The sequence below is a fragment of the Falco biarmicus genome, chromosome 12 (assembly GCF_023638135.1).
Source record: "Falco biarmicus isolate bFalBia1 chromosome 12, bFalBia1.pri, whole genome shotgun sequence".
Lineage (NCBI taxonomy): Eukaryota > Metazoa > Chordata > Aves > Falconiformes > Falconidae > Falco > Falco biarmicus.
Genome location: NC_079299.1, coordinates 8154366 through 8277241, shown reverse-complemented (window position 1 = coordinate 8277241; position 122876 = coordinate 8154366). Strand labels below are relative to the sequence as shown.

Genomic DNA, 122876 nt, shown 5'->3' with positions numbered 1-122876 from the left:
CACCACAAGCCTGAGACCTTGATATATGCCACTCTTGTATCCACACAGAGAACAGAAAAAAAAGCACAGCTATAAGCACAACTATGGTGTTGTCCATTTAAACTGATCTCTCTTCATGGTATGCCTCAGTATGTGTCACATTTGTTAGGGAAAGGGAGGCCCTAAGACTCCCTTAATCTGAGCGTGAGGGACTAGGGTCACAAATTCTGGAGAAAACAAAGTACATACAGGCCCCACTGGTTCAAGATACTCCAGAATCCTCAATTCAACTTGAAGAGGCTTCATCTGTTTTGGCTAAGGTTGCCAGTTTTAGCTGATTTACTACTTGTTCTCTTTTGTGTTCAAGTGGGCTGAAGAGTTGAATCCTGCTTTCCTAACTCCCACACCTATGGAAAAGTTGACTGAAACAGGCTTTCCAGTTTTCAAGTTCATCTTGGGTAACTTTGTTCCCTGCTCTCTCCCCTCCCCTAACATGCCTGTGTTCCACAGGAAGGGGGAGTGGTAGTGTCAGGTTCCTCAATTCTTGGGGCTGTTGGAAAGGCACCTGAACTTCATTTCTCTCAAAATTTGGACATGAAATTTTTCAAGTTCTGGCATTTCTGTTGTCCCCATGTATAACACAGTGACCTAGGATGCCCAAAGCTTTTCAAGACTGAGGTTGTATAGACCCTGACACAGATCATCAGAGAGGTGCTGTTCCCTCAGGTTCTCCTCAACTGTGTTTGGTGGTGTGCTCCCCCTGCCCCTCCATCCTGCCCTTGGTTTCCCTGACAATGCTCAAGTGATAACTATCTGTGGTGGTTGTGATGGCTGTATCCAACTCAAACTGAATTTGTAGGAGACAGATACTGAAAATGTGCCCACCTAACAGTGCTGGTCAAGGTCTGACTTAAGTTAGTTTCATTCCCACTTAGCTCACGTAGTCAGTATGCAATGACAACCATGAGTCTGTTATCTTACTCCATAAACAGTGGACAGCCCAAGGCCCATTGAGCTCTCCTGCATGGCAGCAGGCTGCACGACAGGGTCTCCCCTGGAGCCGGGACACCTCTCAAGGTTATTCCTCGAGGCTGAGAGACTCCTTGCTTCAACAGATTCTCGGTAAGTGATTAATAGCATGCTAAACTTTTGAAATCTTAGCTAAGTAGTATAAAGGATCAATTGTGCAGGATGTGTGTCCTTTAAATATAAACCATTGACCAAGTCTGAGACTAAGTCTGGACCTAGCCGCACTTGAACTCCCCTCTGAGAAGGAGTTTAGAACACAAGGGCGTCCTTTCTGAACCTCAGGACTCAACAGGAGGACCTCCCTGACAGTTCTGTCTGACCCTGTCCTCTGTGCAGTAAATAATCAAGTATACCTTGCCCTTGAACCTTGTTAAACCACTGTTGCATTTACTACCAAACTTGGTTAAATTGCTTTTCTACTTCTCTCATATGAGAAGGTGACTGAGGGGTCCTGAGCCCTGCTGTATTAATGCTTCACTGATCTTCAATGGATCAGTGATCCAAGAACCCCTGCTTGAGATGTCAGAGGCCCAGCTGGACTGTGTCCTTGCCCCTGCAAAACTCAGACAACCTAGCTCACCACAAATAGCAATCTCTGCCATTCCAAAACTGAGCGCAGGTCAAAAAATTCAAAGATTCACTTCTAAGAACCAAAACTGTCAACTTTCTTATAAATGGTCTAATCCATCCAGGCAAATTCTTAGTGCATTTGTATTTAACACAATAAACCCTTGTTGACTACATACAACAAAAATCATTGAGCAAGATCAGGTAAAGGACTTAACATGATTTTGTGCCCTGAATATCAAGATTATTTTTGGACAGTAGTATTATGATTAACAGTATATTAAGCACAGTAATGAAGAACGAATACTCCAAAGAATATGGAAAACAACTATTGAAGAAATGTGACTGTTTTGATGTTGTCTGCTAAACGCAGCAAAACAATTTGATCCACTGTATACCTAGAGATTCTGTATGTAATTTTGAAATTATTGAACACCTTAATGTAAGAATTCAGTTCAGATTCTATAAAACAAAATTTCAACCTCAGTTATCTTCTTTCTTTTTTTCCAAGCTCACTTTTTCAGCCTTCCAGGCCAAGCAAAGATGCTTTGCTGCTTTAAGGCACAAGAGATTGTTTAACGGTGTTAGGAATACGACTGGAATAATAGTCGTAATTTCTCAAAGTGGCAAGGATCCCAGCTGAATTCATGTGTTTCACTTCCTTGTTATACTGAAATGAATTTCCATGGATATCAGTTATCTTGCCTGCAAAGAAAATAAAAATTAACATTCCAGCAAGCAAAAGTTGGAGAGAGAGGATCTATTTTATTAGTACAAATGATAATAACTAAACAAAACAGTCAGTCTTTGGTGTACACATGCCTGTCTCCAGATGTGAAGTATCTTTGCTCCCAGTTCAAATGTGACAGTTTTTCATTGACTGAAACCAAGTAATGGTTTCATTTTCTTTCAACAATACCTTAACTTGTGTTTCAGGAAAAAGAAAACAACATCTCTCTCGCATGGATTAATTAAAATACTTCCTGAGTATTTTTTTACATTGATGGTGGATAAGAAGGAAACAAGAATCCTCAGTTAAAGTAAAACCCAGGGTAAATCTATTTAACAAACTAACATAATATAGAAGTACCCCAGCTGGTTTTAAACTAGTTTTCTAGAATTACTTAGCAAGAGCAACGCAGATCTTTATCAAAGCTAATTTAACCACGAGATACCTACATATCAAGGAGCCTAAATACAGCACTGCTGCCCCAGATTGGTGGGTTTTTGTGCCTGAGCTAACCTGTTTAAAGCTATCCCAGTTATCAACACCAGAGACTGCAGAGGACTTAAATAATGTCATTATTTATGAACTGTTGTCCTCACTTGACAGAATTTAGGAGATCAAACCCCACAACTTTAGCATACAGTGGTAAAAGATCTATCAAAGCAAAAAGCAGAAGTAGTATAACAATAAAACATATTCAGATACTTGTTAGCGAGACTTTTTGTAACTTCTCTAATCTCTTACCCCCTAGAAAGGTGAAGTGGCTTATGTTGGCTGAACACCACTGAATTAAATGAATGACTCAATTTTGGAGTTTGTACATTGAAGGAACAACCTCATGATTTGGCCTACTTTTGTTATTTTAAAGAATCCGGTGTCCACACTATTATATCCAGTTAGTAGGACAGTGTGATTTTACTGTAAAATAGAAGCCAATGAAAAAAAACCACATTTATTTTTAAAATATTAAAATTAATATACCCATAATTTTGGATTTTGGCTTTTGCCATAGTATGGTTTGGGTTGGAAGGGGCGTTAAAGATCATTTAGTTCCAACCCCCTTGCCTTGGGCAGGGACACCTTCCACTAGACCAGGCTGCTCAAAGCCCTGTCCAGCCTGGCCTTGAACACCCCTGGGGATGGGGCATCCACAGCTTCTCTGGGCAACCTGTGCCAGTGTCTCAGCACCCTCACAGTGAAGGATTTCTTCCCAATACCTAATCTAAATCTGCCCTCTTTTACTTTAAAACCATTCCCCCTTGTCCTGTCACTATAGACCCTACTAAAAAGTCTGTCAGACCCATCATTCTTACAAGTGCCCTTTAACTCCTGGAAGGCCGCTGTAAGGTATCCCCAGAGCCTTCTCCAGGCTGAACAACCCCAACTCTCTCAGCCTGTCTTCATAGGAGAGGTGCTCCAGCCCTCTGAGCATCTTCCTGCCCCTCCTCTGGACTCACTCCAGCAGGTCCATGTCCTTCTTACGCTGGGGGCCACAGAGCTGAACACAGCACTCCAGGTGGAGTCTCTTGAGAGTGGAGTAGCGAGGGAGGATCACCTCCCTTGACCTGCTGTTTTTTTAATTATCTAACAATTATTGACCATATTAGTCCAGGACAAAACAGATCATTCATGCTTTCCAGAGCATAATTTGCTGTCCCTTTGGAGTTACTGTTGATTTCACAGGGCTCAAAGCTCCTAGTGAATCATGACTATTTAAAAATATTTTCCATGTTTGGAAACTCTTTTTTTCTATGAAAAGTATAAATAGCTTTTAATTGATATAATTTAATTTATCTTGGAATTCTGAATACTATTAACTTACCTCCCACGGCATGTAGAATAGCTTCAGGTGCACATGTATCCCATTTCTTACACCCAGGACTGGCAAATATATAAGCAGATGCCTTGCCTTCTACAAGTTGAATGATCTGTTATGAATAGAGAGTGGCAATCATTGCAAAGGATCTAGGCATTTAGAAATGGGTAAAAATAACACCAGGAAACAGGGATTAGATCAGTGTGTGTACTTTTAGTTTCAGAAACAAGAATTCCCATCTTGTGCGAGTACTAAAAAAAATAAAGTGGAAACTATCTCCGTGTTGTCTTGTTGCCATTTTTGCCTTGCACACATTGGAGAAAAGAGATTGGACACTCTGCTTATGACAGCCATGACAAAACTAAGCTTTACAAACTGTAGCAAATGAGTATTCCCTATATGCAGAAAACTTTTGCAAAGGAAATATCACTGTGTACTCCTATTTTTATCCTTTTGTATGTGCTGCTAGGTAGTTGGAATAAGAACTGTATTAACATGAACAGAAGGAAATGTCTATAATTGTCATTAAATTGAATTCCCATTCAGTCATTCTGGTGTTATAACTTTTAATTTTCTCCCCTAGAAACAGAATACTGGGGAAGATGGACCTCAGCCATGACCACCACAGCCACTGTTACAAATGTTTCTGTACCTCTGTCTACCTTACAGCAGACTGAATGCTAGGAATGAAGAAAAAATGAGCTGGGGAAGGAAGAGGAAGTCTGCTGTACATTCATGCAAGTAAGCAAATGATTTCTTTAAAAGGTCTTTTTCTTATTCCAAAGATACCACCTTCCAGTAAAACCAAAAGATTTGGAGTTTCATACCTTGTTTCCTGCTCCTCCAACTCTGATGACACTGTCTGGATTCAAGGCACTGATGCACTCGTTGACCAGGGTACTGCTGTGAGAACGGGTGGTAACGATGATGTGTTTCCCAGCAGGTGCTTCTGTGAGCTGAAATCCAAAGGCACCTATGCCCAGGACTCCCCAGATTGTCCTGCCCAGCACAGCGTCAGCTCCTGCCTACAAAAAAGGTACACAAGTCCAAGTGATGGGTAATCATTGCGATCAGCACTGAAAGCAGAAATGGAAAGAAGTACCTAGAGACATCTTTGCGTATCAGGGAGTATAATATTAATACTGGGTTATGCATTTAAACAGTGGCACGTAAAAATAACTACTCTAGAGCCCACAGTGAGAAACCCGCTCTTTCCCTCTAAGGCAATGACATTATTTACTCATTTATCTGTGACATTGTGGTGGTACGTTACATCCTGCCTCCATTGACTGACAAATTAATATTTGTATATCTCCATACTTCAGGCACAATCCATAACTGAACATATCTTGTAATTTTAAATGTTTCATCATACATATACCACATATAGATGCAGCTGATGATATGCATTACATCAGCTCGAGAGCTTTTTCTTTCAATTTTAGTAAGTTTAAGTCATCAGCCTGTATCATGAGCTTTTTCCCCCTCACAGATTAATACTGAAATTATCTCCAAATGTGTGAATGCCTGTAGGTTGGCCATCCTGGACTTATACCTGAAACCTGGCCTGATACACTCTAACCCAGCTGTCAGTGACAAGTACTCTTGGTTTATTTAGGGCTGGAGATTTATGGCACACATTCACGTATTGCATGGATTTACTAAAGAATATCTAGCAAAGACTGCCAAAGCACTGATCTGTACTTGTTTTACAGTATGTACTTTATATGTAGTGTAGTAGTAAGTGCAGTATATATGTAATATATACTGTATTACACAAGCCTCAGGATTCAGTATGGCTGTTAATAGGTCCCTGAGATTCAGTTTCTCAAAACTGTATATATCTAATAAAAAGACCGAACACCTTATATTACAACATTAGTTCCACTACACACTGCTTGTCATTTGAAAGGTACTAACTGGAAATGGCTTAGAAGTGACAGTTAGAAATCACCTAACTTTTAAACAAATCAATACATTTAATACCTCATAGTTGTAGTATGGCTGGTTAATAACTCCTGCTATTGCTTTGCCTCCATAAGCAATTCCAATAAGAACTGTTACGTGGTCAAGGAGACCTGTACAGAAATAATATGAATGTAGATATGCTTGAAAAAAAGAAAGAATATATATATTAAAAAAAACAACCCTTCAATTAAAGTCCAGAAGTTGATACACAGGGTGGTATCATAAAAATGCAAATACTAATCAGGATTTTCAGATGTAATAGGTTGGGTAGTATTTTTTTTAGCCTTAAGGTCTGCAAAAATAATGCCCCTGATATAATTTAGTTCTATTAAGAGAATTCTAATTAACACATAATGAGAAAACTTTAAAGATACAACTAAATAGCAGTATATGATGACGTTCTATAATTGTGGTGTGAATTCTTCAACGGTATTCAAAACTAGCAATGTGTTGACACTTGTACATCTTTTTCACTAAAAGATGCAGCAGGAGATTAGTTTCAGCATATTGATTTTGGAGGTTTTTCTTTTTAATAAATTTTAGAGTCTATGTCTATGGGGACAAATTAGGCCTTCCTGAAAAAAGTTTCTTCCCATAACTGAAAAATTATGATTTGCGGAAAGATGTTTTATTTGGAAGGGCTACAAATACAGCTGTGGTATTTGGGTTGTTTCAAGAGGAAGATGTAAATGTAATTGAGCATATTCATGTGCAAATGGGAGATTTAGTCCCTGAGTTCAAAGTATGCAAAATTTGTGAGTCTGACTGAAAACACAACCTGCCAGCAATCAAAAGCAGCCCTTTGCTCCCTGAAATGATGAATACTGGTGGACACTCAGTAGCGTGTCAGAAATATTCAGTACTGGTTAGAACTGAATAGAATGATTAAAAAATTCCATAGAACTCAAAGCCAGAAACAATATCAGCCTCAAGAAACAATAGTCTATGTAACTTCTGTCATAAAACTATCTGCATGTATGTGCTACTTTATTACATTGCTGTATTTTTTTTTTAATTAGCAGAATTAAAAGAGAAGCCAACCTTCAGTGTACTCCTTGGTTCCATCCAAGGGATCAACCCATATTACAAGCTTTAAAAATAAAAAAGTAAGGAAAATTAACAAATGCAAATAATGTAAATTACCATGCAAAGAATAAATTTTATTTTAGTGCTTTTATTTCCTTATAGCAGCAAGGAAATAGAGATTTGAATTTTCAACATTATGATACGGCTGAAGCCACAGTAGTATTTTACACAAAAAAAGCTTAAAAACTGACTGGAACTTCTCAGCAAATATCTTAATAGGAAGCTTAAACTGAACATGGAAATGACATTACTCTCTTATGTCCAAAGTAGATTCCTTCCAAATTAATTTGAATCACAAGTTGTAAAAATCAAATTTCCATTTCTCGTTATTGCACACAAAGCTATGCAGCATTTCCAGCTCTGGAGCTGTGATTCCTGTGACTACATTTCAGTTTTCAAACTAAACAGAAAAACTGGCAACCCTGAAATCATGTTTTTTCTTAATACATCCTTAGCTAAAATCAGTAAGTAATGTAGTTAAGAGTGTAAAATAGGAAAACATATGTATAGCATTACCTCCTCCTCTTTAATTCCCATGTATTGAGCAGGACAAGTTTTCTTCAGTATTTCTTCACAGTGACCATCTTCAATTAAGTCCTCGGTTACCTCATCAGTGGGTAGTTCCTAACAAAAGGATTCTCAGAATTATTTGGAAAAAGGTGTTGGAGTCACTTGAATTTGCCTTAGAACTGGATTTGCTTGCAGCTTACCTGATGAAGCTAATGCAGTGGAAAGATGAAATGGGATGAAAATACTATTAAAAAAAAATCAACAAAAAAAACCCCAAACGATTTCCTAAAACCTGCCAAAGCAAATTCTACTGCAAGTTATAGCAAGTTAAATTGTTAGTATGAAACAAACCAGGTACTTACTTCTTCTCCTATAATTGTCACCTTGGGAAACTTCCGTGCCAGGGAAGCACAAATGCTCATTTGTACCAGTCTGTCAGCTTTGGTCTGCAAGTCATTGGCTCCAGTCTGTGAAAGGATGGATAGGAATTTCTGTATTTCCAAACAACAACAAACCTCACAGTGCAATGGCCCATATATCACTCTGAGTATCTACCTTGTAATAGAAAAGAAGTCTAATTTGATAAATCATCAACCTAGTAAGTGATCTTGAGAGAGGCAGGCTAAAAACTGAAAGTAGAGACTCCCTGTACGCTCCAGAACTAAGATAGACTGGTATGATATTAGAACAATATTTATATGCTGTGTTCTTCTCATGCACTGGTGCAGTTGTACGGAATATGTATTTGTGCAAATACCACACAGAATAAATTAATACAAGTATGAACCCAAATAAATACAAGAGGAGAGATAACAAAAAATTAGTTAGTTAATAGGAAAAAATATTTTAAGGCTCACTGGGGAGACACGGCAAATTAGGACAGAGGGCCAATATAGGGAAGGTGTTAGTAAAAGGCGATTCAAAGGTCCAATTAATCTAACTTGTTTAAAAAAAAAAGAAACAACTGGAAGCAATTATGATGTATAATCTTCTAAGTAGTGAGCAGTTCCTTAGTTTAGCAAAGAAAGACCAAGGAGGGCCAGAAACTAATCAATGAAATTTAACTAGACAGTAACACCCATACACTTTTTTCCAGCAAAAATACTAGACAGGAAACAGTGGATTTGGTGTCTCAAGATGACATGAAACAATGACTGAAAGTCTTCCCAAAAGATGCAGTGCAGCCAAATGGATGTGGCCAGATGGGTTACAGTAATTTCTTCTTAAACATTAATAACCTGTTATATAGTGGAATTGGATAAGTTATTAATACTTCCCTGCCTTAATCTTCACGTACCTATGAATGGAGGAGCCCTTTAGGTCCAGGGACAGAATACCAGTAAGAAATACTTGTTAGCAGTGGAATTAAGAAAGTCAGTTCACCCAAGGATTTGCATCTTAGTTGAATCAAACAAAAATTTTATCTGCTTATATCTTATTTGGTGACAACACGAAGTGTGTTCTATCCAACTACAGAAGTTAGCTATAGATAGGAATGGAATATTCCATTTAAAATCATGTTATGGGTTAATTTTTGCATGCTCAAAACCAAGTCGGTCCCATATCTGATTGCCTACTTCCATGAAACTTGGTACTTTTCTTTGGAATTTCCTTCTTGTCCCCTAATAAATTGGGTTGAATTTGGCACTAAGCTTAGACTTAGAAAGATCAGGTTATTGCAGAGAATGTCCTTTGTTCAGCACAGCACATAAACCAGTATAAAATAGTTTCTCAAAACAGTTACCAACAATGCAAGAATGGCTGGATAAAATGTCTACCTACCAAAAAAGGGAGAGAAAAAAAGAAGTAAAAATGCTAAAGGAGAAGCAATATAAATGGAGAGCTTAGAGCTGACAAGGGGAAATAAAACTGGCTATCAGGAGAGGAGCTAGCTAAAAATTCAACTGTATTTGAACTATTCCTCATCGAGATAAATAAATGGATGGGAGGTCAATGTGTTGAGGGAGAAGGTGGAACACTGGCATCCTAGCTCTTCTAAAGCTTTCAGTAAGGCCGATTGAAATTGGTCTTGATGTTTGCTCGCTGAGAATGGTAAGAAACAGCACTTTCTGTTCTTGTGCACCTCTTCCCACCAGACTATAAAGCACAGACACATAACAGGTTCTTTCTCTTGCATTTTTCCTCTTTCTTCATCAGCCACCTTTGACAATAAGCTTGCAGGAATTCTGAAATCACTAGTCCCTAAAACAGGAACCTCTTCTGTTGGTCATTGTTGTTGATCTAATTTTGTGTGTTTGTAGTATTCATTTAAATAGAAAGTAGGTATAACCAGTCCTGTTTAGAACCAGTATCACCTGTTGCTTCTGATCATTTTTGTTATGCTATATTTATAAGTATTAATTGGTTATAGAGCTTAAACTGTGTTCATTTGCTGTTTTATTATATTAAAATATGATTGAGCAATGCATTTCTGATTTACTGGGAAATAATATTAATACATGTAATTTTATTTAAAGGGAAAGTGAATTAAACTGATAGAAGCCAGCATTTAGTTGTAGTTAAAATTACCTTAAACTTGCTGGACTCTTAAAAAATAAGCTTAAGGAAACTTGATTATGCATTTAAAATTAACAGGTTAATCATAGTACAGATAGTGCTTCCTTTGTACCTCTGGATGCAAGTATTTTAAGGCTTTCTTGTAGTGAAGCTGCATTAGTTTTTCCAAGAACCTAAAAGGAGATTATGTGGGAGAGTATAATTGTACATACAAGTGTCTGAAAATCCTGCTATGCATCTAAATAATTTTGAAAACACAGATCATTAGTCTCCAGTTTGGGGTGGTTTTTTTTTAATTCTCTCCCCATACCTCTGATTTTGATTGCTTAGGAAAAAAAGAGTGTAAGAAAAACTTGCAAAAGTTTTCATAGTGGTGAAGATAACTGATGAAAAAGGAAAATAATCTTTTTGTATCTACTGTCTGAACTGACAGTAGAAGTCATAAAGGATTAGGCTTTTCTTTAAAACTGGCTGAAAGTGCTTGCTTAAATGTAAAGAATGTAAATACCAACAATTACTTCAACGTAAAGACAAAAAAAATATAGATACTTAATGCAGTCCATAATATTGTGACATACCTGTAAAGCTGGAATTAATTTCAAAAGTTAATTCCACCTATTCTAGTACTATAGTCAAAACAAAGGTCCTGGCTTATCAGTGCATCTTACTAACTCAGAGCAAATTAAGAACTTTAGGCAGATAACTGATTTCATTTTTGTTTCCTATTTAGAATTAAAGTTGAAGCTCCAAATTTATATTGAAAACTGATTTACAATCAAATCTAAGGTTCTTTATAGCTTAAGAAACTCAGCACTGATTTATCCTAATCCAAAATTAATCAAAGGCACAGTACTTTAAGCTGTACTACAGATGTTAAAACATAGGTATGGAAATAAATGAGAAAGATGCTGCATTATGATTTCTGACATGCTATCCAAAACTTGTGTTTTGTGAGGGGAATCAGGACAAAATTATGGTGTGTTTCTTGAAAGTGTCTGAACATTCTTTAAAAATATTGGTCAAAAAACACTTCTCCAGTGCTTTTTTAGTTCTTTAATAAGGAATATTTCTGGTATCAGAGAGGTAAGGACTGTATTTCCTTCCAGTGCTATTTTAATCCTTTAGTAAGGAATATTTCTTGTATCAAGAGAGGTGAGGACTGTATTTCTTTCCCCAGCTGCTGATCTCTGAAAATACCACTTTGACCTGTATCTAATTCAGTATTAATAAGAGAAATTAAATTAGAACAAAGTAAAAGTAATACCTTCTCCACTATCCCCAGATCTCCTGCAGCCATTACATTTCTAACAATTGTTGCCGCTTTTTCTGCAATGGAATATGCAGAGGCAACCACACGCATGAGTAAAGCTGGAGAAGCCATACTGAAAGCTGAAAAGAAACAAAAAGCAAACTTGTACATTTCAAGACAAGGAACAAAATATTTTATATAATGTTGCAAAACAGATACAGTTTAAGCGGATAGGAAGGGGAAAGTGGGTTACTGCCAGTGAGTAGTAATGAAGTGAGCTTTGACTTTTTTAAAAATACAATTAAGAAACACAGGGATATATAGCCATTTTAGAGAAGATTTTTCAAATATCCATGCTCTGTGTAACAGTGAACTTAGTTCTCACTAAAATAAAATCTGGCATTAAACAAGAACAGCAGCAGAAACTCTTTATCAGAAATTTTAAGAAAGGATATATCTACACACAGTACTCATTTTTTGTACATTTTGAACAAAGGTAATTTTTTCAGGATCAAACCTACAGAGTTGGTTGGTGCCCAGACTAAAGTACAAGGCTCAAGAAAGGATGACAACAGCAATTTTACTCACTACTTTAATTTGTTTAAATATAAAATAGGCTTTTGTAGATGGCCTAATTGTGGACACAAAATAGGCTAATGATACTCAAGATACTGCAAACACTGCACTTGTATGCAGAAGCCTGTTTATTTACATTTTACCATCCTTTCTGCATTTCTTTTACTACTCTTGATTTAAGAAAATGTATTACATCTTCCTTCCTCTCCTCAACACAGCATGTCCTGACATTCTTCCTATTGTATTGTTTTCTACATCTGTTCCCCAACACACATCAGAGCAAATCACGATGCCTTCAGCTCCCAAACAGGAGAATAACTCTCACACTTGCAAAAAACATCATCCATTCCTCTCAGCTTTTCTCTGTCAGGAAAAAGTAGTACTGATAACCACATTGTATTCTTTAAAAGGCAGAGCTAATCGCTTTTAATGTTTTCCTGTCAGTTTTTTCTGTGTAGATTACGTGGTTTTTTGGGTTGGGCTCACATGTATGATATAATGATATACCCCAAGTAGACACTTGAGCACAGAGCTAGAAAAAAATACAGAGGAATTGATTAATCACCACATAGAAGATGATATATTAGGCTTCCCTCACATTATTTGCAGCAAGTATTGCTTAAGTGGCAATAGGTTGTTACGCAATACCTTTCCTTTCTTGCTTGAGGTATCTACTTGGTATAGTATAATATAATGAGGTGATAAGGCTAGCTACTGTAGATGATCTCAATGCGACCTCAAGTTCACATCTGTTTACAGCAAACAGCAATGTTTGAGGTATCAAAATCACAGGTTTAGCTGGTTTAAGAACTTTTTCAGCATTTAGAAACACTGTTATGGGTATCTGTATAGTCTGTATATCTCTGAAGCTAAAAGAGTAGAGTGATTGTATAAGTATATTCAAAAAGCACAGCTGCTACTGTTAATTATTATTTACAGCTCATGCATGGGAGCAAAGGGCTCTGGAGTCCTGTAAAATAGCCAAGGTCTATAGCCAAAGCGCACATGCGGGCTGTCTTGTACTGGTAACAGTGATTACAGAGGAAATCCTCAGTGTGCTACCTGTGGCAAAACCCAGCTCTCAAACAACTGAAAGTCATACAGAAAATATGTCATAACACATGGAATTTAGATACTTTTTTATGTACCATCATATGAAACAAGTTAACAGGAAGGAAAATTGAATGTAGCTCATTCCATACTGGAATGCGAGTACTTCTGAGAGACAGTTAAAAAAAAAAAAGCATACTAGATGGGAAGTTTGGGTTAAAGAATTGAGCTCAGAAGATAATTAAGATTTTTATGCTCAGCTTCTCATTCTTAATTTGTCCTTTTACTGCATATTTGATCCTGCTTTGTAAAATGAGGTTAAATTGTTTTAAAGGCTTTATTTTTTTAATGATTGCATAAAGTTTCAAAAGACTCAGGAAACAACACAGAAGTACTATTTATCTTATGTTCCTGAAGCTTGACCCAAGTAGTTTCTGGGGCACGTTTTTTAGGGGTGTTCTTAAGGCAAACAACTATACCTTCTTTCTGTAGTGACCCTATACCTGAAATCTCTAATCAAACCTTAAAAGTAAAATATTCTTATGAAAAACATGTTTTATTAAGAGAAACTAAAATGGGAGGTTCAACACCCCTTCTCCCCAATACAGAGTAACAAACTAAGGAAGCGCTGGGCATGTTACTACTGCAAAAGGTGCCTTAAATTTTTACAGGGCTGCATCTCCTGCATGCCACATTTTCTAGTGTGTTGGACCTTTTTGGTTAGATAACTGTGTGTGCTAGTTGATCACAAGTGTTTAATCTCTGTAACGTTTTGTTCTCTAATTATTTATAAGTTTATGGCACATTCTTTCTGATGAGGGCAATGTCTAATGTATACACTGCCATTATACATTCAGGAATATATTGCTTGCTTTCGACAAACAAGGTTGACTCTTAGAAAACTGTACAGTTTACAAAGATTTCACAGCAACTGTCCTTCAATTTAAATTTGTGTATTATTTTCAAAACTTACCTTGACCTCCAAAGACCAGCCATCATTTCTCCTAGCCTAGTAACCAAATTGTTGAATGGTCTCAACCTGGCAAATCAAGCCTGCTTTGATACCTACTAAAATAAGTGAGTTCTCCAGTTCTTGTTACACGTTAATTTTGAAATATTTAAGTATCACAGGATGGCTACAATTAATTTATCAAAACAAGTATGAACGATTTTGTTAATGTTATGATTTCAGTGTCTTTTCTGCAAACATCCATTTTCCAAATTTATAATTTCACCTGTCGGAAGGAGAAAATGGCCAATTGCACAGCGCACGCCTTTAAATGCCAGTGCTGAACTGGGACTTCATCCTCTGGCCTCCTCAAAGCCCCAGTGACTACAGCTCCCTGTTTCTTTACAATAAACTTTGGCTCAGGTTTAGCGAAAGATAAACTATTTATTCTGTGTGATGGAAGGCGGCAGCATTTACCCAGCAGAAGCAGGCTAGGACTCGGAGCAGGAACGCCAGGGTCCCGCTGAGGTTCGCCTGCAGGCTTCCAGGGGGAAAAAGACGGTACAATCTCATTTCAGTAAAGTGCTGGGAGGCCTTCGGAGTTTGTCGGGTTTTTTTAAATTAAAAAAAAAAAAAAAAAAAAAAAGGAGGGGGGGGTTGGTGGAAAAAAAGCCTATTCCTTCCTGATTGATTCTCTTGTAATTGGGGTTCCCAGTGGCGAACTGTAGTGCGGTCCGGAGGGCCAGCGTGGGCAGCGTTACCGGGCGCTGACCAGGGCTCCGAACGGGGAAGGGCCCGGCGGGTGACCGGGCAGCGCCGAACGGGGAAGGGCCCGGCGGGTGACCGGGCAGCGCCGAACGGGGAAGGGCCCGGCGGGTGACCGGGCCGACTCACCCGCTCCAACCACGCTGGTCCCTCGCTCCCGGCCGCGGCCGCTGCGCTTCTCCGCCGGCCCGGCTGCTCCAGGAAGATCCCGCCCCGATCGCGCTGGGCGGCCGCCGCCTTTACAACTGGGCTCGAACCGCCCCCACGGTCCTGCCGGCCGGTAGCGCCGCACAGCCGCCCTCTGGCTCGGCCCCGCGGCGGGGAGAGGAGCGCGCTGTGCGGGGGGCGGCCCCTCCCGCTCGCCGTAGCGCAGGCGGAAGTGTTCCCCGCGCGCGTCGCACGGTGCCCGAGAGGATGTTTCGGGCCTGGCGGGCGCCGCCGCTGGCCTGGGCCGGGGCCCGGGCGCGGGTCGGGCTGCGCGCCCGGCCCGGGGCCGCCTGGGGCTGGGCGCGCCCCGTCGCCTCGGAGGCCGAGAGCCGGCAGCCCCTGGAGGAGAACCGGCAGGACTCGCGGTACCGGGACACCGTCCTGCTGCCGCACAGCCGCTTCCCCGCGCAGCTGCCGGGGCGGCTGCAGCCCGAGGCCGAGCTGGAGACGCAGCAGGTAGCGGCCGGGGCCTGCTCGCCGCGGGGTGCGTGGCCCCGGACGGGCGGGGTCTGCCCTGGCCGGTGCGGTGGGGCCTGGCCCGGGAGGGAGCGCGGGGTGGCGGGCCAGGGCCCCGGTTGCGGCCTCAGCCGCCCCGGTGGGGCTGGGCTCCCGCGGGCACCTGGCCAGGCCCTCTGGAGCTGGCCGCTGGAGAAAGCTGGAGCTCGGGGTCTCCGGCTACTTACCGATGGTCTGGGCACTCGCAGGTTTGTTATGGTTTCGTTTGGAGAAGCAGGAACGACCCTTGTGACAGTGGAGAGCCAGAATAATGATGTTACAGCTTAGTATTATACCTGTCTCGGGCATTTTAATGTCTTTAAACTACTAACATCTCCTCTTACAGACTTAGAAAAGTTAATGCTCCGTGTGTGTTAATTTCTTTGTTTGCTTTTATTACGTATTCTATCATCTAGCCAAAAGGCAGGCTTTTTGGAAGCGTAAAGACCTGTGATGATTTAGGTGTTTGCTTGTTGTCTCTACAGAAATGCGGTTTTTCGGAGCTGTATTTGTGGCAAAGGCAAAGGAAAACAAAGCAGGAATTTTGTCTGCATGATGGACCACCTTATGCCAATGGAGACCCTCACGTTGGCCATGCATTAAATAAAGTAAATGTTTGCTTGTTCATACTCTTTACTAGTAGTTTTGAAGTAGTAAACGCTTCCTATAATGTCCTGTGTGTTCTCTATTCCCACTTAAACCAAGAACACTTTAAAGCATTCGGTATTTTGGTAGATGGCGCTTTTAAAAAGCAAATACTGTGGCTGTGTAGATACCATGCTTTGACATAAACACCATATAGTAGTATGTGGTACCTGTATGCTGAGTGTTAATTTATGAGGCAGAATGTTTCTGCAAAAAGAGAGTGTCTGTTTAGAGAAAGCCCAGCCTGTGATTCGTTCCCAAGCAATATTAAATGCTCAGATTATTTGTGTTTTGAATGTATCACACATACACATATAGGTGAATGTATATTTCTATGTGTGTATATGTAATGTTACTGCAATGCATGTTTGAGCTGTGCCTTGCTATTCTTTTTTCCTTTGAGTATTTTGTAAATTTATTCTATTCCATTTATTTTTATTTTATCTGGGTATTCTCAATGGAATCGCAATGGCTAAATGCTGATGACTTTTAAAATACAAATTTCAGCTTTAAAATATTACTCTTAAATATATTTGGACATGTTTAGATAGTCCTGAGAATGACAGCATTACATATTCTACAAGGTGGGAAAGACTAAAATGCATGACCACATTTTAGACCACAGCTTCTTGCAGTACTAGTGCCAAAGCCTGGACTGCAGTAATAGGCACTAGGCCAGCGCTGTAGATCCAGGTCAACGTTTTAAAAATGAGAGTGAGTAGGATTTGTTCACTTTAAGTCTTGCAAGTTTATAAACTATAGATTTCGGTTATACTGAACGTGAATGCCTTTGATCAGAGGTCCTCTGAGGTTCTGTCAAAGTACAAAATGATGCACAAGAAAAATCACAAGTGCATAATCTTAAATATAAACAAATCATGCAGCATTTTATATTTGCTTGGATCATAATTAATAATGAAGCTATTCCACATGGGGGAGCTGAAGTGATAACAGACTCTTGTGTCTTTTCAGATTTTGAAAGACATCACTAATCGTTTCTACATGATGAGAGGTTATAAAGTACATTACGTGCCAGGATGGGATTGTCATGGATTGCCAATTGAGTTGAAGGCATTGTCAGAAGTCAAAGGAGCTGAAAATCTTTCACCAATGGAAATTCGACGGAAAGGTAAACTACTGTTCGCGATAGCTTTATAGAAAAAGTAGGCCTAAGTATGTGTACATCCTACTCCTCTTTTGTAGATCGAGTGCAATGAATCTTATGAAAGGAGATAATGCAACATGGGCTTGATTTTTTTTTACTGCAATGGACATACATAGCACTGACAATGGGTTTAAAAAACAAAGGCAGGGCAGAGGATTTGGATTTCTGCTTTGCTTAACTGTGTAGTGGCATGAAACTGATGCTTATCAGATTGACATCCTCTGGTTTTTAAAGACTGAATTTGGTTAGGAGCTAAAAAGATGCATGTAAAAATAAAGCGTCAGGACAGCTTGGCTTAGTGTTATAAGTAGGAATGTGTTTGTGCACTGTGTTTTTAGCAATACCGCAAAACTATAGGGATGATCCTTTCAGAGGAAGTTAGTCTGCATTATATGGATACTGTTTTGAATAAATAGTTTCAAATATTTTATGTATTGGAAGACATCAACGTTAAGCTGCAAAGCTATTTGTAGCGAGCAATTTAAACTGCTTTAGCTTGAAATTGCAACAATGAAATGGGCTAACTTATTTTCAGACGCATGTTGTTTTGACAGGGTTGGATCAGCATCAGCAGTAGTAGTTAATTTTCACTTTTTTATTTTATGTTATTTGAGAAATTGTTCTTCGTATGTTCAATACTTACTTTTTCCCCTCTTCCTTAAAAAGAAAGTTTCTATTCTAGAGATATCTGTGCTTTATGCCCCTGTATTAGTCAAAAAGTGCCACTGCTGGATCTTTTTACTCTTGCAGTCACTTTATGTAACTGCTTCTCTGAAATGCATATTTTTTTTTGAGCCATAATAATCTATTTAATACACATCGATAATTAGTGGATAGTTCAAATAAGTTCAGCTCAGGTTTTTGTAAAAAAATGTCAGTAGCATATTTCAAATGGTATTATATTGATCTTAGTGACCTAAACCATGAGCTTAATGGAACTATTCCCTTCAGCCAGAGAATTTGCAGAAAGAGCAATTGAGAAGCAGAAATCCGCTTTCATTCGTTGGGGCATAATGGCAGATTGGGCTAACTGCTACCGTACGTTTGATCCAAAGTATGAAGCAAACCAACTGAGAGTCTTCTATAAAATGTATGATAAGGTATGTTGAACCTTCCTTGAAGTTTGTGTTGATTTGTCATGAGTTTTGATTCTCCTAACTTTCTTTTTTCCCTCCCTGTCCTCTTCAGGGTTTCATTTATCAGGACTATAAACCTGTGTTCTGGTCCCCTTCAGCAAAGTAAGAATCAAGTTACTGTTTTGTCTTCAAAATTTTAGCGAGAATATCAACAGCTTTGCATGTTCGAGTGTGCTAACTTCTGTTTGGTATCTACCCAGGACAGCGCTGGCTGAAGCAGAGCTTGAATACAACGAGCAGCATGTCAGTCGTTCTGTCTATATGAAATTTCCCCTCTTAAAGTCACCGCCTAAGCTGACTTCTGTGATAGGTATGGCTTCTGTTTAGATTTTAAGACTGATAATTTCTATTTTTGTTACAATTGTAAGTAATGTACTTCTAATTTACATCTATAGATGGATCATCCCCTGCTAGTGCACTAGTCTGGACCACGCAACCTTGGACTGTGCCAGCCAATCAAGCAGTTTGTTACATGCCAGATTCAGCGTATGTGTCTTTAACTTTGTTCAGTGATCTGCATCAGTCCTTATCAATATTTATCAGCGAAGTTAAAATGTTCTGGACTATCATTACATTTTATTTAAGGCATCTTTTTTGTGTTTGGGGTTTTTTTTCTTCTTAAGTGACACAATCGTAAGCTTTGTTCTGTATCTCTATTAATATATTAATTATTGGTTTCAGGTTTATTTTTTTTAAGTTCTTTCTGATTTATGTTATCTTGAAATTCTTTTGAGGTTTATGAGTGATTTGGACATGTAGATCTTTAAACGTATTTTGGTCTCTTCTAGAGAGCATTTAAACAATTTATAGCTTTATAGTGCTCGTAATTACTTAGTATCACAAATAGATATTTTCATCGCAGATATTCAATTGTGAAATGTACAACTACTGGTGAACACTTCATTCTAGCTGCAGATAGAGTTGAATCTACGGCTGCCATTTTGGACATGCAGTTTGAGGTTATGTCAACGTGTAAAGGTAGGTTTTGATGTTGTTAGTCTTAAATTACTTAGAAATCTGCTTGTACGTGTCTGAAAACTGCTTCAGATTTGATGTCTTACTATGTTTGGTTTTGTTTTGAGAACACATTTCACTAAAGTAATACAAAGAGGAGTAGTGTTCTATCAGGTTTACTGTTGGTGTATTGTAGCTCAAATTTTTGTAGCACAGATTTCCAAGTACCTTTTAAAATCTGGATTCACAGTTGGAAAACTTAAGCATGGAGTGGAAGTCTGTTCAGTATCAAGATTTAATTACACTGAATGCATTTTGTCTTTCTCATCCATGGCTGATGAGAACAAAGGGCTAATTACAAGTATGCTTGCTGACTGCCTGATGGCCAAATTCTACAAAAACCATTGACGTTTCCTGGTGTAGCAGAATCGGTAGCACTATCGGCTGTTGTTGTCATGTTATGTTACTTTTCACGGTTTTCATTGTTAAGGGGTATCTCAAGCCTTCACCATAACCAGGAAGACTATTGAGGTATCGTAGGTGACTGTTGTCTGTACAGACAAACTGAAGCAGTTAAGTTTGTATCCTGACAAACTGCATAGTGATATTTCTTAATAGACAGACTTCTGAACCAGTGTCATGAATTGGTATTTGATGTGTCGTTTGTGAACTTCATTCATTTGCCTTTATCAGTGATTCAGTGCTGGAAATATGCATATCTAAAGGAGGTGAGAAGTCTGTTTCTATTATTTTGTCTTTTTAGGTTGTTTTCATGTCTTTCAATGCCTTCTTTTTCAGAGGGAAAAAAAAATTCTGTTTCTCTGCTTAATAATCCTGGCTTTACCTAATGACAAAATTACCTGGAGGTGTTCTTCTCACAGGTTCCACCTTCTTGAATCACATGATTTTCAGATAACATACAACAGTAGGACCTTCTTGAAAAAGAGGAAGTTCTAATATTAAATTTCTTTTACTTTCTTCCCATATATTCAGTAATTAGTTGTATTTGTTACCTTTCTGTATTTGTGTACCTAACTGGCTGACAGCAGTTCCTAAACATCTTCCTTCTAGGAAGAAAGCATTCAGTGAAGACGATGTCTTTACTACTAAGATTTCTTCAGTAGTGTGGTTTTTTTTTTAACCCTAAATCATCACCAGCTTCATTTGTGCTGTACTCTCTTTATTTTTATGTAATTTAAAGGATTTAAATCAATTGTTCATGATAATATCAGTACTTAGTGGCAGAACTAGAAACAGATCCCACATTCAAGGGTTTTAGCCCTCTAAATCATTATTGTGATCTGTTTCCAGAACACCGAGGCAGTGGTCCCCAAGGAATGGGTGTATGTGAAGTGTCTGTATATGGAATACCATTGTCTAAACTAGAAGAAAAGCTTTTACTTCAAATGAAGAAAAACTGTGCAAGATGATAATGCAGAGAATTTGAAAGCATTTGGACAGGGACCCACAAACAAAATATAGTAGTAGTACATCTGAATAGTATCCTGTGCGTGCACTTGCTGAGCAATTGTTCCATTTCTGCTCTCTGATAAAAAAAGCAGAATGCATGAATTGTGGTTTTCTTTTGGCTTTTTTTTTCCACCCCCAGGTGCAGATCTGGTAGATGGTTCTTGTGCTCATCCCACAATTCCTGGCAGAGTCTCCCCTCTGTTACCTGCGAATCACGTGACAATGGCAAAAGGAACAGGATTAGTTCACACAGCCCCGGCTCATGGTATGGAAGACTACAGCGTAGCCTCCCACCATCAGCTACCAACGGTACTTTTTTAAGCTGTTGCCCTTGATTTCCTGCAACTGTTTGATCATGTGCTCTTAAAGCGATTGTTGTAATTAGTGCATAAAACTTGAAAAGATTGTGAAGCGTTCACGTGAGTATTACTAATGGTCTGCAGGAATGCAGGACTAACCTTGGAAAAGTCTGCATCAAAATGAAAGGAAATATTTCATCCATCTGCTAATGAAAGTTTACAGGGAAGTGGTAGAACAGAATCAGATTTCTCTTCTCTCTCTGTTTTTGTTTAATTTTAAAGGCTAGTACAGACAACAGTTCTCAGACTCAAAATTTGTTTTTAAAGCTGCATCTTGCAGACCAGTAAATCACCAGTTATGTAGGTCATTATTACTAGTCTTCTTCAGTAAAGTTTGTTTTAAATACAGTTCAGTTATGCAGACCAGTTTGGGTTTGATGGAGGCGAAGATGCATCTTTTATCTTTTACCTTTTTAAAGAGGTTAAGCTTGATGTTCTAAAACCTGATTATACTCTATTTCTGGTTGGGGTTTTTTGGGGGTAGAATTTTTTTGGAGGGGGTTTGTTTGTTTGATTTGGTTTTCACTGTTAATTTGAGAAGCCATTTAAATACTAACCAGTGACTTGATGTAAGGCAGTTGTGGTATATCTGCAAATGTAACGGTGCTCCCTTCTTCTGATACGTAAAATTCACTTGCTTGGTAGATTACTGAATTGCAATTCACTAAATCTGAAGTGTACTTAGATATAACATACTTTGGTATTCAACAAAAAAGTAGTTACTCAGCGGAGTACTTAACTCATTTTTGAACACAAAAAAGGTGATCAATTGCCACGTGGTGTTTTATTGACATGATTAACGTATTTATTTTTAGGATTGCCTTGTAGATGAAGGTGGGTTTTTTACGGAAGCTGCAGGTCCTGAACTTCAAAACAAGAATGTCCTTGAAGAAGGGAATGAAGCTGGTGAGTATTTGATGCTGAGCTATTTGTTACTTTATCGGTTACATTCCTGCAGTTATATTTTGAGGGTCTGTATAAACTGAACCCATTTTGAATATGGATGAGGCACAACCACTTCTTATTATGTGTTGATCGTTTATAGGAATGAATTGAGGTCAACAGTAGCAGTATGTTCAAATTCGATTTTAATCCTGCCTTATGTTTTCTCTTAGTCATTCAGATGCTTCAGGCAGCTGGGAGTTTGTTAAAAGAAGAGAAATATGTGCACAGTTACCCATATGACTGGAGGACTAAAAAACCAATGATTATTCGTGCCAGCAAACAGTGGTTTGTAAACACAGCAAGTGTCAAGGCTACAGCACAGGTATATAATTTTGCTTTGTTAAGAGACATTTAAAGACAGCTGATGCCATTTAGAATCAGCAAAGCAACTGTGCTATAGCTCACTCCAGAATATGTTATTCTCTAGGGTTTAGAAACAGTAGTTGAGAAGCGTTAATCATTTGTGGAAGTGGTGGATGTTATTTTTTTTAAATAATGATATAATGCAGAACAAATGCACTGACTGATAGATTTGTTCAGTGTATTTACAGGAGATGTATAAGTTTCTTAGAGGTTTTCCCAAAAAAAAATTTAAAAAATAAGTTTCAGGTAATTATATCAGAAGACACAATTTTATTACAATGAAAATTGCCTTTGTTATGGTAGCCTTGCATTGTCAGACATTTTTGTTTGCTCCTCTGTTAATTTTGCCACAGTCCTGTTTTAAATAACTGTAAAACATATTTTTTTTAATATACAGTGCTCTTTGAAATAATGTACATTCACACAGAAAACTCAGACCAGCACCTTAGGCTGTCTTGGGTAACAGTGATTTCATTCTAATTAGGGCATGAGGTGTTTATTCCGTATTCATCTGTATCTAGAATGAAGGAAAATATGGTGTTACTCATCAGGGTTGGCAGTGAGTGGTACCCCAGACTCCGTAATACAGGCAGGATGTATCAAGGTGGGGTTTCAAAGCAGACAAGAGCACAAGGCACATTGAGCTATTAATCTTCAGCTAGAGACACTAGTGCCATTTCTAACTTGCCTCGGGGTGTGTCTGCTAGAGAATCGGAGCTGGCAAAAAGGTGTTGGTTGCTCTGTGGGGAAAGGTACAGTGTATACAGCGTTCAAAGTGTGTTATTGAAGAGCAAGATGCAGTGAAGTAAACAGAGTAAATGTGACAGTTGCCCAAGAACTGTACTGTAGATTCAGTACTGGGAGTGCAAGTGTAGACGCATACCTTTTTTTACTTGGTAGCACAGACAGTGTGTGTCTGAATGCTGAAGCATGTTCAACAATTCACTATCTACTTTACAGGAAGTGCTGAAAAAAGTGAAAGTTATTCCTACGTCTGCAGTGAACAGAATGCTCGAAATGCTGGACAGAAGGACATTTTGGTGTATATCACGGCAAAGATGTTGGGGTGTCCCGATTCCTGTTTTTTATCAGAAGAACACAGGAGAATGCTTGATAAACAGGTATTTGTCTAGCTTTTTTGTACTGAAAAACGAAAGAATGAGCACTGTTTGTTGTACCACAATATTATAAGACTTCTAACTCTTTAAGTACAAATAGGTACTTTTACTTGTAGCTGTTTATCCACAGAACTAATTCAGCTATAAATTAGAACAAGCGAAAACTCATTGCTGAAGGTGGCTTGTACATAAGCAATAGGAGTCAATTTACTTAGATATTTAAGTTACCTGAAAAGTCCCCTTGATAGTAATTGCTGCTTTCACCCCTCATCTTCAAGTTAAGTGAGCTGGCAGTTATCACTGGCCTTTCTATTTAAGCAAGAAGTAAGATGCAGGTTGTAGTTAGAATAGAATGCAACTGTAATTGTAGCACTGTCAATTGAACAATACAGATATTTTGTTAAAATAGATTTTGGCAATTGAGTAGGGACAATGAGATATCTGAAGTGGAATAACCAAATCGGTTGCAGAATAAATAACTGCACCTCGTTTCAGAATAAAATTAGAGCCTCAATAAATGCGAGTGACTGGCCTTTAGCTATATGATTTGGTACGTCTAAAGCTTCAGATGCTGGCCTTATTCTGCCATCTTTTTGGTTAATAGTATCCAGATATTGCAAACAATGCATTTCAGGAATTCCAGACAATGCAATGCTGAGAAAATCCAAGCTATGCTTTAAAACAAGAAAACTCAACCAAATACGATGCTATTCTGTCATTTTAAGGAGTAATAGGGGAACAGATGTTTTGACTTGTGAATATCCTCTAAGGAATGATTTTATAGAAATAGTATTGTGCAGTTCCACATTAATTGTTTATTTCCATAATTGTTTTCTGTCTTGAGAGATGCTAGTGTAATTCCATTTTACACACCTTTAACCTTACAGTCGTTTGTGCAGATTCATTATGGATGATAAGATTGCATAGCTGGAGATGAACTGTAGTGTTGCAGAACTGTTTTTACTCTGGGGTTGAATAAACACACCTCAGAGAGTCCAGCACGTTTTCCAGCCGCTGGGCTGAGCGCAGAAGCATAGTAGGAGGTGAGGCTTAGGGTGTGGGGAGCAGGGAATGGACTTTAAGCAGTTAGCCCTTAGCTTCACCTAGTACGACTGGGTGTGTAGGTGCACAGATACGTACTTTGACTCTCTTGCAGCAGGCAATACCTGTGAGAAAAAAGCACAATAACTGTAGTCGTTTATAGTACCTGAATAATGCTGACACACATCAGGAAATAAATGGATGGAGGCTCTGTGGGGTGCAAATATCATTTTGCGGCAAAAATTGTTACTGTATTAAAAAGTAAGTGTGTGTTCACATAAAAAATAGACAGTTTCTGGGGAATACTTGTTCTAGGCTTATCTAAAGAGTAGGCTTGACTGTATTACTTGTGCTTGCTTAAGATTGGTAAATATGTGGTTTAGCAGCAAAATAAGAGTGTAGTGAAAAACAGTTCAGCAGTTGGTAGTTAAATGTGAAAGGCACCATGAAGCAATAGCTCCTTCAGAACATCGAGGAGCTGACCCAGTTGGTACAGAAAGCGTTGGAAAGGAGGGCTGCATGCAAATTCCTTTAGGTTGTAGTGAAATTACCTTGAAAGCCAGTGAGCTGTATTAAAAAGCATGTCTTTTGTAAGCGCTTGAGTTGTGTGAGATTATTGCTGGGGTTGTACCTTATGTGGCAATCAGGGCATTTTAGTGTGATAAACTGCAACAGTTTAACAACTCGAACTTTGTGTGTAGGTGTTGCCCTAGCAGTCACGGGGGCAGGTGAAGGAACAAAGAGGCAGTATGGCATGTCTGGTTAGGAATGATCTGGGGGGAAAAGAGAGACACTTGGCGTGGGTGAAAAAAGAGACCTGTCCAATATGCTTGAAAAGTAGATTTATTTCATTTGACTGACAGCTTTTGATGCTTATTTGTAGTCGGTGCTCTTTACTTCTAACATTGTACAGTAGAGGTGCAATTTTCAAAGAAAAATGTAAAACGCTCATTTATAAGTATTTAAAGTTAGCTTAGCAGGCTTCAGTAACCAGAGTAGGAAAAGTGCACAGAATATTGGCCTATAGAAATGACAGGCAAATTTAGAAAGCAGTCTGTCAATTCATAGGTCATTTTCCTGGACACCAGTTCTTACTGAAATAAACAGCTAAGCCGAAGTGTTTTGTTATTGTTTGCATTATCATTTTGTGATATCTGAAATTTGTGATAGCTGAAAATCATATCGCAGTGGGTTGCTGACTTACTTCTAATGCTGAAGAAGTTACATATTCAGATTGTGTGAATAATTAACAGCATTAAAACAACAGTAAAGAACTTACATTTCAAAACAAAAGCTGTTTTCTTATCTTGAATGCTGGATAAATGTGCTTCCCGTAGCAGCCGTCTGGAGTTTTTGAGTGGCTATCAAAAGTAACAGCATCTCCACTGGAAGTCAGTGTAGTCCACATGGAGTTGCTGTTACATATGAGAGCACCAATGGTTGGTCTTTAGTGATCCTGTTTGTCTCACCTGTAAACATATTTTTAAGAAGAAAAATAAATCCCTAAAATAAACTGCTGTGTTTCCCTCTGAGTTTCCCCTGAATTTGTCATGTGAAAGGTTGCAGAAGGCTTCTCTTTCAAGATGCAACTGCTCGTCTCTTAACGGAGTATTTTTCCCACACCATCAATCCTGTCTTTCTAACGTGAAAGCGAAGAGCTAGATTGTAATCTTGTGTGCAACAAGTTTGGTGCAAGATCTCCGTCAGTCTTCCTGTTCGCTGTTGTGGCCCCCATAGCCCTAAAAGACATTTGATTGTATGACACTGTTGGCCATAGTTATAAATGTAATATGCTACTGATGATTAAATTCTTTATGCAGAGTATATCACATTATATTGCAATCAGGAATTAAAAAAATATAAAATAAGAAAACCCTATATGAGAGAGAGAGGAGAGAATGTTTTTTCATTATTGCCATTTTCATTAAGAAAACAGAGGTAAGACTCTGTGCGATTTTTCTGCACAGCTGGAGAAAACCAGACTTTAAATAGAAAACATGCACAAATAAACACTGATACTGTTTGTCAGCTTTCAAAATTTAAGAGATTTAAAGAGAATATTTAAATTCCCTAAGTCATGGAAGAGAGAAAGAGCTCCAGAAGTAAAATGAGAGATTTGTATTTCCAGTAGTAGCTCAGACCAAGTAATAAATGTGAGATACATAGTTTAATTTGGCTTAAATAACTCATGCAATAACTTCTTTACAAATTCGCGGTTCAGATATTGGTGATAACGAGTACTTTTGCTAAGGTTATTGTAATGCCTGAGAACTTTTGTCCTCTTCTCTGTGACTTTGATTAACAAGTAACTTCAATTTCTGACAAAGAAAACCCCAAACTTTTTGAACTAAATCTACCCTGTGCTCTAATATGTTTTTTAAAATATTAAGACATTTCAGTGACTTACAAGCAATAGGAGCTTACCGTAACAGAAATACTTACTGCTGCACTATCGACAGTCACATAAAAAAAGAAGGTGACTTGCCCACTTCCCTGTTGTTCGAAAAGAGGTCGAGAGAACATCAGGCACTGTATTCTTCTCCTCCGGACTAGATCTTAGTGCTGCCTAATTTCTGTTAACACATTAAATAAGTGTTCAGCATAATCAATATCAGACTTCAGAGTGATTGGCTGGTGTCGTGGTAGCGTGAATTGCCGTAGGGGTGTCAGTGTTAAAACGTAACAAGTGACACGTAATGCAAGTTCTTCTAGATAGTGTATGAATACAGGGCAAAGTTTTACAATGGTGTTTATTGCTAAGTCGGTGAATTATCATGCTCACGTTGAAGCTTGCAGATTATAAAGTGATGAGTAGCTATTTGAGAAAGGTGGTTTTCACTTGGACCTTACATAAAGGTACTTGGCAAAAATCTTCCTCATTACAATACAGATGCAGGCTTTTCTCTCTCTTGTGGTAATAGTTAATCATAAGGATCCTAGGAAAAGGTCAGAGGAACGGGGCGAGGGGAAGTTTTGTTTGTTTGTCTTGGGGTTTTCAAACTACAGGACGAAAAAGTATTTGTTGAAATGGTATCCTGGAAATCTTTGGTCTTAACTGTCTCCTCTTATAAAACACTTGCCTGTTAATGTTAGTCTGTAGGGAAACTGAATAAAATAATAATAATAACCCCTTAGATGGCTAAAAATTTTTTCCCCACTTGATTTCAAACTGTGATAGAATTTTGAGTATATTGTTCGATACAATGTTGACTTCACAGTCACCGACTCCTTATTTCTTCTGAGTGATTGATAACACAAATCTGACCTTTTCAGCTGTCTGAAAACCTTTACCTGTAGCATAATCGTATCTATTAGTTCATGTGTCATGAAAATGTGTCTTCAAAATCATGTAAGCCTTTGCGTTGCATAACGCTGGCTAAAAGGTTAGTCCGTAGTAGGTTTTGTAGTAACGGTGTATCTGCAATGGTAGACAACTCTTGTGTGGCGTTGGCAATACTTACTGTAAATGAAGGCAGTCGTTTTCTGATGGTTTCCCAAGGGAGACTGATAGCAAGTTTTTATTTCCTCCTTCTCCCTCTCCCCATCTCCAGTGGAAAGGAGAACAGTTCATCTTCGCTGCAGGTAATACAGTTTGCACTAACAAGATGTTTCAGGTTCCATCCCCGTTGTTAATTTCTCCAAATATTTGTGTGATAGGTCTGGCCCTTCAGGCTGTATCTCGTTTACTTCAAGCATAGAGTATCTGACAAACTGAGATTTCTGCTGCAATCAAACTGAATCCAGACAGTTGCTGGAAAACGTTGTTAAGAGTATACTCCTACATGTGTCCAAGGTAGCTGTTAGTTCTGGTCTGTAGCTGGATTTGTCACCTCTTAAAAATCCCTACTGATGTTGATATCATCAAATACCTGTTGAATGCTTGAAAAATATATGGGTTGAAAATGAATTCATCACTAGAGTTTATGTCCCTCTACTGAAATGTATTTGCAATATGGAAAAGTTATGTGGATGACAACTTTAGTTCCCGTTTATGTTTTCTGCTTGCTTTGCAGGGCATGCTGGTAGCTTTTTCTCTACTAGTTACGGGTGTGATTCTTGATTAGAAAAATTTTCTGGCTCTAATTTGATGGCAGAGCCCCGAGCACTGAATAACTTCTTCCATGAATCACTCAACATGCAGTAACATCTGATGTAGTAATAAGCACATCTGAGGGTAAATACTCCTCTATTTAATTTAGCTACCCTGTCTTCTGCTGGTGACTTCCATGGGTAAGACTTGGCCAGTAACAGGAAGACATTGAACTGTGGAAAGAGCCCTTGAAATACGCACTTGAAGACAACTAGTTATCCATAATTGTCTTTAAAAATACACTGATAGTGTATTTGAGAAGAATCAAGGATGGAGCCTTCCGTTGGCAAGGAGTGAAAAATGATGTTTTGCATTGCTTTTTCTAAAATGTTCCCAGGTGCTACGGTCTGGGTCATCATTGAAGGTCTGGGTGTAAAGCCAGCCTCTTCAGTGGAAGGTCCTGAACATGCAAGAGAGACAAATTCCGTGGAATAGTTGAGTCTGACTGGCACAAACACACTTCTTCTTGGCCTGTTGGATTATTTTTTTTTTCCTGGCAGCTTTCTGAATTTGAAGGTTTAGCCTGAGGGAGGCAAGGCGTAAGGGTTATTCAGCAGTTATCTATCAGGACTGGAGTTGTTGTTTGCTTTTGTCTTGGAGAAGTAACATTTCACAGCTGGAAATACAGGCAAATAGGCCTCTGTACAAATATTTCTGAAAGGAAAAGATACCATTCAGAACCAGGGCTCCTAAATGTTGTTTTACCAAGATAAATGTTTGCAGATATATTAAAAAGCCATAAATTGTGTCCTATCATAATTAAACTAGAAGGTGAACGATACCCGTTCTCATCTGAAAGGGTCAGAATGGCGGGGGTATGCTGGCTGGCTGTCGCTTTGTGAGTGTTATTGGTTAGTGGGTTTTCTCTCCAGAAAACATTCTGGCGTGTTCTACAGGAATTTACTTTGAAAAGTAAATTGATTAATTTGTGATTGATTGAGTAATCCAAAACTGTTGGTCTATCATTGCAATGTTATTCCTACAATTACAAGCAAAACTGCATGTATTTTTGCTGTTGCACCTCATGTCATGCAATTAAATAATAATTTGTTCTTCATCTTCTTGGAGTACGTGGAGTTTTATGCTTCAACTCTGTGTGTAAGAGTCCGCTAAATGTTGTAGTGATGTAGCTCAACTTACTAGCAGCGCAGAAAAAATACTGTGCTGAAGTCCAGATGCAAAACTCAGTGATGATACTAAAGAAGTTAGATCATCTGCCTTTTGTGGTTTCAAGAAAAATATGTTAGATCGCTGGTTTACTTTTTCCCCTTTTGCAATACCGTATCAAGAAGTTAGTTAATTAGTTAAGTCTTCATTTCTCAAGTTAAAAACAAATCTCTGGTGGCTTGGGTAACGTAGTGGTTTTAGTTTGAAGTTGGCAGTTCACGATGATCTGCTGTACTCCCTGAATACAGCAGATGCCTTAAAAATCACCTCTTTAGTCAGTGCTCTGTGAGTCAGACTTGTGGGGTTTGTTTCGGTTTTTAAGCTATCTTAATTTATGTCTAGGCTTGGCATTAAATGAGAGAAAAAAATCAATTCCCCATAGCCTTACCTACTGGGGACCATGATTGAATTTGTCACAAATAGTGCACAGAACTGCATGCCTTGTGCTTGCATTATCTCTTCACATCAGAAAAAGCGCTTAGTTTTTGGGGGGTTTATTTTTCTTATTTCTGTAGTATCTGTTTATTTCAGTACCTTTGTCCTGGCTGGCACTATACCATATGAACTCGTATATTGCCTTCAGACTGCATGTGGAATGATCATTCCTCTACTGGGCACATAAGTTTCAGTTTCCCACATTATTGGAATTAATATATTTATATATGTGTTTCTTGCCATTTAAAAAATAAATTGCTAAAAAGGGGAATCCAGGCAACCAGAAGTCTAATGTATATGCCTGTTACTCAAAATTCTGCAGTTTACTAACTGCATTTCCACGTGAGTTCTCAAAGTCTCTACCCAGTGGAGAAAAGAAGCCTGTTGTCAAAGAGAGCAAATATTTAGGGAGGGCAATAGTTGTTTAGTTTCTTTAAATTCAAGGTCAAGAAATAGCAAGTGCAGTAGATTTTAGGTTTTAAGCTGCGGGCATCTTTTCTGAGTGCCCAGTTCCTGAGTTTTTGCAGAAAAAAGCTGCGTTGGATACATGCGGGTTTCTATATGTCCAGTTTTTGCACAACCTTACCCATCTTGGAAGACCAAAGTAGGAAGTCTTAATACAGGCAGAAAGCTCTGTGGAGTCATGTCTGGATTAGAAGCTGGAAAATCACAGGTTTAAATAGCTTTATCTCTTTATCAGTATATCTCACCGCTTTGGATCAGGGATACTTGTAGAAAGGTATGATTAACTCATCAATTCATAAATGTCTTTTTTCCTTCTAACCCAGTGACACTATCACAGATGTCATCAAAATAGTGGAGCAGCAAGGAACAGATGCATGGTGGACCCTCCCTATCGAACAACTACTATCAAAAGAAGCTGTAGCAAAGGTAATTTTGTGACGCTAATTGAATTGAAGGTAATTTCAAATACAGAAGGCGCTCAAGACAGTTCAGCCATGGGGAATAATATAAAACTTTCATCTGCTCCCATGATCCTTCTGAATCTTGTACCTTCGTGAGAAGGTGTCCTGTGAAAAGACTATTCAGCAAGTGAAATCTGAGCGTGGCAGAATACACACAATCAGATTTTCTCACAGGCAGAGAACTCCATCCTCCTCCTTTTAGTTCAGGAGGAAAGTGGCATCCTAATAAACCAAATTATGAGGCCAAATATATATCAACTGTTTAAATATCATTAAAATAGATTAGAAATTTTATTTAGTTTTTCCTAACTTTTTATTGTTCCTTTAACAATTGTGTTCTTAAGCTAGCACACAAACTGTAGTGTTACTCTGCCATCTCCATTTTTTTGGTAATTTTTCCTTGTTCTGTTTTGGGTTTTCATCAGTAATTATCTGAAAACTGTTGTGAAAAATTGATACAAAATAATCTGGATCACTCACAAAATTGGTAGCAGAGCCCGTACAAAACTGGTCCAAAAACCAAATCTTCATTTCTAGTTTTGACAAGCATTACAGAGTATTCTGTTTGCGTTATTTAATAATTGTTCTCCTGTAGGCTGGTGGTCATGATGTTTTGGATTACGTCAAGGGACAGGATGTCCTAGACATCTGGTTTGACAGTGGAACTTCCTGGGCTCATGTTTTGGAAGGTACAGAATTAATATGTTGATCTTTCTTTTAAAATACTTGGAAAACAAAATATAATTGTTTTGCACGATGGTGTTAGTATCAGCAAAACTGAACTAGGTTATGCCAACAGCAAACCTGTTACGGCTTCTGGTGTAGCTGCTCTTGCTTGTAAAGATAAGGACTAAATGTTGGCAAATGCATTTTCAGCATAGTTGAGGTTGAGATTTTTCTAATATTCCGTTCTGACTGATTCGGCCATGTGGTATACCATATATCTTCTAATCAGAGCATGTTTGTTTTAAGTTTCGCGACACAAATGGCCAAGGTACTTTGCTGCTAGCTAGTAACTCTTAAATTATTTTCAGTTAACAAATTTCACTTTTTGCTTGTGCGTGCTATTTGAAGCAGAACAAAACTGAGATCATTTGTTGAATCTAAGTGAGTTTTATAATTATAACAGCATAGGTGTACTTTTTTCACTTCTCATTACTTTCAGTAACTAAAGCAGTATATTGTGGCTTAAAATATTTATGCTTGCTATATGCTATATAAAGATCCTACTGCCAGTAGTTTCTAGTCAGCAGATCTATAAAAATATGTGAAATATACACTGTTTGCCTGGAGGGTAGTCTGAAGTTGGGAGTCCTTTCTAAAGGAGGAGTCTGGTCCTTTACATCAAGTCTGTTGGACTTTAATCCCTCAGTACACAATTGCATGATAACAATCTTGTTGAATTATAAAACACGTTACTACCAGAGGTTTTATTTCTTAGCAACGTGTTCAGGCAACAGTACCATCAGCAAACATGTATTTTTAAATATATTTTACATATATTAAGGTTCAAACTTTTCAAAATGTTCCTGGTTTGGTTTTGAAAGGTAAAACAAAGTAGTGGTATTTTATGCACAGTTACATATTTGCGTGCTTTAAGGGCTTAACACTTCAGTATGCGAAAACTACCTCTAATCCTGTGTAGAGAAAGGCATCCTGTTTTATAAGGAACAGCAGAATCTATACTCTTGATTCACTGTTCATTTATGTAAGGCTCCCGTATGGATTCTGTAATGTCTAATAAACGTTGGGTCTTTCACAGTACAGACTTCTTCTTTCATGGAACCATTAAAAGTTCCTCTTTACCTAGTCAGCTATTTTCATGAAACTTGCTGGAACTTGGTGTGTGTAAGGCGCCTGCTTTTGCTGTCTGACGTGACTGGAGTGGCCTCACAGGTTCAAAAGCCGGGGGAAGGACTAACAGTGTGACCTCGCAAGCCCCTTTATCTTCAGAAGTGGCACGGAAGTCGCATTACCTTTTTTCCTATGTAATTGAGGCTCCCAGCCACTGCCAGAAGTGGAAGTACAGTCTCAGTGATTCATATGAAATTACTTTTTTAATTTATCTTTTATTGAAAAAATGCACTTTGCAAGAGAAGCTGTTGAATTAGTAGGTTTATATTTCCCAATATGCTCCAGCTTTTCAAACTTTTTGCAGAACTTCTTCCTGCTTCTTTAAAAATAATTGGCAAGGCTTACAAACAAACTGATGGGATTCTTTTCCCAAGTACTTTTGGGGGGAAAACGGATGAAATACACAAATCCAAAATTGCTTAAAGGATGTCATACCAGGAAGAACTTCCCATGGCTCAAACTCATGAAAGCACAGAGGCATATGGAAGCTGGCATGCTCCTGTAAACTGCTGCCTGGTGGGTTTGTGGCAGGAGATCAGCGATAACAGCAGCGGTTCTTGCTTGCCTTCTGATGACAGTGTCGTGCACGGCGGTGGCTATTTCACAGCGTGTGAGTTAAGTCCAGGGCAACTGGAGAGTAGAATAGATGGCTAAAACTGAGAATAATGGTCAATTGTTTCTCTCTACCGTGAACTCGAGCTATGGAAAATTATAAATTAATGATCTGTCTGTTAGTAACCAGCAGGAATAAAAGGTGTTGCAGATTTCCCTGCCAGTTCCACTCTCGCAAAAATAAGTTGTTCTCTCCAGTGTCTCTGCACCTTGGGGAGCTTAGGCCTGAGCTCTCACTGGACTTTAGCGAGCTGTGCCCAAGCTTGCTAAATAAGATGCAGCAGCTACAAAATTCACCCCTTTAGCTGATGGCTGCACAGATTGCTTCCAAAAAATATGGCAGGTTGGGAAGGACACAAGGAGGAGGAAGGAGAGAGGGAAATTCTGCCATATGAGTGTTTCGAACAGGTTAAAGGAATTGCCCAGTGACAGCAAGCTCAGTGACCTAAACCCTAGATTGTGTGGATACAGTTGTATTTGTAACGCTTTCCCTGGTGCATTTCCTACCAGAGGCGGGGGATAGTTCTAATGGAAATTACTTAAAAGTTGTTCTTTTTCCATTAAGTTATGGTTGGCTTCCTTTTTCCAGCCTAGGTCTGTCCAAGGTACCACTTCTAGCTAAATGGCAAATTAACCAAACCGTTCTGCATCATCAGGGTGGCAGGTAGGAGAGTGCAACTTACACACTAAGATCTAAAATTTAGCAACCGCAGTCACAAACCCAAAAGTGTACAGTTATAACTAGATTACGTGTAAAATAAAATAAATACCTACCCCACTCGCACCATTGAGAGCAGATCCGCAAGTGCAACGTGCTCTGAAAAACTCACTGTTACTGAAGTTTTCTGGGAATTCTGTTTGCTTGTTTAGTGCTCTGTTTGCCTAACGCTGTTTTCACTGAACAGTTTATTGTTGTGCTCTCTAATCCTGTTTCTTGCTACACGTCTCGGATATTTTTGGAAAGAAGGGTTTCCATATTCTTTTGTGCAATGTTAAAATTTAAGTCTGAATGCTTCATGCATGAATAACGTATGATAATAATACACAGTATTGCTGTGAGGTAGAAGAGTGTTAATACGCTGCCTCCAAAAAGAGGCTGTGGCAATAGCAAAACCTGGTTCAAAAGCACTTGCTAATTTTGAATACACCACGCTGTGGTGCCTCGGACTTTTCTTTCTTGCTTGCTTTGAAGTGCAGTTTGTGTTCAGCCTTTTGAATTTCAGTAGCTGTCTTTGGAGTATCCACTTTAGAGAATTCTGTCTTAAAATTCTCCTACAGGTCTTGATGCTTTCCTTATGGGCAGAGTGCCAGCTGCACTACCACCTTGAGATTATTAGTTTTCAAAATATTTCGTGTAAAAATGCACACGGGACTCTACTGTGGCGTGTTAAGCCATTGGGAAAAGTCACACAGCTTTTTTTACCCATGGTTTTGTATCACAATGATGGTAGTTCTCAACATCATAACATTTTTCCCTATCTTATTGAGTAATATTTAACTGAATGAATGTGATTATTTTACAACTTACCTATCTTTAAGTAGTTAAAATTTTTGTGCTGACTGAGTGACTTGAATTTATCTTAGCTGATTCGTTCCTGGCATTAAAATACAATACGTTTAATCTAAAAGGCAAAGTCTGTGAGATCAAAGATATGGAATCTTGAAATCTAAACCAGAAGGATCATAAATTGTAATTCTCTTTAATGACCTATGTACTGTACCTCGGTGTAAAATAAACAACTGGAAAGTCTCTTCTGGGTTGTCGGACATACTCTTCCAGTTACAAAGAAACTTGCATACTGTTCTAATTAATTTATATATAACCATTGCAACTTTCATGAAACTGTGGTAGGGGAGCTACTTCAAAGGCAGGCTTTGTGTAGGCAAAACCCATGTTTGTATTTTGCAGAGATAAAATGTTCATCAGGCCTCCATTAAGTTTGTAAGCTACATTAGCCAGCCTGCCAGATGTAGTTCCCGTCAGAAAAGACCAATACAGTTTGCTGTTTGTCATCAGTTGTTTGTTTAAATTCTTCTCTCCTGTAAGTTGTAATTACTGCCATTTCCATGAAAAGTTCACTTCTCTAAAAACCAGTGGCTAGTAAACTAGTTGTAAATAACAAATGTGTTGTTACAGATTTTCCACTATTATTTTATTCCTCACCACAAATACTCCTTTTTTTTTTTTGTAATCTTGTTCTTATAAATATTTTTGCAGTCTGTCAACGCAAAGGCTGATCCCTACTTACTCTATTCTTAACCCCCAAACTCTTTGTAGATTTTCTTGAAGAAATAAAGAAATGTGTTTAAAAACCATAACACCCACCCACACGTTTTTCCCGAGCTAGCTGGCACCGTATGGCCTTGACCTTTGTAATGTTGAACTTCCTTTTATTGCAGGATGGATCTAAATATCGAAACTTCCATGAAGTTAAACAAATAAATCCAGTGTGTCAGCAGTAGAAAGAAGCATTGTCTCAGGGGTCCTAGGAAGAGGATAAAAGGAGCTAGTAGATAAGAACTGAGTAGAGAAACTACTTTTGTCTGAATATCTGGAAAATTACGCCACCAGCTCCAAGTCAAAACTGCATTCCTGCCAAAGATGTGTGTAACGTGGCACATGTGTAGACTTTGACTTGCGTGTTCTGCTGTGCTCCATGTTACTCTCTTCCGACTCTGATGGCAACCTGTCGGGGTGTTTTAGGATGAGGAAGGACTTCCTGAGTCAACAAGTCTTGTACCTTTTTTGTACAGTGGCTGAATGCCACCAGCAAAGGGATTAAAACTTTGCTGCCCTCTTTCAATCCTGTGGGAAAGCTGGGTTTGCTCTTCTGTTTGCAATATGCAATCAGTTAATACCCAGACTATGTGCCTTGTAGCCCACTATCTTTTTTTCTGATGCCAGCAGTACTGATTAGCTCCAGTTGTTCTTCTCTAGCATTCCTCTTTTTTGTGTAGTTATAGGGAGTAATATTTCCACTCAGGCTTCGCCTGGATAAGCTAAACAAGCCAGGCTTTTCCACACCCCTGTCTCCCACAACAGGCTTTCTGATTCCCGTGTTGTCCTAACCCTTATTTTCTGAAATTTTTAATTTTCCTGGAACACCAGTGATCAGAAATACAAGTTCTGTTGCAGGTGAGCTGCGGTCACTGCCAAAGCTTCCTGGTCTCCTCTGAAAATACCTGATGCCTTACACGGGCTAGTCAGGCACGTTACATCTGTGACTTGGATCCTGAGTAATTCCCAACTGGTGAAGTTTCAGGTTGCAGCATAGATTTTTATTAATTCCAAATCATGTGATCTTTTCTTGGGTCCTTCGGTTTCTTTAGGAGTACTTGGGAAGTATTTTGATAACTTCTTATGAAGTGCTCTGAGCATGTTAGCTTCTATTTTCATAATTTATTATTTTGTTTGGGTGAAAGCAAGCGTATACATTTTGGGGTTCAGTGAGTCTTGGATTTAAAAAAAAAATCTGATACTAATGAATCGCTTGTGTCATTTCCGAGTAACTCTACACAATTTCTAAAAGCAACTTACCTACTGGGTTTAGAAAGAGCAGAGTAAGTTTCACTAATCGCTTTCAAAGATTTTCTGTTAAGTGTATTAATTGTTTGAAGATATAGGTTGATACTTAAAACAAAATCTTCTGGTTTTAAAGGTGCAGAGCAAAGAGCAGATACATACCTTGAAGGAAAAGACCAGCTGGGAGGTTGGTTTCAATCCTCTCTATTAACTAGCGTGGCAGCAAGGAAAAAAGCACCATATAAGTAAGTGTGTGAATTGCAAACACATTGCCAGTTTATTTATTAAGTATCAGGCTTTTGATAGTGTGGGCAGCAGTGTGTAAATAAGAGAAATCAAGCAGTTACTAAGTATCTGATTTCAGTATAAAGTTTTTCTCGGATTAGATGGTAATGGATTTATTGCTTCATTTTTTTCCATCATCATTTTAATAGATGTTTTCTTTCTCAGTCACTGAGGTATATCCTATTGTATTATCAGATACAGCTCTGTTCTGTTGCCATCCCTCCCACTCCCGTGATCAAAGGGATTATTATGGGAGGTGCGGTATGAAAATCTCTTAAGATCGTTGACTTGTGAATTGAACGTGAGGTTGTAAGGAATTCAGAATCACTGGGTGCACATCTTGTACCGGAGCTGGGGACGTACCGTGTGTCCCCTGGAAGATGGAAGGGAAGGGAAGGGTAACGTGGCCTGGTTGCAAGGAGGCTGCGTAATCTGGGCAATGTATTGGCTTAAAGAGCAAACGCTACTTCGGTCTTCAATTCATTTGAAATACGTGTGCCCTGGATATCTGCAAACAATCTGTTGCTCGCATAGCAAAATTAAATAAGGAAAATGAAGTTGTATGTACTACTTGGGGCAGTAGTACAGCATACTCATGGTTGGTTCAACTCAACGGATGAAGTCTTAGGCTTATCAAGATAGAGGATTTGTGTATGTTTTGACTTAGGAATACCCTCATTAGAAACCTATTCTTAACATAGATTTTTATTTATTTTTTTTCACTGGGATTTTGTTTTACACTGAAATTTGTTCTTCAGGACTCTGGTAGTTCATGGATTTACTCTTGGTGAGAAAGGGGAGAAGATGTCTAAATCTATTGGCAACGTGGTTGACCCTGATGTAGTTATCAATGGAGGCGAAGTAAGTTGAACTCATGAGATTCTTATAAATCCTAGTTACAGTTTTTCACTGCCAGATTCTGCAGCTGTCTTGTGCCTTGTTTTTCACTAAACATCTATCCTGTTTACAGCAGAACTCTGTAAGGCTTTTGTAAAGACCTCAGCTACACCGCGATTCCATTTGGCTGGAGTGCCAAACACACCCCACGCCTTTGTTCTGTGCTAAGAGAAAAGAAAACACATTATATAGAGGATGTAGAATGGTTCATTTTTGCTTGGGAACACTGCTGAGGGAGCGATGGGGGGGATTTAAAAAAAATTAACCTTTGCTTTCAAACTGACTGAAACCCACAAGCTGGGCCTAGCAGCAGAGCAGTCAGAGTAGTGGCTGCACCCCAGCAGTCTGTCTGCTCTCAGCCTAAGCTGTTTATTGACTCTGGAAATGTCCTTCATTCCCTGGTCATGGAGGTTGCACTGCAGGTGATGCTCTGAATTTTTTTCCCTCCCCAGTCCTGCTGTCACTCTTTCTGAGGCTGTTAAGCAGATATTGCAACTCTCTAGACGAAAGAATCCATCCTTACAAAGACTCGCTTATCTGATTCAATAAACTCACAATAGTTACTATTCTTCCAAAATGGAGAGAAGCCGTTTTCAGGGTTGAAAACAGGGTGGAAAACAGTCTGAAGGGGGTGAAAAAAATGTATGTAGTCTTAGATGTTAACACTGCTATTTTTATGTTAAGCGTTCGAAGGATTTTATCTCAGTTTACCTGGGTTCTAGCACTGCCTGTACACAGGCTGCTGTGAGTGTATATTGTGGCCCTGGCTTAACAGTAAATCTTGCTAAAATAGGGTGAAGGCCTCCAAATACAGGGGCCTTCTGGGCACACGTAGGGATACGTTTGCAGCACTGACGACACGGAATTGCGCTGCTCGCCATGCTGCAGGACCCCCTGCAGCCCTGCTCATGTGACTTTGTCTCTGCTTAGGATCACACCAAGGATCCCCCATACGGTGCCGATGTTCTTCGCTGGTGGGTGGCAGAATCCAATGTTTTTACGGAGGTTCTGATTGGGCCCGTTGTACTTAATGCTGCAAGAGATGATATCAACAAGGTGAGAGCCCAATATGCTAACACTTGTCATTCTAACGACGGGTCCTCTTTGTGTTTGGTTTTGTGTTGCCTGAGCAGGATTCATTGCAAAGCTCTTCAATCTTTAGACTAAGGAAGGTTTTTCCAAACTCATTTAGGCAGATACTACAGCTTTTTGCATCTGTGGAACAAATAGTAAAGCGTGCTAAGGAAAAGACTAGTTTTGGCCTATGTACTTCGTGATGCTTTTGTAACTGTTCAACCAACCAGTTTGAAAAACAGCCAACCTCAGTTAACTCATTATAGAATATTGCCATTTTGTGTTTCATCTCAAGTGCAGACCATTAACGCTTGATTTTTCTGGTTCTGTCTAGCTTCGGAATACACTACGCTTCATGCTGGGAAACATGGCTGGCTTCAATCCAGAAACCGATTCCATCCCTGCTTCAGAGATGTACATAGTGGATCAATACATGCTGCATTTATTGCAAGATTATGGCAGCAAGGTAGGGGCAGATTGTCTTTAGATGACTGTATGTGTAACATTTTTCATGGGTTATACCTCTAGGGAAAATTCTTTTAAGAGTATGAGTAAAGAGTATGTATTAAGTAGGCAAATGATTACCACGAAGGTTTCTTTGATGCAATGTGCACTCCCTTAAGCACATTGCAAGTTTTGAGAGGAAGGCTTTGTTTTTAACATTCTTAACTTGGTTCTGACATAGACCAGTCTTTCCCGCTCTCCCCCGGCCCAAGGCCTGAAATCAGAAGTCTATAGAAACAGAGTAAGATATTTAAAAATGTAAAAACAAAACCAAAAACTTCTGGAGCTTTGGAAATCTTCTGTAGTCCAAAATTTAGTCATTCCTGTCACTCAGAACCATTCTGCTGGATGAGAAGATACAGACATGAATTTCTGGGATTCCCCCTGTCCTCTCCCCTCAAATTTTGAGTTGAAATTATTTCTTTGTCCGAATTGTTAACCAAATTACCATATTTTTTTTCCACTCCAACAACCTTTAAAGAAAAGATTCTCCCAAGGCTTTGTGTTGCTTCTTACAGTTTAAGTTCAGGTTCATCAGAGGTTGTCATTATGTGCCACGTGATGAAAACCGATATACTGTTCCTCCCCCAGGTTACCGAGGCGTACAAAGAATATGATTATAGCAAAGTTGTTCGACTATTGCAAGCGTTCTGTTCCAGAAACCTGTCTAACTTTTATTTCACCACAGTCAAAGACAGGTAAGTTCATTACTGCTGCCTTTAAAAGGGAAAAGACAAGTTAATCTGTTTGAGATCGAGGTAATAACGTTCCAGGCGAATGCCGAGTGACTGCGGGTGTCTCGGAGGAGATTTCACAGTTGCGTATCCTGTGTTCGTGCACTAAAGCTCACAGGCAAAAGCTTAGCTGCTCTCAGCTGAGTGTTAATGTCATCAGCGTGCTTCTGTGTTCTGTCCACTTGGGGTACTGAATCATTTTGCAAAGTAATCAAGCGTAGACATTTAAAACTGAAGTTTTAAGAGATAGATTCTTGGTTGTGCATTTCTACCCAGAAGCAAGTGAATCTGAACGCGGGAAGGCAGAGGGAAGGGCTTTGAGCACTGAGCTGGGCAGCCGACTGTCTTTTACTGATCTAAAAAACACGTAAAGAATCCGAAGAATGTGACCGATACCTTTGTAACTTTTGAAAGGGCTGTTTCACGGGGGAGGGAGATGATACTGACTGCAGGTTATACTGATCTTTAGTTTTCAGAATGCAAGTAAAGGGCAGGGTGGGGAAAGAAAAAAGCCCTAATGCTGAATTTTATAGATGAACCAGAGCAAAAGGCTAACGGAGCTGCAGGTTCACCCGCCTCCCTGAGAAAAGATTCTCTGCCATACAAGTGAGGCAAATTAACATGCCACGTACAGAATCTCCTTTCCTATGAGGGAGCGTGGCTGCATATGCACATGGTTCTGTACCCACGCCACTGTGCTTGCCCAGGAAGGGCAGCTAAGGAAAACTTCCTTAGAAAGGCAAGCTAGGTCAGACTTCTGCACTTCCAGTGGCAGTCCTGGAACTATGGCTCTTAAGCAAGAACAGCAACATGAACGTGCAAATACTTTCCAGCTTTCACCTCTGTCTTGCAGGCTCTATTGTGAAGAGGAAAAAGATCCTAAGCGGCGCTCGTGCCAAACTGTGCTAGCAGAGACTTTAGATGTCGTGGTCCGATCCTTTGCACCAATTCTTCCTCACTTGGCAGAGGAGGTTTTCCAGCACCTCCCTTATAAGAAAGGTAAAGCACGTATAATTTCTAAGCAATTCTTCTAGTGCACTGTTTAATTACACAGTTAGAAAGAATGCAAATGCAGAGGTACACCATTGGGTTTTATGAATAGAGAGACACTAAATTAAAAATTCTTTTGTTTGCTCAGAGGGTGTGTTTCGTACTGGCTGGATTAATGCAAGCTCAACATGGAAGAAGCCCGGCATTGAGGAAGCAATAGAAGGTGCATGTGCAATGAGAGACTCTTTCCTTGGGTCCATCTCCGGCAAGAATGCTTTGGAATATGAAGTCGTTATTGTAATTGAGCCCGGATTGCTGTTTGAGTTAATGGAGGTAAAAGATGCAACTAAGAATAGTGTTGTCTGTGCAAAAAATACTAATTTCTGTAAACTTTCTTCTGCTTTGTTACTTGCCAGGAAATCGCAGAATAGTTGAGGCTGGAAGGGATGGCTGGTGATGGTGTAGCCCAGGCAGGGTCAGCTTGAGCAGCTGCGCAGTTGGGTTTTGAATACTGGAGGGTGGAGGCTTCACAGCCTGTGGCAGTGCTTGACCCCCCTCAGAGTAAAAAAAGCGGGTTTGTGTTTCCCTGGAATTTCCTCTTTCCATTTCTGTCTGTTGGCTCCTGTCACTGAGCACCAGTTTCCTTTGCTGAACTTCAGGAGATTGCTGCTAGCCCATTTCTCCAGCCCGAGAAACAGTGCAGCCTTCAGCTGCGTCAGGCACTTTTCCAAGCTCCGTGTCATCAGCAGACTTGCTAAGGGTACGCTCTGCCCCGTCATCCAGCTTCCTAACGTGTTAGATGGTACCGGACCCCGTGCTGACCCCTGGACTACGCTAGTAGTGACTGCCAGCTCTGCACTCCTTGAGAACGCCTGTTGTAGTGCCGCCGGCGGTACTTTCCCAAAGTAATGGGCTTTCTTCCTCTGGGGGTCAAAGTAACTTGAAAATTTCTGCAGAGGGACCCTTAGATGCTGTAGTTCCAGTCTGGACTCTTCCTCTTGGCAGGAGTAAGTAAATTAGGCTCGTGGTTCAAATCACCCACGCTGACTAGGAACCGGTGTCTTAGCATCTGTTTTGAAGACCGGAGTATTTTAGAGCTTGCAGCAGCGGACCCCAGTTTTGATGCTGGATGTACACAGAGCTGTATATATGCATATATTTACACACACACAGGCACAGGTGTGCGTAAGCAAACTTGTGTTCCTTGTGACAGCTGTGGCAACCACATACAGTGGTTCTGCTTTTGCTTTAATATTTTCTATGGGAGGGATGTCAAGGAACAAAACCAGGTTGCAAGTTTGAAAATTAACCCTCTTCCCTAGGCACTGCAGGCTGAAGAAACTTCTAGTGTTTCACAGCTGAATGAAATAATGATGGCTTCCCAGACAACCCTGCTGAGCGAGCTGCCTAAAGAAACACCTGCAGATGCAAACATCATCAAAGGGACCTTCCTCATAAACTTGGAAGGTAAGAGAACTACCCCAGGCACGCTACTACGCTAAGCAGGTGGTACTTCTCTGCACTACACCATGCTTTGCTAACTACACCTACACCTACGAGCTGACTACTATACACATGAAGTGAGCACCGCTCTCAGCAATAACGCTTTCTTTAACAGGTGGTGATATCCGTGAAGAATCGTCGTATAAAGTTATAGCCCTACCCGCTGCCAAAGCAAAATGCCCTCGCTGCAGGAGATACACTTCCGCTTCCTCAAGCACTCCCTGCCCACGGTGCCTGAAAGTCATTGCTGGAAAAGGCAGCACGTGAAGATGAAAAGCTTCTGCACAAGCTGTTCCAAAGTCTCGAGTAGTATACAAGAGCGGTGGCTAACCAGAAGGTCTCTGTGCTGCAACCTGTAGAACCAAATGCTTAAGCCCCGGCTGAGTTTTCTGCTGGTTTGGGGGGAACCTTATGTATATATACCTACCTGTGTATATCACTTTTCAGCTTAATAAAAAGGGTCATTCAAAATAACCCGTTTACTTGGGTTTAGCAGCCTGTGTTCTTTCAAAGTTTACTTCCCTTGAAGTGGAACTGCACAGTAAAACAGCTGTTGTTTAATTTCTATACTGCCAGCAGGTGCTTCTCTGGACCCCAGAGAACCAGTCCCTCTCTACCCTGGAGTGCCTGCTCCTCTTGTAAAACAGAACAGAAGAAGAAAAGGTAGTGACCACCATTCCCTAAAAGGAAGGAAGAGACAATGAAACCTCAAATTTTATTTAATCAATTTACACAAATCCACAGCAAATTAGACACAAAATAGCACTATATACAGAGTATTACTTACAATACATTACAGATTTGATTGGTGTAGTGGGTCAGCTCTGACATGATACTCACTTACAGTAAAATCCTTTCCACAGCTCTCCCAGGATGCAGGAGTGTAATGCAACTAAGAAACAGTTTTGGTTTTCCCTGGGTTTCATGATGACTGAATCTCTAGCGTACTCCTTTCTGCAGAAGTCTGAAGTGCTGTCAGGCAAGGAGGTAAAGTCTCCTGTATAATCTTGCCTTGCATTTCTCCCCTACAGCTGTTTTAACCTCAGTTAGGGCAGTCACTACAGAAGTACCTAAAACACAGACCAGGGCTGGCCGCTTACTTTTCTTTACTATGATCTCGTGTAGTATCAAAACTTCAAGAAGCCTTAACAGCTACATTTTAAAGTGCAGTAATTAGGAACTGGCAATGCCAAATAGGTGAAGGAGGCTGGTTGAACAAGCCACCTACATAACAGTTTGGTTTTTAGGGGGAGTCTAACCCTTAGATGACAGCAGCACATACTTCAGAAAGGTAAGAACAAATTCTGTCTCCAGCAAGGCGGAATACTTTGTTTCTTACGTCTAATGCAAGAGGAGCAGGTTACACGATGGACTTAGGAATTTCAGCTGACTCCAAAAAGTGTACACCAATTTCATTTTTCTCTCCTGGCTTCCTTTAGGTAGACAGTAAACAGTACTAACTGATGCAAGATAATCATGTTTAATACCACCGCAATAGTGAGGATACTCACTATATGATTCCCTGTAGGTACTGTAAATAAAAGGGTTTTTAAGGCTAAAGTGTACTGGGTACTATAGATCTTCAGTGAAGTTGGGTCAACTATTTAAAGCAGGTTTTGACTACGAGTTAACATGTGCAGAGATCTATAGCATACTGCATCTTCTACAGCGATAAGATGGGGGAACGATCTTCCAGTAAGACGTTCCTTGACCTACTTAAACTCAGCAGAGGTTAATAATAAAGGAGAGAGATGAAAATCCAGTTTTAGCTGAAGCCCAGCACCTTAAGAGACAATACTGGGGGAGACCTGGCCTGCGAGAGGAGTCCGTATTTGTGTCTGGAGAATTGGATTCTCCTTCCCAGCTGTTTCTAGCGCGGGCTGTTCTCCCTGTGCGTAAGGCCCCAGCACGTTTCACCCTGTCTAGTGCAGCTGTCATCGTCACCTACAATGCAGTTACAAGGCACGAGCCCAACACCAGCTCTAGCTTCTGAAAAAGCAGTATTGGCTTTACATGGTAACTTCGGAGACTCTTTTTTATCATTATTATTATTATTATTCCTCGGGTGTAATTCTACAGCTCGTTTGGAAAAATAAATCATACATGGAACATTGAAACTGCAGCAGTTACTGCCAGCATGAAATACAGAATTTCACAAGATGTGATTTTGTAAACGGACTAAAACTGCTGTCAAATATATCCAATTTAGATAGACTACCGCAAAAAGCACTCAAGTCAGAAATAAATAACAAAGCATTTCAGATACTAACAAGTGTACTAGAAACTAAACATCTCTGTACTAGCGCAGAATTTAAAATATACTCCAATTTAAAATTACCTTCTGAAATTCTGGGATGGGATGCATTGTTCTTTTCGTTGTTAAACAAGAGCCACACAGAAGAAGTTTCTTTCAGTGCAAGTTCAGCCTCAGTCGTGTGAAATCACGCATTACACCGCTACACAGCAGAACCGCGCCAACCGAAAGCGTCACTGTGAGATGGCTTCTACCGCCTCTGTCAGGTTCAAGGCCAGGTTATACTGCCCGTGGTTCTCCGGTAGGTGCTCCATGACTTTGCTGATGAGTTTGGCTGTTACTGCAATTGGCACTTCTGCGTTTTGAAGTTCCCGGTGGTTCTATATAAAAGAATAAACAAATCGGAGCAATGTTACAGCTGATCATCTGCATATAAATCCTCCTGAGCTTGTATAAAACAGATTACTAAGGTTTATCAACTCAAGCTGATGTTTTGACCCCTGAAAGTGTTCTATCCTTCATGAAACAGAACTACCACCAGGAAAAATGAGAACAAAATCTTGTTTCTGTTAGTAAGAAAGGGCCCTTCAGCTGTCATCTCTGTCTTGGGAAACAGAAGCTTCTGAAAATCAACCCGTTTTCCTAAATCGAGCTTAACTTACCATAGCTTTGAGCCAAGTGCACAGTGTTGGAGGAAGCCTGGCAAGGAGTTCCGTACCATCCTTCGTCTGCACATGAAGTAAAGCAAAGGCCAGTCTCTGTCCAGCCAGTATAAGCAGCTGGGATGCAAGCACTTCTTTGTCAGCCACCTGAAGGTAGGCCTGAAAACAGAAAACCAGGGAGAAGTAGAGAGTAGAAAAACAGGGAGAAGCTGTATCAAAAGAAGCTTCTCAATACTAAAAGGACAAATAGTTTGGAGGCTATTTCTTGTGTAACCTGTTACTGTAATAAAGCACATTACTAAAAGCTTCGTAACAGCAGAAGTGTGAACAAAGGCAGAGAATTACTCCGTACACAGCAATGGGCAGGAACAAGAGACAGGTTTTACAACATATGTTAAGTTCAACAACATATTCCTAACTTCCATATAATCTCTTGTTTGCTTCCCCCCTCAAGAAAGGGAAGGATTTTCTTGTCCAAGGACTGGTAAACTTTTCCTAAAATAAGAGATTAACAGGCAAAAAAAAAAGCAGATTCCTGAAACTATCAAATATAGTCAAATTTCTAAGGAAAGCCATACTGGTTTAGACCAGTAGTACAACTCCCTGTCATGTTTCTGCTAGTTGCTATACACAGATTCTTGCTGGGAAATAAAATGAAGATAATTATCAGTCTTGAAAAAGTATTTTTCCAGCCTGGCTTTTTCAGCCTAGGGATTTTTTGAGCCTGATAATACTTGCCTAAACCTTCCAGGCATCTTAAGTAAGTGAAAAAAGTAATTTTAGCAGAGTATCTGACATAATGCTGTTATCGACTTAAAATCATTAAAAGCTGTTATTACCTCTTCCCCAAGATGATCCATCCCATAACTATACAGCTCACAGACATAATGCCTTTTGACCACATCCTCAGAGACTTGAAGATACTGAGCAAGGTCCACAGCCAAAGTTGGCCAATTCTTCCCCTTTTCAAAAGGAAACAGTTCCTCTTCTGAGACTTCTTTGGCCTTTTGTGATGAACACAGTGCCTGAACCACTGCACTCACAACTTTGACCAAGAACTTGGAAGCAAAAATTGCAGGTTACTTCAGTATTATTTGAAATTTTAGAAGTTTAAGAACTTTCAGTACAAAACTTATACCTACGTGTTGTCGTAGGGATAACACATTTGGATCCATATCACCACTAGGTAGCAGCTGAATTGAAGTAAGGTCTTTGAAAAATGCATTTTTGCCCTAAAATTGAGAAACAAAGACAGGCCTCAGAGATACAGGGGAATGCAAGTAATCCATTTTGATCCAATGCTAAGAAGCCTACTTATTTTTTTACATTTAATTTGTACTGCATCTTCTATTTCTCTCGGAGGATAAAAATGAATATTGTAAGTTAAAGCTACAGGACAAAACCAAACTTTTGTTCGTGCAATCATAATATGTCGAGGATTTGCTTTCAAACTTCGGACTGCCTGCCTACTACAGGTAGCTGATATATACTACCAGCGGGAGCTGAAGTTTGGATGTTATTTCCCGGTCCCTGGCTCTCGACCAACATACCAAGCATAATATGTAGAGAGAAATGGAAACTAGCTGATAGAAAAATGCATTTCATCTGTTCCCTACTGGTGTAGTTGACACCCGTAAGGAATCTTATGGTCTCTTGGAGCTCCAGACGAATCAAATTTCAGGTAAAGCCCTGAGTGATGGCACGTGGTAGCCCTTGTTTCAGCCCATCACGCTGCAGCAGTGACATGTGCAATGCCAAGCATCTCTGGCACTCCTGCTCCGTACTGAGGCAGGGGGTAGGGAAACTGGGACCGAAAAAGCGCCTGTGTTAAAAGACAGTGATGAACGTGTAAGTCTAGACAATGACTTGCCTTGTCAGAAATAAGGTAATAAATGGCCTTCAGAACTTTTAACCCTTTTTTCAGCCATCAGCCAAGATTCTCTAAAGACCTGCTAGAAATTGTCTCATAAAGCTCACAGAACAAATGGAAATCTTGAGTGAGTGAAGGCAAAAAGGCAGCAGCTGAGAATAAGAGTTGTATGTAAAAGAAAGGAGGCACAGGACCAGGATCTAATTTCACTCCTGAGATGTAATATGCATTCTTAAATGACAAGAGGTAGTATAATGCTTTCTGCTAACAGATAAGCAAAAAAAAAAGCGCATAAAAACAATGGAATTTGATCTATGGTAAAATGCTGAAACCAGACCCAACTGCTTCATCAGAGCTTGCCCACAGACAAGAACCTATGGCAAAAGCAGAGTAATATTCTGCACTTCTAATATTCCAGTAAATCATTAAGAAGAAATCCGCACAGTATTGCAGGACTAAATCATCTTTTCCACAGCAGGAATTAAATGAAAGTCTGTACCAGTACTCTGTGGGTTTTGTTTTGTTGTTGTTTTTTTCTTTAAATTGTAGTGTGGTAAGGCTAGGAGGAGGAAAGCTCAGTCTGTGGTACCTGCTTTGTATCGGGGTCAAGCTTTCCTGGAGATATATTGTAATGAATATTAAAAACAAGGTCACTGCATTTAAAAAGTGGTTTATATGCACTAAATGACAAGCTGCTTATTCTCTTTGAGATGCTCAGAATTCTGGAATAATCACCAGCAATAACAGATACAAGAGCGACACTAACATATATATTTAAGGTCAGAAATGTTACGTTTTGACTGATCTGGCACTTCTCAAAGTCACCAGAAAAAAACAGTCACCCAGTGTTCTTAGGAAGCAGTATTTTCAGGCCAGCTAATTATTAAGGAGCGGATTTTCATGCATCTGAGGTCACTACAAATCTTTTATTCATAAGGAAAGGCACCAAGTTTGGGTCTCAGCCTGAATTCTGGTGACAACTTCATTAATGCACCACAGTGAACTAATGTCTTTCAGACAATTGTGCATGAACTATTAATAGAGCGAACGCTAGCATGTATTATAGATAGCAAGAGGAAGGATAGCAATATTAAGATGTATGCTTTCAAAAGACATACCTTGCTATCAAACAGCGAAAGAGGCTTCACACTCTTCAGAGAAAACCTCATGATGGCATACAAGATAGTACATAACACAAACTGGTGTTCAGCAAGTGGGTAGTGAATGCGTTTCTGCTCAAGGGCTAGCTCTACGATCGATACTGGTCCTTCTACCGACACCCAAGCATCTTCGGTATCTAAGACAGGAGCCTGCATTTCGTCGCTGCTAACATCAGCCTGCCAGAGCAACGCAGAAAAGTAGTCACATGCAAAGTGTCCTCTGTATCGGCCTTCTATGCAAAAGACACTGCTTTAATCACAACTTCTCTGGAGCGAAATTAAGAAGAAAATTTCACATCGACTAGAAGTTCATTCCTATTTGTCTGAATTGAACAGTGCAGAAATTTGTATAACAATATTCTTTACATGTGAAGTTCCTTACCTGCTACAGGAAAAATAAAAATTTACCTCCAGCAATGTTTGAAGAAGATCTGAACAGCAGCCGAGAAAAGCTGTCATCGCTGTGTCACCCATACCTACGTCCTGTTAACAAAGAGTATGGTTTAAATCGTTTCAGTTGGAATTGAAACAGGCTTTTATTAGCTCTGTATGTTTGAGAAGAGTTGTTGACATAAAACACATTAAGCTCAATTTATTAACCTATTCTATTTAAAGGTAAACAAATATTTGCTGAAGTACAACTAATTAGAAATAATGGGAAAAAATAGGAATAAAGCTAAATGTAGCCATTTATAATACTGTATCTCTAAAGAAGACTGAATTCCTCAAGTAATCACGTCTAGTAAATTTCATTTTCTGAGCACACTGGGTGTCTTCCAAAAAAAAAAAAAAAAGTAACTAATGAAATTACGCATGAAAACTAACAGTAGTTTGTCATGTTATAGTCTGAAATCTTATCTTCTATAATATTTGAAGTTATACTACTGTTCTAATTTGCTTAGTCAGATAAAGATTAATTTACATTTCTTAAAATGTGTAACATTTTCTCTAGGGCTGTATTTTGAATTTTTTTGAAACTTCCAGAAATAAATCACAAACCAGTATTAAAATTAAGGCATTTTTATTTCTTTCCTTCCATTTAGACAAAAGTAGTATTACTTGCCCGTCTGCACAATCTGTCCTTTGGAGCTTTTCCAACCTGTTTAATAAAACATAATAATTCAGCACAATTAAATAATTTTCATCATAAGGTAACCGTTACCCCATGTTTTAACCCTTTATTACTATTTTTCTAATTCAGAGGGGGAAAATAGTTCATTACAGCTACATAGTGTGACACACTGCATAGCTTGCTTTCAGCAAAAGATTTGAGACAGATCATACAACTCAGAAATGCACACTGTTGATGCCCATACTTAATTCATCCCTCTTGAAGTCCAGGATTAGAAATAAGTCCCCGACGTCCTCAATTCAAATCTCAAAGGCAGCTAAAAAATTCCCAGTGATTTCTATAATACACTTGGTATTACATGGCTCTAGCTCTGTGATATTAGAAACACACACTAGGGAACAAGGGAAGAAGAAAAGGAAAGTGAATGCTCCAGCACTTTTCATTGAGATAGAGAAGGTCTAATAACAAAGTTCTAAAGGGGTTTCCATGCTTTGCCTGTCTGAATTCTTCAGAAGACACACCTCAATCATCCCCTGTTTAGGAATGTTACTAGGAGGTCCGATTTCTGTAAATTGCATCACGTGCTGCACACGACAAAGCACATACACGTAAGTGGAAGTTCTCTCTTCCATAGCACAAAAAAATAAAATAATTACAACAGCATGGCAGAGTCTAAACAACAGCTGAAGTGAGATTCCAGGGTCCTGAGTTACAGGATTATTTAAACTCCAATTCAAGTGATCCATCATCCTGTTTCAAAGTCTGAATTCAAGACAACTTTCAGCTGTCCATTATGGGACTGAGTACCGACAGATTTGGAAACTTTATTTTTCTAGAAGCTGGCGAGTGTGCTACTGCTTCTATGACACAAACCCAAAGGACTAACTCCCAGCTTTCAAGCATACATAAGTAATGATTAAAAAAAGATAGCAACATTTGTTATTACATGAGATTTGTTTAAGGTAACAGATGTGTGCAAAAACAGTTAATAAAAGCCTTTATATCTCTTCTCCTGTGAGTATTAATCTAGGCAGAAGTAATGGTGGTGGATTTCCATAAAGGCATGCAGAAAAACTGGAAGAGTTTTTGCAGAAGAAACACCTACTACAACTGAGCCTGTTTGCTGAAAGGAACGAGGAAGATGACAGTCTCCCAATTCATAGAGCTAAACAAAAAGCAAAAGCAGAAGATGAGAGGAGCAAAGGAGAAGGAAAAAAGATGACAAGACAGCAAATCCTTCTGGGTTTTGTGGGGTTTTCTTTGCTGGTTTGTTTGTTGGGGGGGGGGGGGGGGGGTGCCCCCATCATTGACAGTTAAATCACTGTCAATGCTTCTCTCTCTGCATCTGGACTTCTACACTGAAAAACACTTGGCTGCTGCTCTACCTCCAGCAAACCAACAGGCAGATTCCCCTTACACAATGTAAACAGATCTATCACTTACTGACAGTACTCTTCCTTCCTAAGCTGTCTTCCAGTCCTAAACAGAACTGACTTCCCATAAATAGATCCATGCTGTATTTCTAAGCGTGAAAAAACCTGAAGCTCAGCAGGGACAGAAGACTGCTAAACCCCACAGCAAACAAGCTGCCAACTAGAACAGAAGCTGATTTACACAAAGGTAGTGACAGAAACGCTCCACAACATCCGCAAAATGTTCTGCCTTTTGAAAAACAAGCACTCGTACACGCAAAACTTGGACCACATTAGGAAAAGCTGCTGTTTGTGGGAACCAGAAACTTTCATGGCAATAACTTAGCAGGAAAGAGGCACAAAGAAAACACTAACTTATTTATTGTTTTCTGATGTAAAATGACACAAACAGACACATACACAGTTTCAAACTGTTTCACAAATACTTTTTCTTTAGCAGCTACAAGCTAACACTGCACGTCTTCAGTATACATCAGCCTGTGCTGATTAGCTGTGATTTAAAGCTGCCTATAGTTGATCATTCCAGATTTTGATATTTTAAAATATGCATTCCTTCATCAATTCCAAGTTAGCTACATAACAAATGAAATAAGCAGGCTTTTGACGCTTAAATCGGAGATATCCCAGACTTTTTAAAACAATTGTTTAAAAATACTAGTTTCATTTTTCAGTTAATTATAAAAATTCAGCCTCAAAAATACTGCCACAACACTGCACTCACCTTTTCCATTAGATACGTAGCAGAAGAGAGCCTTTTTACTATGAATGTGTTCCACATCATCAGAGCAATACCTAGAACAATCGCAAGCTTGTAAACTCCAAAGGAACAGAAAAGAGATCTTACTAGCAATGGCGTGAAAAGCCAAAGTTTCTTTAAGTCAGGGAGGGCAGTTAAAAAAAAGATGGTGAACGAAACAAGAAGGAACTGTAAGTTATCCTCACTGCTTTATACTTGGTACTTTAGATTTCAGATTTCTCAGGGGGAGACTACCTCGGTGATGAAATAACAGTCAGAAATGCGATGAACCACTGATTAAAATTATTATGTAAACTGGGTTAAACATTGTAGGTAGGACAAACTTTGGTGCTAAGCAAGAAGGTTTAAGACTAGTTGTTTACGCATAGAGTGCACCTTATTTGTACACATAAACAGTCTACAAAAAAGGCAATTGTCATCACATTCACTAAAATAGTATCAAGTATCAAGAAATCCATCAAAAATCAAGAGTATCAAGAAATGCATGAAGAGTAATTGCAAGAAGCACGTGTCACTAAAATACAAGAAAAAAATAGTTTCAGAGCAATTTTATTTTAAATGGTTTTAAACACATTAAAACTTTATCTCACCAACTTATTTTCATGGTTCTGATGGAAACAGCGTTTCAACATGAAAAACAAAAGCTTGAATGTCAGCAGTTGGGGATTGGGGGTTTTTTTGTTTTGGTTAGGGTTTATTTAGAAAAAATGGCTATCACTACCTATGAACTGTATACATTCACACTAGTTGAACACAGTCGTTTATTCTGTTGTTTTACAATTTCAACAAAGATATTTTTTAATAATAGCTTCATACTTACCATGCTGAACGTGAGCGTTAACAATGCATCTTAGATGATCTATGGACCTAATGAGAAAACATGCTTCCTTATGTAAAACAAAAAAGTAAAAGAGCAAGTTAATAGATTATTCAAAACTTGGTATAAATGTAAACTATTGATTCTTAAAGGGCCCAGGCAGATTAGTTTAAAGCTACTATTTTTTGACAGTTACAAAACTTGTAAGTTATTCTGATATTTCAATCTTTTCTGCTATTACGTGACAAACATACGCACGCATGGCAAAGTAACAAACACACTGTGATTTCAGCACCATTTTCATGGCTTTGTTTTAGTATATGTTCTGCTAACATACTCCTCGCTGAAAGGTACCTCCACTGACTACAGTCGCTTTTCAAATACAAAATCCATTTGTGCTAGGAAGATTAATTTTTACTCCATTTCATAATGATAGAGTACGTTTTTCACAATCTCAAAGGAACCTTCTGTTCTATAGCAAGGTGTTATGCTGCAGAAATCTAAGGAATGCTAATTTCAATTTTATCATCATCAGAACTTTGGACAACGTTCTCCAATATTAGAGAAGCTACAGGACAGCAGTGGAAGAAAGAAATTTTTCTTTCTTTCTCCTATGACAATTCCAAGCAGTGGCCAGGGAATCCAAGAATATTCAAGAAATCCTTCTTTCTACTTTAAATGGAATGGATTCTAGTTTAACAAATCTAGTATTCTGTGGTCTGTTTTAACATACCTAGAAAAGAAGAAAGGTTCATCACTATTTTTGCAGTACTTAAACTGTTTTGTACTTGCCCAAGATACAGTCAAAACCCTTCTTCACACTGTTTATTTTAATGCAGTTTCCACATTTACAGTTTTGAGAATCTGGTAGCTTAGGAACGTACAGTCCTGTATGTCACCTTCGTGAGGTGCCATTCAGCCGCAGGCCCTGCATTCATTTTCTCAAATCAGCTCCTGCTTGCCACTTATCACAAACAAACGGTAACTAGTATGCCTTCAAAATCAGTCTTCTTAACGAAAGTTTTTATGAACTATTACAAACTTGTGCAACGGCTTCTGTTAAGCCGGTCTTAACCATTACTCCCCGCAAATTAAATTTTTTTACCTCTGGGTCCTTATTCCACTGCACCACATATTCCCAACAGCAGTGTGCATGGAGTACATCCACTTCAAGACTACATGGAAACTGCTGATACGCTAGTTGCAGCAGCTCTAGAAAAAGAAAATCTAAAGTCACGGGACAGACCTCTTCCCACTCTGGTTTCTGCCACTTCACAATAGTAGCAACTAAAACATCTCTGCAGGCATTTAGAATTTGAAAAATTTGTGTTATTTCCTTACCTAGGATTGTTTCCAAGCCTGCATCTTCTTCTGGTTCCTCAAAAAAGATAGGGGTATGCATTTCTACAGATTCATCAGTACGATCCGTATTGGTTTTGTGCTGGGCCAAATTCAGTACAAGAGGGCTGAAGCCTTGCTTAAAAACCCACTTTGCTACAGTGTCAGCAATACCTCCTAGGCCATTTTAAAACAGAAAGAAAAAAAAAAAGTATGAGGTATAGTCAATGTGTCCCACAAGATTTATGATTCAGAATCAAAGGACAAGAGAAGAGATACAAGTTTTAACTACTACCATTAATTACATAATAACTCTACCAATTAGAAAACTTCCCATTCAAGTGATCAGACATTTACAATGCAGTCTTCACAGTAATACCCTTTTACAACTTTAAAGCGGTATTCTATGTGGTTTGCATTGGTTTTTAAATTAAGAAAAGTAACGAGCAGAACCATTTCCTGCGCAGTGTATATCATTAAGTAGGTAAGGATGGCTCAGAAGTCTACTAGAAACACAATCACCCGTCTTTCCAAGAGAAAAAAAAAAATGTACCTTTCCCAGCCTCAAGCAACTTCTTCACGGAAAGCCTGCCCAAAGGCTCAGTCTGCAGTGACGACACTCTTTTTGTCCTTCTGCTCACTTTGCTATGCAGTAGTGTTTGAAGTATCAGACAATCCTCTAACTGTTTCAGCAAAAGTTTCCAATACTCAGTATCAAGGGAAAGTGCTTCCCAGGACTCCGTGTCCGAACCTACAATTATTTGGGAAAACTAACAGAACATACAAACTGGTTTAGGTCTGTTCAATTAAAGTAGCATAGTTTTGTTTAAAAAAAATGGATAGTGTTAAAATTGAAAGCTATATCCCAAGAGCTACCGCATTTTAAAGAATAATTTAGTTCAAAGTATGTACATCAACTACTATGCAACGACCAATCAATATCCCACATTGCTCACAAGATGCACAGATTCTTAAATAGAAGCCTAAGGAAATAAAGGACCTGAAAAGTCATCTAATAGTCCCATTTTTAAGTTCATATTTAGTTGAGAAGTGTGTTAGAATCCCTTCAAAACGATTTAATTTTAAATCCTTCACTATATACACATTAATCCACCTACATTTCAATTACCTACCATATTAAAAAATACATATCATGCACCCAGAAACACTGGATCATACCACATGGCAGTTCTGTGCATTGTTTTGCTAATTCCCACATTTATCAGCAAATGCCCTGCCAGAAAGCCCAAGAATCTTTCTAGTAGGGTGTAGATCAGATTTTTAGCTTTGTGCACCAAGGCAGTAAACTCTAGAGTTCTCAGAAGCCTGGCTATTAAGATTTCTAGGCTTTAGGACAAAGGAGGGGGGGGGGGGGGCAGCAGAATAAATGGCTTTAGAGGAGGGAATTTTTGAGGGAAATAAAGCTCTTCCTATATTCTTTTAAGAGCAGAAGAGAAGGTGATACAGGAGAGAGCCCATGGGTAAAGCATAGTATGTTGCAACATACCAACAATCCTATTTGGGCAACGCTGACTATTTTAATATACAGAATTGCAATAGTTAATTGCAATAAAATACTAAAACACTTCCCAGTAATCTAGTTACAATTTATAAGGCAGTCTACTTACAAGACTGAACATCACCTAAACTCCATCTAATTTGTTCAGTCAAGTAGAAAAACACACATATGCCTAGTGCTACGTAGGAATGGAATAACCTTTTCCATCTTGAATTGCAATGCTGCTTGCAGTTTCACAGTCTCAATCACAGCTTTGTAAAGAAGATACTTATTACCGAGAGAACCAAACACCCATCACCTTAAGAAAACATAGTAACATAAGTGCTAAGAAAATTCACCAGCGTATTTAAAAAAAAATATTGAAAACTATGTTAAAACAGGTTTAACATCCAAAGTTCAGTGGACTTCTCAAATTCACGTGGGAACTGTGTAGACTTTAAGCTTGTCAACATCATTTGCTATCAAGACAAAAGCTCACTGTACAGTTCCCACGACATATATAAATATGTTTAGTAAACAATTATGATGTATCATTCATTCGCCTCAGCATGATATTCTTCAAATTCAAATACAAATTTTCAGGCTTACCGGATGGTGCATGCTTGTGCCCGTGTTGAGGATGTTGTTTTGTTAAAGACAGCAATTTGCATGGAACTGACACAGTCAATAAAACAGAAGGGGGGCATCCAAAATGACTTACCTTTTTCTCTGTCACACTGTCAACGATCTGTGCAGTGATGGAATGTCCAACGTGAGCGGACAACAAGGCAGCTGCGTTATTTTCAGACTGAACACAAGCCGTTCGCATTTGCTGCCACCAGGGGGAAATGGACTGAGTGTCCCAGGACTCGTCTATAGCCACTGGAGGGAAAGGGAGGGTGGGACACCCAACTTGGGTCACCGGGTGTTCAAACTAGTAAAGCAGCACTTGTATTAATACAGCTTTTATTAGAAGCAATTTCCAATTACTCTACATTATCTTCTTCTAGATATGTAGCATACAATTTCTAGATTATAAATTAAATTTAGAATAAAGAGCATAATGTGAATTACTCTGTCTCCAAGTTTCCTTTTTAGGAAACAGGCAACAGATCTAAATCACGCGGCAGCAAAACCTGCTGCGTGCTTACTAGATCTAATGAATATTACAAAATGACACTTCACAACGCAGAGACAGCTCCTTTTGTGATTTCTAGATGCCACACATATTCAACGCCCTCAGGCCGTCTCTCTTCAGGCTGCCTCATGTTCAGCAAAACTAATTTATTCAGACAGCAGCAGTAGCTTAATCATGCTTCCAGTTTCAAGCCAACAGTGGTGCCCTGTGGTGAACTAGACGTAAGGGAACCTGGCACAGATATATCCACAGCACCTCTGTGTGAGGTGGGAGAATCAGGAATTATTCCTTACATAGCTTACCCCAAATAATGACAAGTTGACTTTATATAGCACCCCTGAAGTAAGAGAGATGTTCAATATACAAATGCTGCTAGAATAATGGTGTCTCAAAAAGTTACAGCAACTCAAACGACTTCTGAGAGGCAGGCAGCACAAGGTGGGGGGGGGGGGGGGGGCCAGAAATATACACCCGAAAAAGGGAGGAAGGACAGTCACCTTCTGGTGCCAAATAAGAGCTTTGTCAGCTTAGTGGAGAGTGAAACTACATGGCATGAAGCAGCCTTTAATTGTAACGCTCTTCAGATTTTGATTGCATTTTTGGTTAGTTGATCAACATGCAGCATGCAGCTGTCACATAACTGGGGGGGGGGGGGGGGGCGGGGGCGGGGGGGAGGAAACCCTAAATGGTAACACAGGCTGGTCAGAGTAGCAGATTTCTAATAATATCAGTTGTGTTTACATGTCCCAAATGCATATTTCACCTTTCATTTTGCTCAGAAGTGACAGCATAGTGTGAAGGCAACTGACAGAATCTGGTTTGTCTAGAATATCTTTTTCCTTGGAAAGCCATAAATTGAGAAGGAGTGACTGCAAAAAAAAAAAAAAATAGAATATGGAATTAAAGCAATTGAATGAAACTGTAATATTGCAACATACCTAATACAAACACTTTCTTTCTCTAAAAAATTTTGTGGCAGAGAGCAGAAATGTTATACCCATGAACTCTTACTATATGAATATAAATATTGCATAAGACACCCTATGAAGACTTTGAAATGAAACAATACAACCTGTATCTTTCATTTAGAAAGATACCTTAGAAACACCCTCTTCTGAAGGCACAGCCAGCTAATACCAGTATGCTACCAATCTCAGCTTAGTAAAAGTTATTAATACTACCCCTGAAAATCCTAATACAAGCAAATAATACTGAAATATGTATTTCCACTGTAGTGGATGGAAGAAGAGTAGCAAAACACAAATTACATGCAGTTGAAAGACCAAGATGATTGTCTGAACACTACTAGCGATTCTGAAAAATTTATTTTTAATTCCTTTTAAACTTCCCTGCTTGCAAAAAGGAATTATAACAAATGTATCAGTGCCTGAAATTAACTACTCTCATAATTTTTGCTTCTTTGTAGAAGAAAACTTCAGCAAAATTTTAACACTTGTAGTCCTAAAGGCATAATCTAGAAATTCCCACTAGAATATCCACATTTGCAACTAGATTTTTTTTTTGGCATCTCTTTAGTGGGAAATACAGACACAAATACCTAAAGAACTAAACATGGGGATATTTGAACACAGCATTAATCCAAAGATCAACATTCAGAATTTTTCCTTTCAATGTTTTGTTTTCAAAATACTACATCAAAGTTTTAAAGTATGTAATAAATATCTTACCAACAGGATCTGAGGGCTAAAACCTGCTGATTCCAATGCACGACACATTTCTTCTATGGAACTCTCCCCACACAAACACTTCCAGAAGAAAAAGCTGCCTGAAGCAAAAATTAGTCAACATTATGAACAACATAAAGCCACAGCCTCTTCCCGTACGCTTACACAGGAGATCATCTATTGATCAGGTCCCACTGAGTGCAACACGAAGGACCAAGTTACATCCAGGATGCCCTAATGGTTTACCCTTAGTGGAGAAGGTTCATTACAAAGGACACAAGTGTTCCTACCAATAAAGGAGTCATATAGAAAATGAATTTACAACAAAACAAAGATTATTGTACTGCTTGGATGTCCTGGTTTCAGCTGGGGTAGATTTAATTTTCTTCCTCATAGCGGGTACATGCTGTGTTTCGGATTTGGGATGGGAATAGTGTTGATAGCACACTGATGTTTTTGCTGCTGCTAAGCAGTGTTTACACCAAGTTCAGTGTTTACAATAAGCAGTGTTTACACTTAGTTCAGATTCTCACACCACTCCACCAGCAAGAAGGCTGGAGGAGCACAAGAAGCTGGGAGGGGACAGAGCAGGACAGCTGACCTGAACTAGCCAGAGGGATATTCCATACCATATGACATCATGCTCAGTATATAAACTGGGGGGAAAGCTGGCCAGGGGCCATTTCTCAGGAACTGGCTGGGCATCAGTTGGTGGGTACTGGCCAGTGGGTAGTAAGCAACTGCATTGTGCATCACTTGTTTTGAATATTCTAATTTTTTATCACTATCATTATTATAATTTTCCCTTCCTTGTCTATCCTATTAAACTGTCTATCTCAACCCACGAATTCTACTTTTTTTTTTCCGATTCTCTCTCCCATCCCACTGGGGGCCGGGGGGAGAGAGCGAAGAGCTGTGTGGTGTTTAGCTACCTGCCACGTTAAACCATGACAGTCCTTTTTGGTGCCCAATATGGGGCACGATGGGTTGACATAACAGATCTGACCAGAGCGTGTTAAAACAAATTTGTTCTAAGCATTCATTATATTAGTTTAATAGTCGCTGGTCACAATGTTATTTATTTGCTCTCAAGAGTTGCATTATCTAACACCTTACTTACCGTACGTGTTCCCTGATGTGCTGTTTATCCCCTCTGGGGGCTGGGTTAAGGTTATTATTCTGTGGTACTTTGTAACACTGGCCTAAAAAATGGTAAAATTGCTGGTGGCACAACTGCTCTGGTGTTTCTACTCAGCGTGACCATCATCTCTGTACTTCAGGAGCCATCTATTGGAAACGACCAATAATTACACCTTTTACTTTCCTCCACCTTTCCCATCTCCTCCAGGCTAATTACAATAGCTCTTCAGAATTTTTAATATCTTCAGGATGCTTGAACCAGCATGTTTCTATTGCTATGTCTCCTGAATGTGTTTCAGGTCTTGCTTTGGGTTAAACAGCTGTTTAAGAATACCACCCAGAGATCTGCATCGAGGCTGGACAGGTGAGAGTGGCGGGGGGGGGGGGGGGGGGGGCGGGGGCGGTGATAGTGTGGGCAAGTGCTTAGGACAGTGGTCACCCAGTGGTCACCTCCAGTGTTTTGGAATTTCACTTCTGAACAAGCACAGAATCCTGAACAACTAGTAAAATAGCTGGGAAGAAGTATGCTGTCACCCTGTCAATTCTGGAGACACACAAATCACTGCCACACGGCGGGAGAGCCCTGCTCAACACAATCCACACCCTCAAGGGAAGAGGTGTCTGGATCTGACACCATGACAGGCTCCACAACTGCTCCAACCCTGGCGACAGGCACCGTGGCTACTCCAACCCCCACTACAGGCACCATGGCTGAACCACAGTACTTCTATCCCCGTTCTTAAAACTAAATATATTGTTATGGTAGAGAAAATGCAAATTCTAAGATTGCTTCAGAACAGCCTTTCATCTTCTTACAGACGAAAGCCAAACTTCTGCCTAACTTTTCAATCCCAATTCCTCTGAAAGTCTGACAATTATAGCTAAAATAAGCAGGAGGCTACAAAGCGACAGCCATACAACACCTATGCACAGAATTCCGTGTTCACACCAAAATTTCCCTGGAAAAGAAACCTTCTGGAAAGACAGTGCCTTTGAGACAAATTTAGCTCAAGCGGCTTCCACTAGTTATTCTCCAAGGTCCCCTCAAGGACAGTCTGGAACAGATTTGCAAACTATAGCAGACTACAGACAGTAACCCCATCATACAACCCAACAGACAGCCCACACGCTCTCCCCATCCATAATATTTCAGATCAACATTGTCCAAAGTCTCAGCTCAACAAATGTGGAATCCTTACTCTATCACCTAATGGTCCTATGCTGCCTCTAGTCAGCTCCCCCATCTCTGAGGGTAAAGTCAGCCCAGAAACAGCAAAATACAGCTGCTCTGTGAAGTATCTAGTTATCACTGTCCAACTTAGTGGCATTCATAAACAAATAAACAGTCGTAACATCACTTTAGGGTAGTTATATCCACAGTTATAGTCAACTTGTATTAATATCCATCTAGGTAGAGAGACCTATAACTAAAGGTGAGAGTCTGGAAGTAGCACTGTCACATACTACTTCAAGGTAAACCAGATTAAGGCTAGAATATTTATACCATCTTAGATTATAATCAGTCTTCAAGTTATATGACAAACAGTTTGGTAGCTCTTACCTAAAGCCACATACTCTCCATCTTCCATATTTTTCACATTAATCATGTCCTTTTCATATTCCAAATATTCTAAGAACATTTTCACAGACAGTGAGTCATCCTTCTCATCAGCAAACTGAACAGTACTTTGTGTGTTTTCTTTCTTGTAGTTCTCCAGTAAAGTTTCAAGCCTACGAAAATCTTTTTCTTCCAGTCGAAGCAGTTTAGCCAAGTCCTTAAAGGCAAAAGCCAAAAAAATCCACAAGTAAACAGATGTTTTGAAAAACACAGTAAAAACTACAGCAAAAGTCAGAAGAGGCAAAATATTTCATTTTGAATATTAAAGATGTCTTTAAAAAGTAAAGATTAAATAATCTCAAAAAAAAAAAAACCCACCGAAACCAAAAGAGGGCAGATTTAGATTAGGTATCGAGAAGAAATCCTTCACTGTGAGGGTGCTGAGACACTGGCACAGGTTGCCCAGAGAAGCTGTGGATGCCCCATCCCCAGGGGTGTTCAAGGCCAGGCTGGACAGGGCTTTGAGCAGCCTGGTCTGGTGGAAGGTGTCCCTGGCATGGCAGGAGGGTTGGAACTAGATCATCTTTAAGGTCCCTCCCAACCCAAGCAAACCGTTCTGTGATGATGATTATGAAAATCAGCTATTCATACAGCTCACAGGAAGACCTTGACTAGCTTCATATTTAAGGACTTCAACCAATGCATTTCCCACATTTAGATCGTGCTGATAACATAACAATCATCCATCGAGCAAACAAGCCTATATAACACCACTCCACATGGCTTTTACAAATGTATAAGCAGTTCTACAAATTATTATCAAAAGCAAACCAAATTATGATGCTATAAAAGTAAGTATCAGAATTTGTTATTTCTACTGGTCCCAAAACACCCCTCCAAAACTAAACAAAGGTAAGAATATGCTTTGGATAAAGGACTGAACTGTCTCAACTCTGTGACTGCTAAAGAGTATTAGGTAGATGAATTACACAGCGGGGGAAAAAAAACACATTACAAAACAATGACTTCACTAAAAGTTCCAAGCCACAAAAACATGTAACTTGCTTACCTCCTTATTTTATCCAAGGCCTTGAAAACATATTTTTATGCCCAAATCATTACTCGATTCTATAAGACAATTGCATTTTGAAGTTACTCACATTATCCGAGGGTGGAGTGTCTTTCTGTATGCTTTGGGAATTTAGTTTGCTAACTAGTTCATAAAGATGTAACAGCTTTAACTTGTTTGCGCAGAACTGCAGTAGTCCTTCATCCACACACTCAAGCTCTGAGAAAAAAATAAAACCTCATTTGAATTTGAATATACAGCCCGGAATAGTGAAACATACTTCACAGCTGCATTAAACTTCTCCTTTATTACAACTGCAGAGACTTACGTCTCTCAATGTAATTTTTTGATGCGCTGCTGCCTGCAATTACTATATTTAATTCACAGCAGTATAAAACAAGAATTATTTTTTCCGAGAAGTATTAGAGAAAGATATCAGGCTCATTTTTTAACTGAAGAAGGTTGACAATGTGGAACTGAACAAAAGACAAATCTATTCTAATTTCCTGGTTTAAGGCCAAACCAGAAATTGCCAAAAACTGAAATACATTAAGTCTCAAACATATTTTCTTTTATCAAGAATACCAGACTACAATATTTTATTCATTCTTACAGTATTTTAAGCATATTCCTCGCATCAGAAGAGAGCTTAATATCTACTGAAATGAATTCAGTTTCACCTCTGCAAGACACTGCCTTTTGTATTTCTACAATCTCAGTCGGAAATTTCATGTATCTATTGACATTCAAATTTCAGTAACAATTAAAACAATCAGAATATAAGAAACTAACATCAACATAACGTTGACAGAATCTCTATGCCAACTTATTTATTTTAAAAGAAAGTATTTTAGAGATCCTGAGAGGCCCTTTCTATACAAAAGATATCTCTGAATATATCGTCTTCAGCTGAAACAGCTTCTAAACATGATTTTCTCCCTACAAACCCTTAAATACTTTTGACACGTTGCTATTAAAAATCCTAAAAACAGAAAAGAAATGCACAGAGCTTGCCACACAGTCACTTGACCTTTTCTTTGCAACTACAGCATTCAGAGCCCAGCATCTCCTTCACGTTATCTTCTACCTACTAAGCACAAGTGGAAGGATGCGCCACTACTGTTCTGAAATTAGAAGGCCAGAACATCAGCCAAGTTTCTCTTTCTTATGACTGTGAGGAGAGAATGTTATGTATGACAATAAGAGATTAAAGATTAAAAATACACGAACAGACCCCAGTAGGTATACAGTTCTGTCAATCTCTCTTCAGCGTAAAAGGCCACGTTTCCATTTTTCTTCAGTTTTTTAGGAGTTCCAATATAAATGGACAATGCTAGTGATTTAGAATGTCAGACCAAAATTAGGTAGAGAACTCACGTGTGAAGCTCTCAACCTCCTCTATCTACTTCAAGAAAATGGTAACAGAAACCCCACCACTGATACAAGTGAAAGAAAGAGATCCTCTCAAGGCTCTGAAACTACAAAAATATGTTGTCACATTCTCACTGAGGCACGACAAGGGACGCAGCCTTTCTAATTAACAAATGGCTTATTGAGGACTTCCACACAACAGTGGTAGGGATTTCTTGACTCCTATGGCTGAAGCCTCATCTAACAAGCTGAATTAAATCCAGTGATAACCAAAACAAAGAAAAAGCAGCTGCGCTGCTGAGAAGTCCCAACACATGCAAAGGAAGTGGGAGGCACCTTCTTCTCCGTTCCTCAGTCCCCAGCTGGGTCTCCCAAATGTGGTCACCTCAAGCACAAAGGCGGCTCTCCCAATTTTAAAAAGATCAAAGTGTCTAATTTCAAAGAAACAATCTTGCAGACTTTCAGCAACAAGATTTTGAATGGGAAATGACATTTCCTGACACTGGCTCCGAAATCTCTACTAACATATGAAATATAGCTTCAGCAAAGCTTCCCAAGAAAAGATACCAGGCATCTGGCCAGAGCTCACATCCTCAGTAATAAGGATTTTGTGCTTCCAGTACATTAAAATTCACAGATCCAAAGTACCATATACTTACTGCCTTCCTTGGAGAGAGAACAAACTAAAACATCTACAGACAGAAGTCTGTGAAAGCTTCTTTCTGAAGGAAACTTTTACTAGATTGAAGTACCAAGCCCAGTTGTTGGGGGTTTGGGTTTGTTTTTTAAAATATAATCACAAGTTACTAAGCACATAGCAAGCATAGCAAAGCATACTTACTAGCAAGCTATTTGCAGTCTGCATTTTAAAGAAATAAATAATGTAGAAGCAACATCCTATAGTATGTAGCAGCAAAACTAAGCAGACCAAGTCTAGTCTTATGGGAAAGAATAGTTCTACAATAGTCTTACAGCACTGCAGACAAGGTGCAAACGCCTCTCCATATTTACAAAATAAATATCCACCTACCCTGTTTTTTTAAATTATCCATTAATGTCTGAGTGATGTTTGTGAGAGATGAAAGCGGCACACGTTCACTTGTCAGTATACTTTCCAGAGCCTGTTAAGCAGACGTTCAACAGAATTAAACATTTACTTAATTTCACTGTAAAAATATATAAGGTAAGCCAACAATAGCGCAACTTTGACAATGATTTTTCATCTATATTTTGTCTTCACATATACTTGTGGCATACTTTGATCCTACAGAAAGGTCTGCTCTCTTGTTATTACTTTGACTTTTAGCACAGAAGATGCCTTGGGGAAGTCACAAGTCAAAATTAATTCCAATTAATAAATGGTAAAGAAAAAAATTAAACCCACAAAACCCACATCAGAACAAAATAGCTCAATTATTTCCTCCAAGTAATTCTAGGAAAAAGTAACGTACTTTGAAAGACTTAAAAAGATTTAGCACTCTTAATCTGATCATGCAATTTTTTCCCTAATATTGAAGTATACTAGCTTCTACGTATTCACCTGTTTCTTTGTAGCAGGGTATTTGATATCAAGTATTAATTCCTTTGCTTCAGCTTCAATCAGATCTGCAAAGAAATACAGTCACAACTTCAATTCATATTTCTCAAACTCGTTCTGAAAAGTCAGTCAACCCACACCACAGTGTAGCTTGAACCCACGTGCATCTATAGAGATGAAGACACTATTAGAGAAGTTGATAAAACAAGCTTGGGGAAAATGAAACAAAATAACAGCTAAGTGCCACCTCTTAAACCAAATCCATCTTTTGTAAGATATGTGTATTACTGACAGAAAGAAGGATACCTATAGAGTCAAATGCTGAACTCCATTACACAGCATAACTGACCGCAACCACACTGTGTTTCATGCAAGCACTCAAAGTATAGTTTAGTTAAGATTTACAGGGCAGACAAGGCTTATACTGGATCCCTGCACAAGATTAAATTTAATCTGGTAGTTTATTAAAAAAAAAACAAGCTAAAGATCGTAATTCATAGCACATACAGCTGTCGGAACGTAGCACAATCAGACCTGGGTTTGCATCCTTACAGGTCAGATAACACAAGAACCACTTGACAACGTACCGTCTTAAGAAATTATACAAGAGAACCTACCTGGATCTGAGGTTTTAGCTTTGAGTAAAGCATTTAACTTCTTCACTAGATGCATATCCTTTGCTCGCTCACTCTTCTTATCACTGAAGGGAAATAATTTTAATTGTATGAGTGAAAAGAACTAAAGTGAAGGATTCTGAAAAAAACCCCTTTAATCATGTATGTTACTTTTAAGTAACATCACATTAATAAAAATCAAGTCAATGCATACGAAACAATAAGACTATTACTAGAGTACTAGTCAGAAGGAACACCAGAATTGCTTTCTCTACATAAAACATTGTTTCCAAAAAACCTAACAAAATTCATTTGGTCATACAGAGCACATAAAGTCCTTACCTCAGTGCTAGATGGAAAGGTACATGGATAGTTTTTACACTTCCAGAGACTGGATCAACGAGGCATATCTGATAAGTCTGGGGCTGCCACCCCTGACTGGTCACATTGTTTAGACCCATTATTTTATAACCAGGATACAACAACCTGAAACAAACGAACAAAAAAACCCTGTGGCCTTTAGAGTGAAGAAAAAATTAACAACCTTCCCCTTTCTACACATTGAATAAAAAGTTGACAAATTTTATAGAGCTGAAATTTTATAGAGCTGAAGTTTAACAACTGCTAAATGCATTTATCAAAAAAGACGGTAGAGTGATGAAACATGACAAAGTCCCCTTGTATAAAACAACAAGCTGCATTCAGTAGAAACACTGTGGGCAATGCAAAAAGCACCTGCCAGCACTTTCCAGTTTTACCACTGGCATATCCACATATCACTTTACGGCAGCAGCACAGGCAACATGCCTACCTGCTAGCTGTTTCTTACCTACAACATTTCCCCACATTGAAGGCTCCAACCCGAGGCCCTTGCTGCGTGCTCCACACTTCCAGAATGCCTCTCCTTGCAGCATAAATCACAAGGAACTGAGCTACTCTGCTTGGACCCTGTGCATTTCCAAAAGGAGAAAAATCCATCTTCTCAGTTTCCCTTTCATGAAGGTCCTCTACAGTCTGTATCCAACCAACTTCTGCATCACGGTACCCTTCATAAAAGAAGGCAGAAGTTCCTTAGTGTACAGAAATTAATACACAATTAGTAAACACCACCACCCACTTAAGTACTATTCCAGCAGCAAACAGTCCTAAGCTTTGTTTCAAACTGTGCTACTCTGCCAGCAGCCAGAATCCTGTCAAGAACTGTGGTCCACGGGCTCTGAGCAGGGCCATCAGATGCAGCCTCCTGCAGACCTGGGAAGGAACAAGTTCTTCTGGAAGAAGCCACAGAAAACCCCAAACTCATCAGGTCTGGACTCTGGACATTACACCACTGCAAAAGCCTCTCAGAGAAGAAAGATCTCTTAAGTGAAGTGTCCAGATGTCCCATGTTTCAAATCAACAAAAAAGGGATTTAAGGAAGGAAATTTGTATAACTTATTAAATAGGATATGTACATTTTCATTCATATCTTACCATCATTAAAATGCAATTTTTAGTAACCCAATAAACATACTCATCTTTTTTCTCTCTCAGTCAGGAAAATACTTTCCCTGATAAAATCTTCCTAAACAAAAAAGGCAGAGATGCTCTACTGACATGACTAAACTACATAATGGTTTAGCAAGTACAAATGAAGACTCCAAACCACAAGTGAAATACTAACGTATAAAACAAGTTTATAACAAGATATATTACACTGAGAAGGTTGAAAAGTATTCACAATTCAATGAGAAAAGGTACAGTCCAAAACATTTAATTCAGTAGAAAGTTTTGCTAAAAAAAAAAAAAAAAAAAAAAAAAAAGGAAAAGAAGCTATTTCACGTCTCAACAGCCTCACTGGGGAAAGGCTGGCAAATTGTAAATATGTGTCTGACTATCAAATAAAGCTTGGGACTCTTAAAAGTAATTCCTAGATAATATGAAGCTCTCAGTAATGAGCAAAAAAAAACATGTCCAAGAACATGAGCAAGCACCTATTAAAGCTAATAAGCTTCAAAATGTGAGAGAAGGGGAATGCACAGGGGAAATGATTACTTTAGCTATTACACTGTTAGCAAGCTGCTGAAGTAGCTGCTGTATTCATAATTAATCTTGGGGGGGGGGGGAAGACAAGAGAAGCTAGAGATTTTCTACCTGTTCTTAAAACTTTGATCTCCCAAAAAGCTGCAAAATTTTAATTCTATAGAGAAAATAAAGTGTCGTAACATTAGGTATAATTACAGTTTGAGAGCTTAACATCTGCATTATTTTATAAAAATCCCTCAGTTTAGAAGAGACTGAGCACTCCCTGCGCAGTCACCGTGATGAAACAAGACTCTAACAAGTTGTGTATCCTCTTACAGATTTCTCAAACTTCTGTTTATTTTCTCAGCAGAACTGAAGAAGATACTAGAGCTTATCAAGAGAAAGAATCTTGGAGAAGACCACTAAAGCTCTTCCAAAAAAATCAGGTCAAAAGCTTTCCATTGGGATACAGTCTGTGGGGAAAAAATTTAAAAGTCTACACCAAAATCTAAACCAAACAGATCAAATGTTTACTATAGACCATATCAGTATTTCAGGGATCACTACAACAATACCCTTAAGGACTTTATGTTACATCTGCCTTTAGTTTGTAATAACACAATGTACCAAAGTCTTAATAATGGAAAATCACTTGGAATTCTAAGTCTGAACATAAGACACCACAGTGTTGGAAGAATATTATTTGTTGTACATAACACACCTTTCCACATGCGAACTGCAAGTCCTCTTGTCACATCCAGTAAAATAACCCTTCCAAAACCATCTGTTACTGCTGCCAAAGTGTTACATGGAGAAAGACATATTCTTTCTCCATGGCGACGGGAATCTGGGAGTCCAAACCTAAAAAAAAAAAAATATTAAAAAATCAAGTAAAAACACTAGATACCCACTTTTCCTCAGAAACAGTAAACAGAGTATCTTATAAGGACTAAGATTTCTTTTTTTAAGTTAACATAAAGGTACAGGTAACATTAAGAGCAAATCATGAAAAAAGTTCTTGTGCTGTCTGAGAGATCTCATAGATCTGTTAAACTACTGAAAACCAAAGTTCAGAAACTAGGATAAGCGACTGTCTTGTCATGCGTTGTCTAGCAGGGATCTCAGAGCAGCGGGTTACTTTATAAGCCCTGCCTTATTGCTGAATAGTCTTGAGAATACTTAAAAAAAAAAAAAAAATCAGGAAAAACAATCAGGAATTAATTTAGTATTTTACCAGCTTTCTTGATAACATTAGGCTACAACCTGTTGCCCCCATTATCCTCTCTCCGCAATCAACAGGCAAACAGGATACCTCCTAATTTTTGTGAGGGGCTTTACGCTATCGTAAGTTGCAAGCACCTTACACAGCTTCTTTGAAGCACTTCAGTGATAAATTTCAGGACTGAGATTTACATACTTATGCTGTCATTAAACTGTGCATGCTGTTCTTTCACAGTCACAATGAACCCAGCACACTGGAAGTGAAGGAGATGGGTAATTATATGTCCAGAATGATAAACTGAAATGAAACAAAGCTTAAAAACCTGCAAACTATCATCACTGCTTGAAGTCAAGAAAAACACGTTCATCAATTATGTGCCTTTCAAAATAATTCTAGTAATTAAAAACACAAGACATCTAAAGCAATTGAGACAGCATGTAAAACTCACCTCACTGCCAATGGGGTTGCAGGTTCAACCTTTGGCTTCTGTTTTTGGGCAGGTTCTTCTTCATGTTTACTCTTCCAACCAAGCCAGCCACTTGCAATAGAAAATCACATTAGGAGAATCATACTAACGGTTCTAAAAATTCTTAAACTATTCATGTAGGTACTACAACAGAAATAATTTAATGCCATTTTTTATTTTATTACCTGGCAGCATTAAATAATGCTGAAGTCAGTTTACTTGCAACTGCTAAGGCAACATGAGACAACAGTGGCTGTGAGCTACCCTGAAAGAAAGGAACAAAGTGTTTAGAAAGTCAAAAACTAGTCAGCTGTGAGCCACCCTGAAATGAAGGAACAAAGTGTTTAGAAAGCCAAGAAATAGTTCTTACACTGAACTCAACTGCAGAATAGTTTGTCAGGCCTCCTATGGACTTTCAGCTCAGAAAGCATAGCTTTAAGACTGCAAAATTTTAATTCATTGCCCCCAGAAAAGCCATTCTGACATCTCTTTACCATTTCAAAATCCTCCTGCAAGTCACTGGTAGCTCAGTATGTTTGTCTGCAACAGAAGTTAAAAAAACCCTGTGTATGATTTATCATGGAGAGTTACCGGGTGTATGGCTTTGGCATCCTTGCAAATATCAACGTAAGCAGTTTTTTCATAAACATATTGGAAAAGCAAGTACAAAATCAAAATTCTGATTCTAGCATTTTCAATCGCTTTCAACCCTGATAAGGACAGCACACACATAGAGTCTGAATGTACAAGACACACAGCTACATTGCCATCCTTCTCCTCCAGTACAACAGAAGACAACGTAAGTGTCCTACAGATATTGTTCAGCTTAAGTCACAGTTTTCTTGTACAAGTATTAGTGTCACTATGTGAAATGCCCAAATATACACAGGCCATGTGTATACAGGATCAAAGACCAAAAGGCCTCCAAAAATCCCTAAGGTGCATGTTTACACAATCTCAACATAATTTTTCAAAAAAACTTCAGTTACTTAATTGGCAATAAATTAACAAATCGTAAAAAATTACTTGACTATCACATTCATTTTAAGATAGAAAATAAAAATCTCTCATTAGCAGGAACCTGTGGTAGACATTACTATCACATCCACTGCAAATCGTTTCAGTTTCAGAAGATCAAGAAGGGGAAATGTCAGCATAAAATGAACATAAGAATACTTCAGAAATACCCACGCAGAAAAGAAAAGGAGTAATTATTCAAAGTTTCAGCAAGTCAGCTTTGTAGTACATACCTCCAGGGCAAAAAAGAAACCAGTGAAAGGATTGGATCCAACAGTAACATACTGAGACATAGCAGGTGGGCTGTTTTTTATAGCTGCATAATATCCACCTATATTGGAGGCAGTCTTCATTTGATCGAAAGGAGACAGTGTCATGATGCCTAACAAAAATATTAAAGTGAATGTCTTATACTTTCAGAACAAAGGCATGCAATTGCTCTAGAAGCCTAAATACATTCCTGCCTTCTTGGCTGACCAGAGCAGCTTTAACCACAGAAATTCCAAAGAACACAGTAGAGAGTAACTGGAAATACATAGGTTAATTGTAAAGCGTAGTTGGTTTGTTTAGAAGAAAAAAAAAAAAATCAGCAGAGTTTAACAGCAAAAACACTTTTACCCAATTCACTTCACCTGCCTTGTTAGCCCCATTCTGCCCTCTTACCTGCTTTTATGAAAAGGGTGGGAGACAAATGAAGCTTACTATCCCTCAGAACTGCCTGTTTGACAAGAACCTGGGCTTCTGCAAATTCCTAAGGAGTAAAAGTCTGAGAGCCTAAAAGTCAGTTTGCCTTTTTTGGAAAGGAGCAATCTCACATTTTAGTTTCTTTATGTGCTAGACTCAGGACAGACCCTTACCAGTCTTACCCTGCCTGCCAAACAGTTCTTTAACCTGACAGAAATGGGAGTAACTGCATCTGATCTAGTCTCTCTCAGCTGTTTCTTACCAAACAAGAGAGGACAGGACAGCTACAGCTGTAACATCCTTTGTCCCCCTCAAGTGGAAAGGGGAGGCCTAACCAGACTAGAAGAGAAAGTAAAATATATTTTTGATGATGGTTAATGAGATCATTCACTACAACAGCCTTCTCCCACTATTTATTTCTATCCAACCAGTACCACTAAGTGCTCTCACTCTGAATTTCACAGCATGAAAATATTCGGTTTAATTTAAGCCAAATATCTGAAATTAAACAGAAATGCTTACCAATACTAGCATGGTCAACAATGATATCCACATCTTGCAAACCCCATTTCTTATAAGCTAATGGTGGAGGCTGAACATTCTCATTGCCAGATGCTGCAGCTGACAAAAGTTGATAAAACACAAAAAAATTCCTACTGAGTCAAAGACAAAGGAACAACATAAAAGGGCAAAAAACTGATGCAATCTGAAGACACAAAATAACATTGTTTTAAATTAACATACATTTAAACACCTGCTGAGCTAAAAATGGCCTTTTGAAATACTTACCTTAATGAAATTAGAACATTTTTTAAAAACTCACTGAATAAAATTGCACATGATACTTACTCCATCACAACTGTATTTTGTACTTGCCGAGAGCTTTGTTTTACTAGTCATTTATGGTTTAATATTCTGTACAATTTTAAAATTTATTTCTGTGGTCTGGGCATATTTAAATGGAAACTCCTCTGCCAAAAACTTGCAAAGCCAGCACACTCACTAGATATGCAGCAACATGAGGTAACAACAGTGGTAAAGATAAAGCAAAGATTGAAACTTCTCAAAAGTATCTATTACAACAAACAAACTATCAAGAATGAAAGAAGATATAGCACTCTGGCTGCAGGTATTACAACTAGGCGTAAGCACTTCTCTGCAAGTGGTGATCTCATTGAATGAGTAGAGTAGAGCATGTTCTGGTTGTGAAAGCAGATGGATATTTCTTGTTACAGTATCTGTTTCCTTTTGTACTTGTTGCATGATTCACAGAATACCAGTTTTAAAGTTCTGATTCACAAGAGTTTTGCCTTCTCTTATATTCCACAGAAATGCTACCTTTTGATTAAGAGAACAGGCACTGTTGGATAGACCCAGGGAACCATTTAGCATGGCAGACCAGGATCTGAGCAGAGCTAAAACCAGATGTCTAGGGAAGAATATTAGAACAAGGACACATACCTGATGCTTTCTCTAAACCTGCTTCTGAAGAGACCTTCCCCACCACAGGTAAGCTCTAAGCACTCAGTAAACCTCCACAGCTTTCTTCTCCACTAATCTATCGGTTTCCCTCTGGCCCCAGCAAGTTTTTAGCATCCATATCAACCTCAGGCAAAGAATTCCACAACTCAGCCTCACGCTACACAAACACACATCTATTTTTTATTTTGAATTTACTATCACCTAGCTTCATTTTGTGTCACTTAATCCCAAACTGGAAGAAAGAGTGACCAATCCATTCCTATGGGCCATCCCCATACGATGGGGCAGCAGCGTTTCTTAGTTCTTTACCACTCACCCCTTCTACGTAAGAGTCAAGCCTCAGTTTAAGGGTGCTGCTGTCCCAACAGTTCCTAATGCTGTCATTCTGGCAGATCCACTGTGCTTCCCACCTATGTGCAGCCTCATGATTGTCTGCTGTGGGGCTTGGAGTCTGACAACTCTGAAGTTCAATGAGAACAACCATCAGGAAACTGGGGAGAACAATTCAGCAGCACCTGTTTAACATCTTATCTGGCAGAACTGTAACAGCACCATACTCGTGCAATTTACCACACAGTACTGTTACGTGGTTCTCCTTTCACCCCAGGAAACTGACCCTGTTTCCAAATTAGAGTATGAACAGGCACTATAGTAAAGGAACAGGATCAAGGGCTGCACAATCAAACCACCTATCAATAGACATTAACACAAAGAGCAGTGACCCTCACCGACATATCATCAGAGCATTATCACTTCCCAGAAGGCCCTCACTGGGAAGGAAAGCATTTCACCGACAGTGAAATCAGCAGTCTGACATGCTAAGAAGCACCACAGCAGCATGTGGGTTAACCCCAGTGGGCAGCTAAGCACCACAGATCTGCTCACTCACTCCCTTCTAGTGAGATGAGGAAGAGAAGAGGAAGAGAACTGGAAGAGTAAAAGCAAGAAAACCTGCGGATTGAGATAAAGACAGCTTAACAGTTAAACAAAAGTTCTGCATGCAAGCAAAGCAAAATAATGAGTTCATTCACTACTTCCCATCAGCAGGCAGGTGTTTAGCTGTTTCCAGGAAAGTAGGGCTTCATCACGTTACAGTTTCTTGGGAAGTAAAAAGCCGTAACTCTCAACATTCCCCCCTTCCTCCTTCTCTCCTCCCAGCTTTTAATGCCGGGCATGACTCTATATGGTATGGGATAGCCCCTTGGCCAGCTGGGGTCAGCTGTCCCAGCTATGTCCCCTCCCAATTTCAGGCAAATGCCCAGCCTGCCTGCTGGTGGGGGAGCGTGAGAAATGGAAAAAGCCCTGATGCTGCGGAAGCACTGTTCAGCAATACCTAAAACATCTGTGTGTTGTGAACGGTGTTTTCATCACAAATCCAAAACATAGCACCACACCAGCTACTATGAAAAAAATTAACCCTATCCCAGTCAAAACCAGTATACAGTATTAGAGTGAGAATGTACAAGGACAGTCAATGCTACTTGGACAACTTGTGCTCCAGCAACGAGGCAGAAATTTCCTCATATGCACTAGATGTCTATATGTTGATGGACAAGCAAGGAAGATACAAATTCCACCTTCATTTGATACTTAACAAACATAAGTAAAATTAATGTAAAGTACTATTAACAGAATCAGAAATAAACATTTCCTCTTAAACATACCTCTGGCTACCTGATTGCGACATGCACGAAGGGACTGAAAGAGGCTGAAGCCATCAATTGTCACAATTGCTGCTGGGTACAAGATACTTAGTTCTTCATTCTATGGAAGAAAATTAGAGAAGGGATACAAAAATAAATAAATAAATTGCTGTTGTAACAGCTTCTTTTCTGGCTTTTTATACTATTAACTACACAAAGATGAGGATTACACCCAGAGAGTTAATATCTAACAAGCCACAGGCGACAGACTAAGGCAAAACTACAGAAATCCCATACTAAACCATCCAACACATGGGTAAGCTACTGAGGCACACAATTCCATATTTTTATCTTCTTCCAATTACTGTTACGTTTGCTTATTATTTTACGGCTTATGGAAAAAACCCAAAAGTTAAAGCAGCTTGTGAAGGCCACAGAAAAACAGGTTTATCTAGAATGCAAGTATCAAGGTTTTATGAGCCAAATTCCAAAACTGGATTAGTACCTGATTTACCACTTGGGGACATAAATGTGATAATCTGGTCATATAAATTCAAGACTAAAATTCTTTAATGATTTTGTATTTCAAAACTGATTTGAAAATGTCTTACTAAATCACATAAGCACTTATATGAAGCAAACTTGGAAATTTCTGTAACTTGGTTAGTTTTCTGCATAAAGCATGCCAACTCAGCTAAGAACAAAGAAAGATGGCTTTTCTACTAAATAGCTTGAGATCTGCAAGAGCCTTCTTTGCATGATACTCATAACAACATGCAGGTTCCTAGCACTATTTCCTATAAAGATTGTTTAAATTTTCAGCTATCTTCTCTGTGAAATAATTAAGATAAGTTCTCATGAATGAGTACACAGAGCTCTTGGCACTTGTCAAGTTACATTTCCTCCTTTCATCAATACGTTATCATATTTTGTGCACATAAATGAATAAACAGGAAATGAATAGCGCCTTCCCTTGCAATGTTATCACAGAGAAAAACAGAAAAATAATGTATCCATAGAGCTAAGAAAATATTCCAAAAAATAAAAAGAAATTCTGAATCCTCAGACTACACAGGCATGAATACTTCTAGAACAAGAAATCCAGTCTCTTGTTCTAAGGCATTGTCCATCCCATCAAAACCTAGTAAAGGACACAAGCGGATTCACGGAGAAGACTCCTCTAACACTGCCACTTTGCTTTTGAAATAATCTGACAAAACCTGTTCAGTGACACCAGGATGCCTGGGAATTTCATAGGTTCTGCACTTAAGCTGTAGGACAGGATCTTCATTTAAAAGCTGTGCAAGAAGCAGTACTCCACTCTAGAAGAGAAGGAATAATAAACATGAATATTACTACCCCTCTTCTTAGATAAGGCAAAAAACATCATCTGCTGAAATAAAAGTTTTCTAGAAATAGATGTGTATTACAACAGTTTGCTTGCGGGCCTGCCACGCTGAGAAACGTACCTCGGTGTAAAAACGAACATAGCCAGAGGTGAAGCCAACCACAATGCAGGTCCAGTCAGGACGGCCTGTGGAACTCCTGTTTCACAAAGATACACTAGAAGTTAAAAACAAATCCTGCTCTAAGCTGTAGACTTATAAAAGTGTAACGTAGTGAGACTGATGATGCACATATATATATATATATATATGAGAGTATCAATCCTTACCTCTTCTGACTTGCCAATGGGATACACAATACACTACTCACACACTCACTAGAAACAGAAAGATAAAACTAGTAAGCATATTTTTTTCTCCAGTTGTGAAATTTTGCCCTACACAACAGATCTTGCCAAGTCAACATTTTTAATATTTTAAGAATATATTAATGCAGCACACAATATAACAAATTCATACAAAAAGCAAAAAAAACCCCTTTCATTTTAAAGACATTCAATTACAAGTTCAAGAGTGCCCAAATAGATTGCATGAGTGCTCATTGCACCTTGCTAATGCCGTCTTTCATGATTCACAGACTGATTATTCTGCCATCACTCTTCAGTAAAGATTCAAGTTAAATCTCATATACCTAAAGGTAAATAATTTTTTTTCTGATCAAAAATGATATAACAAGAACGGCCACTTTTTAAAAAAAAAAAAAAACCAACACAACTGAACTATACTTATCAGAATATTTTTTAATACATTATGCAATTAGGTAGGCTTTATACCCATCACATTTCACTGCTTTATAATTTGAAGAGCATTTGAAAGGCTAACATGGTCTTTCCAGTTAATGCAATAACTGAACATGCTCATTGCATGGCAGGAAACCACGCAGAAGGCAAGCAGATGAGCAGGCCTCTACATCTCAAATCAAAAGTTATTTATCTGTTACCATGATAGAAAATTGTACACTGTCTGGGGCAACAGCAGCAGTACAAAGTTTTTATAAAAGAGCATATAAATTCAAAATGACATCCCAAAGAGCACTTAAAAGCATAAATGCCCACAGTACTGTTGATTATTTGCATTTCAGGTCACCTCTGTTCCCCAAGGAGTGATTAATTAGGCTAGACAGTAACAGAAAGAAAAAGCAAGTTTGACATGAGTTGCAATTCAGTTACAACTTCAAAGCAATGTTAAGTTGAAATGAAAAAATGAAAGTGAAATCTCACCTTCCAATAGCAAAGCTTAACCACCCCAAAACATTATCAGTTGAAGGCAACGTTGCCGGAGTGGGGGGCTAGAACGTAGTCAAGTCTTTCGACAATCTGACAGTAACTGCCATACTCACACAGAAATAGAACCCTCATCTACCAGTAACACTTGCAAACCTTAAATCAAGATGCAGTGAATATAACCACGCCCATCTAAAGAAAGCTACCTGTTCCATATGGTAGTGTCTCCTAGGGCTGTAATAGTAGTAAGAAACATGCACCCCAAAACAGATTTTCCTTTTTTTAATAAAAGATGACAAAGTATTTTCAGTGGTGGTATGGAGGGAGGTGTAAAACAAACCTTAAAGAGATGTACATAACAGTTCAAATGTGTGGCAGCAGCAGTTTTATTAAAAAGGATTATGATTTTTACAGACTGGAGTGAAGCAGACTAAGTCAACACCTCCTGCAGCATAACAAAAGGTTGAAGCCAATAGGAAGCATGTTCAAAGGCAAACAGCAACTCAAGGCTGCAAACTTAATAATAAAATGCAAAATCCTCATCCATATGGGAGACCCAAGAAAGCATCTGTCTGGTTATTTGAAGGCAGATCAAGCAGAAATATTGTATAAATACCAAATGTATGACCAAAGCAAATTTTCCAAGTCCCGGAATGACTAGAGCCCAAAATCATTCCTTGACCAGAAAGCTGACTTTATATTTGCTTGAGGTTTTGAAAATGAAAAGAAGTATTCCTAAAACAAATTCACACATTTCCAGTTGCAACATCCCCTAACAAACTTTAATCTCTACTATAAAAGTAGATTTATCAAAAACAGTAATTATTTTTTTCCCTTCTAGAACAGGAACGTATAAAAAGCATGATAATCCAGATCTCTTAAGATGTCTAAATTACATGCAAATACACCAATTTGCAGAGAGAACCTCTGTAATTTTGTATGAACTTGCCCTGAGATACCACACTACGCATGAGGAGTGACTTTTGCAATGTTTCTGATCACACAGGTTACTCCATTTCTGTTTTCAACATTAAAGTACACACAACCATGAATGCACTTGGATGAAAGAAAAAGTACAAGTAAAAAAGCATATGCTACTAATTATTAAACATGAATATGAGATTTTAATCACAGCTGCATTTCAACACCTACCCTTCTTCAACATTCAGAGAGCCGCTCCAGCCAACAGCGTATTGCATTTCCTCTTTTCCCTTGTCACTGTGCTTCCATTTAGCTGCCATTAAGAATAAAAGACACCATCTATAAAACTATAATGTTTTGCATCTCACAAATGTAGTTCTGTTCCTAATCCTTCTTTTCTGTACAATACATCCTATCACTCTTAGATTAAGTACCAATTATAAACCTTGAAAACCATAAAAATAACAAGACATTTTAGTGACTTTTCTGAAGAACTCTTATGTTTTCTTTTAAATTCACATGGAACAACATGCTACTAAAATTCTGAAATGCCTAGTTTTAAGTAAAAAAGGTTTATACGATAATATCTACTTCAGCAAATTTTAAAAGGTTCAATTCATGAAACAGGAAGCCTTAAGAGAAAAGTACTAAGCAAGAGCAAACTTCTTCTGTGAAGATTACTGAAGATGAGCTTGAACAAATGGAAAATGTTAATTTTAACCACCAAGAAGGACATGGGAACCCTACATTAAATCTGACAATTTTTAATCATCGCATCATAATCAAGGTTAGAAAACACTACACTTTATTATTCACAGGGTGCTGTCACAGCTGACATTTGAATCATCTCCCAGGTGCCAATGGACAACTGTTGTGTGCCATTTGTCTAACACCCAAAACCTGAGACACAGGGACACTTCTGCCACTGTGTGGTACAGTTGCTGTGGCACAGTTCAGCAGAAGCAGTTCTGCAGCAAGTGAGCTAAATCACCTCCTTATTCTTTATCCAATAAGAACTTTCCGAGGAGTACTGCTATGTCATCATCTTTGGTGAAAAATAAGTAACTAATCTGCATTGGGTTTGGGACACACAACTTTGCAGGGAATGACAAATGCAGCATGACAACTCAATGCAATCTGCCTAATTATGAAGTCTGAGCTTCAACAGCTTGTTTTTGTTTTAATATGGCACAGTACTACCCAGATCAGGAGGTTTCCTTTCATCACGTTCAGGTGCCACCAACCGCAGCTGTAAATAGCACCACCACCCCAGGCAAGAACACACATGTGAACAGCAGCTGGCTGATCAGTGTTCATATATTACTAAGGGTACCTTTAAAGGTTCCAATAGCCCTACTTTAGAGTAAACTATAAAGTCACCCATTTTTCAAGATGGAGAATTATTATCTATCAAAGGTGGAAATCTCAAAAATACTCCACCTCAGTACTCCCTCCTCCAAGTGACACTGGCTCAGTTAGCTTATTTTTTTCAAGGGAAAATAAAAATAAGGTCACTTATTTCTTAATGGCTAAAGTGAACACAAAACTTTTGTTTTTCTTATTGATCACAATTAATGTCAATATGTCTGAGCATCTCAAGCAACTGGGTAGTTACAGTATATAGTAATTCTACATGATATAATAGTTTTCTCAGATCAAAATAGAGTAGTACCTAGAAAATGCATGATGTGTACTATAAAACACTCCAAATTTCTTGAAGGCATGACTAGGTTAGCAGGAGACAAATCTTGTCCTGATTACTATTAAGTATACTAGCACATATACTTAGTAGAATGTATACTTACGCACTAAAAAGACTGCTTTCTGTTCATTAGCTATTACCATCAGGTCATTTGTTGGTGACAAGGACAACACACAGCCCTGAAGCCAGTGATTTCTCTGGCTCTTGGAATTAGATTCCTCTTCTTCCTACAGGTAAACCTTCAGTCAATGTGTGCAACAATTTTTAAACACAGCAATGCTCGAAAAATTCACAACAATTTGGCTTGCCCTCAATACCAGCACTGAATTGACTATTACTTATCAACTCACTAGAGCTCCAATTTGCATGAAAAGCCATGAGAAATGCATCAACCTTGCACGAATTTGATCTGTGTGTTTACAAAATGGAAAACAAAGAAGTACTCATCACTAACTCAACTCCTCAAAATCTTCTCCTTTCAACAGAGACACTAGAAGAATGAGATTTAAAGTTTTGTTATTATTAAGGACTTGATAGAATCTCCTTAATTATTCTCGTTATAAATTAACAATTTATCAAAGCTCATACACTGACCAGCATTAAGTAAATGTACACATACATGAAGAAAGTAGCTAAGCTGCCATTCACACTAAAGCCATGAAATTACAAACCTTGTAATGTACCACCCAACAGGTATCACATGGCTTTCCACAAGGAACTTTACAAAGAAACAAAGTCAAACAAAGAAGTGGCAAGTGTTAAGGGTTTAAGGCTGGGTAATGAACAACTTAGATACCATCATGAGCTATAAAAGCAACAAGATTGCACCTTTTTTCCTTGGAGCAACAAGCCAAATATTTGCTTGTGGAACAAACAAGGTAGCTAGCTCCTGCTAACCATAGTTTGAAAGCAGAAAGTCGGTAATGGGTTTTGAGTGGTCTGCTTCGAGGTCTCTCAGAGATGATACTCCTGCTTCCTTAGCTCCATCCCCTGATCAGTCTCCATTTCCACAGCAGCATATCCAATCCCACCTCCTCCTAGCTCTCCAAATTGTTTCTGTGTCCTCTAGTGTCTCAAAGCAGCTATACACAAATAAAAAACCTGACAAATTCAGTGTGATCATTTGCTGATCTATGTGATGTATTCTGTTGTAGTAAAGCTGCGTCTACTTGAAAATATACGCATTTACTCCCAGCAGATTAAAAGAACCAACAACCACAAACACCATAAACTGTAGGAATAATTTGCATATCATACTCTTAATCAGCTATTCATTGTATTCAATTCCTTTCACAAGGCTATACTGTAAAAACAGTCACTTTGTGCACATAAGAATAAGGTCTACATTAGCACACTATAAGCATTCTGCTAACTACCTTTGTCTATGCTATCTCTTGAATTATGCAAGCGGACAACCTATTTTCATGTCATTTTTGTCTGTTGATGGATGCCAAGTTCTATAGGAACAATTTTTCCACAGTAATTGCCATTTTTCAAGACTTTACAAAAAGGTGATGAAGTTTTCTAGGATACCCATGACAGAGGTAAATGTATCATGTGCAAATACACAAAAATCAAAGCTCAAAGAAAAGCCTTGTACTAATTTTTAATGTAATGATTTGTAAACCAAGGAAAAAGAAAGAGAAATTAAAGGCTTGTTTAAAGATAAAAAGGAATTAAAATTATATCTCAGAGTATTTAAATAGTTATCTGTATGCATAAACAACTTGAAATCTAAAGACATAAAATATGGCCTTCTCACATTAGTGACAAAAGTAAGCTAAGGGTTAAAATGGAAAAGCACTGAATTCCTCAAAAGAAACTACTTTAAAAGGTGAAAGACAGAATGATTTAAATTAGCATTTAAGACAAGATTTCAACATCGTCATACCTACAAAACAGCTAATCAGTTCCATTAAGACACCTTACACGGAAGAAAACTTTTAAAATTTTAAGGGGTTTTATTTTCTTTTTTGAAAAATTTTTCCATGACTTCTCAAAAGTTGCTATGTTCCATTATATAGATAATTGTCCAGGTGACTTGAGTAATTCCAAGAAAAGTTGGATTTTACACCAGCTATAATGCAAATCAATCAACAGTTAAAAGTTTTAACAAGGGAATTCATTGTTATATTGTACTAACAATTCTCTACTCTGTGCTAGACTGATGCACTCATTTTGGTGCGTGTTCAGACATACAGACTCACATAATTACATGCTCCTACACAGAACAACCTGTTTGCTGTGGATAAGAGTTTTTTCCTTCTGAAAAGGAAGGACTTTGACCTGCTTTGACCTGGAACCACTAGCAGCTTTGGAGGAAAACAGGTAAGCAAAGGAGGAGGACTTTAGCAAGAAGGGTGTGAACTACCCAGCAGAAGAGTTTGACATTTTAAAGAAAAGAATGAAAAATAAGACAATTTCAACTTAGCAACACACGCTGGTTCTATCAAATTACAACATAAATAGAAAAGCATTTGTTTTCCTCATTAAGGAAGCTATAAACATTACAGGACATAACAGAGGTGTGGCCTGAGAAACACACTCATTTCATGGCAATTATAGTGGAGCTGCATACCCATCCTACTTAAAAGGTTTTATACTCCTGTCATGCCCTGACATCAGCATCAGTGATTCATCCCTGGGAAACATCATGCTCATTTCAACCTGTCATCTCAGCTGAAAAATCTGTTTCCCTGCTGAAATAAGTAGTTACAAGGCTACTGCCCAACTTCTTGGGCATATTTCCAGCATATTGAGATAAATACAGCATATAAGAGTTTGGTTAGCAATGTGAAGTCTGGATTCTTCAATCTACCCCATTAGTTCTCTCTAACAGGGCAAGCAATTCTGGTCAGATGATTCACTCAGGTGCAGAGGATTTCTACACAGATTCCCTAACAACTTATATAAGTCAGCTCGTAGCTAGAAGTCTCAGCCCCACCAAAAAATACTAGACTAGCCACATTATTCTTAGTTGAAATAGTTGGGCAAAAGGATGTTTATCACTCTTTAAAAAGCAACTGTGCTGCCCCATCCTAAACACATAATTTGATCCCTGCTGTAATACCATCTGCACATTACAACATAAGAGGAGTACTACATGATCATTAGAAAGATGCTTGTGTCAGTGGTTCATGATTTAGGAGGTTCTGATTTGTATTCATTCATAGTAGACCATTATAACTCCACTACCATGCCTTACTGTCTCTGGCTAACTATAGGGCAAAAAAGATGTCCCCAGCTGGAGCAACACAAAGATGTGTGTATACTCTAGTGAGAAAAAAAGCCCTACAGAATACAAGAATAGGAATAACTAACACAATAGGTAACATCCAAGCTATATTTAGAAACAATTCAGGAGCAAGAGTAGGCTGGGGTGGGCAAGACCTTGGGAGGGGACGTAGCCAGGGCAGCTGACCCAAAGTGACATTCCATACCGTATGATTCTGCTCAGATATAAAAGCTAAGAGAAAGAAGGAGTAAGGGGGGGGCATTCGTTATTTACATTTGTCTTCTGGAACAACTGCTACGTGTACTGAAGCCTTGCTTCCTGGGAAGCAGACGAATATCACCTGCTGATGGGAAGTAGAGAATAACATCTTTTGTTTTTCTTGGCTTCCGTGCAGGTGGAATTTTGCCACCGTTTCATTAAACTGCATTTATCTTGACCCACAAGATTTTTTTTTTAATCTCGTTTTCTCCCCTGCCCCATTCTGCTGAGGAGAGGAGTGACAGAACAGCTTGGTGGGCACCTGGCATCCAGCCGAGGTCAACCCACCACAAACACTCATATATGAACTTACAGGTTCTTGTAATTCCGCTTCATCCCAGGCTCCCCAGCCACCATCTTCCCAGCTTGTTGATTTGCCTGCTTTAAGCAAAAAAAAGATATGTCACATGAATACAGCATAAGCAACAAAAAACACAATCAAAAAGGATTGCTGGTGGTTGTTTTTCCTTTCCCCACCAATGCATTATTACTTTGTTTATGGCAGACACTAAACGAGTTCTACAGAAAGAACCATGAAGTGGTAGAAATGGCCGTCTTCTCTGTATTTACTTCAATTTTTAAGACTATGGAAAAGTAGTAACAGAAGCTGTAATCTCCTAAGTACAAATTGGAAGCAGGTGTAATGACACCCGTGTCAAATTAATTTTGACACGCTCTCTACAACTCTGGGTAACTAACATCTTACAGTGCCTGGTACAACACACCATTGATCCTTCAACAGGGCCTCTATGCACTTTAACAAGTTATTCAAACAAATTTGAGTTTTCTCAGTTTCTCACAGACATTTCAAGAAAGCTAAGACATATTTCTAGTTTTACGCAGCAAGCTGAAGCAAAGACTGAGGGCATAAGGTGGGGAAACCCTATGTGTCCATGACAAAAACTTTCTCCAGCAGGTACAGAGACGTAAGACCCCACTGCAAAATTTAAACTTTAGCTTCGTTTATCTAATTATTACTGCTCCAAAGACAACAAAAGTCCCATCTTGTACGTATTAGGCAGCTACAGAGGGAAAGTAAGGGGACAGCAGGCTCTCTCCAACCCTTCAGGTCTCTGTGTATATGCCTCCAGATGTTTTACTAACTGGCGTAAGACCTGTAACACACCACAAGAACCATATATGCAAAATTTTGAGAAACAGTATTTCTATACTTAAGTAAAAGATCTTCCTTTCCATAATGGTGGATTTTGGTTGGTTTATGTCAAATGCAGGATCAGCCAGTAGCAACACCAGTTTATTTTAACAGGGGTTGACAGTACATAAAAATCCGTCTGTGACAACAAAACATCTGAGCCCAGTGTAATGCAGATCCCACCACTACTCCCAATGCAGCTAAAGCTGTGGCCTCTGAGGGGACAACGAGCACAAGGGCCTTGGATATTCACCCCTTTGCAGGACAACACAGAGGAAAAATAACAAGAAACTGATCTATTTCAATTACGTCATTCAGAAACCTCAGTCAAACCACAAGCTTACAAGATACCTCGAACACCTGAGAAGATGGAGACTGATAAGGACAGGTCTGTTTCTCAGTTGTCTTACAAGAGAAAATGTATTCATTTTATACAGAAAACATCTGAAATTCTTTCACCTAAAATACAGAATTTGATATGAATTTAAAAGCCTACGCAAAGGGTAATCTTGCACTGGCATTTAGCAGTAGATGTACAATTCTCAAACGCCACTATCGCTGAATAAGTCATGTAGTTCAGTAGAAAAGCCAAGCACCAACTTCCATCTAGAGGCACTAGCAGGAAATCTGAAGCAGTAATATCAATAAGACTTCAAGACTTTTCAAGAATTTCTTTCAAGTTTTTCAATAACTGATGTCATGGCTACTTTGACCTTCAGAAGTTTAAATGCCATGTGTCAAGTTAGCTTAAATTTAGTTTTAAGCAAGGAAGATTTTGCCATTTTGGATGGCCAAACAGTATGACAAGAACGTTTCTATCAACAACACTCCCATTTTATTTATTCTAAAAACTCTGGTTCCTTTACCACCAAAGGCAGAATCCAGTAAAACAAAACAGAAATCTGTATTCTATCTTTCACCTTTTGTATGGATAATAAAGAAAAAAAACTTTAAAAAAATATTTTAGCTTAAGAAAGAAACTTTTCTCCAATGTTGTTGAGAAGGTATTTCACAAGACTGTAGAAGACAGAAGCGCCTACTCCATGAATAACCTTTATTAAAACTGAAAGGTTTATACCATCTATAAAATGTGTGAGTCAGCCAGTGTCACTGTGTCATCATCAATATGATCTGACTGCACAGTTATTTCAGGCACAACTACACAAGCAACAAGCTTCCAAGGGTCACGGTCTCATCTTGTGTTTGGGCTTGGGAATTGTCCAGTGTACAAATATATAGAGGAAAATTATGGCAAATACTGTTGAATATAAACCACAAGAAGAAAACAGTAACTTAATTTCAATGCTTAATTTAAGATAGCTAACAAAATGCTACTTCTGTTTGCATTTTATTATCTCAAAAGGCAACAAAGTCTCCTTCCTATAAAACTCACGGAGGAAAGAAATTTGTCAGCATGCCACCGTCCAGAGAGAAACATAAGGATATTCAAGAAACACAGGTAAGGCCAATGCCTTCCCTACAGCACAGAAAAGACCGACCTTTCCAAGAAACCTCGGCCACTTCAATTCTGAGTCTGAACACCCACCACAAAACTTCAACTGTGAGGACTCCTGCTGCCTCTTTGCAAATGGCTACATTTTCATAGTTGTCATATTCCTCAGATGAAGCTAGAAAAATCAAAAAGGATGGAAAAATGAGGTAATGGTGAGGCACCACCCCACTCATGAAGCTGCAGAGATCTTCCAGAACTGTGACCTGCTCTGCAAAGCCAGCACCTCCTCATGCTTACAAGGGTTTACAAGCTTGCTCCTTCAGATCCATCCTCTACATTGCATAGACAGCTGCTGCATGCACTAATCACGTCTTCCTCAAAACCCTGCATGCATTCCTTTCTTCCATACATTAATCCTCTTCTAAAAAAGAAATTAAAATTAATGTTTCCTCATCCATATTATTCAGACATTTCACCTATGCAAGGGCTAGTGAAGCAAGGTATTAAACAATGGACAACCAACCTCTGAAACAATGGACAGAGAAGCAACAGATGGATACACCTGTCATACTTGAACTCAAAACAGTTATTCACCCGTGCCAATTAATTACAAAATGTGCCACAGAAGCTGTCAGTTTGCAGAGGTTTTCCCACGCACCGGCACCTGATAAGGTTGTTCAACTGAGACATGACACAGGATTGAAGTTCTGTTTACAATGAAGATTTTAAGAAATACCCCATCATTTCCTTTAGTAACATTACAGATCAGAACTAACAACTGTAGAACACATACGTTATCTAGTAACCAATACCTAAACAAGCCCTAAAAAGTTCTTGACTTGCAGCTTCTTCACTTTTTCCAGTCCTTTGTTGGGACAGTCAAGCTTTCCTGTGCAAATCTACATTTCCATTCACCTCCATCTCTCACTAGCAGATGTCCAGTAAATAGTTCTCCCTACTTCGATACAGCAGCAGCAACATTCCAGATTTTGCTTTACTGGGGAGACTGCAAAAACACAAGTTCATCTACTGCATCTATAAGAACCACTTCACTCTATAATTTGAAGCATACAGCATTAAAATGCCATCAGCAGCACACCTGAAACTTTACAGCTGCTTTAAATGCTGCACGTGTGCATCACTGGTGTTAATGTATAACAGAATTCATTTCAAGCATATTTATCAAACTTCATACACAAAAGAACAATATCTAATGATAAGCATGTTTTGTTTTAAAGACAACAGAGGAGAAACACTAGCAACAAACCTAGACCAATGAGGTCTAATAGGCATTTAACAGGTCAAATTCAATATGAATGATGTTTTTACTCAGTCTAAGACTTCTTCCCCAAATGGTAGAATATAACTCTGAGTGCAGAGAACTGCCACTGCCCTCCCTCCCAGAGCAGCATGATGACCTGGGGCACACAGCAGAAGCCTTTCCCTCCTGCCCTCAGGTCTATGTTCCAGCTCTACGCAGCAGGTTACCTACCACAGGACATGCTTGGCACGGGCCTGCCCAGAAAAGCTTGTATTTGCCCAGGCAGAAGAGCACATGTTGAAAACTGGACCCCCAAAGCAACAAAGGTCAAACTATTCCTACCTACATTGTTATATAGTTTTACAACAGGCAAGTTTATCTTCACACCAATCTGTCCTCAGCATGTTTCAGATTATTTGCCATAAACATCAAGTTACTTCAGCCAAAAAGCTAATATTTACACTCCTTGTATGTATAAAAAAGATAAATAAAACCAAGCTATGCATAGTTTGGTTTCATATCCTAATGTACTGGTTTTGGCTGGGATAGGGTTAATTCTCCTCATAGTAGCTGGTATGGTGCTATGTTCTGGATTTTTGATGACACAAGCACACCAGACAAGCACACTGATGCTTTAGCTGTTGCTGAGCAGTGCTTACAGAGTGTCAAGGCCTTTTCTGTTTCTCACACTGCCCTGCAGCAAGTGGGCTGCGAGTATGCAAGAAGTTGGGAGAGGGCAGAGTGGGGACATCTGACCCCAGCTGACCAAAGGGAATATGATGTCCTGCCCAGCAATAAAATCTGTGGGACAGAAGGGGGCAGGGAGAGGGGGTGACATTCAGAGTTATGGCACTTGTGTTGTTTGTCAGGTTTATGATCTTCCACCTTGTTTCCCATCCATGCTTCAAGAATGTATAAAGTTAATATGCAATAACTTCTTGCATTATTACTGAAGTGCAAGAGTTTCAGATTTTTTTCCACGTATATTGACTGCAATTCTGATACCATTGGATTGCATAACTAGTGAAGAAATAGAAGCAGTTTCTTTTCTCTGCAGGCCAAGGAATTCCAGAAATAGTTTGCATCTTCTTGCTCTTCAGTAATCATAGGCCATCTATTACCAAAGCTCCTCCAACATGGGGACTGACAAATATATTCGGTTATTTTGCCAGCATTACTAGGAAGCCCCTTTTGAGACTAGTATTACACTTGTTCTCTCTCATCACTTCAGACATCCATAAGGGAGTGGGGGGGAATAATTACAAACTAAGTTACCTCACAAATCTGAAAAAGAACCACTTGAGCAATTTCTCTTCCTTTAGATGGTCACAATTATTGTCAACAGAATAAAGGATGATCAAATTAAAAGTAACCCAGGTACTACAAAGATTCTTTCAAGTAATGCTGCAAATTCCCATGGCTTACAGTTGTTAACAGCTCCAAAACCAAAGTTTGAGGTACCATGGCAGGGGGGCTTTGTGATGCTATATAGCACAGGGAAGAAATGAAACCGATTACATATAAAACATACGTATTCCAGCTTTCTTTCAGGTCCAAGTGACAGCTTAAGTTATAGCAAGAAAGAAGGAAGTCTACCCAGTAAAGGAGGCGCTTAAAGCAGCAAAAGACTCAGGTGCAAAGGTAATTTGGACAAAGTACTCTGACACCATTCTGTTGTGTGTTGAGAGCATGTCATATATTCTTCCCCACTACTCAGAATGTATTAACAATTACAGGTATAACACAATTCAGATAGAGAGTGTATTTTTATGACATTTTATATGAAAACTGAAAGGAATCTTAAATGTATATAATGCAATCTGGAAAGGGAGACTCTGATTAAAAACGCAACACAAAAGAGCTTGTCGGAATGGGAACACACCAAATTCAGTAAGGGGGATACAGAAACAGTTAAGAACAACCCTACTGCTAAATGCCGTCTAGAATTTGATTTTGTAATGTATTTGTAACCTTGTTTGCAATTCTGAAATGAAAAGCTTGGCTTTCTGTATTTCTGAACTTAATTAGTTGATCCAGATAAAGCAAAGCGTGCAAGCACAACTCCAAATATGTTGGTTTAGAGGAACTAGGCTCAAGAGCACTTTTTAGGACACTGTCAGTGTTAACAGGGCTGGATTTTGGAGAAGAGTTTCTGTGCCAGGCTTAAGTCATTGTTCCTACTGTAAAAAGAAGCAGCAAAGTGACAACTCATAGCTCTGGGCAACCCCCCAAATCAGGGGGGAAAACTTTTTCTTCCCCCCTAATAAGCAGCAGCATCTCAAAGTTGTGTTGTGCCACACACCACCCTAAAGTGACCAGCTCACATCACAGATGCAGGTGACATTGCCTGGGAACTCCCAAGGGCAAGTTTGGTTTTGGGGTTTTTTTTTTCTTATTAATTTCATTTAGGTAATGGGACATAAGCACACTTGAGACCTAAAAATATCCACACACCAGGAAAGTACCAATTTCTTTATTTCATCTTAACGCCCCCAAAGTTTAGCTAGGAGCAGTCCTACCTGGCTATGCCACTGAATTGCTGTCATCAAGCCTATCAAATGGTTTAAAACACACAGTTCAAGCTCAGACTCTAATGGAAGAACAGAGACATCATCACTTTAATTAAATTGTAGTTAAATTTCTCAAATTATAAAGATTATAGAAAATGTTATGTCTCTTTTTTGGTCAATTTTCTGCTCTTTTCAGTTAAATATCCATTAATTTCTTAGTGGTAAAGTTCTGTTACACTTATGAAGTTTTATCACATTTTGCAAATAAGATGGATTTTTTCATGTGTGTACACTAGAAAAAAACAAAAACAAAAACTTGATTGGACAGAATTTTTTTCTTTCCTTGGTGCACAACATTAGAAGCAGAGATTTGGTTTATGTTCTCACACTTCGTCACTTACACTTTACTTACAGCAAAAAGTTCTTCCATGTGATCAATGTAAAAGTCAAGGTACACATCAAAAAGAAAGGGCAGTAATTATGGACTGCCATGCAACAAGTCAGTTGCTTACAAAGAAAAAGGAATGGATTAGTATGTAGGCAAAAAAAAAAAAAAAAAAAAAGGGAAGAGAGAATGAAAAACTGAATGAAGTATTTCCAACCAGAGCAGTAACTGTGGACGCAAGGCCAAGAAACTAGCAGTAACACAAGATCTGTATCACCTCATCTCAACCACAGTTCAAAACAAGGCTGCAGCTGAACCGTTCAGTTGGTTATGCCACACAGCAGCAGCAAAGCAGACTTGAAGGAACAAGCCTAAGGGGAAAAGAATCTCCTGTTCTGCATACCCAAACTCAGTTTTCTCTGACTTAGGATACCTCCACAACTTACTTATTTCAACTTCTGCAAGCTGTGGAAGTGTTTTCTCCCTGTCAAAGATGAATGCACTAAGGAATTCTGCTTAAAAATGACTGATCTATAATCTTACATAAAAGTTACTTTGGGAACTCTCACATGCTTACTTTTATGCTCATTTATCCTGAACTGTGAAAACAGCTGTGGTATAAAATATATATATATATATATATATATATATATACAGGCACATATCCAAAAGATTTCAAAGACTATGAGAAATATTTTGAAAAACACTTGATTAGAACACTCTGCCTTGTTGACTACATGAGCAAATATAAAAATAGCCCAGAATACAACCAACCCATTAAAATGGAAGAACAGCACATTTTAGTACATGCACCCTCTTTGCTTCTATCATTTTTATAGTTTTACAACATAATAAATATTTTCTCTCTTTACAGCTGCCATTTGACAAATCCACTCCAGAAGTAATCAAAAGTTATTTTGCACAAACTTCTCTCACATGTACCACCAAATACAAGAGAAATACTTTAATTTCTTTCAGCAAGAAATTTTTTGGAGACACAAATACATTACAGTATTTTGCATTTATCTTCAGTATTCAAGAGGCACTAACAGGACCCTACTGGTTCCAGAATCCCTTCTTTAGATACAGACAATACAAAAAGAACAGCCATACGGAATCTGTATGCACTTTTCAGAGCTTTAATTATTGAAGTCACTAGTAGCAGCACATAACCATTTTCTACCAAAGTTTTGCACAATGTAGGCTGGCTGTATAAAATCCTTACAGAAGTATTTTCTTCCAAGTGATTTCAACCATAAAGTAAATTACATTCAATCTTAAACACAAAAAGGAAGTACAACACCATGCATACAGAAGTTTCAGTGGTAAAGTTAACTAGCTGACCATACAGTGTACTTTTAAAACTTTTTCACAACTATTGCATCATTTTTTTTTACCTGGACCTGTAGTGACAGGACAAGGGCCAACAGTTTACAACAAAAGAGTGTAGATTTAGATTGGATATTAGTAAGACATTTTTTATAATGAAGACGGTGAGACACTGGAACAAGTTGCCCAGTGAAGTTAGAGATGTCACATCATTGAAAGCATTCAATGCCACACTGGACATAGCTTTGAGTAACCAGATCTGGTTAAAAGATGTCCCTGCCCATGGCAGGGGGGTTGGACTAGATGGACTGTCAACGCCCCTTCCACCACAAACCATCCTATGATCTCCCTCTCTTTTAATTCCCCCAAGACCTTTTAAGTGTTTTAAATAAGCACCTTGCTGTTTTCTCTCATAGCTCTGTTTACAGTTGAGAGGACTTTACAAACATCCCCACTAACCTCTTCAAACCTTCCCTTCCATGCTGTTGCCAGAAAGCCAAAACATTAGCCAACTACAGTTAACGTGGCACGGCACTAACACACCGGGCAGTGCTTCATTTGCCTGTATAGTGTGACCTGAGCATGGATCTGTTGGTCCTTCTTCTCTGTTGAGAACACAGCGCTGCCTTACACAACAGAGATCTGCTCCACAACTTTACACTGTAGTTGCTGTAAGACTGTCTCTTAACTAAGTGCCAAGCTAAAGCTTTCATATGCTTTAAGCACATTTTGCATTATTAGGTAATCCTGCATGTGTAAGGTTTGTTAACTTTACTAGAACATTTTCAGACAACTGAAGCAAGAAAACTCCAAACTTTCACCTCGAAGTTTGTGGCACGCTGGGTCTGTGGTCAAAGAGCTTCACCTACACACTACAGCATAAGGACTGACAGCTGAGAACGGCCGGACACCTGAAATTCCGGACAGCAGGAAAGTCTGAACTTGTAGGCGAAGCTGGAGCAGCTGCAGCAGGACACCCACCCTTTGCCACAGCAACGACGCCGAGCGACCGGCGGGTACCGGCCACCGGCCACTGGCACAGCCCCGAGCGGCCAGGGACGGCGGGGAAAGCGGGGAGGAGCGAGCCCAGAGCCCAGCCGGCACCCCGGCCCCGCCGCCAGGCAGCCCCGCTGCGGCCAGCGGGCAGGGGCGCACGCACCGTGGGGCCAGGCCCCGGCGGCCGTGCGCGGGGGGAGGGGGGGGCGAGGCTCCCGCCGCACGGAGGCCCGAGGGGGCCGCGGGGAGCAGCCCCGCCACCGCCGCCCCCACACGGGCCGGGCCCCGCCGGGCCCCCGGCTGCCCCGCTCCGCAGGGGCGGACTCACCGCTCTCCTTGCCGGCCGCGGCGCTGCCCGGGCGGCGCTGAGGGCACAGGAAGTCGCGAGCCGCCTCCAGGTCCTGGAAGTGGCCGAAGGGGACGAGGGTGCACGACATGGTGCTGCCGCCGCCGCCGCCGCACGACCCGGAAGCGGTCGCCCACTTCCCTCACGGCCGGCGCCGCGCGGCCCTGCGCAGGGCGCATGCGCGGCGCGGGGAGGCACCCCCACCCCCCTCGTTGTCCCCCCCCCGCGGGAGCTGCCGGGCTCCCGGCGGGCGGCCGCGGGGGCGGCGTGGTCCCTTAGGCACTCGCCCGGGGCCGGCTGCCGCGGCCCGGGGAGGAGCGACCCGGGTCGGAGGTGGCGGCAGCCGCGGGGCGGGCATCGCGTTCCTCCCCGCCGGGCAGCGACGTGGCTTGCTCGCCGTTGCCAAAGGCGGGATCGGCGGTGGCGGGCGCTGCTTCCCGCCGCCGTTCCTGAGGGGAATGGCGGCCTCGGGGGCAGCTCTGCTTCCGGCACCGGGGAGCGGCTGGGCCCGCCCGGGCTTGGCAGGGGCGGGAGGAAGAGCAGCCACCGAGTGCTGTGTGGGCTGCTCAGGGCCAGCTCCCTATGCAGCCAGCGGCAGTAACTGGCACTGATGCCAGCGACTGCGTGCTTGGCAGGGGAGACACGAGAGCTTCCCAGCCGGCCCGGCTCTGAAGGAGGGTGCTGTGAGGTGCTGACACAATTTGATCATCCAGGCCTAACGATAAACCAGCAGGGCCCTAATGGCCTATGTCACCCGGATGACTAGGGTACACCTTTAACAGGTAGTGAGGACAGGCCGTCTTTCAGCCTGAATAGAGAGCTTTTGTTTTGGTTTAATGTCGACCAATTTCTGTTCCTTCTGTGGAAACTGAGGCATCTGAGTGGCGGAAGTGATTGTGATGACCGAGATTTGCTGTAGAGCGGTATCGGTATAGTGTTGACAGCTGATCCACAGCCTAAAAAATCTCCCCTAGGGCAAGGAGAAGAAAAAAAAACATGCATGAGAACACCAGGGGATGTTTTCTGGGCCCTGAAGAAATAGAAATTGCCCAGTCCACAGGTGTTTACAATTGTTTTTAATGGATCCTATTACAGGGCTTTTTGTTTTAGTGTAAAATATGGTTGCTTGTTTTCGCACGTCTTATTTGGTAGATAACAATGTATGTGTGTGTCTTTAGTAGTTAAAAGCAGAAATGATTGAGCAAGTCATTCTGAAATTTTGGGTTGTGGTCTGGGGTTTTTGGGTGGTCTTTAAACACCTTCTAAAACTGAATGCATTTTTACTAAGAGAGTTTTTATTCCCAACAAATCTAGTTGGACTGTCGTGAAGGCACAGACTGTAACAGGCTATAAACTCCAGAAAATCTCTTACCAGATTTTGAAAGAACTGCCTTTAACTTACCCTGACAACTTCTAAATGTATTCAGCTGTTCTATTTTGTTGCAGTAATTGGGACCTATTAGCAGTTTTGCCCTTAGGAACAGCAGGGACATTTTGTTTTTACGTTTAAAATCTGTGGCTCCTCAGGCAATATGCAGGTTAGATTTGAATTTAAGCAGATGAATAATCCTGTGCCTATTCAATAGAGGTGTTGAATCCTGATTTTCTGAACGGGCATAAAATTACATGCTTGCTGTGTGCCAATGGGAAGGAGGTTCTTTGAAAATAAGGTCACAGTGTGGGAAAGGTTGAAAGCACTGTTGAGGAATGGCTAATGACTTTGAAGATGCTCTAATTAAACATGTAAAGCCTATGGGGGGGAAATGATGACATTTTAGATCTGTAACATGCACAGTCACTAGTAATGTCAAGTGAATAAATAAAGAGTATGCAAAAAATTGACAACCTGGTTTGTCATTCTTTAGTGATACTTTTGGCACGTACAAAAATTTCCTTATTTAGGGAACAGTGAACACTGTAAGACACCGTCACATCCCTGCCTGATTTGCTGTACACAAAGAAGTTACAAAACTGCCAAGAAACCAATTAATGCATAAAATAAGGTAATGGATAATTCAGCAAATGAGTTAATATTCCTTGTGGTTTGACTCCAGCCAGCAACTAAGTGCCATTCAGCCACTCACTCACTCTCCCCTCCCTGAGTGGGATGGACAGGTCAAACAGAAAAAGGTAAAACCCGTGGGTTGAGATAAGAACACATTAATAATTGAAATACAGTAAAATATTATACTCCTAATAACAATTGTAATGGAAAGGGAGATAACAAAAAGAGAGAAATAAAGTTCAAGGGAGGGGGATGAATGAGTGATGCACAACCCAATTGCTCATAACCTGCTGACCGACGCCCAGCCAGTCCCAGGACAGTCATTTCCCCCAATTTATATACTGAGAATGACATTTTATGATAGGGAATATCCCTCTGCCCAGTTTGGGTCAGCTGTCCTGGCTGCGTCCCCTGCCAGCTTCTTCTGCCCCCCAGCCTTCTCTCTGACAAGGCCTGAGAAACTGAAAAGTCCTTGATTTAGTATAACGCTACATGGCAACAACTAAAAACATCAGTGTGTTATCGCCATTATTCTCACACTAGATCCAAAACACAGCACTATACCAGCTACTAGGAAGAAAATAAACTCCATCCCACCCAAAATCAGGTTTCAAGACAAATATTTCAAGACAGGGATTATCCCTGATGAACTCACATTACCGCTTTGGTTACTGAATTGCCTTTTGTTTGTTTGTTATACCTTCTTCTATAGTTACTCTTTTTTAAATATTAAATTATATGGGAAGTTATAGAAAAAAAACAACTTTGAAAAATCTCTGTCGTAAATATTAAGCAAAGTTCTTGAAGCCGTTCAGATAAAGTATTAACACCCAAAATTCACGATACATTTACAGTAACAACAATGCTTCACATTTACATAGGTCCTGTTATTTGGAGACCTTAATGCTGTTTACAAAAACACATAATTATGGATGTTAGGGAATTTCATTCGGGGAAATGAAGGTAATGAAATATTTGGTGATTCACTCAGGGTTAATCCACAGATCTGTGGAGTACTGTGGGTAAAACTCTTGCTTTCTTCATCATCAGTGATGATTTCTACCGATTGTTTCATGCTAGTTAGCATGGATGAATGTGATTATACTATCATATGTAGAGTCCTGCCTTTGGTCTTTGATAATAACCAAAAATGAAACCAGCAATTTAGTTATAGTTATAGCAGACACTTCTATACCATAATGTCAACTTGATACAAACAATCACCTTATGAAATACATGCATAAATGGCTTCCAAGTAATGCAGTTAGCGCTCATGGGGAGGGAGTAAGAATTAATAAGCATTCAATAAAATGCAGAGAACAGAGAGAATATGGAGGATCTCAGTCAAACGTTTGTGTTTGCACCACGCTTTCACTGCTGTGTAACCACAGCTAAGCATAGAACTTCATCCTTAGATGCCTGAGTATGTGATGTCTGTCTCACATATGCCAAATATCCGTGATTGCCAAAGCTTCAATATAAATTACAGTGGTTTGTCACCTCTGAACATCAATTTTCATGTTTATAACTTTATATATATTTCTAAATTCAGTTTTATATAAAAATATAAAGATATAAAAAGAGCTGTGTGTCACAAAATTATTTGCCTTGAGAGATCTGTAACATACCTTTCTGTCTATCCAGTGGACAAGGCATTGAATTCTTTGTCCCGAGCTCCCACACAGGCACCAGGCAGAACTGGTACAAGGCTAGAAGCCTGAAGATTCATTACTGCTGTTACAGATAGTTTATGAAATTGAGTAAACGTCTTTGAAGAACAGAGAATGGAAAGATGCACTTCATATTTCTCTTTTCCTATATATTACATTTCTTGCATGTAGAAAAAGTGTATTCTAGACCTGAGTTTGTGGAGGGAAAACAACATACTGAAGAAATTATTTCCATTTTGTCCCTAGACTAGATGTTCTGATTCACAGCAAAGGCAGGATAGAAGTGAAGATGGAGGAGCAGACAGTACATCTTGTCTGATCATCCTGAGTTGGGTTAAGCCTGGATTTAAGCAGCCTTTTTCCCTCTCTACACTTAGGTGGGCCACTGCAGGCAGCTCCAGCTGAAACTTCTCTACAACAGCCTGTAAGGCTTAAAAAAAGTCTGGCTGTGCCTTGCCCCAGATTCATCCTTTGCAACTTAAGATAATGTGGAAGGCACGAAGACTAGTATCTCGACTACTCTTGAAATTTTATTCACAAATCTTTCTGGAGACATGTGTTTACTATCGCGGCCTTCAATTGTAAGAATATTTTCACCCAAACTGTAGATAATCTGAATCCCAAATTCATATTCCAGGTTTTTATTTTTTAGGTGGTAATTTTTTTAAGAGAATCTGGATCTCTTTTCATCATTGATTGTTTGTGATTGATGTTGCTCACTCAAGGATCTTCCCTTTTGCATTTATTGCTTTTCACCTAAAGAAGTGGTTTAAACACTATTTTAACAGAGAGCCAAGGCATATTACCACCTACAAATACCTGTAGACAGTGGAGGAAAGTTTTCTTCGCACAGTTTCCTCTGCATTTTTGGAAGGCAAGTCTTGGGACAGAAGAGATCTGTACCATAAATCCTACATACCCACCTTGGAAATGCCAGGCCTCCTAGTTGGAGATTGAAACACTTAGTCCTCTAATTTCTGTGTAATAAAGTTACCACATTCCTCCCTGGTATACTTCGGGCTTATGTGAAGTTGTAAGTGTTGGGATTTGATTAACTGTAATCCATGCCTAATGCTTAATAATAGAATATTTTAGATTTCTATATATGCATCCAAAATTTGCACTTTGTCATGTGCACTTGATTCCTGTCCTGCGCTGAGACAGTATTTTTTATTTGAAAAACCAGTTCTAGAAATGAAAGCAAACCCTGCCCCTGCGACATCTCTGCCAGCGTGTGGCAGTACAATGTGCAACCTCAAAGCCTAGAGGGAGGCAATCTGTCTTGCTCCTTTATTTCTCACCTTCCTGGGCCAGACTCACACACTGGCATCCCTGCTTGCCTGTTATCCCTGCATGCGGAGGGCAGCTGTTGCTAAGCAACTGTGGACCAGGCACCACAGCCTGGTTTTAAAATGAAGAATTAACTAAATTAGTTTTGAGGAAGACAAGATACAGCTGAAGAGCAGGCAGGAGCAAGAAGGAAAAGAAAAAGCAGCTGTGATTTGCACTGGAGAACAAAAGGTGTCCAAGCAGAAAGGGGTTTTGAAGGCACAGAGGGAATGATGTGTGTTGCCAAGCAGAAGGAATAAATAGAGAATTAGGTGTTCTTCAGGGCAAGCGCTGTCTCTATAGTTATGCATCACCTGACACAGCAAAGCTCCAAATCTAGGATCTTCAAGGACATTATCATAACACAAATAAGTGGACAAAAAGTGCTGCCACAGAACCTTCCACCTCCGCCTCTCGCTGGTCCTGATTTAAACACAGCCTCACAGACACCTCTAATAGGAGACAAATAATATGGAAAGAAAAAGTGAGGGAATTTAATAGTTCAGTTTTCTGTCCTGGGGAATTGTTACCACCACTGACTCTTTGTGCCATCCTGGCTTGCATGACATCAAGCCTGCAGCAGCCTTGGGTGACTGCGCAGTGACTGGGGACTCACCATATATTTTTTGTAACCCTAACAATGTCACTACTGCATTCATGCATAGCCCATATTATTTTTTTTCTTTCAATAAGGACATTCAGTGCTAACTAAGCATGGCCAATTCTCATTCTTTTGTACTGACTGAGTTCCCTGACCTCAGAATCCGGAGTGTAGTGTTCCATGAAAAAGCACATTGGCTATTGGGCTTGATTTCTTACATCATTGTTCTAGAGGTATAAAAGCCAAGGAAAAATATGCAAGTTTTTCTGAGTGTATTAATGTTTTGTCATTAATTCACTGCAATAGTACTTATTCCCATCTGTGTTCACTTTTCATGAATATTTCAGCACATAATTTCACAGGCTGAAACAGTCTTAGAAAAAAAAGTAGCAAATATTGAAGAACATTGCCAAAAAAACCCTGTACTACGATCGTGATTTTACCAGTTACACCACCCCCAGTCATGGAGCATACGTGTACCCCACTGAATTTTTGGTCTAGCTATGACAAATCAGTATGAATGAGAATTCAAATATTGAATATTTAGACTGGAAAATGTACAGGCCAAGAATTCTTACAATTAATATGTGAGTGAAATCTGAGCAAGTTTAACACAGGTTTCTGGTGTTCAGAATACTGAAAACAAAAGCAGAGAGAAATAAGTAAGGTGATTGCTTTTCAGCAACACAGCTTTGCTCGTAGTGGGTATCAGTCAATCATTTGTTCTATTTTTCTCCTGCTCTTAAATAACAGCAACAGAATTTAAGAGATCTTACTTCAGAGATATCTCTTCAGTCAACTTTCAGATACTACTTTGAGTTTTACATCAAGCAAGATAGTTAAATCTCATAGGCTTATTCAGCAACGGAGTCCAACAAGATGGATTTCCTACACAATCCATATCTCTGAAGTACATTTTTTTTAAATAATTGGTTGTCTCAGTAGAATATTTTATATATATGGGTTTTCAGCGTGTAAGCTAGAACTGTCTGGAGAGATGCTTAAAAGTTAGGGACTTTTTTGGTTTCAGTATTGTTAAGAATGCAGCTGACATATCCATAGATGCTGTATCATTCCTACTTTGCTGACATGCTATCAATCAAGCAAAAAACCCCAACATTCTCTGTATTTGAAGTTCATCTTTTCAATGTCTTTATTCATTACAGTGAGACTTTGGTGTCACAGATCTGAGAGAAATATCAAGAAGAGAGATAAACATAGAGGAGAACGCATGCTTAGTCTTCATGATCCTTAATGAGAGAAAACCTGAATGTCAGCAAAGCAAATTTACCATCTAGAGGATGAGTTGAGTGCCATCTGGGGGATTTAGGGCTGATAAATCTGGCTGAAGGGCTGAGAAATTGAGCCTTTGTAGTCGATCTAACTGGATACCTTCCAGTAGTCAAAGCATTCATTGCAGCTATCTTATCCAGTGAACATTTTACTGAGTTGTTCAGTCTGCAAACTCTTTGCAAACATGGCCTGATTTCTGAACACTTGTAGGATTATTTGGATTAATTATTTTCAATCTACAGTCTGTTCTCAAGTTTTCCTTTGATAAGTTTCTGATCTGTGACTGGTTACTTACATGGGATTTTTGTTCAGTTTTGGTTGGGTTTTTTTTGTCCTTTGTTTCCTTTTAAAGAGGGAAGTAAATATATACTGAATAGTGAAGAGTAGTTAATAAAAAATCACACTGTCATAGGCCCCCTGTCTGTGATCATCACCAGGAGGCAAAAGAAGGACCAGTCTCTATCCAAGTATTCATAAGAAGTCGGGGAAATGCTTCCTTAAAGTTTGTGTGAAGAATATTGGGTTTGTGTAGAAGTTTTAGGAATAACGTAACATGTAACATAACAACTGGCTAGAGTGCTAATAGCCACCCACAAATCCTTGTAATGAAATCGCTACTGGAGTGCAAGCCAGAGGCAGACCTGAGCTGTCAAGCCACAGTGGTGTGGCAGGACTTGGGGGTGCAAGACAGCTTGACATGGGTCAGCAGAGTCTCTTTTATAGAACAGACCAAACTACATTCATCCACATCATGCTGGTTCAATGTATCACCATAATTCCCTGAAGCAAGAGAAAAATTCTTATTCCAAGTAGTGAATTCTTTTGGTCTTGTTTGGGTATTTTAGCTTACTGCCATGTATTTCTCTAGAGAAGCCCTCTAGGGCAGGGGAAGGCATTCCTGCAACATTTCTAAGGGATATTGGGATGCTGCAAAAATGGGGCAGTGGCATCTGCACTGTCTATACACGTTTCCAGTACCCCTAATTTCACATACTGTTTGTCTTAGCTTTACTTGTATGTGTCCAGACAAGAATTTTGAGGGCCAGGGCAGGTTTTGTTTCTAACAGCAATTGGTTTATCACAGCTTTGGCAAAACGCTTAATTTCTTTGCATCTGCTTTCATCTTTCCTGGAGGGCAGTCAAAGTGATAAGAAATTATCCTAGGTCTCTGCATGCAAATAATTCTTCTTTTATCATGCTTGAGGCAGCTTTCTATGATTTAGATAAAAATGGGGTTCCCTGTCTATCAACCATCAGCTTAAAAGGTGATTCTAGTTAAAGATCTGCAAGAGGTGAAGCTAGTTATTTTCTGCAGTAGCTTAGATGATGGCATGAATGGAACAGTAAATGAAAATACAGGTGATTGCAGGTTCCTCTCTACATAGATTTAAGCAGTTTGAGACTGAATAAAAAGTAGATCCTGGACAAATACATTTATATAGTGTGGTTTTGAGATTTTTCTGAAATAAATATATCTGGTCAACAGTCAGTAGACATATTTTCCTATACACAGAGATAAATCTCAACCTCATCTGTGCCAGAGTAAGCTTTACAGCCCAGCATTACGTTTGATTTTCATCTACAGTTTAAGAACAGAAGAGCTCAGCGCTGAGTCTCAGCAGTGCTCTTCAGTGATTTTTTGAGAACCACAAAATTTGTTGTTTGTAAGCCACACAGCCCTTTCCAGCTGAGATCAGGGTAGTGGTAGTATCTGAAAAGTTTCACAAAACTGGAGCCTGCAAACTACCATTCGTTGTTTAACACATTCATTTTCTTATTTTACACATTCAGAAACATGAAAGAAAATGTAAGAGAGGAGATTATAAGTAAACTAAACTAAGGTAAGTATATCTTAGAGATGAACACAGATAGACAATGTTGTCTGTAATTTCTCTTTCATGTTTCTGCATTGATCTCTAAATTATTTCCTTTTTGTCCTGTGGAGGAAGCACCCCATCAGCAGGAAACAGATAACTGGTTTCTCTTATCACCCTCAGAAAAATCTTTCTTCCTAACAAATATCCATGTAGCAAGGGGCTTATCCACACGTGCACAGAAGGTTACAAAACTACAGTCAGCACCCAAAGAGATTCTCACAGACATTTTAGAAAGGAAAAAGTTTTGCTAGTCCTCTTTAATCCATGGCAGTGGTTATTCATGACCAGAGCAGAAACGGGGTTGGCACTATTATTTTAAATAGTGTGGATGGGGTTGGTTTGACTGGACTTGCAAACTGGATTAAAGCTGCAGCCATAACATTTCTGTTGAAGTGCTGTCTCTATCATCTTCCCACCTAACCAAGATGGGAACTCACATCAAAATCAGAATCCAATTTATTAAGGCGTACTTAAAGACCTGTGAACATGTTTTCTCAAATGCTAAGCAAATAGTAATTTGCTTTTTAAATCCCTGTAGGTAACCAATTTGTTTCTATAATCATGGAGAATTAATGTCTGTTAAGATAGGACCAGTTTACATCTTCTTGTCTTCTGTTCGACTCAGCGAGATTTTACTAACTTTTTTAATTTCTGTATGTAACTCCAGAGAAACAGAGACCAAAGTCAGTCTCTCATTGTTAGAAGACATAAGGAAAAGGGAACATCCATAAATGCCTCTGATATGATGTACTGCACGCAGAAAGCAAGCAGCTGTGTATTGCTGGGCTGGATGAAGTGGTTAGGAGTCCAGGCCTTGGCTAGAACTATGAAAACTGCATGATTTGTGCCTCCTGAGAGAAATAAACAACCTCTAGATAAAGAAGGGAGACAGAGCAGCTGCTAGCTTTAAGCTCTATGTAATTTATTTAACTTCATAGTGCCATGGGCTTGTTAGATTGGCCAGTGTCACAAGCACCAAGTGTGCCAGTGGGCTAAGAGTTAATCCCATTAGCATTAGCTGCTTAGTTTCTAAAACTGGAACTGAACTACTGGATAACAGTCTTATTCAGCTTCATTATTTTAGCTAGACCTCTCCTTCAGATGTGAAGACCTAAACAGCATGAAAAATAAATTCTCAAAAGAAATTATGTTGGCAGGGAAAGAGTTTCTCTTCACCCTTTCAAACTGTCTGCACAGAACAGCGTGTGTTTATTGCGCAGAAAGAGAGTTCCATTACGGTACTTACATAAACAACTTTCTAAATTGACATTTTAAACAAATGTTTCAAGACGATCCTGTCTGGATATACCTATTATACTAATTTCAAATCGTTACAAAGATGCTAACCCCCTTTTTATGCAACCGTACTTGTATAGGTTTCGGGAGGAAAATTTTATTTTCTGTATTTTTATTTATGCTGTTATCCTATCAAGAGTCTGTCAGAGTATTACATTCATGAAGTGGAAACAAACTGAGTAGCTAACAGAGCCACCTCTGCACAATCTCATCTCCGAAACAGCAGTAATTCTTTATATACATCAGGCATGTGGGTCTAGGGAGAAGATATCCTAAGTTCTGTAGCATGGACATCGATTCCTTAGCTTTTACACTTTTTTTACAGGTTCAGGAAGATTACGTGTCTTTAAAACTTAGTTTGGGAGAATTTTATTTTTTTTTTTAAATGCAACTGCAGCTGTCATTCACTCAGTAGCAATCAGACTTTGCACGTGAGCAGAAGGCACAGCCTCTGAGGGAGGGAATAATAATAATAATAAGAATAAGAATAATCAACAAAAAAGACCCTTTCTTCTTTAGAAGGGTTCTTCGTGTTTGGTTGTAAAGTGTGATGGTGTTGCAGGGGAGACTCCAAGCTATGCATATACTCATAGTCCCTTTACATTTCTGATGGCTGCTTAAAATCCGAGGAGTGATGGCTGGCAGGCAAAAGCAGCATGCACTAAAGCCATGGTGAACCAGGCGCAGGACGTGCTCCTGGAGTGACAGGAGGCAGGAGGGTGTGCAGCTCTGGGCAGGATCTGCTCGGGTGTTTTCTAGTTTACTTGTAAAAACCACCGTGTGATTCCGACGCGTGGCTGTTAGAGGGCGGCAGATACCCTCGCTGAGGTCTCTGGACACCATGACCTAGTTCTGCCAGGGCTTTGTGGCATCCGCAATGGCAGAGAAATGTTGCCCAGCACTCATTTCAACCTCCAGGGCTAGTCAGCTATGAATTTTCTAAGTTTTCATTTTGCAGGTTGATATTTTCCATGCACTGTCTTGCTTAGCTCAGGCTTTCTTGCGGATTTGAACAGTTTTACAACCATCTTCAGGAGGGCAATCTAAACTCTTGTCATTCTGTTAATGCCAAAAATATTTCTACCAAGCATTTCTTCAAATCACCTAATGTTTCCAACATTCAGGAGTGGAATTTTTAGAAAAGTGTAATGATGGACTCAAAAGCTTTTTTTAATTTTTATAGACATACTAAATTCTATTACAAAATTCTGACACAACCACTGAAACCTGTTGAATATCTGCTTTTTAAGCTTGCAGATATCTCATCAGTACTGTGCTTCTACTCTCTTTATCAAGATATCTGCATGTCCTTCTCCTTCAGCTCTCATTGCACATCTGTGACCTTGGGAGTAGGAGGAAAAGCAAACAAATAAAAACCTGGCCTAGCATTCTGGAAGATTTTAAACTTTCAACTCTTTCAATTATGGTAATTTAACCATTAGTTACAGCAAACCTGCATATCCTGACTTAGGAGACAATCCTGTAGCAGATTCAATTCCCCAGTACAGGAACTATAATTTAACTTTCGTCCATTTAACTACACCACTTTCCAAAGGAAATTGTCTGTAAACCTAGCTCTGATATCTATAAATACTACTCTAAAAAAGGCATTTAATTGGCTCCCCTGTATTTTTTGTTAAATCTTCCATGGAAATGTGCATGTTCAGGAGTAATTTCTTCTTTCTCCTGTTTCCTGGTGAGTCTATTTTGAATATAGTTATTGTTTCTTCCTGTGATTTTGTACTTCAGGTATTGCTATTTCTTTGGAAGAATTATTCAGAAGGTTTGTACTATACAAATAATTAGTGATCCACACCAAAAAAGAGACCGTCAACACCTGCTTAGTTTCAGACTGCTCCTCTTGGAAATCCTGACTAAACACATCAGCCTGATTAAAGATACTGAATAAAAATGTTTTGTGATACATAAGGAAAATGAAGAAAGTCAGAGGTTTGCACAGATTTCCTCTTGCACCTCTGATATTTAAGAAATCCATGACACAAGGGATTATAGTGGAGAAAAGCATAGGCTGCCGAGAGGACTGTGCCATGAGAAATTTTTCATCTGGACAATAACTGGGGGGCTTTTTTACAGGCTCAGCCTAAATAAAACTTAGGTTTAGGGTTGAGAGAAAGAGTGAGCCTGGAAAGCTGCAGCTGCAGTGGGGCTAGAAATGGGCACCCAATGGGAAGTGTGGGCTGTGGAGAGACCTGGGTTGTAAGAACCTTTTTCCTGGGTAATGGCTGGTTGCCCATATAGGATAATCCTGAGATTATGGCTATTTTTAGGGTTACAATTCAGGTTTGGGTTGAGTGAAATCCTAGACCTGCAGTTGGAGTGGGAACACAAAGGGGCTGCCAAAGGAAAGCGTGAGCTGGGAAAAGGGCTGTGAGAAGTTTTTCTAATGGTAAAGATGGTACAGGGGTGGACATCAGCCAGTCCAGTGAAAATTGTCTGCTTTCCTGTTGAATGACGATAATAACATTTAGGCTTAGCAAAATATAATCTAGTGTTGTCTTCCTTTCATTTCCAAGATTCGTTTCTGTGGATGGCCTATTTAAACAGATCATATTGTTAAATATGCCAACATCCAGAAGACTCAGGCTGCTGTACCAGTTTTATTCTAACTTCATTAAATATCTTACTTTTCTCTTAAGCATTTCTGTCTGACCTGTGGTAATTTAAGAACTCATTCCTTTTTCCCAATCTTGTACCTTTTCAGTCCTCTTCTTTCCTAATCCACTTCCCCCCCACCCCCCACCAGCTCAGAGGTATTACACCAAGGTCAGTAACAGCAACAACTGAACTGTATTACTTATATGCATTTAGTTTTATTAAAGAAGTCAGTGCATGACTGTGGAAACAGCTATTAGTAGCAAGAGTAATTTGTTTCAGCTGAAAGCAGAAGAGAAAATGTCAATGTGCTGACTTTTTTTTTTTTTTTTTTTAACTGAAAGAACAGGGTAGCTCCAGAAAGTAAAAGGTTTCCCTGTACCAGTTTCTCAGCGTGGAGTTTGAGGCTGTCCAGGAATAATTTGGTTCACTGAGACGAGCCCACAGGTGGGGAATGAACAATGATGCATTCTCAAATAAAAGCTTCAACCTGCAATCTGGATACAAACACTCTTGGATTTTTGTAGTTGCGCCCAGATGTGAATGTCACTGATGATACTTGCTTCCTGTATAAATAAAGAAAAACCTTAAATCTGAATAGGGTAGACAGCAACACCTTTAACGTTTTTTGCCAGCGGACATCTCAACAGAAAAATGTGTGTGTGCAGGTTCCTGTGGGCATTTTAAGGAAACAGTATCATGCAAAACAAGAACTGCACAGGTTATTCACTTTCAGAACAATATGAACAGAATGAGGATATTAACTAAAGAGAAATAAATATTAAATAAAGAAAAAAGAAAGCAACATGCTTTATTATCTTGTGACAGATCAAGGAGCTTTCTCTGGTGGGCCCCTTTCTGCATGCAATCTGAGCTTTGGGGGGCTGCAGCAGACACAGAGAGGATTCTTCCCCTGGCACAACTTTCTGTGAGGTGTTTTGGGCTTGGTTGTGCATCAGAGAAAGTGGAGGATGAAAACCTGGAACATACAGTTTCTTTTACAGTACGTGGGAGCACGCTGGTTCAGGAACAGGAGTGGGTCCTGGCCTGGCTGCTCTCTTCCGAGGTGTCCACCTACACCTCTAGCTACAAAATTTGCTCAAGTGATTTCTGAAAAATGGCAGCAGCGAGGATAAAAGAGCAATCCATTCTGACTTTCAGAAGATATTTTTATTGTTTGGGTACTCTGACCTAGCTGAATGTAGAAATATAATTTGAGCAGACAGCCAAAACACCCACTAATTAACTTCCTCAAGTGTCACCCTAGGAGCAGGCTGTAGCTGGAAATAATCAGTTATAGGAGACCTCTGAAACTTTACTGTTTCATTTTTTAACTACTTTGTCCTAGTCGACCACAGCTCGCAGCTAGGGGAATGAACCTGTTTGCACTTCCCTGCTAACAGTGGCCTGTCACAGAGAGCTTTCTGTGGCTGTGTTTCTGCAGACGGGAGGAATGTGACTTAAATGTCAAGTCATTATACCAGATTAAAACGAGAGACGCTGAGTTTTGCAGACCACCAGCAGAATAAAAGCCTACAGTGTACCAATGTAAACCAGTAGATGAAGCACGCTCCCTCAACCCAGGGAGCATAAGCTGAACTTCTGCAAGCAAAGGCTGAAAAACACCTTTCATCTGGAATCTGAGAAGGAACAGAGCCAGAAGTGCTCTTTCACCTCTGTACGAGGCTGTTCCAGCTATCCATAGAATCACAGAATCATTTAAAATGGGAAAAGACCTTCAGGATCACCTGAGGCCAACTGTTAACCCGGCACTGCCAAGCCCCTACTAAGCCATGTCCCCAAGTGCCACATCTACACATCTTTTAAATACTTCCAGGGATGGTGACTCCACCACCTCCCTGGGCAGCCTGTTCCAATGCCTGACCACCCTTTGGATGAAGAAATTTTTCCTAATATCCAACCTACGCCTCCCCTGGCAAACTTGAGGCCGTTCCCTCTTGTCCTGTAGGCTGTTACCTGGGAGAAGAGACTGACCCCCGCCTCGCTACAGCCTCTCGTGTCAGGTAGCTGTGGAGAGCCATCAGCCCCCCCGAGCCCCCTCCTCTCCAGGCTGAGCACCCCCAGCTCCCCCCGCCGCTCCCCGCAGGATTGTGCCCCAGCCCCTTCCCCAGCCCCTGCCCGGCTCTGGCCGCGCCCCAGCCCCTCAGCGTCCCTCTGGCCGTGAGGGGCCCAGCACCGAGCCCAGCGTTCGAGGGGCGGCCGCACCGGTGCCGGGCATGGGGGCACGACCGCTGCCCCGGGCCTGCTGGCCACGCTGGCTCTGACACTAGCCACCCACGCGCTGCTGGCCTTCGCAGCCCCCCGGGCACGCCGGGGGCAGCCAGTGAGCCCTGGGGACACCCCGGTGCCCGGTGCTGGCAAGATGTGGCTCCGTGTGCTTTGTGCCCCATAATTTTACTTATGATCTTTATAGGTGGCAGGCTGGGGTTTTATTTTTGCTGGGGGAAGATTAAAAGATTCAGGACAGGTGTACATCACACAGCTGCATTTACTCCTCTTACCAGGGAGATAGCTTTCATCGCCACCCCCCCTCAGCTCCTAGAGATTTCCTTTCTGTATGTCTTTTGGTGACTGAACAAAAGGGGGAAAAGGAAACCCAGTGCAAACAGATTAACTTAGGGAATCTAGAGATTCCTTGACCAAGCAGGGAAACCAACCTGCACTGGTACTGCAGCCTGGTTCAGTGCCCTCCCTTGGAGCCCACTGTATCTGGGTTTTGAACTGACTGCAATGGTCTTGTGATTTGTATTTTTTAATTGATCTAAATAGTGTAGCGATATCCTGCACGTGCTTCACACGTTCACATAGCCAATATCCCAGCTACCTGCAAAGACTGCAAAACTCCGTTTTCCAGAGCCGCCAGCACCTCCCATGCATTTTAACAGCCCATCTGTTGCCAACAGGCGTTCCCCACATGAGGGGAACCTGGAATACAGCTGTGCAACCCCCTTAGCTTTGGAGGTCTGATTTACTCTTTCTCTTTCTGCCACATATAGGAAAACCCCTGCTCAAACAGCTCCCAAATGCAGTAGCATGAGGGTTTTTTTCTTTTAAACTAGCGTATAGATGCATTTCTCATCATGAGGCAAATTCCTCTGCACAGCGACGCTAACTCCTGGTTCCAGATCATGTCACTGTGCAGAGGGAGCCTGGGCAGCTGGCTCAGCATAGCCCTGGGCTGGGAAACATGTTTCTACTTTACTCTAAAAATTGATTTTCAGCCCACCTGTGCTTGTTCTGAACCACAAACCCCACATCTCCCGAAGAGGATACAGCCCTTAGCGTCCTTCCTTCTTACCGCCTCTACAGCTGCACTGCCCTCCACTCCGAAATAGGACGCAAGCCTTGAGTGTTGTTCTTTTTTTAGCCAAAACACATCCCCATCACTCCCAAAAGCACAGCCCGTCTCTTCCAAAGAAGACACCCTTCTTGACTGCAACATTCTCCACTCCCAGTTTCAAGCCCCCACCTTTCTCCTCAAGCAGGTGTAGTTCAGGTTTAATACCAAAACCCACCTTATTTGATTTCTTTCTCATTTAGGTGAGATTTTCTTTGAACTTTGAGTCTTTATTATACAAAGTAAATTAGTAGGCAAGGCATTACAATAAAATACTCTCCTGTATCATGAAAGACAGGTTTTATTTCATTTTCACTACAAAGCTAACAGTTGTGTTGCCTTTCCTCTTCTTTAATTAAATCCAGAGTCTTTCTGAATTTTATTTAATTATATTATAATAGCACTATAAGAAATGATCTTATTTGATAATGTACAGTGGCTGCTCTTGAAATAAACTTCAATATCTTTCGAAATTCTCGCTTGAAATAAAGTTTAACAGTGCCACTTCTATCCAAATCTACTCCATGCAGAGGAAACTTCATTGCCTATTTAATAGATGTTCTAGCTTAGAAACAGATTTTCCCACAAACTTTATGCTTTCTCTCAGATTTCTGTATATTCAGGCTTACAGTGGTGCAGCAAATTACTGGGGAAGCACTTCAGCTCCACCTGGCCTTCCTCAGCCCAGGCAGAAGGGGTGAAGCAGCCAGCTATGTCTCAACTCTCCTCACTTCTGGAAAAGCACCTGCATTAGCTCTCCACTCCAGTCCCACCACACTGCACAGGCAACCTCAGCCCTGCCCTCTGTGCTGCACCTACCAGCCCCTGTCAAGAGTCCTGGTTCCATCAACTCACACCAAACCACTCTTGTCCTCCCCAACATTGCACCTCAAAATAAACCCAGCAGTCCTTCTACAGTAGTATTCCACCATCAACACATTCCTGCATGAAAACTCCCACAAAAACACTCCACCATCAACAAACTACAAGAAAAATGCCACAACAGCATTACCCCATCAGCAAATTTCCACCTGAAAATTTCCACAGGAATACTCCACCATCAGCAAGGTCCTACATGAAAATGTTTATGTTAGCACTAAGATTCCATAAGATACTATCATGAAACCAAGACACACCCTGCTCCAGTGGTGGGGAGGTGGATCATACTGGGAGGAAGTCAGAGGGAACCACTGGACTGCCTCCAGCTGCCCCTTGGCACAGGGCTGGAGTGGTCATTCCTGGCTGAATCTGGGACACCAGGCTCATGGGGAGCTGCTTGTGGGGACAGAGGGCTGCAGGGCGCAGGGTGACATGCAGCCTGGCTGCAGGGCTGTCACCCTTGCCTGGCTCCCAGCCTGAGCCCTCCCTTAGCACAGGGCAGCCACCAGTGCTGGTCGGTTGCTGCAGAGGGAGATCTGTCAAGCCATGGTGACCACCTGGCTCACCCGCGAGCAGGAGGGGACCATGTGCCCTGGATGCATGGAGGTTCAGAGCACTTAATGAGCCAAGGGACTTCAGAGGCTGCCGGGAGGCCAATGCTGTAGCACCCTGAGCACAGGGGTGCCGCGCTGCTTAGACTGCCAGGAGGTGGTGAAGGGTCCTCTCCTGCTCACAGGAGACACAGGGTACTGAGGGCTCAAGTCCCCTCAGTGGTGAGGAGAAAGCAACTCTCACCCTCATTACATCACCTCAAGGAGCCACCTGTGAGATCACGGGTGTGGAAATTGGAAGAAAAGCATTTTAAAACAGAATTTTTCCCAGACAAAGGAAATGAAACTGGCAGCAGCCTCCCATGGCCAGCCCTCTCAGCCATGCCGATGCTGCAGCAGGTGAAGGCAGGAGCTGCCCCATCCTTCAGGGAGGTGTCCTGCAGAAGCGTGGGGAAGCCACACGCCATGATTACTGATGTTGAAAATTATTTAAGGCACAGAGGGCAGTGACAGAATAATGTCTCGAGTGCACCGCCAGTGCTCATACCGATGTTATGCTCGCCCAGTGGATTAATAGAGGGGTTTGAATTCAATCTCAGCTGTTAATCCTTTCAATGTCACAGGAATCAAACATACCCCTTTGCTATTAAGGTTGGTTGTAGGGTTATATGGGCCTGCTCCTTGTCAAATTATACATAATTCCCTCTTTCTAAAGTATCCTGGGACAAGCATTGCTCCCAGGAAGATCCGAGAGACATCGCTGCCCCACAGGACTGGTGTATTTCTGTTTTCAAAGAAAACATCCTCTTCCCTTTGCGCACAATTGCTGGCTTGGGTAGATAACGGATATGAAGCTGCATTACAGAAATCTGTTGTCAAAGCCAATGACATGTCTTTATTTTAATTTAAAAAGACAAACATAGCTGCTGAATAATATTATTTAAAAAAAAGTTTTCGGTAATCCTGCACTAAAAACTAACAGTCTTCATTTGTCAAGTTTTCAGACAGGCAACGGTGAGAGAAAGTCTCTCTTTAAAAACATATTGAAAGCATTCATGGGCATGTCTTTCAGTAACTGACTACTGAGTATTGTATCTTTTTCTAACATTTTTGCAAATAAAACAATTATTTTTTTCTTCATTTAGTTTATCTATCATTATTATATATTAATTTATAGCTTTAGAATTTTTTTCTGAATATTAATTCATTTAGTTATCCTGTATAAGTTAGTAAGGCCACAGTCTGCTCTTCTAGCCCAAAGTAGATAATTTCTTTTGTCTGCTGAATTTTGATAATTCTTCCTTTTTCATTTCCTGTACATCAAGATACTCCATTGCTGCAGTTCACATTACTTTATTCCTGAAAGACTGAAATTCCATTTCACAAAACCCAAAACTAAACAACCAACCCAATAACTTACACATTAAGTCAATTTATTGATGTGCATCGAGTTTGACATACCATCAATGATTCACTAAGCTGCAGTAGAGGGACAAGTCTGCTATTTATTTTGTAATCCCTTCAGCTAGAGATCAGGCATCTGTTTGTAAAGCAATTTTTCATAAAAGCATGGGGAAGTCTTCCTGGTACCCATCTGGTTAATATACATTCCCAGGTATACTTCAATTTTTCTGGTAAAGTAATCTTATCCACTTGTTTTGCTACTTAAAATATCTTGCAGTGACCACTAACTACAAATCATGTGTCTGCATGTGTCTTATTTCAAAGCTCTGTTTCACCTGATTTATTGTGAAAGGCAAAGAAGGAGTTACATTAGCTACGGACTGAAGCTTTACAACAAAGTGCAGCCTTGTCTCACTTAAATAGCAAGTAAACTGAGAGCTAAACTGAATATCAAGCACATCTGAGATTCAACACCTATTAACACTGTATTTGTCAAAAAAATATCTCTGTACATTCACCTTTGGTCAAAAATTGGGCTTATCCCAAATTTATTTTTTTTTAGAAAAGAGGTAACTGCACCAGACCACAGGTGCTGACAGCACCAAGGTGCACCTCGAGAACCTGTGTTCACTCCCTGCTTGAAAGGGCTGTTAAAAAACAAAGCATTACCCTTATCAACCCCCTTCAGGGGTCTTTTTAGGCTATTCAGTATCACAAGTCACAACGAGTTCATAAGCTGGTTCCCTGGCTTCCATGTCTCCCAGCTGTGGTACAGCATCCTCTGTGGCTCTGAATGCAGTCTCAGAGAGCAGAAAGATGCTATCTGAAGTGCTGCCTCAAAAGCCCTACTTTAATTCTCTTTGAAATCCCATTCCTGATTTCTGGGGAAGGGCAAACCAAAGTGCAACAAATGTTTGCAAGGCTGCAACCAGCTACGAGGACACTCCCTGCTGTCAGAGGTTAACATGAGCAGGTATTTATTATGAGAAGGACATCATCTCCATCATTTTAATTCAAGGCGTGATCATGGCTTTCTGATTAACTAATAATTTCAGAATTGAAGAATGTACTACATCCTTTCGCCTTTTTTTTTTAATTATTTAATTTTTTGCCACTTAAGGGCTCATAAAAGTGATTTGGATGAGCTTCAAGATTTAAAGCTAAGGCTTTGAAAAATGCATGGATACTTATATACATGTGCATTATGCATTAGCAACATTTGTAGCATATGAACGCTAAAAAGTGTAGCCAGATCCTCAGGAGATACTATGTCTGTGGAGCTATACCAGTGTACATTAGTTGTGGGTGGAAGCCAAAGAATCCAATGATCTCTGAAATTAATCTGGTAACAATAATACAACTTCTGCTGCAACAAACTGTGTTAAAAATAAACAACCCCCCTGCCAGGTGCTGTTTCAAGTTGGAATGTTTTATCAATCTCAGCAGAGAACAAAGACTAGAGTGAACTAAAACTATTCACAAACACAGGCTGAAAAGCACCGAGGTAGATGAGACAGAAAAACGTCAGCTTGCAAGCAACGATAGGATGACTTTCCAGAGTTTCCTCTGAACTGGATAAAAACTTCACATCTGTGAACCAAGCAGCTCACAGTGGAATTTAATTCACACACGGATGTGGAGAAAACAAGGCAATTCAGCTGGGTGGTTTTGTTGTTTGAACAAAGTGAGACAAAGCAGCATTAGTCCCAAATATTGAAAACTTCCCATAAATTATTCTTTCCATTCTTTGGCCCAATTGAACTCTGGGCTGAAGCTGTGAAGCTGTGTGGGAGTATTTTATAAACTTAGCTGAAAGCATGATGTGGTTTTATATACACATTTACGCAGAACATCTTGCATAGCATTCTACAAGTAATGACTTAGGTACTGGTAACGCATCAGATATGTAAGCAAATGTGGCAGCAGCTCTATTTCAGTAATAGCTGGCACCAAGTTGACCCCATCTTATGGAGAAAGGAAAGTTGGCTAGGCCATCAGAAGGAGCATTGTTCCCCAGCCTGTTTCTAGAGGAGTGATGGAATCCCAGCCTCCTGCTGGATGCTGGCAGCGTAAGGGAAGGCAGGACCCAGATCACAGCCTTGTCAGGAAGACTGAAAAATTTTACGCTGAGTATAGGCATTCTCGCCTTTTGCCCCATCATGTTTTGGGGATATGTGATGTCACCTCACCTAGCTCCTGTCTTTTTAGATAAACACTCCTTAATTTTAGCTTTTACGCACTTTTCAAGTAGTAAGAGCAAGGCTGAAAAGTTTATGTTCCCACCTGAACACGAGGAGCACATCTTACCTTTAACAATACTGCTAGTCCTAAACTCGCTCTTTTTGTCAGATTTGTAGCTGTCCTCTTACTTTATAAATGAGAAATCTCTGACTGGGTCTCTTCAGGGGGGAAAACCACAAGAGTCGGGTAGCTTCCACAGTAGAAAGACCAACTAGCTGAATTAGTGACAATGCCACAAGATGGTGCTGAACATTTCTTTGACAGGGCCCTTGAAGCTTTTCGGTTTGGTGCTTAAGAATTATTAGCTTTGTCTTTTCTCTGACTAAACCTCTCCCCGGTTGAAGTTTACTCTGTATCTGTGCTGGCTTACTGCACGGGGGTACCCAAATGGGCTGGCATTTCACCCAGACTGGGTAACAGGGTTTCTGTTTTATACTTTTCTTAACACATCATCTGTGTTATTTTACAGTTGTGTAACCCAAGACGATTTTGTGGCAGGTCAGGAAAGCTTTGATCCTACTATGGAAAAGCCTTCCAGATTAATAATGTTTTGCAAGGCACCCTGTTGGTCACAGCAACCAGGATGGTGACCTGACAATGCAATTCAATTTTCATGGCAATTACGATGCTTTTTTATTTTTAAAGAGAAAAAAATCATACAAGCAGGAGCTATAGGATTTCATTCCATTAAATAAAAACCTCTAGAAAAAAATCTCTCAGGAAAGAAATTGCCTGCTGTTATGAGTTACAATACACTCTTGAACAGAAAGATCTGGTCATTAAATTTTTTCCACTAATGACTCTCTAAAATGAAATTTTCAGCATTGTGAGGTTTAATGAACCATTTCTAACATTTCCAGTCCATGACTGATAATGCTGTTAAGTTTCCTAAACAGAAGTTTAAGAAAAAAACAGAACATTAAAAACTTCTAGGTCAGATTCTCAGTGAGATCGAAGGACCTAGAAAGATTTATAGCCACTTCAGATTAGGCCTTCAAGTATAAAAAGCATTTCATTCATGCTTTTATGAACTTGATGGAGTTTGGATTTGGATCCTGAAAAAAAAATGCCCTGCATTTTATAATGGAAAGCATTCAAATCTGGAATCTGAATATCCTGAAGTCTAGGAGTGTTTATGTTTCTGTCTGAGCTTAAGGAGCACATCCTATCTTTAATCAGTGGTGCCTCTGTGCTCCACAGGATTTGCAGACTCCTTTCCCACAGACAATACCTCCTACAGCCTCTTTTTCCAGATGCTCTGCTGATTTTATAACCAGTCAACCCAGAACAAACAGCAGACACAGCCTTCTAATATACAGCAATCTCTCCGCTTGTTTATTTTCCTTACCAATAGAGATGAGTGGTGTCAGTGGTAACAAGAGTAATGCGTCCAGCCCCAGTTTTACCTCCAGTTTGGAATATGGTAGTCATCTCTCGTCCTACTTCTGTTTTACACGTCATCACTGTAATAACCTTTTCCCCAAACTGCATGCCATCCACTAAGGCAAGGAAGGGTGTGACCTTTGTTTATAGTCGGCATCACTCCCAGGCTTGTGTTAAGGTTAAAACCCACTGGTCAGTGTTTGTTGAAAATCGTCACTGTATTTTCTGTCTGTAAAATGGGAACGGATTGTATTTGTGAATAAAACCACGCATAGTGATCTCACAGTGTTTTATTAAGATTACTTCCTCAGACTGAAAGGCAAAGGAATTAGGACACAGAAAGTTCAAGACAATTACAGAAAAATGAACTGAGTCCAATGCCACATCTAAATTCCTGGATTTCTAATTGTCTGTCCATTCCTTTCACAATCTGCACATGCTATATCAAATGAGAATTACATAGCGTTTAACACTCCATTTTAAATAATGCAATCAACTGAAAAATCAGCAGCTCACAAAGTAGTAATTCCGGGTCTATTTTTAAATAAACCCATCCAAATATTTCGCCATAGCTTCTCATTATTGATTTATTACCACTCAGTCATTTTGCAGTAATTAATTTGAAATTGTTGTTTTTTAAAAATCCATTATGTAAATGCGGTGTCAATTAAACTTACTGCAACAACAGATACCAGTAAGAATACAACTGTTCTTAGAATGGCATTATGGAAAATAGTATATTTTCCTAGGCATTCTCCTATGTGTGTTTTGCAGGGCATGAGGTTGGCTTTCCTCCCTTACCCTTCAATGTGGCTGTCAGGTTGCATTCTTTGGTTTGCTATTGTTTTTCTAAACTGTGATGGAAACCCGGTAGATAGCTAGTAAAAAAAAAAAAAATAATCTAAAGAATTCTGTGTTTTCCTAAGCACATTCAAGTCTGGAACATGACTTGGATTGCAACAGATTTTTAATGGGAGCAAGAAGCTCGGTGTTTGCATAATGTCTTCTGTACCAACTGTCTGGTTTCTGGAAAATGTGGTGGAATATTCATACTCCACACCCTACATGAGTGATATAGTTAGTGTAGCCTTCTGACAAGCGTAAATTACAGAACAAAATCTGCATTCAAAGTCATTCATGGTCCTCTCACACTCACTGCCAGTTTACCTGCTGGGTTTAGGATTCCCTCGTTCTACAGGAATCTAAGAAGGCCTTAATGAAAATAAAACTCATGGCCTAATGCTTTGGTCATCTCCATTGCATCATCCTTTCAGCTACTTAGCTGAAGTCAGTGGGAGGGAAAAAAAATCTAGGATTTTACAATGCAAAATGTTACCAAATTTATGGTGACACTTGTAACAGTGTTATTATTACAATACTTCCTAAGTAGACCTGGATATAAGTAATGAAAAAAATGAAGAGCTAACACTCTGAAACTTCCCGCCTCATCCTTGGGATGTTTAGAAATACGGAGAAGCCACATTGTCTTGTGATTTCCATGGCAATGACCAAGCCAGCCACCATTCTGCCTGCCCTGGCCCATGGCATCAGGCAAGGGAGGGCCAAGACATGCCCAAAAGACTCTGCATTTAGGGCTCGGTTTTGTGTCACCCTCAAACATGCAGCTTGCTTACAGCTAAGCAAAAAAGGCAAAAACCCTGCAGGTTTTGTGCTTCCCTGACACATATAGGCGGGATATAGAGTGACTTTCTGCCACTGTGCTTGATAGCCAGCTTGATCCTTACTTGGCTGGTTGTCCTGTTGCAATCTTTTATGTACCTCTCCTGGGCAAAGCAATCCATAACTTTGCTTGTTATGTGCCATTATGGACCATTCTGAGGGAGCACACTGTGAAAAAGCATATTGAATACAAGGTTTGGGTCTATAAGACAACTTTCACAGAACTTTGGGGAGTTTGGGTTAGAAACTGTCCCTAATTATCTGGAAGCACCACTGAAGTGGCATAAATTCTGACGTGTGTGCGTTAAAGGAGTAAGGGTAATACTTCATACTGCGGGGGGTATTATCGTTATTCCAGATAATGTGCACCACCACAACACTGACTTAAATCTTGGCTTAGCAGAGTGTAATACATGACTTGGAGCAGTCATTGAAAAGCCTTTGTGAATACTGTGGCAAAGGCTAATGTAAATAAAGGAAGATCAAAGTAAACTTTGAAGTAGGAATGGAGCCTGACATAGCCTAGCAAGACATACTGTACTTAGGCATAACCCAACAAGCTGGAAATATTTCATTTTAAATTTCCTGTGCAAGATGCCAGCCTTAAGACTTACTTTATTATTATTATTATTATTATTATTATTGTTATACATTTTAGTTCTCACTGCCATTAAGTACAAGCTGTGCCAGCAACTTATTTTACAAGCTTTCCATAAAGATATGGACTATATTTTCTTTTTGTAAACACTGTTGATAGCATTTTACCATACAGCAGAACAGTGCAGTTTACCAGCTCCACTAGTGCAGTTTACCAGCTCCACTAGCACACGACGAATGCTGTCAGTGCCCCCACAAAACCACGGTGCAGCAAACAGAGAGCCCCACAAAGGTCCAGGAGAAGGTGTCGGGATGTAAGTGCATCAGTCCCTTGGCAGTCTCCTTTCAGCCACCTCTGTTTTCATCTTTATGTTGAACCTCCCATACAAGCTACAGCGCTGGAAGCAGCTATGCCGAGTCCCATTTTTGAGACCTGTCAAATATCTTTAGACAAAGCTTATCTCACGGTTCCAGCCGTGTATGCAGGTTCTTGAGGGAAGCAACACCTTTCACTCATAACCGCACAGGTCTTCACAATTCTCAGTCTCTAGTGTTGGAGGCTCCACGGGGCAATCCTTCTGTCACTGTGGCTCCCCAATGCCTACGGACGGGGCCTTTATTCTGCCTTTCATTCCACAGAAGAAGGCGAATGAGGTTCAGCTGCAGAAAAATCTGCATCTACCCCAAGCGGATAGCACCCTTACACACAGGCTCTCACCCGAAGGCGTACTCCAGCCAGCATCTTCTCACCAACATGTGCAGTGCAGCTGGTCGACCACTGGGCTATAGCAATGAGCTAGAGAGAAGGCAGAGAATCACTCTTGGTGAGTTATGTCTACTGGAGACAAGCCTGAGCAAGAAACTCTAAGCCCTAACCTGGATTTCTCCAGAGCCCTTGTGTAGTCACATCCTACAGGGTAATGGGCGTCTTTTATTGCTGCATGATAGACAAAATTTAAGTGATATAGATTTATTACTTGGCAAGTCATTAATAATGACTTCTGGTAATATTCTTCTCTGCACAGGGAGTACTGGCTCCACTCTCCTCCGCCTTTGGCGGTGTGCAAGTGGCAGATATGTCCTGTTCTGTTCATTCCTGGAATCCTTGAAGGACATGGTGCTGGGCAAGCGGCATGGCTGCTCTGGACTGAGCAAGACAACAAACAGCAGCCTGGCAGCCACTTGCCTCCAGCCCTCCTGGCTGCCCTCCCAGATGAGAGCAAAAGCCACAAGGTAACAGAAAACTCCTTCACATACCCAGCACATCACTCAGCTGCAGCCAGCAAAACACCTGGAAATCGGGACCCCGTTTTGAATAGTTGTTGAGCATAACATGAGGACAATCTCCATGTGAAAAACTCTGGGTCTGAGTGATCCCCAGTAGATCAGCTATAACGTAAACACCGGCATATCCAAACAGACTTAGGCCATTGTGGAGATTAAAGTAAATCCCAGAGTATTTTATTCTAGATATAAACCTAAATAACAACAAATCTGTATCTGCTGTATAATACTAAATAACTCCTCCCTTGCTTTTTGTCTTCCCTGTGTCAAAGAACATCATCAGCTTTGACAGTCAAGTACTCAGAAATAAGGGAATACTGGAATGCCAGCTGTTTTGTTCAAACGGAGGAGTGGCTGTCCCCTAATGTGCTGTGCAGCACTAGCTGGATTAATTGCATTACATGCTCTTTTTCTAGAGAAAGAAATTCTACCCAACTGAGCAATCTCGGGGCCTGCACTCAGAACGCTGATTGCTAGGTCAGTGCTTTCATTATTACGGGTTCTTGGTGGAAACATAAACCACAAAGAGTAGGGAGTTCTCGTGGTTTGTACAGCTCAGCAGAACATACAGACTATTCAGTTTGGATGAATTTTCTTAACGTTGAGCATTCATTGCACGCACAGATTGCTTTTGACATTGTTGGCACTTAAGTAACAATTACAGCCCCTGTTATCCAGTGTATTTTTTTTTTTAAAAAAAGCTCTTTTTCTTTTTCAAAGGCATTTCCCTTTGCAATGTGAGGTGTTTCTGTATCATCTCTCTGCCTTAAGGGATGTGGTATGGTTGGTATATCACTGCTCGTGGGAAACCAGGCTCTGGGGATGCAGCTGTGTTGCCAGAAAGTCTGCACACTACAGACGTATCTTTTGTGCGTTGCCAGTAAGTAGCGACTGTGACTATATCCCTAAGGGTTCCTGAAAGGTTTTGGACTGTAGGTGTATCCCTGTGCTGCCAGAAAGCCCGTGGTTGTGGGTGTCTTTTTCTATAGGGCTGAAAAGTTGTGGGCTACTGATATATCAGTATGTGCTGTCATAAAGCATGTGCGCAGTAGGTGTATCCCTCTCTTCTGCTAGAGGCCTTTGGGCAATTCCAGAGCTATTTGTCTTCACAGCATTTGGGACACATGCTGCTCTATTTGCCCTAGCATATCTACATGGTAATAAAGTTGTAGGTGTGCTAACACATTTGTGCCAAATTACTCACTCTATGGGCATATGCACCATCCCTCTGAGGATCTCAAGATTATCTAAAATTGCTAATTAAGCTTCCTACACCGGAGACAAGTAAGGGTTATTTATGCCCATTTTACAGACAGGTTGCCGTGTTCCCTGGAGGGCTGGTGTGCTGCCTGCTGGGGGTGTGCGTAAAAAACCCTGTACCCATTCCGGGTCCCTTAACCAGGCAGAACACTGATCTGGGTAGCAGCTGAAACTATCACTCTGCAGCAAGTAATAAATCTTGAAGCTGAGGTCAAAGGGAGCTTAGCTGGCATGTATACAGCATACGTAGAAAATACCACATGCATTTATCTTCCTGCTTTCAGGAACTGCAACTTTTGATTCCAGGACAAGCCCCAAGAGACTGCCCAGGCTCTTGCTGCAGAGCCTGGGCAGTCTCAAAAGACCTAAATACCAACTTCAGTATGACTTTGTAGCACAATATAGCCGTCTGTACTATGTGCATTCCCAAAGGAATGAATTATCCTGCAGGACACAGGGTGCAAATGCATAACAAGGTTCCCATCCGAATCTTTGTGTTTGTGCCTGCTAATTGGCTCTAAGGATCCAGTCTAGACAACTCTCTTTCCTTCTCAAGATAAAAATAAGGAAGTGTGAAAAGATGCTGAACCCAGACAGACATAGAACAGGCTAAAATTTTCAGAAGATTGTGGGGATTCCACTTTTTATGTTCACTCATTACAATTGCATCATATTTTGCCTTCTGCATGGAAAGAAATACTGATCGTCTCACCCAGTACTAACATAAAGCTGCCTGTATTTTTCTCTGTACTCAAAAAATGCACATACTGATATGTGTTTAGCCAGGGAATGCATCTGATCATGTGCCCAGATGAAAAACCAGGCTCCAAATACCCATCTGGATTCAGAAATAAGCTCAGCACCTTGGGCTCATCACTAATGGAAAGAATGACAGACACAAGAATGACTTCATGGTCGTAAGGCCCTGAAAATGTACATCCAAAATGTTTGTAACAATATATATTTTATCAGCTTTGGAAGCTGCTAAAAATAAAGAGCCAAATGACGACAGTGAAGAGTATCTGCAAGGGAAGGTGCTTTGTGCCAATAAGTTGGGGATATTACCTTTGGCTCACAAGTCTGCATCAGTTTTTTGGCCATACACTCAAACTTGACTCATGCACACCCTGCAAAAATATAAGAGAAGCAGAAGATGTCACTTGCTTCCTCAGGCTCAAACCCCACGTTTTAAAAAGTATATCGAACATTGCATGCAACGTATGTTTTTCTACCTGTTTTTCTTTCCTTCTAATACAGAGAAGCAGCCCTAGAACTGGGTGAATATTGCAAGAAGGTTTTGCATAATTACTTCCTGGTTTGAACATTTAAATGAACATGCTTGAGGCATAGCTGTTAAGTATGCAACTGCACTAAACTTGACAAGCTGGAGAAGCCCAGGAGGAGGGTTGTGAAGAAAAAGCGAGCAATGATTTTTGTAGTACTCATGGCTGAGTGCAGGCTCTGCTTCATTTCCACTACCAAAAGTCCAGGTGAACTCTGCTATCCCACCGGTTTCCTTAGCTTTAAATGGATTTCTACCCATTTTGTATTTCCACTTTTTAAGGACTCAAGTAAATTATTTTACTGGCAATGGTACATGATAACAATGGCATTGTAAGGAAATATCACAAAAGGATTTGTCAAAGGTTTGGGTTTTGAACCTGCCACCCTGAGGATTTCCACTGCAAAGGCATTTCCTAGAGCCACCTTTCTCCCGTCGGAGAGCAGAGTGATGCCTGGCGAGCTGTGTGGCAAGGCAGCTTGAGGTGGGAGGCGCGAACGTCCCAGCGAGCCATGGATACTCGTTATCTTGCACGGACACTTGTTCAGCCCGGTGGAGGGGACCCTCAGCTCCACCTTCAGTTACTTCAACCATCAAGGCTACTTCTACCTCCCTGGCCTTACCGAGGAAAGCTGGCAACAGTCCCAAACCTATTCCAGCTCTCTCCCAAGGCTGCTATGGATGACCTGCCGGTTGGGCTGACAGCTGGGATAAGTGGTAAGTGCCAGGTTGCAATGCTCTTCCCTCAGGCAACAACCAGTCAACCCAAAGTAAAATGGGTAAGAAGCCTGGGGCTGGACTGGAGGTAGTTTGGGGGTTTTTGTGACCCACAGAATAGACAGGATTCTCTAAAAAGGGATAAGGACTAATATCCGGCAGGAGAGCCTGCAGCCTGTCCGCTAGACCCTATTACAGGTCACCCACGGGACATGGCAAGGAATAATGTGGGGAGAGGAAGGGCGAGGAAATCTCTTGCAGGATCCTGGGTGTCTTTCAGGCAGGGAACACCACCAGGTGATGGCTGGAGAAGCCTGGACTCGCTCTTCCTTCCCAGACCTGCTGCTCCATCTGCTCCGGCAGTTTCCAGGCGCTGCCAGTGCCGTATCAGTTCTCGCAGCTGCGTTGGTGGTGCGTGAATGCCTTTCTTAAGAATATTTGTAATCAGCTACAATTTTGATGTGCTGCCAATATTTTTTTTCTTTCAGCAGTTCCTCCAGGACTGAGGAAATAGTAAGTTTTCAATCATTTCCATTGTGGCAATATCTGAAGAGAAATTACCAGAAGGAAACCAAGGTACTTTTCTGTGCTGATCACTTTCTTCCTG

General features: G+C 39.9%; 3 protein-coding genes across 8 annotated transcripts; 1 reads left to right on the top strand and 2 right to left on the bottom strand.

Annotated features, from left to right (window-relative positions):
• Positions 1 to 1705: 1705 nt before the first annotated feature.
• On the bottom strand, positions 1706 to 15051 carry BPNT1 (3'(2'), 5'-bisphosphate nucleotidase 1). 3 transcript variants are annotated; one of them, XM_056357217.1, is made up of 9 exons: positions 14918 to 15048; positions 11464 to 11588; positions 8045 to 8149; positions 7689 to 7796; positions 7128 to 7176; positions 6105 to 6196; positions 4946 to 5143; positions 4125 to 4230; positions 1706 to 2280 (listed from the first exon to the last, which is right to left on the bottom strand). In XM_056357217.1, the coding sequence occupies exons 2-9, from the start codon at positions 11578 to 11580 to the stop codon at positions 2132 to 2134; spliced, it is 924 nt and encodes a 307-aa protein (XP_056213192.1). In that variant the 5' UTR covers positions 11581 to 11588; positions 14918 to 15048; the 3' UTR covers positions 1706 to 2131. The 3 variants fall into 3 exon arrangements, with proteins under 3 accessions (XP_056213192.1, XP_056213193.1, XP_056213194.1); XM_056357218.1 differs by lacking the exon at positions 14918 to 15048 and adding an exon at positions 14501 to 14523; XM_056357219.1 differs by lacking the exon at positions 11464 to 11588 and having other exon boundaries at positions 14918 to 15051.
• On the top strand, positions 5062 to 43754 carry IARS2 (isoleucyl-tRNA synthetase 2, mitochondrial). 2 transcript variants are annotated; one of them, XM_056357215.1, is made up of 23 exons: positions 5062 to 5154; positions 15976 to 16098; positions 17108 to 17264; positions 18252 to 18400; positions 18489 to 18538; positions 18637 to 18746; positions 18832 to 18922; positions 19299 to 19414; positions 21000 to 21169; positions 22035 to 22125; positions 22335 to 22486; positions 23488 to 23648; positions 31167 to 31269; positions 31900 to 31993; positions 37430 to 37538; positions 38337 to 38439; positions 39406 to 39531; positions 39884 to 40015; positions 40645 to 40751; positions 41641 to 41786; positions 41926 to 42110; positions 43100 to 43244; positions 43396 to 43754. In XM_056357215.1, exons 3-23 carry the CDS (start codon positions 17138 to 17140, stop codon positions 43545 to 43547), a joined length of 2619 nt encoding a protein of 872 aa, XP_056213190.1. In that variant the 5' UTR covers positions 5062 to 5154; positions 15976 to 16098; positions 17108 to 17137; the 3' UTR covers positions 43548 to 43754. The 2 variants fall into 2 exon arrangements, with proteins under 2 accessions (XP_056213190.1, XP_056213189.1); XM_056357214.1 differs by lacking the exon at positions 5062 to 5154 and adding an exon at positions 15175 to 15451.
• A 227-nt stretch (positions 43755 to 43981) lies between these two features.
• RAB3GAP2 (RAB3 GTPase activating non-catalytic protein subunit 2) lies at positions 43982 to 93092 on the bottom strand. Of its 3 annotated transcripts, none has more exons than XM_056357211.1 (35): positions 92932 to 93092; positions 83830 to 83897; positions 80127 to 80250; positions 78553 to 78634; positions 76447 to 76494; positions 76241 to 76316; positions 75992 to 76093; positions 74793 to 74892; positions 72169 to 72267; positions 71196 to 71344; positions 70131 to 70210; positions 69928 to 70017; positions 68979 to 69118; positions 67083 to 67299; positions 66596 to 66739; positions 66257 to 66339; positions 65643 to 65707; positions 65133 to 65223; positions 62823 to 62950; positions 61666 to 61879; positions 58968 to 59065; positions 58043 to 58148; positions 56863 to 57023; positions 55197 to 55413; positions 54647 to 54820; positions 54411 to 54517; positions 53309 to 53375; positions 52453 to 52523; positions 50290 to 50325; positions 49635 to 49709; positions 49185 to 49403; positions 47339 to 47428; positions 47036 to 47254; positions 46197 to 46355; positions 43982 to 45914 (listed from the first exon to the last, which is right to left on the bottom strand). In XM_056357211.1, exons 1-35 carry the CDS (start codon positions 93038 to 93040, stop codon positions 45768 to 45770), a joined length of 4155 nt encoding a protein of 1384 aa, XP_056213186.1. In that variant the 5' UTR covers positions 93041 to 93092; the 3' UTR covers positions 43982 to 45767. The 3 variants fall into 3 exon arrangements, with proteins under 3 accessions (XP_056213186.1, XP_056213188.1, XP_056213187.1); XM_056357213.1 differs by having other exon boundaries at positions 72169 to 72261; XM_056357212.1 differs by having other exon boundaries at positions 83830 to 83894.
• Positions 93093 to 122876: the final 29784 nt, after the last annotated feature.

Excerpts from the sequence above, each read along its gene's own strand:
- BPNT1 (XM_056357217.1), bottom strand. The coding sequence starts at position 11,580 with ATGGCTTCTCCAGCTTTACTCATGCGTGTGGTTGCCTCTGCATATTCC. Across the intron at positions 7,797-8,044 it reads TGACAATTATAGGAGAAGAA|GAACTACCCACTGATGAGGT; the intron begins GTAAGTACCTGG and ends TCCTTTTGTTAG. Across the intron at positions 5,144-6,104 it reads AGCCATACTACAACTATGAG|GCAGGAGCTGACGCTGTGCT; the intron begins GTATTAAATGTA and ends CCTTTTTTGTAG.
- IARS2 (XM_056357214.1), top strand. The coding sequence starts at position 15,203 with ATGTTTCGGGCCTGGCGGGCGCCGCCGCTGGCCTGGGCCGGGGCCCGG. Across the intron at positions 18,401-18,488 it reads TCTATAAAATGTATGATAAG|GGTTTCATTTATCAGGACTA; the intron begins GTATGTTGAACC and ends TGTCCTCTTCAG. Across the intron at positions 40,016-40,644 it reads TGCAAGATTATGGCAGCAAG|GTTACCGAGGCGTACAAAGA; the intron begins GTAGGGGCAGAT and ends TTCCTCCCCCAG.
- RAB3GAP2 (XM_056357211.1), bottom strand. The coding sequence starts at position 93,040 with ATGTCGTGCACCCTCGTCCCCTTCGGCCACTTCCAGGACCTGGAGGCG. Across the intron at positions 72,268-74,792 it reads TCGCAATCAGGTAGCCAGAG|CTGCAGCATCTGGCAATGAG; the intron begins GTATGTTTAAGA and ends AACTTTTGTCAG. Across the intron at positions 66,740-67,082 it reads AATGTGGGGAAATGTTGTAG|GTTGTTGTATCCTGGTTATA; the intron begins GTAAGAAACAGC and ends CGTTTGTTTCAG.